The 141,997-nt window shown below is 47.6% G+C and overlaps 2 protein-coding genes and 1 long non-coding RNA gene across 13 annotated transcripts; 2 read left to right on the forward strand and 1 right to left on the reverse strand.

The window, feature by feature from the left end:
• The first annotated feature begins 40,626 nt into the window (after window positions 1-40,626).
• Window positions 40,627-82,507, forward strand: LOC144374867 (nephrocystin-1-like). Of its 9 annotated transcripts, none has more exons than XM_078037628.1 (18): window positions 40,627-40,641; window positions 43,777-43,850; window positions 48,946-49,006; window positions 50,019-50,143; window positions 51,997-52,022; window positions 52,101-52,314; window positions 56,636-56,761; window positions 57,065-57,107; window positions 57,977-58,061; window positions 60,032-60,126; window positions 61,894-62,022; window positions 67,191-67,264; window positions 68,923-69,028; window positions 70,253-70,335; window positions 72,426-72,502; window positions 73,705-73,804; window positions 79,350-79,511; window positions 82,299-82,507. In XM_078037628.1, exons 6-18 carry the CDS (start codon window positions 52,106-52,108, stop codon window positions 82,357-82,359), a joined length of 1,350 nt encoding a protein of 449 aa, XP_077893754.1. In that variant the 5' UTR covers window positions 40,627-40,641; window positions 43,777-43,850; window positions 48,946-49,006; window positions 50,019-50,143; window positions 51,997-52,022; window positions 52,101-52,105; the 3' UTR covers window positions 82,360-82,507. The 9 variants fall into 9 exon arrangements, 7 of the variants coding, with proteins under 7 accessions (XP_077893754.1, XP_077893756.1, XP_077893759.1 ...); XM_078037630.1 differs by having other exon boundaries at window positions 72,426-72,584; window positions 82,299-82,437; XR_013434134.1 differs by lacking the exon at window positions 79,350-79,511 and having other exon boundaries at window positions 72,426-72,651; window positions 82,299-82,316.
• A 1,929-nt stretch (window positions 82,508-84,436) lies between these two features.
• LOC144374866 (uncharacterized) lies at window positions 84,437-103,050 on the forward strand. Of its 3 annotated transcripts, XM_078037625.1 has the most exons (12): window positions 84,437-84,605; window positions 85,251-90,662; window positions 92,145-92,353; window positions 92,590-92,795; window positions 93,869-93,983; window positions 95,310-95,425; window positions 95,592-95,822; window positions 96,905-97,019; window positions 99,317-99,414; window positions 99,581-99,697; window positions 100,670-100,784; window positions 102,679-103,050. In XM_078037625.1, exons 2-12 carry the CDS (start codon window positions 90,301-90,303, stop codon window positions 102,882-102,884), a joined length of 1,890 nt encoding a protein of 629 aa, XP_077893751.1. In that variant the 5' UTR covers window positions 84,437-84,605; window positions 85,251-90,300; the 3' UTR covers window positions 102,885-103,050. The 3 variants fall into 3 exon arrangements, with proteins under 3 accessions (XP_077893751.1, XP_077893752.1, XP_077893753.1); XM_078037626.1 differs by lacking the exon at window positions 99,581-99,697; XM_078037627.1 differs by lacking the exon at window positions 95,592-95,822.
• Window positions 103,051-136,373: 33,323 nt separating this feature from the next.
• On the reverse strand, window positions 136,374-138,395 carry LOC144374865 (uncharacterized). Its single transcript, XR_013434132.1, has 3 exons — window positions 137,574-138,395; window positions 137,231-137,374; window positions 136,374-137,055 (listed from the first exon to the last, which is right to left on the reverse strand). It is a non-coding gene; the product is annotated as an uncharacterized LOC144374865 (long non-coding RNA).
• Window positions 138,396-141,997: the final 3,602 nt, after the last annotated feature.

The raw sequence follows: 141,997 nt of genomic DNA on the forward strand, positions 1-141,997 counted from the left end.
ATGGATCAAACAGAACATGGAACCCTGGTATCCAGGCACCCACTTAACTGACCGAGCTCATTTGGTTGGAGAAACTGGAGTGAGAAGGATGTTCCCCTGTCCTTGCAAACAATGCCGAGCCTCAGGCTCCCAGGAATCTCAGGGGGGCCAACTAGCCCTTTTGTGGATGCACTGGATGAGGCTTCAACTTAGACGCCAGATCCTCTGGCAATTGTCGCAGAGGGGGTCAAGAGTAACAGTGAGTAGCACAGGGCAGGTGAGCCCAGCAGGCCATCTAGTCTGATCCCTGATGAATGGCCCAGGACTCCTATTCTGACTCTGTGTGTGTGTGTGTGTGTGTGTGTGTGTGTGTGTGTGGTGTGTGTGTTTGTACTGATGGGAACTGTCCCATTGTGCTTTGACTCTAGTGTATTGGCACAAATCATTTTTCTGTTTGTCACCATTTCCATTTTGAACCCACCATTCTTGGTCCCAACCCAGGGTGAAAATGATGAGAACACGGAGGAGCCCTTCAGGGTACAGAGCCTTGAACCTTACAGGCAGGACCAGCTTAGGAATGAGCTCCTGCCTGTCATTTGTGGGAGGAACCTACATTTCAGCAGCAACATGGGGTTAATCTCCTGGGATTCCATCCCCACCCAGCAGGTGCTGGATCTCTTGTTCCCAAGGTAAGCACCAGACCACCAAGCCCAAGTGTGTAGCCCCCTCATGCCTGGGTCTTGGGGCTGCCATGTACCTCTCCGGGACCCAAAGGTTTGTGATACCTAATGAGATAGAGGACCACACTCATAGTGGAATTTCAGCCCCGAATGGGACGAGTCCTGGAGGTGCCTGCCACAGCCTTGCAAGGGGAGTGAACTTTCCCTCTTAGGCAGAGAAACCATCCTGACTCCAGCTGATCCACAGAGGTCTGTGGAGCAGTCCCCACACACCTGGCACCACAGGTCAATGGTGTGCACTGAGCTCATTCCCAGGTGGACTCAGCGAGGCCAGGTGGTCTTTCTGGTGTGATATTGGCTTCTTGAAGAACGTAGATCTGTGCCAGAGGCGTCTCAAAACTCGGGCTTTGGGAAAAGCACTTTTGGGTTAATAAAGACATGTTAGTATACATAGTGGGACAGAGCGTCCTAGCTGGGACATAGCTGGACAGGGGCTTTGGACATGGCAGCTCCCATATCCAGAGAGATGTGGGAATCAGCAGTTTGGGCTCATTCACTGATGAACATGGAGAAAGCACCCACTGTGTGAAAACACGTTTCCAGTCACATTTCATAATTCAGTGAAAAATGGAGTGCAAATGACCGCCATTGTGTCCCTTTTCATGGGGGTCTGCCTAAAACCGCAGGTGCCATGAGTACATATCCTACATGTGACTGCATCCCTGACTCCATGAGGCATAACTGCACGTTGTCCTCTTCAGTGACTATGGTGGACCCCTGGACCAACTTCAACATAGAATGGGCTTGGGGTCAAGAGGGTGGGCTCCTGTTTCTAGAATAGGGACCTGCAAGGTGATTTGACTTGGGATGGCTGAGGAAAGACTGCTCTCCCCAATTCTGTGTTCTGCCTGCAGTGTAAGGTGTGGAGCTTCAACAGTAGGAGGGGTAAGGCGGGGAGTTGTAGATAGTCATGGTCTACTGGGGAAGCCCCTGGGACAATGGATCCCCCCACACCACACCTCCCTGTTCTCCCCCAGGGCCACAGAGATGTGGTCTGCACTCATGGGAAAAGAGAGGTCCACCGCTACTCAGGGGGACTCAGTGAGAGCTCACAGAGAATGAGGTAGCATTGCAGCCCATGCCAGGGGAGGAGGTGTCTCTTGAGCCCTGAGAAGAGTGGGCAGGAGGACAGACACTCCTGGAAGGTGCATTCCAGGTTGGAGAGCACGTAGCCAAGAGGAAGAAGAGTGTCAGCCCTGCCCAGAGGAGGGGAGAGCTGGTCATATCATGGATCTAACGCTCCTTCGTTGAAGGTTCTTTGCCTGTCCTGTCCCTGCCTGTACAGCCACTGTGTCTGGTCTGAGGTGGACTGGTGTGTTCAGAACCAGGGACAGTTCAGAAGTGTAGGGTCAGAGGTTTTCTCTGGAGGCCATGGCGAAGGCAAGGCCAGGGTTTTGCTGACTCCACACCTGCCTCCCCACAGTGCCTCACCTTCCTTCCTGGGGACCTGGATTAACTTCTACACCGAGGCTTCCCATCAGCCTCCAGGCTCTCTGAGTCTGCAGCAGCTGCTGCCATATATGGGGCTCTTGATGGTTGGTTTGTACCTGGAGCATCAAACATACCACCTCCTGGCCACAACTGAAGATGGCATATCAAGCCAGGCAGCGCCTGAGAGCCAGGCGGACCGGGGTGAGTACCTAAGGGTATATGAGGAGAGGTCCGACTCTTGTCCCACTGCAGGGAGTCTGTATGCCTGGTGTTGGGCTGGAAATTAGGATAAGCCTTTGTCCATTCAGGAAGTGACCCCAGTCTGCAAAGAGGTCCTGTGTGGGCTAAGGGCCTGAGTTCTTCCTGGCAGCAGGGGTATTCTCTGTCTGTGGGAAGGTCAGGGCAAGGCAGTCATGTTGGCATCTTTTCTCCTCTAGCTACAACCTCAGTTCCTGTATCGGCTCCTCAGCCAACCCCAGAGCCAGAGCCTTCTCCCAGGGAAGGGGCAGAGCCGGAGTCCAGGACATCAGGGGTCTCCACTCGGTACTCCCCACGGCCCCAGTACAACAGGCGGGTGAGAGGCAGGTGCCTCATTCACGTCTACCTGGAAAATGAAATGACAACACAGTATAGGAGCATCCTGGTGAGTCTTCGAGCAGGGGAGTCTCCTGGGAGCCCACAGTGGGGAAGACCGAGTCCACAGCAAACACCTTGGACTAGGCCTGTCTTTTTGAACTAGAGCTTCTGGAAGGTCAGGAAGGAGAGCATAAAATGAGGAAGAGGGAGGCGGGAGAGCAGCAGCATGCCAGGTCTGGGTGCGAGTGGGCCTGCGTGTTTTGGGGTGTGCAGGTCAGAAGTGCAGGAGTGAGTGCTGGGTTCAGAGGAGGTCAGAGAAATATCGAGGGTACAGGCCATCCTCTACTGACCTTGGTATTGAGGAGGAGTATATTGAACCGTGGAGGTTGAAGCACAGGAGTTGGCAGTCATTTTCTTGTGTGTGGGAGGGGATATGTTGCTGGTTGAAGGGAAGGGAGCTATTGTAGAATGATTAGGGTGGATAGGTGTGGGTCACAGACAACTGGGGGCCTTGGAGGGGCCCATTAGTGTCCTAGTTTGCATGTATGTGAATAGAGATTTAGCGGCTCTCTCTGCAGAATTTTCCTGGGTGTGGAGTATCCATCATGAGACTCTGGTGTCCACCTCCAGGGGAGCCATGTTGAACCACGGCACCTGCTGGGTCCAAACCTCCTGACACCCCAGCAAGCACTGACACTCTCGAGCCCAGCAGCTTCCATGCCTATCATTAAAGAGTCCTAGTGTGTGTTGTGCCCTGGCTGTCAGGACCAAAACACCTAGGGTTTGTGCCTGGTCCACACAAAAATGCAGCTGCATCCCAGACCAGAGCAGGGATATGGAAGTCCACTGGACCATTCCTCCAATCTTGATGGGAGTAGAGTGTGTCTGTACAAAGCCTTTTGGTCCTTATTCCCTTGTCCCTGTAGGGCATAGCAGGTTGAAGCAAACTCTTGTACCAAGATTGGACTAGAGGCTCATAGGAAGACCCCACATGATCACATGAAGGCCTCAGGTAGCAGGGTAACAAGATGGTGCCCTTGTGTTGAGAGCTCTCTTGTCTCTGATTGTCCTTGAGCACTGTCCTCTGGGTAGCTACTCCCAAATTCCCTCTCTGATGAGCCTTCTCCAATCCTGCTCAGGTGACCTGCCAGGACAGCACTCAAGTCATCATCCGCAGGGCCTTAGATGCACACTTGCTCCAGCAGGAGGATCCAGAAAACTACGAACTTCTGCAAATTGTCTCGAACCATCAGAGTAAGTGGAACCATCAGAGGGTAGGGAGCAGTGAGTCACAGTGGGCTCAGGATAACTGGGAGCCAAAACACAGTGTGCATTGACCCAATGCCCAGGAAGAGTATGGTGGGACTTGTGCACAAAACAAAGTGTAATGATGGGGCATAAATCTGCAGGTTCTTCATGTTCTCCAGGGGCTGTGGACCTGCCTATCATGTGTTCTTTCCTTGGCCTGAGGAGGCATTGCAAAGCTATTATCCACAAGGGGCCAAGAACACAGGCTTCTTTGTCTTGTGTTAAAGAAGACAGACAACCACAGGATGCCTACTTTGGCAGCCTTTCCTGACCTAGATGAGTACATGAGAAAAGCAGTTCAATGAACAATCATTTCTGGCTTCCAATCTTTCTATTCCTTGCAAACTGAGTCCACTTAGGACCAGAGGCCATTTCTAGAGAGAAGTGTGTGGTAGAATAGAACCCTTCACAGCTTGTAAACCCTTCTTGGAGAGAGAGAGGGGGGAGGGAGGGAGGAAAGAAGAAGGAGGAGGAGGAGGAGGAGGAGGGGGAGGAAGAGGAGGATGAGGAGGAGGACGAGGAGGAGGACGAGGAGGAGGAGAAGGAGGAATAGAAAAATGAAAATAAGTTGAAGGAAGAGACCATGAATAAGAAGGTCAAGATGACTATTAGAAGAAGCATGAGGAGAAGATGAAGAAGAACAAGAACAAGAAGAAGAAACACAAGCCAAACAAGAAGTATAACAATAAATTGATTAAAAATGTGAATGAGAATTATACTCATGAGGAGGAAATGCAGAAGTGGGGAACTCAAGAGAAATATATTGCTCTGGATGGCACAGCCCTGCTGTGGACATCCTCCACCCACGCTCAACACACCTGCAAACCACACCCTCAAATTAGTGTAGCTTTGTATGAGTGGATGAATCCACTGGCAAGGTGGAGGCACCCACCATCAAGTGCTTTTCCCCAAACCCACCTGTGATCATTGGTGCAGTGGGGAGAAAACCTTGAACACATGAGTCTTTGGGGACCAATCCAGATACAAAGTCTAGCTGTTTGTCTTTGGTGGGTCCAACATGAACTAAGAGGGTCTGGGGTACAAGGGGCTATTTCCTTGAAAGGCGTTCCTGTAGTGGACCTCCTGTGCATAGAGGGTCCTCAGGGAGGAATCAGTGGGGAGTCTTTGGTGGAACAGTAGCTGGATTCGGGGGCTCTCAGGTCTGTGTGTGAGACCTGAGCTGGCAGAGGTTCTCAGTTGTGGGGGATGTTGGGTAGTATATTACTTGATTGTCACCTACCACGCCTCTGCCCCTGCCTCTCCAGTGCTTAGGATCCCTGCTGATGGGAAAGTATATTACGACCTGGATGGAGGAGTGGATTATAACTTTATTCTTCGGGAAACAGCTGCCAGCAAGTCGTTGACGGTCAAGTCAAATGAGGTAAACAGCCACCTTCTTCAGTCTTTATTCCTGGTGCCACTCCACATCCTCCAAGGGGACAAGAACCTCAGGTTCTGGATGGATGTTGTAGAATGCCCACAGAACCAACTGCCAGGCTGGGTGGGGTGCAGTTGCTGGGCTTTGCTGATGTTGTCATCCCCCACAGTTCTTGGAGCCTTCTGTGGCAGTGGCATCCAGGACCCCAGCAGCTGTGAGCAGCAGCTCTACAGTGGCTGCAGGATCATTGCCCCAGGCCACCCAAAGCAATGAGTGCTGCATGAGAAAAGTCACCAGTAGCAGCTCCTCACTGCTTCATTCCAGCGAGCAGGTGGAAGACAGCCACTTTGTTCACGTCCTCCTAGAGGGACAGAGCCTGAGGGAGACAAAGTGCATCCTGGTAAGCCCGACAGCAGGGCTGCCTCTGGGTGTCCACACAGCGGAAGGCAGGAGACACAGCCAATTCTGGGGCTATGGTGGGAAATAAAGAAGAGAGAGGTCTGTCTTAAGGGCCTGACCTGAGGAGGGAGAGCCTCAGCATGCCCAGCTCCAGTGGTGAGTGGGCCTGTGTATTGTGGGTTTTGCATTTGCAGGCCAGAAGTGCAGACGGAAGTGCTGTGGACAGATGAAGGCAGAGATATGTCTAGGGTGTAGGCTGCAGTGCCTAGAACTTGGTATTCTCAATGAGTGAGGTTGGAGCAGAGGAGGTGGCAGTGATTTGTCACATGTGTAGGAGGGGATGTGTTCCTGGTGGCAGGGAAGAGAACCTCCTTAGCATGACTAGGTGTAGGAATTTGGGGTCGGGATCACCTGGGGGGTCATGCCAAAGCTTCGGAATGTTAGCCTTTGCATGTATGTAAATATGGAGCTAAAGGGGTTCTGGGCAGAATTTCTATGGATGTGCAGTAGACACACTAATGCTGCAGGTGTCCAGCTGCAGAGGAGACATGTTCAGTGACTGCCAGTGCTGAGTCCAGTACATCATTACAACCAGACCCGCACCAAGCTTCCAGAGGCCAGGGCCTCTCAAAGCTGTCATGAAGCACTCAAGTGCACACTCTTGTATCTGAGTCTGTTTTGTGTAGTGGCAGTCAGGACCAAAATTTTCAGTGCATCTGCCTCTTTTTCTCCTGAATGTTTGACCACAGTCTTCTGGGTAGCTCCTCTAAAAGCCATTCTCTGATGACATTTGTCCCACCCTGATCCAGGTGACCTGTAAGGAGACGGTGACAAGCCTCATCCGCAGGGCCTTGGACCAAAATTTGTTGCAGCACGAGGATGTGGACAACTTTGAGCTGCTGAGTATGATGTCTGAGGATGAGAGTAAGTAGGACAATCAGACAGTGGGGAGACATGATCCACAGTGGGCTCAGGATAACTCACAGCCAAGAGAAAGTGGGCCTTGTCCCCAAAATACCAAAGTGTGGTGGGCCTGGCAGAGACTCTCAGGGGTTGTGGGTGTTTTGTGGTATAATCCTTGAGTGCCACCTAACAATTCTCTCCACTTCGCTCTGCAGAAATCAAGGTCTCTGACCACTCACTGGTGTGTCTGTCCATGAATCCGGAAATAAAATATTTCATCGTGAGGAAACGCCCCCAGGTCAAGGGAAAGGAGGTAAACACCTACCTTATTCAAGCTGTACTTGTGCTGCCATTCCACTCCCACCTGGGGAAATAAGAAGCCTGAGCACCTGGACATATGTGCTAGAAGCCCATAGAGCCAACTGACAGGCTGGGGTGGCTTTCTGTTTCTGGGTTTGCTGATGTTCCATCCCCCACAGTTCTCAGAATCAACCTGCAAGTCCTCCAGGCCGCTTTCCCACAAGCAGGTGGGAGACACCTGCTTAATTCGTGTCCACTTAGAAACACAAAGTCCAAAGATGGCCAAGACTGTTTTGGTAAGCCTGGGAGCAGGGGTGTCCCCTGGTGCTTACACCTGGGTGGGGAACAGACACTGGTCCAATACCATGGACTACTCATGCCCTCTTGAATTTGGAGCTTCTGGATGATCAGGAGGATAGAGGGGAATCAAGAAGGGAGAGGTCAGTGTGAAGGGCTGGAGCTGAGATGAGGGAGAGCAGCAGCTTGTCCACTGCCATATCTGAGGGAGTCTGTGTGTCAGGTGGCAGCATGCAGTCCAGAAGGGCAGGGGCAGGTATGGGTGACAGATGAGAATAGGATAGGACCTAGGTTGCAGGTTCCCTTGTATGGGATGCTGACATCTATGGAGGAGGACAGCAGTGTGAGGTTCTGCATGTTCCTTGAACAAGGAGCTGAGAGTCTCTCTGCAGAGTTGATATGGATGTGGAGCAAGCACACTAAATGTCCAGGTAACCCAATGACCACGCTTGCCGGATGAGGTGCCCTCCTACATCCCAGCCAGCACTGAGCCTCTGGAGGCCAGGAGCTCTTGTGGCTATGTTTCAGCCCTCCTGTGTGTGGTCATGTTCCTGGGTCTGTTTTTGGCCCTGGCAATCCAGACCAAAGCCTCTAGGTTTTGTGCCTAGGCCATTCCCAATGCCGCCTGCATCCTCGGGCAGACCTGGGATCTTGGAGGCTATTGTCCCATTCCTCCCAACTTGTGGGATGAGATTGCATCTGTATGCAAGTAGTTGAGTCCTTTCACTTCGAGAGGAGTGCAGCTCCACAAAGAGCAATGGCAAGCCCAGGAAGTCCTATGTACAAGGATTGGGCTAGTAGCCTATGGGAAGAGCCTACACGATGCGCAGGAGGTCACCCTCAGGTAGTAGGGTCATGGATGATGCCCTTGTATTTAGAGTGGAGGTGCCTCCAGAATGACCCTGCCCACTGCCCTTGAGTAGTCACTTCAAGGCCCATTTCCTGAAGGCCTGTCTCCCATGCTGCTCCAGGTGACCTGCCAGGATAGGGCTCCTGTCATCATCCGCAGCGCCCTCGACCTACACTTGCTTACTCAGGAGAAACCGGAGGATTATGAGCTGGGCCAAATCATCTCTCACCGTCAGAGTAAGTGAGACAATCAGATGGCAGAGAGCAAGGGTCAGGATGTGGACTCAGGTCAACTCTTAGCACCAAAGAGTAGTCTCTTACCCCCAAGAATACTCCAACAGGGTGTGTTGGGTTCTTGCACAAAGACAACTGCACTTCTGCTGGTGGAAGTTCTTGAGGTCTAATAGTGTACCCCAGTGGATATTGCGGCTCCCCACCAGGTGACCTGCCCAGGACATAAACAGGCATACAAAGCTGACATCATTGAGGAGTGAGGAGGAAAGCCTCTTTCCAGGAGCAGTATGCTTTCATGGTCTGGGATAGGAGTGGTTTCAAAGAAACGTGGGAATGCATGGGCTAACGATGGAACTGGCATTTTGTGGACTGAAGCAGTACTATTGAAAGCCTTCTGTGTGACCAGAAATCCACTGCCTGGGCAGAGCATTGCCAGGATTCTAGCAAGCAGTAACAGGATGAAATTGGGAAGAAAACACAGCCTGGGAGACAGCCTGAATCATTTGTTTTTGCATAAATTCCATGGTCTTCCGCACCTGAGTCCACTTGCCAAGGAGTGATCACAATAGCCGGGTTGTGATCCCTAACTAAAGTCAGATGAGGGCTTCCTGAGCACGTAGCCACAGAGCTCATCTGATAATAATGCCAGTGCTTTTTTGTTGGTTGGTTGGTTGGTTTTTGTGAGCCAAACACCACAGCATCCATTATCCGAGCCTATGTACACTGAAGACCACCATCCCAATGAGTTCTAGGATCACTTGTCTCCTATCTTAACCTTCTGTTAGGTTAGTAGAGCCTATGAAAGAGGAAGTCTGTGTGGGGCCTTGGTAGCCTAAGAAATTCATAGCAGAGATCCCCACATCCAACCCAGAAGGGATGGATAACAGGCTCTAGGTTAGAGGAGGGTGACAGGAAAGAGGTGTTCAGAGGAATGAGAAGCAGGCTGTTGTATTCCCCCACTTGGGGTCATGGCACCACTGGGCCATACACCATGTTGGAGGGAAGCAGTCCCTTTGCTGGTCTTTGGAACCATTGTTCTCAGTAGGGCAGCATTTGGAATGTGGCCTCCATTCTCAGAAGCCTGGTTCACATGGAGGCAGGCTCCACCAACACAGAAGCATGGCTCTAATGTGGTATCCGTGCTGGTCAGCCTGTCCTCACTGTGGCCATACTTGAGGAAAATAACTCAGAGGAGGAATCCTAGGCCTTTTCTCTGGGTTTCATAGCTTTCTCTTTGGTTGTGCACTGAGGCTGTCCATAAAGCTCTAGTCTGTGGCAGTGGAGAGCTCCTCAGCCCTTGCCACATAGGCATAGACTGGGAGAGAGAGAACGAGGGTGGCAGAGAGGGAGAGAGAGAAAGATGGAGAGGAGGAGGAGGACCTCTACTTGGAGAATGAGGATTCAGTGGAGCCAACAGGAACAAGGTACTGTTGCCCAGGGCGCAACCCTGTTTAGGTCTTCCTCCAACCATGCTCAACCTTTCTTCCAGTCCCTCCCACCTACCAGTAGTGTATTCATCTTGAATGAGAATTTCATGTTGACATCAGAGCACTCACCATCCAATGCTTCCTTCCAAATCCACCTGTGAAGATGGCTCATGTGGGGACTGAATCTTCGGCACAGGAGCCTTTTGTGGGAGATTTCAGAAATCTAGTGGTGTGCTTTGGCAGATGCAAGAGGACCTGAGATGTTCTGGATTCCAAAGCCTTTGGTAGGACAGACATTAGGTGTGTTGAAGTGCTCTGCTTAGTTCTTCCTCAGGGAGGACTGTGGAGGCTATCTTTTTGGTATTGGTGCTGAATTGGAGAGCTCTCAGGTGTGTGGCTCTGGCCTTTTCTGGCACAGGCTCTCAGATGTTGGGGTGTCCTAGGGAGCACCTCCTGAGTGCCACCTTCTTTTTGTACACCCCTCTCTCCCCAGAGCTGAGGATTCCAGCGCAGGCCAACGTATTTTATGCCAAGAATCCTCACAAAAAATCCAACTTCGTGCTGAGGAAAAGGAGCCTCTCCCAAAAGAATGATGAATGGATCCAGCCTCAACCTCCCTCTCGTCCTGCAAAGAAGGCTCCAGCCCTCCTGAGGATGCTTGCAAAAATCTGCTGCTGTGTGCCTGGGCGGCGCTGAGGCAGCCCAGGAATATTTACATTGATTACTATTTGCTTCAAAGTTTGAATCTATAGTTTGCCATTGTCTTTGACCTTGTTAGTAACACAGTTGTTACTCTATCCTGTATTTTTTGTTTCCATTAATATATTATTATTTTAAAATATATATGTTTTTGTTACCTAATCTACTCTGATGATTTGAGTATACTAAATGTAGCAGTGTTTCCTAACGGACACATCCAAACCAAGAGGAAGGAATGTTTCATTCTATCAGCAAGAACTTCGGTATTTAGGAGTTTGGCAGATGGCATTATCTGAGTCAGTTTTCCAATGGGGGCAATGAAGTATCAGCTGTCATGGTACAAACACAAACAAAAACACACAAACACACACAAGAGCGCACACACTCACTGAGAGATAGATAGACAGATGGAGTTGGTCCCTGCTGAAATACTTTGGAGACGTGGTTCTGATTTCTCCTATTTTGGGGTATTTTCAATTGCCCAAGGTATCTTGCAAATGAACCCATGTCTGAGGAAGACATGCATGTGTACTTCACATGCCACTTTTCACATAGCAGGGAGGTCATGTCATGTAATATTTTTCATGCAGCTGTGTTTTGACTGTGAACCATCCCATGAGGTCAGCTGTGGAATTTTCCACTGGTAGCATCACAATGAGGATCCACTCTTTGGATTTGAGGATATTTCCGATTTTCTTGATTCAGATTGGAATGATATATATATATATATATATATATATATATATATATATATATATATCATTCCAATCTGAATGATATATATATATATTCCAATTCCAACTATATATATATATATATATATATATATATATAGTTTTTGATGAAAATTCTGCATTTGATAGTAATGAATGCCATGCATCTAGGAATCTGTAGACTGCAGACAATGAATGGATGCCTACTATTGCCTGGACTGGTCTGAAAAGTCCTGTAGCATCTGAGCATGTGTGAGGGCTGTACAGGTCTTGCAAAAAGTCCAGGTCAGATGATCCTGCACAAAGCTGAACTCCTAGTGGTCTCCACAATAGTGTAAGGGCCAAGGAGAAACACACTTCCACACAGAAGATGGGAAGCTACCTTATGAAGGTGATCATAGGTAAGGGATCCTCTTGGTAGGACCCATTTTCCATGGGGCCAGAACTGTGCTCTGAATGTGGTTGCTGAGAACTTGGAATTTTCTAACTGAAGCAGTTCGTGCAAGCTGCTTTCACTTGCAGGAACAAAGTGTGTTCTCGTTGAGCACTTTAGGCTGTCCCTGGTTGAACTAGAGTGTCAGAAGGACTTGTAATGATTGGCATTCACAGTTTCACATTGAAGCCTCTGTGCCATCTGTCAACCACTGATGGCTGCAAGTGGGGAATGGAAGCCATTTGCTGCAAGCAGTTTCAACTTGCAGGACTAACTTTGTTGTTAAGTGGGCACATGGTGTTTTTCCTGTGTGAGCTAGAAGAAAGCAAAACTGCTTCTTACAGGTGACAGGCATGCTTTCACATTGAAGCTTTTGTGCCATTGATCCAAAACAGTTCACTCATGTGGGCACCTGCACTTCAACTGTATGTGGTAAACAAATGTGACAAATGGATGTCAGTGAGACTTTGGAGAACGGACCTTCTCAGCTGGTCCTCTTTCCTCCTGCAAGTTGGTGATCTCTTTCTGTCACACTTTGTGTTTCATGCCTGAACTGTGCTCTGAATGTGCTTGATGAGAACAGTTTAGAAGTGCAGAAGTGAAGCTGTTTGCAGAAGCAGCTTCAAGTAGCACAAGCTAACTTGTTCTCAGTGAGCACATGGAGATTTTTCCCTGGTTGAAGCAGTGTGAATGAGAATGGCTTCTCAGAGCTGGTAGGCATGTTTGCATTTGGGAAACATTGCCATCTATCACCAAGAGTTCCTTGCATGCAGAAACCTTCTTTTTAAGTGTTCTCAGAAAGGTCTGATGAGTGGATTTCCATGGAATTCCGTGGAATTGATCTTTTCAGCAGTCCTCATTGGCTTCTCAAAATTGGTGATCCTGGGCGCAAGGACTCTCTTGCTAGCCAACATTGTATTTTGGGCCTGACCTCCGCTCTGAATGTGCTTGCTGAGAGTAGTTTGGGAGTGCAAAAGTAAAGCAGTCTCTCAGCAGCTTCAACATTCAGGAGCTCATTTTGTTCTCAGTGAGCACATTGGGGTTTGTCACTACTTAAACTAGCATGAAGAACCACCGCTTCTCAGAGGTGGCAGTTTCCCTCTGAACTGTCTGTACAGTTGGTCAATGCGAGTTCAATGCAGGCAGGCACTTGGATTTCAAGTGAATTCTGTGACAAACAATTGAGCAATGGATTTCAATCAACCTTGGGCAATTGCTCTTCCCAGTGGGCCCACAGTTCTCTTCCAGTTGCTGAACCTAGGTCCAAGGGCTCTCTTGCTAGCACTCTTTGCATATGGGCTGAAACTGTGCTCTGAGTGTGCTTCCTGAAAATATTTTGGAAGTGAAAAACAGAAGAATTTTGGCAAGCAGCTTTCATATTAGGAAATGACTTTTTTCTCTTCGTGCCCATTGAGCTTTGTACCTGGCTGGAGTAGCCTTAAATCCAATGGCTTCTGAGAGCTGGCAGGCCCAGTTTCCATTGGAAGCAACTGTGCTCTTGGTCAATGGCAAGTTGGTTACTGTCAGGTACCTGCAGTTTCAATGAGTTTTTAGAAGAAGGAGACCAAGGGGATAAGATGAAACTTGTGCAATTCATTTCCTAATCAATGTTGGTGATGCTAGACCAGAGTGGACTTTTGCAATGATACTTTCTCATGTTTTTTGCAGGGAATGTGTTCTTAATGTGCATCCTGAGATGCATTTGTAGGGGGCAAACAGAAAAAGTTTGTGCACAAAGTAGATTTGTTCTCAGTGAACACGTGGCGGGTTTTCCTTGGTTGAACATGCAGGAAGCAGAACCTCTTGTCAGAGCTGATGGCACCATTTCACTTAGAACCATCTATGCACTCAATATTAAGCAGAGGTCATTGCAGACAGGCTCATGCAACTTCAAGATAGTTTTCAGAATCCGTTTGAGGAATGGATTCCAAAGAATCTTTGAGGTATTGACCCACCCATCAGTCCTATCACTTCCTCTCTGAGCAAGTGCTCCAAGGTACAAGGGCTCTCCTGCTAGCACACTTTGGATATTGAGCCTGAACTGTTCTCTGAATGTGCTCAATGAGAAGAGTGTGAAGTGCAGAAGAGAAGCAGGTATACAAACAGCTTCAATTGCAGGATGTAAATGTGTTTCTAGAGAGCATATTGGGATTTGGGCTTGGTTGAACTAGTAGGAATTGGAATCCTTCTTAGAGCCAGCAGGTATGGGCTTTACTTAGAAGTTTCTGTGTCTTGTATAAAGCAGAGTTTGTTGCTCATGGGTACCTTCGTTTCCAGTGAGTTTTCAAAAAATTTGAGAAAAATATTTCAATGAAACTCTGGGCCATTAATCTTGTCAACCGTCCAATGTTCCACGTGAATATTGGTGATGTCCCAAGGGATCTCTGGGTAGCACAATTTGCACTTTCACGTCGTCTGAACGTGCTGGCTGAGAAAAGCTTGGAAGTGCAGAACAGAAGCATTTTGTTCAGGCAGCTTCCAATTGAAGGAACCGTCTTGTTCCCTGTAAGCACATTGAGGTTTGTTTCTGGTTGAAGCTGCATGAAGTGGAACCGCTTCTCAGAGCCGGCACTCTCAGTTTCTCTCTGAAGCATCTGTTCCATTGGAAATGTAGATTCCCTTCAATAGGGCCTCATCTAGGGAGCCTGCCCATGTGTCTCCCACTTGATTCAAACTTCTCCAGTGCACTTGTTGTCAAAGCAGAGACTCTAGGAGAGAGGGGCTCTACATTCTCCACACTGAAATCTCACAGCAGGGAGGACTCCTCCATGCTTGGATGGCAGGGCTGTGATCACCTGGAAGGGGGAAATAGGAGGCTTCCAGGGGGCTGGTGGTGTTCCTAGCCAGGGTGCTGGTCACTGCAGTGCATTTAATCTATGGATCTCAAGGAGACTTATGCTGCAGATTTGTGTAATTCTGCATCTGTATGCACACAGTTCTTCATGTGGGGAAAAAGCAATGTTCTCAAAGTTTGCTTTACATTATACTCAACTGGTAATTTACAAACCCCAGTGTCCCATCTTAGCCCAGAGCCATTCCATCAGCCCAGGGCCAGTGGGTAGTCCAGCGGTCAGTACTATGCACAGCTCCCAGGTGGCTCCAGTGTGTAGCTGAATTTGACAGCCAGTGTACTGTAGGATTTGCCCTTGAGGTTAGAATTTATTGACTTCCTCTTATGTCATTTGACTAGTCAGGATGTCTCATTAACTATCTGTGAAATCTTCAAGTTAGCAATCTCTGGTCATTTCTACCCTCTGAGGCACTGGTTCAACAGTTGGTCATGGTCATGGGTAGTCCTGGGTCACAATGAGGGAGAAGAAGACAATAATGTAGAATGGTGGTGTAGAGAGTCAGGGTGGGGCCAGAGCCCACACTGTGGTTAGGGTAGGGAAGGGATCTGAAGAGACTACCTTGAAAGTGAGCTCTGGCTGCAGTTAACCAGGAATCAGGGCCTGGAACTGGAAGCCATGACATGGCTTCTGACTAGAAAGTACACATCTTTCTGGGCTGAGTTGGAGGTCCATCCAGGCAGAGGCAAACAGAGAGGATGCAGGAGAGGGGGATGGTCTAGATCACAGAGCAGCTCCATCATCATATAACACAGAGTGAATTTTTTTCTTCCAGTTGTTGGTAAATGCTGATTTATTCACGTGATACATTCACATCTACCTTGTGCATTGGAAAGGCCGCTCAACCACCACAGGCGATGATATCTTGCTGGATGTGTGCATTCTAAAAAAAGATGAGGTTGGCGCCAATAGAGTGTGTGGGCACTCAGGCATTGGCAAGCTTGCTTTGGAGAGTGAATCCTCTAAATGTTATTGGGCTGGCTTTTGAGAGCTCCTGTGGTTTGGCTAGACGTAGAATTCTTTCACACAATTTAGCATGGTGTATATTTTAGAGAGCATGATCACTGAGGGGCAGCTTGCCGGTTTGAAGCCGTGAGCATTAACATCTATCAAGTTTCTCACCTGGAGTTGGCTACCTACAACTGGTGACAGTGTTTTACTACTGCTGAGCAATACTGAACAAGTCTCTGGGCCAGTAATCCATTGCTGAACTACATCACCAACAAAAAGACACTGAGTGAAGGTGAGGACCAGAAGAGCCCGGGAACCACCAGACAGCAGCCTTGAAGTCCTGAGCTCTGGCACATCATATGCCAACTCAACTGGGTATCAACCTCTTCCTGGGCTCATTAGAACTGTGTGCTTCAACTTTCAGAAGCAAATGCAGAATGATAGAATCTTCTCTGAGGACACTTTTCTAAGTCTTGTTTGCAGCACATCTTCTAAGTCTTATTTGCAGCATGTCTTCACTGGAATGAGTAGGCATTCGGCATTCTGTTGTACTTAAAATTCATTCTACCCCTACTTGGTAGGTTGTGTGAAAGTGATTCGGCCTGAATGCATTTTACATGCCAAAATATGGCTTGTCTTTTCTCCTAAACTTATCTGGGCAGTCAGAGAAGCCAAGGAGTACTATAAATTCAGGCATAAAATGGCCAGATAGACTTGGATCACTGTACATCTTTCTAGAATTTTCTTTCATGCTCTGGCTTCCCTGAGTGTGGGGACTCTGTGATCCAGATTTGTTAGCAAGTAGTTTCTTGGAAGGCGATGCTAGAAAACTCCAGGTGGGAACAGGAAGTGATTAGGAACTGGAAGACAGGGTGTACCAGCCAGTTGTTGTCACTAAGTGAGTAAACACAGTTCTGATAAGGAGTGCTGGAGGTTCATGTAAATCATGTTATTAATAGAACCCTTCCTACAGGTGAGAGAGCTAGGGGTTCTCCAACCACTCCTGCCAGCCATGGCAGGATTCTGCTGCTGGCCTTCACTGTAAGCAAATGGGCCATGGTGCTGGGGGCTCTAGGTCAGCTGGGGTGTGAAGAAATGGCATAGTGATGGACAATGTCATCCAGCTTTGAATCCCCAGACTGGGATCTTTAGCAGGGCAAGGTCAGAGACTGTACTCAATGCAGCATCTACTTCTCAGCATAGTGCCAGGCACACAGCAGAACTTCATCAATACCCGTGGAATGCACTGGCTCGCCCCAGCCCTGCTCCAGGCCTCTCTCAGCTGAGCTCTTTCTGCTGGTCCTGTCTTTTCTAGTATATTCAGCTCTTGCTTCTTTGTATTTCACTTTCCTGAATTATGTCCTCTTTTTCCACACTCCTGTGGTCACTCTTTCTCCACACTCCTCTGGTTCCAAATGGCTGTCTGGCGGGGCTGTGGCAGAGAGATCTCATTACTACCAGAGATGGAGTTTTTAAACCAAATAAGACACGTGCTCTGCTGCTTAGGATTGTCTTCAGCATAACGTGAGGTAGAAGGTTTGAAATTAGGATTGTCCTCCCAATCTTAAGGCATGTCATCCCTGTGTGCACACCAGGAAGTACCCTGGGAAGAAAGGCAGGTGTGGGTTTGGAATCAGAGACCAGCATGAGAAGAACACTTTCACTGCTTACTAGACAATGAGCTTGGGCTTGTTCTGTAACCTCTTGGGACCTCAGTGTTTGCATATCTGAAATGGGGATAGTTGTATGCCTGACTTCAGGAGGTGGGTAGAGAGAATCCTAGAAGTAGAGGAAGAAAACACACAGCATCTGTGAAGCACCCCGCCCCCATCTTTAGTCTTTCCATGATTTTCTAAGCGTATGTTGATTGACTGTTGTTTACAACAGCCTGCAGATCTACCTGAGGTCCCATCTAATCCACACGGATGGAGAAGCTCACCTTTGCTCAGTTGCCACATTTGCAAGGACACCTTCTAATAGAATCGGATCTAGGAAGCTGGGGTCCCTTTGCAGAACATACAGGATCCACAGCAAAGTTCAAGCCCCTGAGACAGAGGGCTTCTGCTGGTGTCCTCATGTCCTCGTGGGCACTGCAATGCCTTTCTCCACAGATGTTCATTGAGAGCCTGGTCCAGGCCAGGCAGGGCTTCCTGCTGAGGATGTGGCAGAGAATGAAGCACATGCCTGGCTGTTGTAGGGGAACAGTCGGGGGCAAGACAGGCCAGTGATGGTGAAGACAAGACTAGTTAGTTGACTTGTCCGAAGGTCTTGGAGCCAAGCACTCTTCTAAGCACCTTATCATAAAAGCTTCCTCATCCCTCAATAGTTGCAAGAGGAACAGTGCTTTGGTTGTCCCCATTTTCCATAGGTGACAACTGAGGCACTGAAAGATCAGGTCACTTGGCCAAGGTCATGGAGATAGCACAGGGGGAAGTGTTGGCTGCAAACCCTCCCAGGTGGCTACTGCTTTGGGCTCTTTATCACCTGCAGCCTGCAACCTCTTGGTCATGCTGTGGCCCCTGTGACTGGTCTGTCACCAAATAGTGATTCACTGCAGGGCCTTTCCTGAGTCCTCTTCCATCTCAGAGTGCCTGTGTCTCACAGAGAGTTAACCAATTTCCTGGGCCCCACTGGAGTTCCTGGTTTTGCCAATCTGGTGCGGAGTCTGAGAATGTGTGTTTGTAACAAGGTCTCAGGTGACCCTGAAGATGATGGGTCTCAACACAGGTGACTTTCCCCCTCCCCTTGGGTCATTTGACAATGCCTGGAGACCTTTTATGTTATCACAAGTCAGGGGTGCTGGTGCAAAACTCAGGTAGAGGCCATGGGTGCTGCTGAATGTCTACACTGCATGAGGAAGACCTCTACAGACTAAGAAGGATATGGCCTGATGGGCCAAGGGCACCCAGGTGAGGAACCCAGTGTGGAGTACAAGCACATGAACTTGGGTGTGTGAAGGTATGGCCTTGGGGCTTGTTTCAAAGGTGGCTTCTATCAGTGCAAAACTCCAGCACCTCTGAGTGGCAGCGTTTCTGACAAGCTCTGAGCGGGGATGCTGGTGCTGCTGACCAAGCCACCCCACTTTGAGTAGCCAAAGTGAAGTGGAGTTCTTAGGACACCATGAACTTCTCAGAAATGCAAAGAGGACATCTCCTGTGTTAGATCAAAAGAAAAGAAACTCTGAGTTGGAATAAACCCTTTCAACTCACCTAGTTGCAAGTTTGCCCCTAAAGCAGCGCTGAGACAGCGGGGTCAGGTGGGGGACAGAGCTCCACTCCTCTCCTAGCCACAGGCAGAGGCCTGCTAAAAATTAGGAGGGTGCAAAGGTGGGTGAGAACTGCCTTGCTTCAGTCCCCAAGTATCCAGTCAAGTCTATTGTCACCTGGAGTGGTGGCTTCTTCTCCAGGGCCCACGCTAGCATTGGGGTTTGCATCTGCCTGACTTTCAGTTCTGTGAATGGAAGGTGGGAACTGGCTGCTTGAGACATGGTTGCTATTTTGGGAGAGGGTATGGGAGAAATGACAGGACGCCCAGCCCTCCAGAGCCCGCACCCCTGCCCCTGTGATAAATGGCAGCATTAACAAGGTTTGGTTGAGAAGGTCCCCCAGATTTGTGACTTCCCATGTCCGCCAGCAGATGTCACTATGGCTGGCAGAACAGAAGGCCTTTCAAGAGTGAGCTGGGGGGAGCAGAGAGGGGAAAATATCATCAAATAGAAGGCAGAAGCCAAAAGTACCCTTGGCCTAGCGGGATATGGTCCATACTATCATTTTAGGAATGGGGGACATTCTGCAATAAACCCACTATCAGATCGTGTCATTGAGGTTTAGCTTCTGAGATTTAGGCAGAAACTCTCCAATGAAACACAAAGTTCCTGGCTTCTCTTAACTGAGAAAGTCTCCAGGTTTTGGCTCCTGGCCTATATGTATCAGGAAACATTTTCTTGAAGGAAACAAACACGTTGCACTGAATAAACATATATTTGTTATAGCTTACCCTGATACATCATATTGACGGGATTTAAAAATTGATTCATTTTACAAATTCAGCAGCTTATTCTGAAGTTCCATTGCCCTCAAAATCCCTTATGATTGGCACATTAGCCAACAAGCAGAATTCTCTGAAGCCCCAGCAAGAAAAAAATAAAGTCAAATTCCTATTTGTTGACATTTGAGGAAAACAAGGGAGAAGCAAGGGGCCCCACTCACTGGTGACAAGGTCTGGTTGAACATCTTTTATCTAATGCTTACCAAGAACGGTAGCAGAAACAGCACCGGTTCCTCAAACAGGGCAAGAGAGAGGTTGACACAGATGAAGAAGTATGTGGCCATCCGCATGGCCCAGTGATTATAAAAATGGTAAAGTCTGGAGAGGAAAAACAGTAAAGGTGGTCATAACCACTGAGCAGGAGTTATATAACACTCAAACTTCTGTGCTAAGATGAACAGGGGCCGGGGCTGGGACGGCAGCTCAGTGGTAGAGCAGTATCCAGCACGCACCAGGTCCTGGGTTCCATCCCCAGCACTGCCAAATAAATGGGTAAATAAACAAATAAATAAATAAGACTCTTGATGGGTCACATGCCCTTTAGGTTCTCAGGAGCAGGGTGATATCACTTTAGCTCAAACTATAAAACACTAACAGAAAACATCAAGATGATGATCATATCTCAAAGCACACTTGGTGGACAGCCAGCTTTAGCACCTTCTTCACGGAGTTGTTGTGCAGTAAGAGAACACTCTGAACCAGAGACTGACAAGGTGAACCCTCAGTTACGGTGACCTAAGGCCATGTGGGCGTGGCTGAGTCCAATGTGAAAATGTGCACAGCCCGTCTCAACGCGGTATACTCAACACAGATGTGGCTGCCACACACCAGATCCCTGCAGGGTGGGACAGTCCCCCACTCCTGCTTGGCAGTCTGGGCACATGAGGTGTTTGTTGCTTTTGGAGACCCTGACACCGAGCGCTGATGTAAGAGAGGGTTTTTCCTTACTCTAGCCAAGGGCTTGGTCTTAGTTAAAACTTTAGGGGGAGATAGAAAAGGCTGGATTCCCAGGAAAGGAGAGAATGTGTGGGTAGCATTAGGATGTGACAGAAGGGAAAAGAGAAGCCCTCTTTTGCAGTCCAGGTAACGCTGGCTAGGAAGAAAGGTGGCCATGTGCGTCCAGCTTGGGCACTCCATCTCCTGGCCCTGGTGGTGTCCATTACCCCCGATCTGCTCTTAACTGACCGGATGCTCCCTGCACGTGGGACACTGTGCTCTTAGAACTTAACCCAAACCACCAGGCTCAGGGGCTGGGCTGCAGCTCCGTGGTGGAGCGCTTGCCTAGCACAGGCTCGTCTCTGGGTCGGCTCCCAGCACCGCAGAACAAAACACTCTTGGGTTTTACCCAAATTATGTGCCGTACCTAGACCCCTCTGAAAAGTTTCTGTAGAAAGAATGCCTCCAGGTTTGTCTCAACCTCTAGAACTTAAGGTGGACAAGTGGACAGCTAGATGATTAAATTACCTGATAGCCTGAGGGAAAGTTTGGAATGAAACGTTCCTGTTGTACTGGGCATCAGAAACATAGGCAGCTCCAAGAGAAGGTTCTGGAAGGGAGAAAACGTCAGCACAGGAACTAAACTGCTTTTTCCTTGTGGGAATGCATCAGGCACGGAGGGGAGCCCTGCCCCTCCACCTCCAGCCCGGCTCCCTAGAGGTTGCCACCATCAGCAGAGCCATAGGTGCCTTTACTGGTGGGTCCCCTGGGACCAAGGATCCTGCAGCAGAGCTGGCCACGTGCACACTGCATTTTCTAGAACTCAAATACAGGTTCTCATTTGAGGAAGGATAATAAGAAAGCACTGAACAGAATATGTACATGGCTTACGTGGCATATTTACACATAAATAAAGGTTCCGTCTGTCCAAATATACATATGAGTATATGCACACAAACCCAAGTATAGAAACCCCAAATTATATTTAAGCCACTTGGTGGGTGATTGAAGGGATTTTTGAGGCGAAATCTGACAAGTGAATTATCCATGTCTTCCAAATCTACTTAAGGTAGATCTCTATACATACATGGAACTGAAAACCAGTCACAAGGCTTTCATGTAACTCATGGTGGACACATTTCAGCCAATATATTCTGGACTTTACCCCCTGTCAGGACACAGAGTTGTATTCTTCTTAACAAGCAACTTATCATTCTGATAGTACTCATTTTTTTTTCTATTCAAACATAGTTGCATTACATATTCTTATGGAGGTGGGTACAACGGAACTCAGGAAGCTTAACCACTTTGCAACATCCCCAGTCCCCCCTCCCCCCACCTCCCACCCCCGCCTTGAGACAGGGGCTTGCTAAGTTGCTGAGGCTGGCTTTGAACTTGCAATCCTCCTACCCCAGCCTCCAAGTGCTGGGATTACAGGCGTGTGCCAATGTGCTCAGCTCAACATTCTTTTGTATATTATACACACACACACACACACACACAAAAACACACACAAGAATATCACACGTGCACACATAAATATCTTGGAGCCCTATGAGTGTTTTTGTAGGATTAAAAAAGTGCATTACTTCTTGATGAAAGAAGACATAGATATCCCACAGGCTTCCAAATGGTATGGGAAAGAAGACTTGTGCAGGTAAGCATGCGCGCGCGCCCAAACACATACACACGTGCGTGCACGTTCTCCTGCTTGTCACTAAGGGTGATGTGATTTTAAACAGTGTCTAACACTGACCAGCCAAAGGGGCTTCTAGAGACTTTGTTTGCCTTTCCTTAGGACCAGGACTGCTGCCTCCCTGTGTGATGATTTACATTCTGATTCTGCATCGATGAGATAAGAACATACACACACTGACCAGCTATTTAGCCCTTTCCATAGACTTCAGAAAGAAAAATAGTCTGATAAGCTAATTGACTGCCTGAGCTATCCACTGTAAACAGAAGCCATCTTCCTGCCTGTTTTGAATGGGTGTCTCTTACTGGTCAGGGAAGTTAATCTTAAAAATGCATCAGGTATTCATAGGGTCAAAAGATTCCCAACTGTATGCAGATGGTCAATCATAGTTCTATAAAGCTGTTAAAAATTATCCAAACAGAAAAGAAATGCTTGAATTAAAAGTTGATGCAGAACCATATCCTTAGAGATGGATTCACTGCTGTAAGAATGGATCGCTTTTGGAGTCTCACGCATTCCAGGGCAGGAGGACACTTCACCAGGCACATTACCAAAACCTCAGATGCACTATATATGTTTTTGACACATTATACATTTTTCTTTAACATATCTAATAAAATATTAATAGAAAAACTATTAATATCAATTATTTTTCCATCAAGCATCTTTAATATTGAGCAATAAATAGTTTCCCAGTATACTCTTAGAATTCTGTTTTAGGTAAAAACATCTTGTATCAATAAGAGTTGATTTGTTTCTAGCTTTTTCAGTGCATGCACATCAACTTTAAGAAAATTCTTTACCTTATATAAATGTTAAAATAGATTCTACTGTCTTTTATGCCTAAAGAAGAAAAAGAAAAAAATAAATATATGTTTAAAAAAATAAAGTCCTATTAAACCTCGGAAAGATCATACTGGGGCAGCAAAGAATTCTGACTTTTTAAAAAAGTATTCACAGCAATATCTTTTTAAAGTTCTGCTGTTCCTGGTTAGAGAAGATGACGCAGGGTTTTGTGTAGAGTGTGTGCTCAGCGTGTACAAAGCCTGGATTTGATTGACACCCAGGAAAAGAAATTTAAAAAATGAAGCTATTAACATCCTTATGACTGGACCCTGAGACAGGAGCCCTTTGACACTCACAAGCTTGAGGTAGACCATTCACAGGCTCTCCAGAGGGAGGATGGGGAAAACCACTCCCACCATCCCTGGGAGCCAGGCCAGGGGGTTATCTCCCTGAGACATCACCCAGACACAGACCTTAATGAGACCAGCACAGGTTTCCCTCCAGTGCCCCTGGCCATGCGGACACCCCTGGTTGTCAAGATCTGCTCAGGCTCTGTAACACCAAGCCTGCTCCAGGACAGCCCACAGAAGTGCTCTCGAGGCTTTCCCTGCCTCAAGAGGAGGCACATTTCTGACATCTGTCTCCACTTGCAATCTCCTCTACTCTGCCTTCTGGGCCTACTTCCCTCCTTCCCGTTACTGTGCAACTTCTTTCTCCTGCCCATTTCACTTGGGAGATGTTGTTCTCAGCAGATGAACTGTAGTAAGCATGGTTACTTGTACTAAAGCCATTTGTGTCTTCCCAGAAAATCAACTCTTTTCACCCAACCCAAGAATGTGACCTATCTTAGACACCCCATTTCAACACTTTATACTTTTCAAGTTCATATGGTGTATTAGTTGGCTTTCTGCCACTCTAAGACCTGAGGTTGCTCATTTATAAAGAGAAAAAAGTTTATTTGGCTCACAGTTTCCATATCCAGTTCACATTTGATTGACCCTGTTGCTTTAGACCTGTAGTGAGGCAGCACAGTATGGCAGGCAGTGCATGGCAGAGCTACCCACTCACCTCACGGCAGCTGGGAAGTAGAAAGAGAAAGCCAGGAAGGGACCAGGGTCCCAACATGCCCTTCAGAGGCACACCCTTAATGACCTAAGATCCCCCACTGGACCCCACCTCTTAGACATTCCACTACCTCCCAAGAGAGTCACAGGCTGAGGATGGAGCCTTTAATATATGGCACTTTGGGGAACATTCTAGATCCAAATGATAGCCTTTGGGAACCACTGTCAGTCTCTACCATGAAAATGGCAACCACCAAATACAGATGCTCCCTGGAGGCACCTCATACAGGCTGCACCAGCCCACAGAGGGCCCTGGTGGACACAGGGGTTCTCAGTCTCCACGGCAGGGGTCCACTCCCTGGGGAGCTTTCAAAGACCCTGGTGCCAAGAACACCCCACACCAGCCATGTCAGAACCCACAGGAGGCGGGACCTGAGATCCGCTTTTTAAAGTTCAAATGTGACTTGACGGTCCAGTGACAGTGGGAAGCAGGGTCTACACTGGCCTTTCCCTGCAGCTTCCCTCCTGAGGTTGGTTCTCACTGCACCGTGAGGGATGCACCTCCCTGACTCCCTTGTCTCCTCTTCTCATAGCTGTGACGTTTCCTCTTCTCCTCGAGATTGAAAACTGGATTTTAAACAGTTGTGTTTCCTCCCTCCCCTCCTGTCCCAACTTTGTAAGCCTTAGAAGGGAGGGGAGAGCACAGAAAGGAGGCACAGATGATTCCAGAGGTTCTCAGGGGAGAGCAAGGACGTTCCTTCCAAATGCCCAGAAGACACCCTCTTCCGTCCCCCTGCCCTAGGAGTGACCACCACGAGCCCCAGATTCCGTCAGGCAGGCAGGTGACAGAGCCGGGAATCTAAAGCTGCTGATGGAAGGGCTTTGAAAACACACCAACATGTCTTGATGATATAGATAAGAAAATCAGCAAAACTAGCCCTATCTCAAGGTCAAGAGAAGTCCCCACATGTCTTAACTTACATTCTTCCACTCGGGTTTTTCCTCCCAATGCCAACACTCCGTCTGTCACTACAAACAGTCTTGCCCCCGTCTTGCCTGACTCCACTCCTTCCATAAACTCATCCTGCACGTGGGTAAACAGAGCAGGCCCCTGTTTCCCAGGGTCCCCTGTGCGAAAGCTGCCAGTGACTTCTCTTCCCTTAGAGCTACTCTCCTTTGCCCAGATAACCAAGTGGGAAATCCTTGGCTTGGCCTTTAGGGGCCCCACAATCCCCTCTCTCCAACGTTCTCTCCCTGGCTTTCCCTCCAGGAACAACATTCTCTGGAAAAAACAGATGGGATTCCTTGTCCACTGCCCTCCACGGGCTCCCCCTCCACACCTGATCTCATGCTCAGGTGCTACCCTCGCACTGTCCTTCCTTGGACTCCATCTCACACTGCAGTCTCTCCAGGAGGACTTTAGCGATCCCTCATTTCCACATGGAAAGACCGCCCGGAGAAGCTGGGGCAGTGCCCGTACAGTGCGCATCCCGTACAGACAGCAGCCACAGGTGGAGGGCACCGGCCACTCTGGCAAGAAGGGTGAGTGAGTGAGTGACTGCAAACAGGCATTAGGACAAACACCTCGTGTCCCTCAGCATAGCCACTTGCAAACCAACAACCCACAGGCCAAGTGCAGTCTAAAGGTATGTTTTGTTTGGCCTGTAGAATGTGTTTAGGATGTTGGCTACTAATTCAATTTTTTTCAAAACTGGAACTTACACAAAAATTTGAAATTATGATTTCTCTTTAAAAGATGGATAACATCCGGCAAGGTGGGGCTGGCTGGTTAGTTATTGCTGTTCGCCCCAATACTTCATCACCTGAACTTCATATTTTCCCGTGTTCTGCAGGTCAGCTGGGCAGTCCTTTTGGAGTCTACTTAGCTGATCCTGAAAGTCATGAGCACTGGGTGTTCTAGGAGGATCTTGCTCACATCTCTTGGCCATGTGCGTCCAGAGCATTGAGAGAGCAAGCACCAACACTCATGGGCTTCGCACTCCTCTGCTTGTGGACATCTGCTAATGTCCCATTGGCTAAAGCAAGTCCCATGGCCAACTGCAGGTTCAAGGGCTGGAGAAATGGACCCTAACTGTATGGAAAGGAATTGCAAAGTCACCTTGCAAAGGGGCCTGCATTCAAGGATCAGAAGACTTGGTGAGCATTTTTGCAATCTATGATCAACCCCATGACACAGCTGGAGGTGGGTGACTGTGCTTTTCTTAGGGCAAGGGACATGCCCTCCTGATCATCACAAGCCCTGTTCCCTCTGTCACTGAATCATTCCCACCTAGCTGGCTGGTTTTATGTTGCTCTTGAGGGCACTGCAGATTAAACCCACACTGCTCTCTGGTGAGCCCAGGGAGCCCTGGCCAGCCCTCTGCAGGCTTCTGGTAACTGCCATCTTCCCCTGACACGAACTTCTCTGCAAATGGCTATAAGGTAACACCAGGGACCCAAGAGCTTGAAGACAGAGTGATCACAGACCTGCATGAAAAAGTTGAAGAGTGAGAACATTCAAATAGAAGCACACAAAATATCAAGAGGTGACCACAGAGGACAGTTGACAAGAAACAGCTGGGGCACAGGCTCTCAGCCCTGGCTGCACCTCAGAATCCCCTAGCAGCCTTAAAGTTACTGGTGGCATGAGCCACATCCTGACCAGTAAAATCAGAATATCAGGGGCAAAGCTGAACAAAGTACCTTCCTAAAAACTTCCCAATGAGTCTGACCAACAGTGAGGTTGGGAATCCCTAGCATTGGGATATTTCTATTTCAACTCTGAAAGTGAGGGATGCTGATGCATTTTTCAAGGACTATGCAGTTTCCTGTTCTGTGACCCAAAGCTAACTTACAAAAGATTAACCCAGTCAACTGGCCATCCACCTCCCCAGATCTAGATGTTCTGCCGCCTCAGAAAATATGGGGCTCTGCTGAGGACTGTCTGTTGGTACCAGGTGCATTACCCTTAGTGCCTGCTGCCTGGAGGAGGTCTCTGAAAGACCTAGAGTCGCAAAATCTATGGCTTCTGTAGACATGCATTAAACAAAACGGCTCACACTGGAGTCAGCCAGGACTCTGACTTATTTTCTGTTCTTCTTCTATTTGCTAAGTTGCTGAGGCTGGCTTTGAACTTGAGATCCTCCTGCCTCAGCCTCCCCAGCCACTGCGATTTCAGGCCAGTGCCACCATGCCCAGCTGTATTTCTTGATCTCTCAAAGTATTAGTCATCTGCATGCGTCTCTTATTTAGACAAAGAAATATGAAACACACAGAGGGAGGGCATCGAGCATCTCTGGCTAAAATGATTTTCTCTCCACTGAAGTCTCTCATGATCACAAGGAAGCCTGTCATTTTGTAGATGCTGGGACCAAGGGCAAGACTGGGAACCAAGAAACCATCTCCTCCTCCTGTCCTTTGCCTTCTCACTCATTCATTCACCCACTCACTCACAGAGAGGACTTAGTAGAATCCACCTGTTGGAAGGGGCCTGATTCTGTGGGAGAACAGCAGGCCAGATGGGAAGCCCAATGTTCCACCCCACACATAAGGGCCCTGTGGACTCTCTCCAGCAGGCTACTAGCCCACTGGGAAGCCAGGGAGCAGGGGATGCCATTCAGCCCAGAGTTGAATGGCAGGGCCAGCCCAGGAAAGATGGGAAGCAGGACTAAAACACTCTGACCTCCTACACACTTGCATGGCCTGAAGGAAATGACCAGCATCACTGTGTGCCAGACACTGGGCTGGACCCAACCTGCGTGGTCATCCCACAAGGTGACTGCGATTTACCAATCCCCCCTTACAGAGGCTCAAGGAGGAGACCAGCCGGTGATCTGGAAACTGCTCCATCAGAACAGGGCTTCTTGCCTCTCTCTCCACCCTCTGTTTCTTATCCCGCCAAAGAACACAGCCCAGGAGCAGCTGCTTGGAAGCACCAAGTCATCCAGAGGAGCCTGTCTGTCACAGCAAACACACAGAGCCCACTGTGGAGCTGGATCCCACAGGCCCAGGAAAAGCCAGGGCTGCAAACCCCATCCTGCGATGGGACCCTTGGTTGTTTTCCTGCGGGTACACAGCGCAGTGCGTGGCTCCGGAGCCAGGCCAGCAAGACCTGGAATCAGGTCTCCACGCAATCCGGCTCAGTCCCCGCGGATCGGAGGCCTCTCCTGTGGCACAGGCTTGACAGCTCCAAGTGACCCCCAACTCGCAGGGCTGCCCTCCAGCCCACTGTGCGCTTCTTGGCTTCGCAGCTCTCCAGAGCAGCCGGGCTCTCAGGGCGCAGAGGACAGAGAAAGCGCCCCGAGCAGAGGGGCTCCCTGCCCCATGTCCCCACAGGGTTCGCAGCAGCCGGTGCTGGCTTTTAGCCGGTTGGTTTTCTCCCGGGGCTTTTCTCTGGGGAAGCATCTGGCGCGGGGAGGGCGACTGGATGCGCTGCGATCCGGGCGCCCTCGGGCACCGGGGATGGCGCCCCTTACCTTTTGGGCGAGAGGCTAATCGCGGGGCTCCAGATATAAGCGAGTCACTCCCGCGGCTGGGCCGGTCCAGGGCATCGCGGCTGCGGCGCACCAGAAAGGGATGCTCCAGCATCAGGGCCGCGCCAGCGGACTCTGCCCCCAGCAGGCTGGAGGAAGACCCCGGTTGTGCTGGGCTGTCAATGGGACAAGGCGGGTGGGCCCGGGGGCGAAGGACCTGCTCCGGCCAACGGCGAGAGCTCCGGAGGCCCCTTCCAGGACGCGCTGGCCGGGACGGGGCGGGGTGGACCGCATGCGGGGCTGCGAGGACCCCCGCGGGTGGCCTGGTCAGCAGTCCTTGGCCCAGTGTGCAGACTGCGCCCCAGCGGGACACTGTGTATGCCCTGCTTCGAGATCAGCGGAATAGGAAGGGAACCTTCCTCCAGAGCTTCTTTGGAGAATTAAATGAGCTAATATATGCGCAGGGGCGCCTGCTGCTGGGCGCTGGTAAATGTGAATTTATTTATTTTGTGTACTAGGGACTGAACTCAGGGGCACTCAGCCACTGACCATATCCCCAGCCCTGTTTTGTATTTTATTTAGAGACAGGGTCTCACTAAGTTGCTTAGAGCTTCACTTTTGCTGAGGCTGGCTTTGAACTTTCGATTCTCCTGCCTCTACCTCTGGAGCTGCTGGGATTATAGGCATGTGCCACCAAGACCAGCAGAAATCTGATTTTTCATGATCCTGTTCCTGAGTTTTTTTCTTTTAATGTTGGCTATGAATTTAAAATAATGATAAATCCTTCCATGCCACCAAGAGCCAGCAAGGGCAAGTGTTGCTGGACACCCGTACCAACCAAATTCCTGGTCACCTCCAACAGAAGGGCGAGGCCTGGAGAGGCTGTGACTGGCTCTGTCACCTGTAGGCACCTACTGTCCTTCTGGATGGTTCAGCAGGAATCTGCTAGGTCCTGATGGCTGGCAAGGTCAAGGTCAGAGAGAGAAAGATGGGCAGAATTACAGCCCCAAGGATTCTATCCCTTATCCCTGGAAGTGCATAATCTATTTCTCTTCAGACAAATGAGGAGTTTACAAATGTAATTCAGGTTCCTAATCAAGTGACTTTAAAAATAGGGAGGTCACCCTAGATGACCTGGGTTGGCCCCATGGAATTCCAAGGGCTCTTAATGTCAGCAGAGGACGGAAGGGAAGGTGAACTGCTCCAAGCCCATCAAGGACCCTGGGCAGGTTGGAAAGCTGTTACCTCCACCTGCAGGGGCAGCCCCAGGCCTCCAGGAAGGAGCAAGGTTCAGCCCGTGCATTTATGGGCGCCTGTGAGACCCCACTCAGAGGATGCGGCCTGGCCTCACGGACCTCTGGCAATACAGGCTGTGTGAGAAAGCACTTCAGTCTCCTCAGTGTGTTAAGGTGGAAACCTGGCAGAACGCTGGCCTGCGCCTCAGAGCTCACATCATGCTCCAGTCACAAGGCTGGCCCGCAGAGCCCACTGTGTGGCCTCAGCTCCTGGGGGGCGGCCAAATCCCACATCTGCAGCCCCACCTTTGATTGTTCCCACCCAGGCCCCACCTCACATCCCCTCTGAGCCCTTCCTCAACTTCTCAAGGCCAGCGGATCACGTCCTCTCTGGTCCTGACTCTTCATGAAGACAGCCACGTGGCACTTTGCAGATGTAGTCCCCCCACCCCTCAGGCCACAGCATCTGTCAGAGGAAGAAGACAGGCAGGCTCTATCTTTGAATTCCCAGCACCCGACCTAGAATGGTAAAGAAAATTCACACTGGCTGCTGGCCACGGAGCTGTCTACAGGATGTATCCAGGACTCACCTTCGCAACTGTTGATTGAATGGATTATATAAAACTGCCTGCCTGCTCTTGAGAAAGGCCAAATATTCCATTTCTATCTTAAGTGACAACTTATAGAATGGTTGTTTTATGGTAGTGTCTTTTAAAATAACTTTTTTTTTTTTGTAAATGTGTTCAGTGTGAAGAGTTAAAACAACTAATCAAAGATCGAGGCCACTGTGAGCACATTTTGATGGACAGCCTTCCCTACAGCTCCTTATCTACATGTACACAAGCAGGCACACATGCTTCTGTAAAACAAATATCCTACCTGCACCCACTGTGGATGGCCTTCTACCCTGCATCCCAGGCTTAGGTCAGACTTTCACCCTCTGTGTGGGAGGCCAACCTTACAGGTGACTGAGTTACACTCCCCAGCTGGGTGCTGAGGCACTTAGTCACAGAAATGGGTGTGTCTTGCTACAGCCCCATGGGTGAAGCTATGCTCACCTGTTCCTTTGTAATATAAACCCTTGCCCTGTTTAGGATAGAATCTTCCATGGAAGTGCCTAGTGTGTGTCCCTTCCTCTTACTGTGCCCTTGGGTATGGCCTACCCAGGTGTCAGTCAACCTGCTGACAGTGGACATCATGAAGATACTCAGCCCCCTGAAACCTGACCCCTTGCCTCACTTGAATAGCTTCTCCTCAATAAAAGGGGTCAGCGCGTGCTCTCTCTCTCTCTCTCTCTCTCTCTCTCTCTCTCTCTCTCTCTCTCTCTCTTCTGCAGACCTTTAAGGTCAGAGGAGCTGTCACAGCAACCCCAAAGAAATAGGTATTTGTGTCTCTTGTGTGGTTGTTTCGTGCAGCCCAGTTAGCCCAGTTTAACTAGAGTGACCCCTGAGCCTTTTAGTCACGAGAACAGAAACCCGGCACCTCTGTCCACAGGAGGTTCCTTCTTGATCTTGGTTAGTCTTCACAGGGAACTTTCTATAAGGCAAGTACAGGACTGAAGTTTGCTCAAACTGACTAAAAAGAAGCAGTGGGTTGAAGGGGAGAGATGTCCTTCTCTCTTCCTCTCTTGAGCCTATGAAAGTAGACTTTAAAAGCATGTGTTCCTGGCTGGGTGCAGTGGTGCACGCCTGTAATCCCAGTGGCTCGGGAGTCTGAGGCAGGAGGATCATGGGTCAAGGCCAGCCTTAGCAGTCTAGCAAAGTCCTAAGCAACTCAGCAAGACCCTGCATCAAGGAGGTTTACCCAAGGCTTCAGTGCCCAGAGGTTTTCTTGGGACTTGGTCACAGCCTGCATGGCTAACCCGTAGACTGCCGCCTATCTCTGGGCTAATACCTTTGGTTTGGTTTCTCTAGAGGTTGGAACTAATACTCCATAGCCCAGAGCCCCCAGGCAAACTCCATGTTTCTGCCCAGCAGGACGTTCCCAGTCCAGAGTACCTCCCGGTGACTGAGGGCAGAGGCTAGAGCTCTCTTTGGCCAGGGTTAATTCTTCACTACATACTTGTACTTATATTTGTTTTCTTTTTGCAGATTCTCTTCTTTTACTATTTATTCTCAAAAGGATAAAACAATCTAAATATTCACTAAGAGGGGACTGGTAGAATACGCCAGCTAGAAAAAAAAAATGGGGGATATACCTATAGACCATGAGGCGATGGCCAGTATGTTACTCAGCTGTCCATCCCTATAACAAAAGACATGAGATAATTAACTTATAAAGAGAAAATGGTTATTTGGGGCTCAGTTTTGGAGGATCTAGTTCATGTTTGGGAAGACCCAGTATATTTAGGCTTCTTGGTGGGATTGCTGGGTGGCAATGATGGGAAGCACGTGGCCGAGAAAAACTGCTCACCTCGTGTCCAAGAAGCAAAAGAGAAGATGAGGGGGCACAGTTCCCAAATCCCCTCTAAGTGTGTGCCCCCAGAGGCCCAAAGACCTCTATTAATTCTCCCTCTAAAATCCTCTACCACATCCCAATAGTGCTACCCTGAGAACCAAACCTTGAATACACAGGTTCCTGGGACACTTAGCCAAACTGCTGAAAGGAACTACTTAGTGAAAAGAGAAAGACGATGTTCATAGCAGCACAATTCACAATAGCCAGACTGTGGAACCAACCCAGATGCCCTTCAATAGATGAATGGATAAAAAAAAAAATGTGGAATTGTACACAATGGAGTATTACTCTGCACTAAAAAAATGACAAAATCATGGAATTTGCAGGGAAATGGATGGCACTAGAGCAGATTATGCTAAGTGAAGCTAGCCAATCCCTAAAAAACAAATGCCAAATGTCATCTTCAATATAAGGAGAGCAACTAAGAACAGAATAGGGAGGAAGAGCATGAGAAGAAGATCACCATTAAACAGGGACGAGAGGGGGGAGGGAAAGACAGAGAAGGGAAATTGCATGGTAAAGGAAGGAGACCCTCATTGTTATACAAAATTATATATAAGAGGAAGTGAGGGGAAAGGGAAAAAAAAACAAGAGAGAGAAACGAATTACAGTAGATGGGGTGGAGAGAGAAGATGGGAGGGAAGGAGAGGGGAGGGGAGGGGAATAGTAGAGGATAGGAAGGGCAGCAGAATACAACAGACACTAGTATGGCAGTATGTAAAAATGTGGATGTGGAACCAATGTGAATGTGCAATATGTATACGGGGTAAAAATGGGAGTTCATAATCTGCTTAAATCAAATGAAAGAAATATGATATGTCAAGAGCTTTGTAATGTTTTGAACAACTAGTAATAAAAAAATAGAAAAAATTTAAAAAAAAAGAAAAGAGAAAGTTGGAAAAGACCTGTACATGTCATATTTCCGTTTACCTGGGGGGGCTTGAATATGTAAACAGTCACTCATAATAAAGACACGAAGGAAGGTGATACTAGAAACCTTTTTAAAGGTCATCTCGGGGGGAAAAAATAAGGTCATCTTGGGGAATAAGAGAATGAGGCATCTCCCATGTGCAGATGCAGTTTTTAAATAGTTTGTATTACTAAAAGGAGAAATGGCTTATTCCAGAGACGGAAATACTCTACTCCTTGACTTGCAATGGGGTCACAGCCTAATAAATCCATCATAAGTGGAAAATGTGGGGGTGGGGTATGACTAGTGATGCAGCACTAACCCTGCATACATGAGGCCCTGGGTTTGTTCCACAGTGTGTGCACACACGTGCACACACACACACACACACACACACACACACACACTCACTCACACATTTTTAAGTCAAAAGTGCATTTAATAACCTCACCTATGGAATATCATAGCCTAGCCTTGCCTACCTTAAGCATGTTCAGAGGACTTACATTAGTCTACCGCTGGGAAAAGTAATCTAATGCAAAGTCTGTTTTATAATGAAGTGTCAGGTATGTCACATAATTTATTGAATACTGTACAGAAAATGAAAAGCAGAGTGGCTGTGTGGGTATACACTCACATCATCCCACAGTCAAAAGATTGTTAGCCTGGAGTGGTGACATGCCTGTAATTCCAGCAGCTACAAAGGCTGAGGCAGGAGGATTGCAAAGTCAAGGCCAGCCAGACTCAGCAACTTAATGAGGCCCTAAGCAACTTAATGAGACCCTGTCTCAAAATTAAACATTGTTTTTTAAAAGGGCTGGGTGTATTGCTCAGTGGTTAAGCTGAGAAAAAAAATTGTAAATTCACAGCATCATTAAGTCAAGGACCACTGTACATAAATGAGCCTGGGACATCTTGTCATGCCAGAGAGCAAAGGGACTGACCGGAGAGGACTGGTCATGTATGGAAGGATTCAGGGACCAGCTTCACTGGCCAGAGATGACATCGTTGGAGCACCAACAAGGGCAATCATGGCCACAGGCTGAAACATGAAGTAAGCTGAACTCTGTGAGTTCCTAATGACATAAAGAGTTCAGCCAGAGGGGGCCTGAAAACCAATTCATTATTTGGAGAACTGGTAAATGAGGAGAAGACCCAACATCTACCCCAACTTTAATCTCATTTAATCAAACTGTATTCAGGATACCCCCGGGTGGATGGCAGGAAGTTTCTCCTTACTGCTGTATTCCAGGTGAGAAATGAAGAAGAAATGACCACGTGCAGTTCCTGCTGAGCTCAGGGGTGAGGGCCAGGGCCACCGCGACTCCTGACATCATTGGGAAGAAAAAAATCACGTGCCTCTGCCTCCCTGTAGCACCTATGATGTACCCAGGCCGAAAGTGAACTTGACAAGGTCTCTACACCTAAACAATCACTGTGAAGAAGAGAGAAAGAAAAAAAGAAAGTGAGGGAGGGAGGGAAGGAGATGGAGTGAGAGAAGGAAGGAAAAGTGGGAAGGAGGGAAACAGAAGAAAAGGAAGAGGGAAGCCAGGTGCAGTGGCACAGACCTGTAACCTCAGCAGCTTGGGAGGCTGAGGCAGGAGGATGGCGAGTTCAAAGCCAACCTCAGCTACAGTAAGGCGCTAAGCAACTCCGTGAGACCCTGTCTCTAAACAAAATACAAAATAGGGCTGGGGATGTGGCTCAAGGGTCGAGTGCCCCTGAGTTCAATCCCCAGTAATAAAACAAAAAAGGCGTGAAAAATTCCTCTAGGCATGGATTTTATTATTACATGCAAGTGTGTGGAGTGGTGATCATACACACAGCACGTACAACGTGATTAGCATCGCCCTCCTCTTAAACGTTCACCACTTCTTAGTGTCAGGAAGCTCTAATCTCCTCTCTTCTAGTTCCTTATAATTTTGTGATACGCTGTTGTAAACCACGATCGCCCCACTGTGATCTAACTGCACTTGAAACCATTATTCTCCCCAGAAGGTAGATTTGAAGAAGAGTTTTGATTCTCAAACAGTCGGAGTACTGTTGATGCTTGGTATTCTTGTCCTAAAGTCCCTGACCACTGAATTAGCCACGTTGACTGCTGCCCCTCGGGGTAGGTTCCTATGGGCTATGATCACATTTTCACCCACTGGTCAGGCTGCAGCCCTGTTCAATGTGCACCTCTGTTTCCCTCACTTAACTCACAGCTGACAGCACTGTATCTCCTGCCTCAGTGAAGCTTACCTAGCATATTTTCCCCACAGGTAAGTCCCAGATCTTGCTCTTAGGAACACGACACCGCACTTCAGTGCTTGCTTGGGGCCACTTGAAACAGCAAAATCTCCAAGAAAAAAAATGCAAACATGCAAAAAAAAAAAAATCGTGGACTCAATAGAAAAGGACACTTGTTTGTAGCAAGTGAGAACTGAAGCAAAAAGTCAGAGTACCACTTTGAATGACCTCAGCTGGGGGTGTGCACGTGAAAGGACCCAAGGCTTGGCAGTTCTGCAGATGTCTGCAAATTCCTGCAAAAGCGCTATGAGAATTGAGTACTGCGGGTATGGGTTTTGGAGTTGCACATACGTTTTAGCAGGTTGTCAAATTCACAGACTCGGGAGGAATGAGGAGTAATTGTATTTCATAGACCCAGGATTGTAGCTAGGTGAACGGACTTGCTCCAGGTAGGCCGTTTTTGAAAGAGCCATGGTGGTTTTCGCTTTAGAAGGGATATCCTGACCTGCCCAGACCACTGGACACCTGGACACTCACCATGCAGCTTGACCCTGAACTTAGTTGTCTCTATGACCTTCCGACTTGTACCTGTCCTACAAAGGCACCCACAGTTCCTACTATTTCCTGTTACCAGCCCATTGCCATGAATGGACCAGCATGCTATTTGCAGGATTTCAAGATTGTCAAGGTTCCTCTGAACAAATGGACAGAACCCTGAAGCAAGACAGTGAAAATATAAGGCTGTCCCTGCAATAGAAATGCAAATTGCTTTTGACTTCTCCTCTGACAGGAATGGGAAAGAGAGCCTTTACCAGGTCAATCAAACACTATGGTGAATGCCAAAAATCCATGTGCAGAGCTGCAAACTTCAGACTTCAAACTACAGTCCGACCACTCCAACATTACTGTAGCATTGTCTAACTTGAAGACATATATATTTTACTATATAAATATATTTTGCCATTTGTCTATGTGCTTAGTAACAAATTTGCATTTTTTATTTGATATAACAAAGGCTTTGATGTAATTTCTCTTAGATTTTGCATTTTTCATTATTATTATGCTTAACCTCAAACATATTGATTCTTACAAAATTGTATTAGTATTATGAACAATCACATGAAATGTTGTGAATATAATTATAGGGCTTTTTTACATTTAGCATGAACCTTTCCATCAGTGTGGAAAACAAAGAAAATTTCTTCCCGCTGTATAATCTGGGATTTGTAGCTTAAAGTTTGTTTTTCTGTGAATAAAATGTACTCAATAAATGCTTATATAATTATATCAAAATGGATTCTGCTGTCATGTATGACTAAAAAGAACCAATAAATTAAAAATATATTCAAAATGAAAATTAAAAGATGAAAAAAAACCTATGGTGTTTAGAAATGAAATATTTGGGAGGTGATTAGGATTAAATAAATTCACCCCAGTGAAGTCCCCATGATTGGATACAGGTGACTTTATAAAGGGAGGGGAGTGGAGATTTCGGAGGATACCCATCCTTACACTTGTGGTTCTCGCCATGTGAAGCTCTGCCCTGGCTCGGGACTCTGCAGCAAGAAGACCATCCTCAGCTGCTGCCCTTGCCCCTGATGTAGACCTAGGAAACAAACCTCTCCTCTTTATACTCCTCCACTCTGGTGCTGTGTTATTAGCGACAGGGACTGGATTAATAGAAGGCGAATGCTCTGTTTTAATCAGATCACAGATTCATGTTTTGGGGCACATTGAAGTATAAAGTGACCACTTTACTGTTCAGGGCCTGGGAGTTGCAGAGGAAGGTAACGTCATTTATATATTTTAAATGAATTTACATAAGCAGCAAAGGTTCAGTATGGTACTTGATAATGTCTTTTCCCTTGGTAAGTGCTTCAAACAGCAAACTCAACAGCAGCAATTAATGTATCCTTCAGAAGACACCCTGTAATCAATTAACTCATGACATTTGACTATTCAGCCTATTATTAATCCAAATTTAATATTCACCTCAAAACCAGTTTGCCATTATCAAATCCACTAAAATGTCCCAATGAAACAATTTTCCAAGGTGAAAAAAATACAAAGATTCAAGCTGGGGACATGTTGGCTTCTTAAGAGGGATTTTAAGATTGTAGATCTTTGTCTCTTCCCAGCAGCTCTCTGAATATGACCCCAGTTTCCTCATGTTAAAACAAGGGCATTGCATAGTCTGGCTGGCTCTGTAGGTCTAAGGCTCCCGTGTCCAGGATCTGCCTATTTTTAGCCCAAGGCATCTTAGGGATGAGGCCAGAATTCCAAATGAGGTTCAAATTTGAACACCACTAGTGGCCCAGGTACACAGTCTCAGAAAAAGACTCCAAAATGACTTAAAATTAACACATCATACCAAACTTTTTGTTTTATAAGTGAGAAAACTTAATTAAGGAGAAATTTCATGTTTTCTTCCGATTAACCTACTTATCTTTCAAAATTCAGTTCTGAGCTGGAGGTACACAGCTCAGTGGCAGAATGCGTGCCTAGTCAGTGGGAGGTCCTGGGTTCCATGCCCAGCACTGCAGAGAGGAAGAAGAGGAAGAGGAAGAGGGAAGGAAGAGGAGGATGGGGGGGAGGGAGGACCTGAGAGGAGAGACTGATTTAATTTAGCCATTCACCCAGAAGGTACAGCTGACCACTCCCTACTGTCATCAACATCAAATATTCACTGTGTGTCAGTTATCTGCCAGTCCCTGTTCTAAGCACTTAGGATTCATGGTGCACAGTGGAGACGAAAATCCTTGCTCTCAAGTGGCTTATATTCTAGGTGGGGGGAGGGCCGGAGGCACTGCACTGTAAATGTAATAAGTAAATCCTGCTGTATGTGGCAGGGAGCCAGGACTAGAGGGAGACAGAAAAGGACCATGGGGATCGGGAACACCAAGAGTGGGAATGGCTGAGTTTGTGAGTGACTTATTTAGTTAGTTAGTTAGTTTTGAGTTTGAGATTTTTACCTAGTCTGATAGCTTCATAAAGAGGTGGAAGTTGATTAAAAAAAAAAAACTTATAGGAGATGGGGAAACGAGCCAGGGAGTATCTAGAAGAAGAAGAACGGCAGGGTCCCACCCTGTGAACATTCTCCACCAGTTCAGGTCACAGTGAGCAGGCTCTTGAGAGCTAAGGCTAGGGAAGCTGGTCACACAGAGCCCTCGGGGCCACCACAGAGGCTTCTACACTCCAGGGTTTGAGTAGAGCAGTGACATGATCCAACTTCTTCCCTGCAGGCCCACCTACTCTGGTTGCTGTGTGGGGAATAGAACATGGTGGACAGGAAGAGAAACTCTGAAAGCCGGTGGGGGCTGTTGCAGCCCCTCAGGTAAGAGGCCAGGACTGCTTGGACCCAGGGCGGTAGCGGAGGTCGGCTCTGTGCTGAAAACACAACAGGGTGAGCTAAGAGATGAGATGACACTAATGGGAAACATGAGTAAAGTGTTTCCTTGAGTTTTGTGAGCAAACAAATCAAACCCGAGGACAGGGCTGTGGGAACTCCTGATTTATACCTGTCTGAAGTATAAGTGACAACCTACCACTTGAAACTGGCAATTTGAAGGGGGCGGGGTGTGGTCAGAGTCTTGTGATTCTGAGCTCTCAACTTGTAGTATCTGACACTATTTCCAGATAGAATTGGAGGACATTCAACTGCTGATGTTCACTGCAGAACTGGTTGGTGTGTGGGGCTTCTCCCACATCTGATGTCTGAAGTACTGAGCGTCTGCATAAGAGGTAGTTGGTACTGAAAACCAGAGTGGGAAAGTGTTTTCTCACACTGTGTAACATATTGCTGCAAACTTTGCAACTTTAAACAATACACCCTTATTCTCTCACACTTTCCATGGGCCAGGAGTCTTTAGCTAGGTCCTCTGTTAAAAGTTTCACAAGGCTGCAACTAAGGTGCCAGGCTGTGTTTTCATCTGGAGGCCCCAGTGAGGAAAATGTGCTTCCAAGTTCATTCAGGTTGCAGACAGCTGGTTTATTTGTGGTTGTAGGATAAGGGATCTAGCTGTTAGCTTGGAGCACCCCGCCATTCCCAGGGGTCACTCACAGTTCTTTGATGTCAACTCCTTCAACACTTCCACCCTCTTCATCAAGCTGTAAGGAAAGCCTTCAATGTAACATAAAGCAATCATAGGTGACACCGTATCACCTTTGCTTTATTCTATTAGTTATAAGCAAGTCTCTGGATCTGCACACTTAAGTGCCTGAACACCAGGAAGTGGGACACGCAGGATCACAGTGACCTGTATCATTAGAAGTGTGTGTGCCCCTCATCTCAATAATTCTGTCTCCTGTTAGCTCTGGCATAGCATGGCTATTGTGACAAAAGAACTTCATTTTCTTTTTAAATTTTTTTTTTGGTTGTTGACAGACCTTTATTTTATTTATTTTTTATGCAGTGCTTAGAATCAAACCCTGTGCCTCACACATGCTGGGCAAGAGCGCTTCCACTGGGCCCCAGCCCTAAGAACTTCATTTTCAATTTAAAGAAATCTAATGATCAATTTAATTTAAAAACCCATAGTAAACTCAGTTTCAGGAAAAAAAATTTTGTGTAAGTAAATGAGACTTCTTTTTCAACTGTAAATTTTATAAAATTAGATACAGATCACATATCTCCACTGAAAACTCAGTGTTTAAAAAGTATGATTGATGTTAATTGTAAAGATATACATCAAGTTTCAAAGACAATACAAAAACCAGAAATCTCTTAAATAATTTCCAAAGTGATGTTGAAATGATAAGATATATTATTAAAAACAATTTTATCTGCTTGTACTTATTTTTGAAAGAAACGAGTTACCAGAGGATTTTAAGTTGCACACGTGGTTCAAATTCTATTGCTGAGCAAAAATAAAGAGGTGCTGAGCTTACACTTGGCAAGACACCAATGTCAGCTAATAGTGCAAGGAAACATCTGATTAATGATAGATGGGACACTGTGGAGGGCTCAGAGGGGTGCGGACGGGCTCTCCAAGCACTGGGAAGGTCTCTGGAGAAGGCTGACCTGTTGCTGACACACCCAGCAGGACGCCCCGCCCAAGCCGCTGCTCCGCCGGCTCTTCGCCCGGTGCCCGCTGTGAACGCGGCGTTGCTTGACCCTCGCGCAGCGCCGTAGGCCGCGGTGCACACCGGGCGGCCGCGATGGCGGACGGACGTGTCGGAGAGGACGCTGCAGGTGTCGGTGCTGGTGGCTTTCGCCTCCGGAGTGCTCCTCGGCTGGCAGGCGAACCGGCTAAGGAGGCGCAACCTGGACTGGAGGAAGCAGAGGCTTCAGGACAAGCTGGCGACGACGCAGAAGAAGCTGGACCTGGCCTGAAGCAGCAGGTACGGTGGGGCCGGGCGCACCGCGGGGTGGGCGAGGGGGCGCGGGGCGCCGCGGGGCTTTCCTCCCAGCGACCCCACTCCCTGGGAGCCGGCGTCCGACCCAAACGCTCCGCACCCCGCGACCTCCCCGCGCCAAACCCCGCTCCAGCCCGCGCTAAACCCCGCGCGAAACTCCGCTCCAGCCCGCGCTGCGCCCGGCCGGGCCAGCCACGGAACCTCCCGACCGTCCACGAGAGACCGTGTCCCCCGCCCTGACGGCCCCCAGCCGCAGGGTCTGCAGCCCAGGGCTGCGCTGGAGCTGCCCTACCCGCGCCCGCTCCGCGCTTTCCGGGGTCCCTGTCCCTGGAGCCACCGCTCTTGGGGCCCAAGCCTCAGGAAGAGTCCTACTGTGTCAGGACTGCAGGACCTGGAGGGCGAGCAGGGACGTTAACTAGAGGACACACAAGTGATGTCAGCATGAAAGTTAACTTCAAAGATAAACCAGTGGCAAAGGAGATGAACTCTCCCAAAGACTGTGAAAATGGCCACTCTCAGTCTTGGGGGAGGCGTGGCCGGCCTGGCACCTAGACTCGCTGCTCCAGGGTGTCAGGTTCAGCTTTCTGGAAAGCACTGTGAGGCGGTGTAGCCCATGTGCATGCGCCCAGGCTGGGTAGTGGAGTTCCAGAAACCTGCCCTATGTAATAATGAAACGTTGGGACAGAGATTGATAGATAGTAAAAGTACTGGTCTCATTGTTGCTTAATAGAAAAAATGATACACTTTAATGAGAAGTAATAGGGGAATGAATAACTTTTGATGGGATATAATAATACTATTACTAAACTTTTGTTAAATGTTAATGTGTTAGGGAAAATATTTGTGATCAAATGGCAAGTTAACAAAAACAAAACGGAATAAAAGGTATCTTAATGACGTTTTTCTATATATAGTACATGAAAAAGATATAAAAGAAAACATGCTGAAATGGTATCTCTGTGGTGGAATGCTGGGAGTAGTGTTTTTTCTCATTTTTAAGTACACCGAATGCCTATGCCTTTTTTTTTTTCCAGTACTGAGATTGAACCCAGGTGTGCCCTATCACTGAGCCACATCCCAGCTCTTTTATTATTTATTTGTTTTTGTGGCACTGGGGATAAGTCTGGGGCCTTGTGCATGCTAGGCATGTAAGTGCTCCACCAGTGAGCCACATCCTAGCCCTTTTTATTTTTTATTGTGACACAGAGTCTGGCTAAATTGTCGAGGCTGGCCTTGAACTTGTGATCCTCCTGCCTTAGCCTCCATAGTAGCTTGGATTATAGGTGTGTGACATTTCATCCCAGGTCTATTACCTTGCGAGAAAAAAAAAGTAAATAGCAATTAATAGGTTCATTTTTTTTTTAGATTCTTTATCAGTTTGCTAATTTTATTTTGTAAAAAGGATCTATTGCCAAGATTTTTACTCTAAATAAAATTATTTTATATCAGTTAAAAATAAGCCAGGCACAGTGATGCAGGCCTGTAATCCCAGCAGCTCTGGAGGCTGAGGCAGGAGGATGGTGAATTCAAAGCCAGCCTCAGCAAAAATGAGGTGCTATACAACTCAGTGAGACTGTCTCTAAATAAAATACAAAATAGGGCTGGGGTCATGTGCCCCTGAGTTCAATCCCTGGTACCTAAAAAGAATTTAAAAAAATAAATTTTAAAATGTACCAAAGAATTTGGCACATAAATATTTAAGTGACTTTGTATTGGAATCACAGTGGTACAGCAAAAGCAAAATTGTCTCCTGGTAGAAATGAAAAATAAAACTTGATGGAGTATTGACTTACTTACCGGTAACTTACTGTGGTTCTGCACTTAATTTTAAATTTAGTAGGACATTTAGAGAACCAGGAAATTTTTCAAAAGTAAACTATAAAAGCAGTTAGTAAAGCAAAAATAAAAGATGATTACAAAATTATTCAACTTGGGGACAAATTGATTCAGGAACCACTTGATACCTTGAATATCTGGAAAGGACGTTTTAATAGTATTAGCTCATTCTTTCTTGTATCCACAAAAGAGACCTGAAAAGAAAGTGGACGGACGGGGCTGGGGATGTGGCTCAAGCGCTAATGTGCTCACCTGGCATGCCCTGGGGGCGCTGGGTTCGATCCTCAGCACCACATAAAAATAAAATAAAGATGTTGTGTGCACCGAAAAGTAAAAAATAAATATTAAAATTTTTTTTTCTCTCTCTCTCTTAAAAAAAAAAAAAAAAAAAAGAAAGTGGAATAAATTTCCAGCATGATATCCATGGGACAAGGAATCACCTTTCTATTTGGGTCACTGAGTGTATGAATTTTGTAAATAACTCAGGTGGATGCCAAATAATAAGGACAGAGAAGAAGCTAGTGGAATTTACTTTTTTATCTACTTTATCTTTTGCACATAATCTGCAGAAAAGAAACCAAAGAAAGATGTGCCTTTTTGGAGGGGTACATTGACAAAGATGCAAGTAGTCTTTAGTAACACAGGAAGTCAGGACAAAGTCATGTAACATTCGATGCAATGAATACTATTTGGTAATAAGGAATAAACTTATGATACAACAGTGTGGAAGCATAACATTACATGGTTCATGTAGACAAGAGTTCATACTGTACAAGTTCCTTTATGTAAAAGTTCAAGAGCAGGCAAAATTTAGGGTGGACAAAAATCAACACAAGTTTGTCTCAGGAGGAATGGGATGGAATTTACTAGAAAGGACATTGGAGTTCTTCTATGAGGTTTCAGTTATAAACACACATGTTTGTCAAAATGCAGCAGATATACCTTTTAGGTTTGTGCATGTCTTTGTATGTTTTACATCAAATATTCAGCTCTCTTAGTGGTCCCTATAGCACATTATTTAGGGGGCAGTGTATTGGTGACTGCGGTTGACTTCAAAATGCATAAAAATAAAGTGGGTTGATGGATAGATAGACTAAATAAGTAGGGTAAAATGTGAACAGTAGAATCGAGGTAGTGGCATATAGGTATTGCTATAAAATTCTTTCGACTTTATTGTATTATTTATTATGTTTATTTCATAAGGGGAGAAAAGTAAATAGACATAACTGAAATGTAAGAATCATAACTTAATATGATGTTTTAAACTGTCTCCGTTTGCCGTAGGTTGATAGTCTGCTTTCTGAGAGCTGATTGAAAGAAGCTCTAGAACCTAATAAAAGTCGAGATATTTACCAAAGGTAAAGTATGCTCAATTATTGGGTTTTCTTGGGACTAAGCTTATATCTCAATGAGTTGGATTTAAGGCACAGAAGTTGTTTGAGACTTTCTTGCCCTCTTTCCCTTCCTTTCTTGCTTTTTCTTTTTATTTATCTCTGTTTCACCCAAAAGACAAAATAATAATGGTAGATAATATTGAGGTAACAGTGAATAAGATTTTCTAAAATGTACTTTTAAATATTTCCTATCATTATCTAAATCTACCTGGTCTTAATTTGAAATGATAAGATCAAATAAAGAATAGTAAATATTAAAAAGAAGTACCCTTCATTTATTTTATACCCTGTATGTGCCGGGCATTATAGTCTGTACTCCTCAAACTTTTTCTTAAATTTTTTCAATAATACCATAAGGTACTTATTAACATAAATAAGAAAATCAAGGCTCACAGCAGTTAGTTAATGCATCTAGCATTACTTGGCTTTAAGACACTAAAGTTGGGAGCCTATGAAAATGTTTTAAGGTGGCTAAGAAATACAGAATTCCTGAAACAAGGGAGAGCACTTGAGAACCTCAGAGGTGCAGGGTTTAGTCCATTACAACCAAATGGAAGGATTGCAGGGTGTTGTCATGAAGGTCTAGAAGGAACTAGCTACACCTAGTGGTTGTGGGCTTGTTGCTATTGTGCAGCAACTAAAATCTGCTCAGAATGCACTGTGGTGGCTCACGCAGAATTACCCTAGACCCTTGGCTCATGTAGCCCAGAAATGATCAGAAATCTTGCTAGAAGCAATTTGTCTTTGCTTGGGATAATGACCTTTAATTTTCTTGAAAAGATACTGTGTTCTCTATATGAGTAAGTAGTTTCTGGTTTTAATCCCTGGGAAATTTTAACATTAAATAGACATAACGAACTAAACTGAACTAGACTGTTAACACTTTTGCATTAAGTTCAGAACATCATTAAGTAAATCTGCATATTTGAGGGTATTTAAAGAGTTTATAGCATTCAGAAGAACATGAGAAGGGGCACCAGGAGATAAATAGTAAATACTTAAGTAATAAGACCATGGGGAAGAAAAGAAAAGAGCATGAGATTCATTCTATTAACTTAAATTATTTATTAGAAGCATTTGGAAAAGTTTTACTTAAGCCAGCAATTCAAAGTGTCTAAAGGCAAAGTAAAATATAAATAATTTTTAAAATGTCAAATGGAATTTAATTTACCATTATTGGCAGGATTGATTGTTTAAGGAATTATTTCAAATTAAGTTAATTAATAATAGTGAAGAAAATAATAAAGGTAATCGTGCTTGCTTTGCTAGATTTAAAAACAAAATAATATATACAGACTATATTTGAAGCCCTGGGGAAAGCTAAGTTTTGAATTTTCTTTTAAAAAATATTAAGCGTTGGGGCTGGGGATGTGGCTCAAGCAGTAGCATGCTCGCCTGGCATGCCTGGTGCGCTGGGTTGGATCCTCAACACCACATAAAAATAAAATAAAGATGTTGTGTCCACCAAAAACTAAAAAATAAATATTAAAAATTCATTCTCTCTCTCTCTCTCTCTCTCTCTCTCTCTCTCTCTCTCTCTCTCTCTCTCTCTCTCAAAATAAAAAATATTAAGTGTTTATGGGGAGAAGAGATTGAACCCAGGCCCCTTTGCCACATGGTTACATCCCTCGTCCTTTTTATTTTTTTCTTCTGTGACAAGGTCTTGTTAAGTTGCCCTGGCTGGCCTCAGACTTTCAATCCTCCTCCTCAGCCTCTAGAGTTGCTGGGATTGTAGATGTGTGACACTCCGCCTGGCAATAATAAGTATTTTTAAGCCATAGTTAGCTTGTGAATAAAATGATCCCTTCACAGTCCCTTAAAAATTCACACTGATGTTTGCAAGTCTGAAAATGTCATTTTGCCCTTATGTTTGATTAATAGTTAGCTGGTTATAGAATTTAAAATAATTGTTACTAAAACTTTTGAAGGCATTGTTGAGTTTTCTTTGCATGCAGTGATGCTGGTAAGTCCAATTATCGTTCCTTAATAATTAGCCTGTTGACTTTTCAGCCTTGGTGTTTTGAAATTTTAGCAGAATATATTTTGGCATTGTTTTTATCTGTTTAGCACCAAGTGGATAGTTTCACTTTGAAAACTCATATATTTCTCATGAGCTCTGGGAAATTTTATTTTACTAAAGATCACTTCTTTACTTCCATTTATTTATTTTTTCTGAAACATCTTTGAGTCGGGTATTGAATATCTTGGATAGATTGTCTAGGTTTCTAAACCTCTCATGAATACTTTTGTTGCTTGTCTTTTTCTTATGCCTGGGAGTTTCTCTTGACTTTTTTTTTTCCCTCCTAAATGGAATTGTAATTGAGGATTGGGTAACAAATACTGACAGTATTTTGTGTAGCAGCCACAATTAAGTCCATCAGACATTCCAAATATAACACTAACAAAAATTTTTATAACTTCTATGAATGTTTTATTTTACTGATCATGTTGTTCATTTACTAGTGTTTTTTCTTGTTTTCAGTCTTTTTTTTTATACTATCATATTCCTGCTTTCAGATTTTCTCCTTCCATGCTTAGGTTTGTTTTTAAGTTTTCTTCTGTTCTTTGAATTGTCTTTGCTTCCTTGTTGCTCGGATTCCTATTTATTTATTTATTAATTTTACATTTTATCCTTATGTTGCTGGTTTTCTTTATTTAGTCTGGTGGCCCTTTACTATTCATTTTTATTTGAGAATGTGAGCCTGGGTTGATTATTCTAGAGCCCTTTCTCGGGTTCTTTCACTGTTGCGTATCTTGGTGTCTTTTCTGTTAGCACCATATGCTGAATGCAAATTAAGTTCTTTGCAGGTGGACAGGGCTCATCATGGGGTCAGGAACCAGCCTTTAGTCTGAGGAGCCTTCAGTGCAGGAATAGGTGTGCTGGAAAGTTCTTTTGTAATTATGATTCTCCCCAAATCATTTATTATTATTATTATTATTATTATTATTATTATTATTATTATATTTTAAGAAGAATCTTCTGGTTCAGTGGGAAAACAGAAGGTGAGATAAGAGAAGAGAGCTAACAGGCTGAGGATTTCTGTAAATAAACTTTAAAAGTTGCTACCTTTATTACAAAAGAGCCTTAACTAAATGTAAACTTAATGAGAATCTTTGCTCTTTCCCCGAGTAATACAAAGACCCCTGATGGCTTTAAGATTGATTTCCCTAAACGTGCACCCATGTGCATCCTAGACAGATCTTCATGATCCTGGAGTGTTCTGCCGGGTGTCCCTTGTGCCTGTGTGACACTTGATAAGAGTGTCACTTGATAAACGAACATGCTTCTGTTTTTTCCATGAAGCAGAAATTTGTTGCCCTCTCTTGCTGGCCCATGATCCTTTCCCATTCTTTGCTGTTTGGGGTTATTACCTTCGAAAACACTTTAGTCATTTTTTGTTCGGTTTCAGGAGGCAGCGAAGATGGGTGTGTGCTTAGTTTTTATCCTGAACCAGGAATCTTAAGAATCTGGGCTGTTTGAGGATTTGATAATTTTATAGATATGAAGCAGATATTTTCTTGGATTGTGTATTATAAAAAAATCATTTTGCACTCTGGCTCTCAAGTGAGATTTCTGAGTTCTTTCATTCAACAGGCCATCTGTCAAAATAAGCAGCTTTACTAAGTCTCATCTGACAAAACTCTGCTGCTGGATTCTCCCAGGTGGGTCAGTGGCTCCTGATGTCCCAAGACCAGCGGTTGGTGACGTTCTGTCTCTTCTGCCAGCCTCAGCTTGTTGATGATGTCTGTCCTCAGAATTGCAAAGTCCTTAGGGGGCAGTATTTAAGAGCAGGAAGGGGAGGGGGTTTCTTAATGCCTTGCTGTAGAGGCTGGGGGCAGGGGGCATCCTGAGCATGCTCTTTTATGTTCTGTTGGCCAGCCCAGGTGTCCCCCCACCACCTGCAGTGGAGGCTGAGAACAGAGGGCAGGTCACAGGATAGAGGAAGCCAGAGGAGGGTTTGGGGCAGGCACCTGGCAGGGTCAACCAGTTTCATGTTGCCATTTCTCTTTTTCTGCCCATTTCACAAAGGACTTTTGACTCCTACCCCTTTTCCCTTTTATGTCATTTCATTCACATCTGTAAGAGAAAAACAGCTCCAGTAACACAGAAGTCACTTTTCAGAGAGTGAGAGAAAAGCCAGGGCTCCGAATAGTACAAAAAGATTTGATGTTTGAAAACTCCTCTGGGTGCCACGGCACACACCTGTGATCTCAGTGGCTTAGGAGGCTGAGGCAGGAGGATCATGAGTTCAGAGGCAGCCTGAGCAACTTAGTGAGTCTCCAAGCAACTCAGGGATACCCTGTCTCTAAATGAAATGCAGAAAAGGGCTGGGGATGTGGCTCTGTGGTTCAGTGTTCCTGGATTCAATCCTTAGTATCAAGAAAAAGAAGGAAAACTCCCCTATCATCAGTTGTACCCCATTTTTGGTCATTTTTTGTATCTCTTCTCTGGGTGTCTGAGACTTCAACTGAGATATATGAGCTGTCTCTGTAGCCCAAAGCATTGCACCTGTCCCGAGAGCCTGTTCAAAAGGGGTGTGTAGTGGCAGTGGCAGGAAGAGGCAGCCACTGCCACTGCCACTAGTCCGAGTGGGCACTCGGAGTCCGGGTGCCCACCTGCCCTCCCTGCTGCCCTCCCAGGGACCCACTGTGGTTCTTTTTAGAACCTTATTTTCTCTGCCTGGAGTCGGGCTTGTTGGGAGACTTACACAGCTGTGGTGGGGGTCAGTTGTGTCTCATGTCCAGTTCCTTGGCCTTGGCAACTGTAGAGCTGGGGAGGCGTCTTAGAACCCAGAGCCCCTCCTCATTTTAGACTCAGGAGACTGAGGCCCCAGGTCCCTGACATTTCTGAGCCTGGTTTTCCTGCCCAGGGCCTTGGAGCGCCCCTTGGATCATCTAAAGCAATGGGTACAAAGGTTTTTACATGTGGATTTTTAAACATTATTTTTAACAGTAGCCAATGGCCTTGCCTGCTTAGTGATTGAATGATTTTTTTAAATAGCTTTCTAATTGTGACAACAGAAAAATCATTATATTTTCTTTTTTTTTTTAAATTTAGATGTATCCAGTTAAAATAGGCAATAGATGAGAATAAAAATGTTCTTCAAAAGCTAAGAAAAGTAAGTATTATGTGAATCATATTAGAAAAAAAACTTTTTATATAAATATTTTCATGAAGAAGAATGAATTGGAGTCGGTAAGTTCCTGGGTTGCATTAGAAATAAAGCCCAACCCAGAGGTGCTGAGTGGGGGCATGGTCTCCCAGGTGTGCTTCAGAGCAGAAGAGAACCTCCAGCCCTGCTGAGGTCTTCAGCATTAAGGACCCAGAAACCAGACACTGCCTTTCAAATGTGTGCATTGTATAATTTAGATGAGTTGCATTTTGGAGCCATTTTGATTTTAATCCCACTGTGGGTAGAGTCTAGCCCTCGGTGAGTGGAAGGAAGTCTCGTCTCGGTGGTGGCTCTTACAGCAATGACTGCCAGATTGGAGGAGCCAGCTTTACCCTTGGCCATCCCTTCAGGAGTTTTTTTTTTTTTTTCTATGGGCCTGAGTTTCATCTACGTGTCTAGGGCTAGAGGCTCATGGAGCAAGTGGAAGTCACCTGAAAGTGTCCCCTGCCTGTGTCTGAATCCTTGTTACTGCATCTGAGTGTCTCCTCTGCATTTCTGCAGTGACACAGAACTTTTCAACGCAGGAGGCAGGCTCGCCCCAAGTTTGAAAACCTAGTTAACCCATTTCACAGATGGGAAAACTGCCTTCAAAGGTGAAGAAACAATGTCTCTGTCAGTAAGCGGCAGAACCTGGGACCAGCCCTCTCCTTTCTGACTCTGGAGCCAATATCCTGTCAGACCCTGTCCCCTACTTGACTCTAGAGTGTCTGCAGTGCTCAGCAAAAAACAAAACGAAAACAAAACCATGTGGTTTTGTGTTTTCATTTGGCTTGCATTCCAACTCAATTACTTCACTAAATTTCTTGTAACTCTTGATGTATTTCCCTAAGGTAAGTATAATCTCACACTAGTCTTTATTTTGTCCTACAGCACTTACTGTGGTTTTTATTGTTATTTTTTTAAGATGAATGTAATTAGGAAACTAAAAATCATTTTTCAATGAAATATTCTCTCCTAGGCGGATGAGTCTGCACCCGTCAGGAACTATAATCAGAGAAAGGAGGAGGAGCAGAATTTTCTGGACAAGCTCACTCAACAGCTGCAGGCGCTTGCTGTGACCACAAGCAGAGAACATAGAACTGAGTATGCTATCTTCTTGCCTTCATTCCTTTCTTTCAGATATTATGTTGCTATCATTTTTACATTTGATTCTGAAATAAATATATGCTATAACAGCATAGATATGAGGAAATGACCACAATGGTCTGAATAATGAGTAGTTATTGTGCATGATAGGACACGTCAAATCCCAAGAGAGATGTAAAGATGTGCACGTCCTAGTCTTTGCCCTCAGATTACTCAAGATGTAGTTGGGAAAGCAAAACAGAGGTGCGAGAAGCTACGTAAACAAGTGTTAAATAACTAGGATGACGCCCTGAGTGTCAGTGTTGATGGGTAAGGAAAATGACTTGCAGTGTCTACTGACAGGGTCCCCTTTCTTATAAATGTTTTTTAAAAATTTGAAGTAGACACATAATTGTTTTTCTGCTGGAGAGAATGTTAATAATCTCTCTTACAAATTACAAAAGACTTGTAGGTATAAACAAACCCAATTTGTAGGGAGCAATAAAATATCAATTATTTAGACCCTTCAAATGCTCTTCCCCAGCTTTTTACACTGTGGGAAAAATGGTAAGAATATTGACTCGAAGATTCTAGAATTTTCACTGAATTCTAGCATTAAGAATGTCAGAATAGCTGATATTTTACTTAACTTTTCCACCACAAACAACTATAAAAATCTGTGCAAATAAATAATATGCATTCTTTTCAAATGAACATATAACATTAGTCAAAATGAGCCATATAGGACCAGAGAGCAATTTTCAATAAATTTCAAAGAATTGAAATTGTATATATTTTTTGATCTCTTAGAATTTTATTAAAGCTCAGTGACAGAAAAATAACTAGATATCATTAAAAGTCTGCAAATTATGTTACATACTTTATCTGTATGATGCATTAATTCAAGAAAGTATTGCACTGGAAATTGGAAAATATTTCAAATGATAAAAATGTATGACTCTGGGGCTGGGTTGTGGCTCAGCGATAGAGTGCTTGCCTAGCACATATGAGACGCTGGGTTTGAGCCTCAGCACCACATAATACCTTTATTTATTATGTCCAACTACAACTAAAAAAATATTTTAAAAAGGATGTATGACTCATGGGTTGCAGCCAAGGCAGTGCTTAGAAAGGAATTCATGGCTTCAATGAATAATTTTAAAAGATACCAAAAATCAATTATTGAAGCTGTTAACTTAAGAAGCCAGAAAAAAGAACAAGGTAAACCCAAGGGAAAGGAAAAAATACAATGGGAACAGAAAACAGTGACATCAACAGATAAACAGTGGTGCATTCAGCAAAGCCAAACATTGACTTTTCTGTAAATATTAATCAAATTGATAAATTCTTAGCAACACTGATTAAGAGGAAAGAAATACAATAGTGATGAAGATAAATGGCTCTAGGTATATCCAGATACTCCAGTATACATTCAAGAGCTCTACCACTGAGCCACTGCCTCAGCCCTCATCCTAACTGGCTCTGATGGGAAGCTCACTGCAGGCAGACATTGTTCTAAACACTTTACGGATTGTCACTCACCTCATCCTCATGACAGCCTTAGGAGTCAGGTTCTGTTGTTATCTCAACTTTATTTATGAGAAAGGGAGAGCTTACAAGAAGGTCACCCACGGAAGAGAGAGAGCCAGAATCAAAACCCCCACTTGTGTTTCAAGCACTGTGTGAGAGCGCTCAAGCAGCGTGTCCTGAATGGGGGACCCAGGCCGGGGGTGGAGTGCTCTTGTAGCACAGGCCTCGCTCATATGAACCGGCTCCTTGTCCACCCTCAGTCCTTCAGGTCACGTGTGCTCAGCACGGTTGTGGGAACCATTAGTTGTACTTTCCTTTCATTGCTTTTTTTTTTTGGCCAGCTCCAAAAATGGAACAGTTCTTCAAGGTACAGAGGTTCTGCTCCAACTGGGTTTGTATTCGCATGTTTTTCCAAGAGATCTCCTCATACAAATGCTTTTTGTAGAACTGATGTACTTACTGACAAAGAGGAAGATGAGGATTCTTCTGAGGAAGATGAAGAAGGTGAAAATGATGACGAAATGGAAGAAAGTGGTGGAGAGGAAGAAGAATCAGAAGAGGAAGAGGAACAAGAAAATGAATGTCCTAAACAAACAAGTAGAAAATATATTGCTCTTGGAGATTTTACTGCTCAGCAAGTTGGGGACCTTACATTTAAGGTAAGTAGAGAAGACGGGGACCTAGTGTAAGGAGAATGTTTCTAAAGGCTCAGTCTGTTTAAATAAGGGATTATGATTTACAAGCAGTAGTTATGTGAGAGTCTATTATTAAAGTTACCTGTTCTAAAGATGTGGCTTTAGTGTTGATAAATCTTAACAAGGGGTAAAATTTTATAATTAGTTTCTGAATGTCATATGTACCGAGTTATTCAGGTGAGTTAGGCAGTGTTCTAGCTGAGGTAGGGGGAGCACTATCACACTTCTTCCTGTTGGCTTAGACTTGAAGGGGCGCACGTCCATTCTAGGCCTGTGCATACATAAGTGGCAGGTGGGATAGAAAAATGAAGTTGTGGGGTCTTGTTTATGCAGAGCAGGGATCAGACCTGGCCTAGCTGGGCAGGTTATCTACCCCTGACCTACAGCCTCAGCCATGCAGGTGTGGTTTGTAAAGGATTTGAGACAGTTTTCTGCTAGTGAAATGATTCAAAGAAATTTTTTTTTTTTTGATATTTATTTATTTATTTATTTATTTTTTGAATTTTAGAGTGAGAGAGGAGAGAGAGAGAGAGAGAGATAGAATTTTTAACATTTATTCTTTTTAGTTCTCGGCGGACACAACATCTTTGTTGGTATGTGGTGCTGAGGATCGAACCCGGGCCGCACGCACGCCAGGCGAGCGCGCTACCGCTTGAGCCACATCCCCAGCCCCAGAAATTTTTATTGAATATATAAATCTTGATCTTTTGTTTAACTTCAAAGTGTGACACTCATTAATAGTAAAATATGCACGAATATTGTACAAGTAATATCTTTATTGTTTTTTGTTTGGTTTGGTACCAGGGATTGAATTTGGGAGTGCTTTACCACTGAGCTACGTCCCCACCCCTTTTTATTTTTACTTTGAGACAGGACCCCTTGCTAAGTTGCTTAGAACCTTGCCAAGTTGCTGAGGCTGGCCCCAAACTTGTAGTCCTCCTGCCTCAGACTCCCAAGTCTCTGAAATTACAGGCATGTGCTACTGCACTCAGCTAATACATTTTAATTCATAGGTTTTTTTTTTTAACTTTTCCTGGAAAAATGCCACCAATACTAAATAATAATGTATATTCTAAGAAAGTCTTTGCTTTTACATGTCTTCAGTAGTGGAAATTACTGTTTTTCAAGGATGGATTATATTTCGTACATGAACAAGTATTGTTTTCAATGGACAAGTATTGAAAACATGGATTAGGTAGATAGGAACATTGGGTAAACTATTTTTGTTTCAAAATAGGGCTTAACTTAATAGAATCATTTTTCTTCAGGGATTTATATGATACTCCTGGAAGAAATTTTCCAAAGAGAGACTTACAAATTCAAAAATATTTTCTGCAATAATCAAATTGCTAGAATAAGTACGGGTCCTCATAAATGCTTGTGTAAATGGTCCCCATTTGCATGTAGAATTTGAATGTGTGTTGAGCAACCCAAAGGAATGATTCATTTATAGTCACAAAGGTATTGGGGTATGGCAGTAGGGAAGCATTTGATAAAAGTTAGGATAAATATTGAATTAAGGAAATATTTCCTTTTTTCAGTGTATATTTTAAAGCATTAGTAATGAAATGCTACTCATGACTAGTGAGCTTTATTTTTATTTTTAAATTTGTACTTTGTTTTGCGTTAAGAAAGGAGAAATTCTTCTTGTAATTGAGTTCCTGACGGAGGGGCGGGGTTATTCTCTGACACCACGGGTGTCATTTTCCATATCAGCTCCATAGCACCAGCCAGTGTCCAGCAACTCAGTTGGATTCTGGCCTTAACTCCTGGATTTAGCACAGGTGTCACACAGTAAGGGCACAGTTCCACTAGACTGCCCTATGTTCAGATGCCAGTCACATGTCCCAGCAGCCACTTGTACTTCTGACTGATTGGCCAAAAATTCAGAAGTCTCATCTCCTTCTGCAGGGGTCTCATGGTTCCCTAGGGTGACTCACAGAACTTGGGAGAACACTTTCCTGTCTGTCCTCTGTATCTGAGGATACAGAGCAAAAATATCTTAAAACAGTTGCGTCTATATTGAACATGTACATTTCTTTTTCTTGTCATTATTTTCTAAACTATACAATACAATAATCATTTATTTGGCATTTACATTGTGTTAGAGATCATAAGTATTTTGTATATGATTTAAGGTATGTGGGAAGATGTATACAGGTCATATGCAAATACTGTATCATTTTATATAAGTGACTAGAGCATCCTTAGGTTTAGTATCCATGGGGATTCCTGGGACCAATCCCCTGAGGATACTGCGGGACAACTATACTTGGATGTACCAGTTTATTATAAAGGATGCAACTCAGGAACACCAGTGAAGAAGATGCACAGGGCAAGATGTTGAGGTGGGGCATGCAGGACCTAAGCGTGCTGTTCCCCAAAGCCTTTGTGTATTCACCCACCTGGAAGATACCGAAGCCTCAGCCTCCCGGGGGTTTCTATGGAAGTTTGTTTATTCTCATTAACTAAATCACTGACCATTGGTGATGAATTTAATCTCTAGCTCCTCCATCCTCCCTAAAGTTTGGAAAGAAGAGCTGAAGGTTCCAACCTCTAATCCCTTCCTGAAGCTGTCTAGGGGTCCTCTAGAGGCACCTCACTAGCCTGCACACTAGAATGGTTGAACTTCTTAGGAATAAGAAAACTTCTTATGGATAAGAATTCAGGAGATTCCAAGAGTTTTAGGAATTCTTTGCCAGCAAAAGACACAAATATATATTTTCATTACACTCATTAAGAAGTAAACAAATAGGGGGAATTATTTTTAATATTTTATATTGTCTAATATATCAAAAATATCGTTTCAACACATGATCTATATTTGGACATTGAGTTACTTGTTTTATATTAGGTTCAAAATCCAGTGTGTGTTTACGTGGACAGCACATCTCAACCTGTGCTAATGTGAAGAGCTCAGTAGCCACGGGTGGCGAAGGGCTATGCACCATGCAGGACAGGTCTAGGTGGTCCTTTGGAAGGCAGCAAGCATTCCAGCTCGTGGTGACATTTATTCAGGGTGTTTGCAACCTATAATCACCATCAATTATGCCACAAAGAACCTAAAATTAGCTTCTATGAGTTACCAAAAAATCTCCCCAAAGCAGCTCACCTGAGGTAGCTGCGTCTTCTCCCACACATGGAAGGAGTGTGGAGATGGCTTTCTGGTGCTGGTTCAGGCCCCACCTGCAACTCCATAGCTCCAAGTGAGGCAGCTCTTCCTGGGTTACCTCTTTAGTTAAGTCAGTGGCCAAATCCTTTAATGATTCTGAGCAGCAAAAGGAAAAAGAGGAAAGAATCAAGAAATATGAGCTGCTATCTAAGGAGGTAAAAAGTTTTCTGGAAGTTAGAAAACTTCAGCCACGTCTCGACGACCAGCATATTTAGTCCCCAGGCCACACCTAGCTGCAAGGGAGGCTGGCTGGCCAGATGGAGTCTCAGCAGGCCCGATGAGTCAGTGGTTCTGCTAGAGAGGAAGAGGTGGAGGGTGGCCACCTGCAGCCTGTTTGGATCAGTCTGAATGTACCTCTTTGTAGACTCTTGGTTGTTCTTCTTGGGTGAAATCCTACATGCTTGTCAGTGCTTCAAAGGGTTTACACCTTTATATCTTGATTTATTTTGCCAATTTTGTCTTGGCAAAATTATGGCCTCCTATGTCAAGAGGGCTTATTTCCCCATGCATCTGCCGAGGCTGGCCAGTACCAGTCTGTCTTAGCCTTTGCCAATGTGGTCAACAAAACAGCCTCATAGTTTTTATTTGTACTTGTGATACTCCCAATGAGGCCGAGCATCCTTTCATTTGATTTACGACCATTTGCGCTTCTTCTTTGTGGATAACCAGTTCAGTTTCTTTGACCATTTTTCAAATGAATTTTTTTAAAAAATCTTTTTCTTGATTTATAAGAGCTTTTTATGAAATTAACCCTTAGAACTTGGTGTTAATGGTTTCTTTATTGACCTTCAGCTGCGTGTATTTTTTATTAGTGAAATCTGCTAGCATTTCCATTTATGATTTTTTAAATTTTGGTATCGTAACTGCAAAGGGCTTTACTCCACCTTTATTTTCTCCTATCAGAGGTAATTCTTTTAATTTTTTTCATTTGAATAAATTCTACCTGGGATTTATTTTGGTGAATTTGCTGTTTACTTTAGTCTTTGTCATTGTTTCACATAGTGAAGTTATCAGTCATGGGTTGAAATTTTTTCCCTGTCACATATAAATTCCCCTCTGTGCCTGAAAGTTTCTGAAAGTCGTAGCATTTTTATTGGTTGATTTTTGTGTTAGTTGGAAAGCACTTCCTGTTTCAACACTTTTCCAGCCCTGTGACAAAGAAGAGGAGCAGGCGACAAGTGAAGAGGGCAGTGAGGAGGACACCGGGGGGACGGAGGGTGAATCCGAAGCTAATCAGAGGTACAGAGCGCGGGAGAGCGAGCAGCTTCTGCCGACTTTTTATTTATTTTTACTATTAAAATAATGCAAGATTTTCTTGAAATGGAGTCAACTTATACCCAGAGAGCTTTTCATATTATTGTTGACCTAAAGGTCATGGCTACTTTAGTTCTGCAATTATTTTTAGTGCATTTAGTTCTAGCTTGGCCTCGCCTAGAGATTGTTTGGTCTTCAGAATCTACTGAGTGTTTGTACTTGTTCTCTGATTCGTGTGGTGAGGGGCAGAGGCTGCGCCTGCACTTACCTGCTCTTTCATTTCCCCAGAACTGATACTCGCCGCAGTGCTGTTCAAAAAGCTATCTCAGAGGTTGGTATCTGCTGTCTTATTAATAATACTTTATATTTGATGTCTTATAATATTTTTGGCAATGAAGACATTTGGGATGTCCTAAGTGTTCTATTACCTTTAGTTCTGGTTGAGTTCAGATTCAAACCAGGATGGAGACTCTTCTAGACTGCCTAGATCTATCCAGGCTCAGGTGTGGAAGGTGCAGGGCAGAAGGCTTCTCTTTCTGCCTTAGCAAGCCTGAGCTGCAACCAGCATTTCTCATTAGGGCTTCTGTACAAGAAGAGTAGATCATCTCATTCATGGTGTGATTTCAGAGCTCGGAATCTTTCTCATTGATCCTATCCAGATTATTTATCATTTTGGCAAAGGCTGGCATTAGATTTTAGTTATTATTTGAAAAGTCTGAAAAACCCAGAAAGGTAAGACACTATCTGTAATACTGTCATTTAAAAAAAATGACACGACAAAATGAAAATTCTCCACCCCGTGAGTAATCACCATGAACGGTTCAGTTAGCATCTTCCTGACCTTCTACTGCTCTTCTAACTCCCAAGGAGATGCTAGTGGTATCATCTGCTGAAAGGCAGTGCAGTTGGGGTGGGGGTGGAGCAGGAGCATTACAGTCAGAATGTACTTGAAGCAGTGATCTAGAAACACAAAGCTCTGCGCCCAGCACTATGTGGGCCCCAAGTCCTTGTGAGAGTGCAGATCCAGTGATGGCCACGTACTCTCAGGAATTGGGTCACGTTGCAGCACTTTCCCGACACGTGCACGTGGTGTTTTCCCGTTGGGTTGGGCTTGCTGTGGTGCTGAAGGGACACAGTGGGGAGGTGAGGAACCATGGATGGAAGCGAGCAGACCACTTTTGTTTGTCCTCTCCTCGGCAGATGAACACCATGGGTGTGTTAACCAGCATGGGGGCTATCCCCGCAGGCTTCAGGCCTTCCACACTCTCCCAGCTGCTGGAGGAAGGTACGGTGGCGCTCGGCCTCTGCAGCCATGCTTGGAGGCTAATTTTTCTCTGGTAGCTAAAACAAGTTGAGGAAAATGCCGAGTCTCACTTCTCTTTGGAGCACGTCCTTTCCTTGTCCCTCTTGTGACCATAAGCAAGGACTCCAGTTCTATGAGAGGACCATCTGTTTACCTGTGTTGTGGGCTCAGCCCTTCCCTATTCTTTTTAATTGCCAGCCCTTTCCTGCTCTCTAGCCTGCCTATCCTGCCTTCCCCTGCCACCACTGTGAGCAGCGCACCACAGTGCCACCGTCCCATCCCAGCATCGTGCCACCAGCCCATCCCGTCCCAGCGAGGAAGCCTCCCTTCCTCTGCTCCTCTTCACAGCAAGGGCTCTCCTGGAGCGTTCCGTGGGCTTTCTGATTCCTGTTCACCCTGGATTTCCCGGTACTTAGCAACTTTTGTCTAGAAGCTCATTTTGAAGGGGAGTCATGAGGTGCAGGCTGGCTCCTGTGTGCCTGAGCCATTAACTGCGGGTGGAAGGGCTGCTTCAAGGTTACTTCTGCTGGGAAGGTTCTTCCTGCTCCTTCCCATCCTGTAGTCTCAGGGTCCCTTCTACCTTGGCAGCGATGCCCGCTCTGGCAGCGCGGCTTCCCTCCCACCCTGTGAGCACATGCACTAGTCTCATGTGCCTACTTCTCTGTTTCCCTCACTCAGCTGTGGTCAACAAGGATTCTCGGCTCCATTTGCAGCTCCTAGCACAGCCCATGGCACAGGGCAGGGACTTAAATGATTTCTTAAACAAAAAAGTGATTTTATAATAAATATTCTTCATGATAAACTATGGAAGAGAAGTATAAAAATGCTTATGTATCTCCCATATCCTGCGTGGGCAAGGGAATGGCTTCCCTTCGGAGGGATGGGCTGGCTGGGAAGTAATAGTTAAAAAAAGTACCACAAGATGACCTCAGAACACAGGAAAGCAGTTTCAGAGCAGGGGCATCAAAGGGCAAAGCTGACCAGATGGGTCTAGCTCCTAACAAAGAATGGAGCCCGCGCTTGCTTTATTTATATTGGAACACATCAAAGACTTTTGGTAGAAAATTCTTCACCAAAGCAGGATAGAGGTGGGGACAGGTAGGCTGCTTCATTCCTGACAGGTCATACCCATCTCCGGTGCTGCGCAGGACCTTTTGGCAGAGTGGAGGGGGAGTTCACTTGCATTGGGTGGTCTTAATAGCAGAAGTGCCACTATAAGTTCCCAAATACGAGACCTACCCCCTCGCTGGCTTAAGTGTTGAAAAGGTCCTCGTGCATTTTGTGGATGGATTCCTGCACTTTTGTGTTAAGAAGTAAAACTAGGTTCTGGGGCCGGGCTCAATGTAGAGCGCTTGCCTAGCACATGTGAGGCACCGGGTCCATCCTCAGCACCACGGAAGAGTAAATAAATAAAATGAAGGTATTTTGTTCCTCTACAACTAAAAACATATATGTGAAGAAAGAAGCAGGGCTGGGACTGGGGCTTGGGCTTAAATGGCAGAGCACTTGCCTAGCATGTGTGAGGTACCAGGTTCGATCCTCAGCCCCACATATAAATAAAAATAAAGTTACATCAACAACTAAAAAAATTTAAAAAAGAAGCAAAACTAATGGTTATGTATTTTTTCTAAAATATATAAAAAAATGTTACACATTTCTGCATTTTATAGAAATATTTGAATAAATCATCTTCACTGTGAAGCATGTTGTTGGTCTAAACTCTTTAAGATCTTCCTTAAAACTATCTTAAAGTAGTCTTTTATCAGTTTTTATCTTAAAATTTTGAGCATGATTCTATCTTGGTTCATCTGTCTTGGAAAGCAAGTTGCTAGTAAGCCCCTTGGCATTTTGGAAATATCTGTTTCCTAAATTTGTAGCATAATGTCTTAGACTTTTGGTTTTGAATTTCATTCTTCTTTTTATAAGAAAATAAAGGAAAGCTGTTTTTTCAGGGAATCAGTTTCGAGCAAGTTACTTTCTGCAACCTGACCTCACGGCATCACAGCTGGCCTTCAGAGATCTGATGTGGGACGCGAAAACAGGCACTGTGAGTACAGCGACAAGAGAGATGCTGCAGCCTGGCTGCCGTTGTCCTGGGGCCAGCACATGAGTGACATGTGGCTTTAAAGCAGTGGTGTTCACATAGCCAAGGCAGCACCTAGACTTGGTCCCCTGACTCTGGTTTCTCTTAGCGGTTGTGCCCTTCTCCCATGGCCACAAAGGATGTAATACTGAGTCTCCCTGTTCATCATGCTTTACCTCAGTGTCTTCATCTGGGAACAGGGATGACAGTCCTCCTAACATCGAGCGGTTGTGAGAATTTATGAAGGCTTTGGCAGTGCCTGGCAGAGTATGAGAACGCAGTCAGTGTTGGCCAGCACTGTGCTTTGGATAGGTGCCCCACGGCCCATGGGTCAAGGCTTGCTGCCAGCCTGGGGGCTATTGGGAAGCGGTAGGACCTGGAGCTGGGGCCTAGTGAGGGGAAGTTACATGGCTGAGCCACACCCATGAAGGGATTGTAGGACCCCAGCCCCTGCCTCTCTCCCATCTGCTTCCTGGCTGCTTCGAGGTGACACATCACGCCACCATGTGCTCCCCGCTCTGATTCCCTGCCTTGCCACTGGCCCCAAAACAGTGGAGCCAAGCGACCATGGACTAAGACCTCTGAGACCAAGAACTAAGCAGACTTTGCTCTCTGCGAGCTGCTCATCTCAGATCTCTTGCAGTGGGAAGCTGCCAGCTCCGTCAGGAAGAGTGGAAGTGACATGATCTTAGTTGAGTGGGAATGAAAAAGTCGGCAGAACCTCATGATCACACTTTTTGGGTACCACCAAGAAAAAAAGATTCTTGCTATGCCAGTATTTGAAGTAGAATATGCTCTTGATCTTTAATTCTACTTTATATGTGCCTGTAACAGATATAAACTGCATTAGAGTATGTCACTCTCTTCCCATTTACCTTGACTTTACCCCTCAGTGTTGGCCGGGGTGGTAGGAAGGGGGGTGCAGAACTTGGTGCCCCTAATCCTCTCACCCTGAGCATCAACTGGCACCTTAGTAGGAGGTGCTGTATTGCGATTGGGCAGAGGGGCTGCTTGGTGCACCAGTGCTTGAGCAGATCACAGTTAATGCCGTGAACTTGTGCCCGGGAACTAAAAACCCAGCTCTCATTACTTAAATAAAAAGGTGACAGATTATTGATATTATCTTATCTTTTGCAACAATATAAATTATTTAAATGAAAAGGCTTGTGATCATAAAGCAGAATGTAAAGTTTAGCTGATTGAAGCTGTTCTTTAAAAATAAAAATACAGAATGCCAGTTTATGTATTCACAATCTGACCTTTATCTGTGAAATAGATTTGAACAGTCAGACCAAACATGACATTCTATGTCAAAGCATCTAAGAGCCAAAGAGGAGGTAGCTGGGTGACATTAATGCCAGGTATCTTGGTTGTCATGCTAGGGTAACTGTCTTCAATTCCACACATCGTATGGGAATGGACCTGGAGACTAGAATACAGTGATTCGAGGGTCAGGTCATATATTTTACCTGCTAGTACTAGTAGTCTTTCATTGAAGTTTTTAAGTAGTTAAGAAAAAAATGCAAATATTTCAAATATAACTTTATGCAAAATTTACCTGAAATAACTGGGTTTGATTTTGAACAGACTATTGAAACTCTGTGTATGTATATCCATGTAAAAGTTTTCCTTTTTGTATTCTATGTATATCTTCTTAAGCTGTATTTTACAAATGATGCTTTGGAAATGGATTTGTACCACTATTAATAGGTTTTTATGTTTTTCTTTCAGATTAAGTCAAGGCCAAGTCGTGTTTCCTTGATCCTCACCCTGTGGAGCTGTAAGATGATTCCTCTCCCAGGAACGAGCATCCAGGTGCTCAGCAGACATGTTTGCCTCTGTCTGTTTGATGGCAGTAAGGTAAGCTCACTGAGTTGAACCATCTCACACAGGATGATGGAGAAGCCCTTGTGTGGTACCACACATTAAATGTGGAGTGCACTGTGTGTGTGAGTGTGTGGTACCGCAGTGGGTTAACCCTGGCTCTTCAGTGTGTGATGTTGGTACACACACAGTTAACCCATCTGGGCCTTAGATTTCTTCACTTATGAGAGGGACTGGTACCTGTCTTCTAGTGTTGTGTACAGTTCAGGTCTAAGTATAGAGCATTGCATTTTTGAAAATGCAATGTATATCCAGCTCCCCAGGCAAGATATGGAGCATCGCCATTTCCCGTGAGGTCTCCTGGAATCCTTTTCTGCTCAACTCTTCCCTGATTCCTAAAAGACCATTTTTTACCTAATACCAAATGATAGTCTGAATGACTTCTGAAAAAATAATGTATCTTTCATGAGATGTAGCTTAAGTGGTGCTTAGGTAGAAATTCGTAGCTTTAATTGCATATACTAGAAAGAGGGAAGGTTTAAAATCAGTGATCTAAGCTGGGAACTTAAGAGACTAGAAATTGAAGAGTGAGTTAAACCTAAGAATGTAGAAAAAAGGAAATAACAAAGAGTAGAAATTAATGAAATAGAAAACAGATGGACAGAAGAGAAAATCAATGGAGATGAAGGTTGATTCTTTGAAGAGGTTAATAAAATTGAAAGATGCCCAGAAAGACTGACTAAAAAGAGTGAAAGAAAGCCGGGCGAGGTGGCACATGCACACCTGTAATCCCAGCAGCTCTGGAGGCTGAGATAGGAGAATCGCAAGTTCAAAGCCAGCCTCAGCAACAGTGACGTGCTAAACCATACAGTGAGACCCTGTCTCTAAAAAAAAAAAAAAAAAAAAAATAGGGCTGGGGATGTAGCTCAGTGGTTGAGTTCAATCCCTGGTACAAAATAAAAAAAAACAAAACAAAAAACAAATTATCAATATCTCCCATTGAAATAGAAACATCATTACTGATCCTGCAGACACTGAGGACAATAAGGGATATTATAAGGAATTGTATGCCAGTAAATCTGACAACATTGATGAAATAGATAATTTTATAAAAAACCATAATTTACTGAAACTGACATAAGAAGAAATAGAAAATTTGAATTTCTGTTTTAAAGAAATTACAACTTCAATTAAAAAAATTCCTACAATGAAAAATCCAAGTCCTTATGGCTTCACTCTAGTGACTTCCCGCAAACATTTAAGGAAGAAATAATACCCATCTTATGCAAACTCTTCCAAAGAATAGGAGAAAACATTCCCTAACGTATTTCCTAAATCTAGGAAAAACATGACACCAAATGATGACATTACAAGACCAGTATCCTTCATGGATATAGAAACTAAAATCCTAAACAACATTCTCAAGTTGGATCTAGCAATTTATAGAAAGGACAGTAGGTCACGACCAGCTGGAATTTCTCCCCATGTTCAGATGTACACACCTGTGCATCCAGCATTGGACATGCGAAATTGTAATGTTATTTCATCATATTAGTAGACAAGAAAAAATCATGTGAACATCTCAATAAACAAAGAAAAAACATTGACAAATTCCAGTGCCCATTCACGAGTTTTAAGAAATCCCCTACAAACTAGGAACAGGTGGGAACTTCCTCAAATTTATAAAGAACAAGAAAAACCTGAATTTCTCTCATTGACAGTGAAATGTAGAATTTTTTTTTTTTAGTCTAAGATTAAGAACAAGTCAAGGATGCTAAGAAATAAAAAGATAACTCAGTTTTTTAAATGAGCAAAAACTTGAACAGGCCCTTCAAAAAAGAAAACATGAGAAACCAATAGGCATATAAAAATATACCTAACATGTAATACATTATTAGGGGAATGTAAGAGTTACAGTGAGAGACCCACTTAGATGCTCCATACAAGAAGCCCACCTTAAATAGAAAAGGTAAGTTAAAGGGAGGAGGGTTCACTATTCAAGATATTAATGTCCGGCTGGGAATGTGGCTCTGTTGTTGAGTGCTTGCCTGGCATCTGCAAGGCCCTGGGTTCAACTCCCAGTGCATTAAAAAAAAAAATGTCAAACAAAGTAGATACATACCCAGTCACCCCATGTTAGAGCTTCAAAACACATGACCTAAAAATTGATGGAACTGAAAAAAGAAATGGGAAAAGCCACCATTATAATTGGAAACTTCACTACTGTTCTCTTAGGAATATAGAACAAGCAGACAGAAGATGAGAAAGGATATTAGGAATTGATTAACCTATTGACAAACTAGGTAGGATCAGTATTGAGCAGCACTTCACCTCTAAACAGTAAGAAGCATGTTGTAAGTGCATGTGGAATATCCACCAGTCTACACAGGTGGACCTGGGTCAGAAAATAAACCCCAACAAGTCTAAAATAGAGTTGAGAGCCAGGTATCGTATGGCCTTTGAGCACATGAGATTAAGCTAGATATCAGTAACAGAAAGATCCGTGGGCAAAGTCTTCAAATGCTTGGAAATTAACAGATTTCTAAATAATCAATGAGTCAAAGGGAAATTAGAAAATATTTTGTACTAATCACAAAGTGGAAGTGAAACAGACAGTCTGGTAGATGTCAGCTAAAGCCTAGTTAGAGGGGTTCCCAGAGTGGGTGGGAGCCGCAGAAGAGCTCCTCACAGCCTCACCCCCTGAGCTGAGGAGCCCCAGGCCTCCATGGGATGTGCAGGCAGAGGCCCTCTGGGGAGGGGACTCCAGGGGGAGCAGGGTGGCCGCCAGTGTGGAATCCTGACAGGGAGTGTCTGGAAGGCAGGCAGTGTGAGAAGCAGTGCGCGTCTGTCCTAAAAACAGCAGAGGGCACTGAAGGAGGTGACATGATGAGATTCATGTTCTAGAAAGATCTCTGGCTCCTCTCCGAAGAATAATTAGAAAAGGTAAGTTAAAGGGAGGAGAGGGCAGCCAGAGGGGACTCAAGTGGACCACTGGGGGCAGGGCCCTGGCATGGCAGGCAGAGGACAATAGGCATCATCTTGAAGAAGCAAAAATCTGGATCCAGCTTGCTTAGGATTGCCCCTGGCGCTGGCATTTGCACAACATGGGACCTTGACCTTGCTCTCAGGCTCCTCCTCTTGTACCTCCTGGGATCAATGTGAGCAAACTGGGTTATTATAAGTAAAGCATGGAGAACAACACATGGAGCATAATAAGTGCAACCAAAAGAGTGATGACGATTACAGCTTGGGTGGAGATCAGGTCGGGGGAGATGCAGGAGGCGGGAATCAACGGGATTGGTGGTGGGCTGAGTGTGGAGGGTGGAGGGAGAGCAGGTGTGGAGCGGGCAGTAGGTCTCAGACATCCACCCCTGGATAGACCATGGTCACACGCACACAGGTAGGGAGGCCTCGGGGAGGACTGCGTGTGGCGCTGCGCTGGTGGTTTTCTTCCACCTGAACTTGGAGTAAGGGTGACCACAGGGCTACTGTGCACAAAAGCACCACCGCAAACGCGCCAGGAGGTGTCAGCAGTGACCAAGAAGAGAGGACCTGCTGTACTCTCCTGTTCTCACGTGAGAACCGAAAACAAAAACTAGAATTTCACTTTAATAACAGAAAATATGGGATTCATTTTATATCCAGATCCTAGAAGTTCATTTATGAAATTAATTTTTATCAGAGTTCGAAATCGAGAAGTTTTGCATCACATTTAATAGTTAGAAAATTGCATTATTTGCTCTTTGAAGGCTTCTTTAACAAATCTAGCCTATTACAAAGGAAAGCTCTGTTGTCGAGCCTGGGCAGTGCCAATCCAGGACTCCCTCCCAGCACCCACCGTCCTCGCAGGGCAGGTGCACCCACACCTTCAGCGTCGGGGGGAGCCTCAAGCCTCTGGGTCTGCTGCCTGCTTTTCTTTTTTGTTTTATTTTCTAGGGCTGGGAGGGAGCCCGGCTTTGTTCTCTCTCCCTGTTGTCCTCTGTTCTCTTTCCTCCTTCTTGCGTGTGGTTTATTCGTTTCTTAGAACTCCATTCTGAATTATCCGTGGTGTTGAGTGGTCTCTCTGGGTGGCTTCCTGGGTGCTTGCTGTAGGTGTCATTTTATACACCCAGCTAATCACAGGCAGCGTTCTGGTTGGAGAGAGGCAGAGACTGTCCCTCTCTCTAATTCTCTTTGTCCTCATTCACTCACAACTGACTTGTACATTTCCTCTACATACACTGAAACCACATCATCCAGTCTTACAATTTTTGCTTTAACCATCAACTGAGAAATTAGTAGTATTTAATCAGATCTTTACTGTTCCCATTGATCTCCTTCCTGATGTTCCAAGATTGCTTCTTTAGCTTGTCTCTTCTGTACAGAGAGTGTCCTTTAACCATCCCTTCAGGGTGACAGATTCTCTTAAACTAGCTTTATCTGAGTATCTGTCTCCCTTCCTTCCTAAAGGACCTTTCCACTAGATGTGGGACTCTGGATTGACAGTTCTTTTCATCTACCACTTAAACACCGTGGTGCCACCTCTTCCTGGCCTCTGGTTTCTGCCGAGACACCCACTGCCATCTGAGTCATTCCCCTGGCTTAACCTGGCTGTTTTTCTCTCTTGCTACCTTCAGTGTATTTTTTTTTTCCTGTTTACTTTAGAAGTGTGGTGTACCTGGCACAAATCCTTTTGGATCTCCCCTGTTTGGAATTTGCTCAGCTTCTTAAATCTGTCGGTTTCTGTCTTTGGCTGAAATTGGGGATTTTTCAGCCATTATTTCCTACAGTACCTTTTAAACTCCTCTCCTCTGGGACTCTGATGACACAAGTGTTAGATCTTCTGTTTTAGTCCTCTAGGCTTCTGAGGTTTCTACCTAAAGTGTCACTTCCTCTTCTAGTAAGCATATCTCAGATATTGAGTATTCACTTGATGTGGTTTATTACTGTCACAAGGGCACAAATGTGAATCTATTTTATCAGCTCCTTCATTGTTTTATTAATAAGTATTGGGACCATTGTTTTCACTGTTTGAAAAGTTAGATGCATACTATATTGGATGAAGAAAGAAACCCAGATCTTACAGAACTGCATGAAATAAAAAATGGAAGCCCCTCCTCTCCCTCTGCCCTGACCAATATAGCCACTGGTAATTATCTGGGACTAAGAGGGTGATGTTTCAAAGAACTTCCTACAGCCTGATCTGAAATCGGAAAATCTTTCAGGTCCTGAGCAACATTCACACTGTGAGGGCCACGTGGCAACCCAAAAAGCCCAAAACCTGGACCTTTCTCCCCAGGTAAGAAATGTGCTGAGTAGCAGAACAGGAAACACCCTGCTTTCCTCCTAGGCGACCAGCAGTTAAGACCTAAGAGGAGGCATCACATTCAGCACAGAGCACATGGAGCCACATGTGAACCCTTAGATTCTTTACTGTTCTAGGAGAACTTTGATTAAAGTTATTTGTGTTTCTGACTCACCAAGGTTATAATTCCAATGAATCATCCTATTCATTGGATTTCAATTTTAGGAAATGCCCATTTGATGAAAAATGCAGAAAAGAAGATAAAATTTAGGAAGTGAAGTGTTTTTCAGAAATGGAGTCTTACAACTGCACTAATGACAGTTGTGTTTTCCTCTGATGAAATGAAAGGTGCCGCCTAGGGAACCAGTACACTCTGGACTGTCAGAACTGGGATGAGGTTAAGGTTTCTACCACTGAGTCAGTCTCGCAGGGATGGATGCTAGTGAATCCAAGATGTCTCTCTGTTCTTTTAATAATACAAATTGTCTGTAGTTCACCTACTTCCACCCCCAGGTTTCATTACTTGAGTGTTTACTTCCCTCCCTCAACTAACTCCCTTTGTTACTGCACCCTAATTACCCTTCTCCTAATAAAGATCTTAACACAAATGGGGGTTCCTTGAGAGGGCACTGGCTGTGAGTGAGGCCCGCAGCTTGCTGGGTGCCGCAGGCATCCTTGCTTGACTACAGCACAATGCCTGAAAGTGAGCGTGGCCTCCTGACCTCCTGACCTCCCTGCCTCCAGGGAGACACACCACATATCTTTGGGTCTGTCATTTCACAGTTCTGTGATGCACAGCTGTGTGTCATGCTTTCTCAGGATATAAAGGTGAGCTTTGGGAGGAATAACAAAGTGCTTGTCACCTTCCTGAATGAACTGAGGTATCCGTTACGTGCCCACTTCTTCCTAGTGCATGAGGGTTTACTTGTATGTCAGTGGGGAAGAAACACAGGTGCAAATAATAAGAATGCTCTCTACTTAGGATGCTCTAGCCACGCACAGGCCCTTGGGTCCCTGGTTTATTCAATCCTTAGAGTGGCCCTGTGGGGCGGGCGCTATGGATTACTCTGATCAGGCAGGCTGTGAGGATATGGGTCTCCAAGCACTTTGGGAAACACAGAGGAGAGGGAAGTTAATTCTAGCCCTTGAGCCTCAGGAGGTTTTGTAAAAGAAAACTAGACCTCAAAGACGGGGTAGGGTTTTATAGGCAAGAAGGGGGGGATGGATGCTGTGTAGGGAGAGGGGTGGGAGGAGCCCAAGGGGAGGGGGCCTGTTCCAGGCAGGCATCAGGAAAGCCCAGCAGACATGTGTGCCCAGCCACTCAATTCTGTTTAAAATGAACAGCGATTGGCATAAAAACCTTACAGCATATGCCAAGTGGGCCTTGAGCACCTTGGGGTGGTTTGCTGCACAGGTTGTATGTTAGCCCTGCTCGGAGAAAAGTAAGTGAAGAGAAAGGTGTTTCCCTCAACAAGGGAGCTGAGTGTGTTTACCAAGTCAGTGGTGTGGATGGGTCAGTCCGTCTGCTCTTAACTTTCCTTAAGAGACCTTTGTGGTAATGCAGAGGCACAAGCCTTGTGCCTTGGACGGGGCAGAACGCCCCTTCCCACTGTGCACTGTGGTCAGTAACCCATGTTTCTTTATCGTTCCAGGTCACTGGCTTCTTGCCATGCTTGCTCCATGGCGACTGTTTTATCAGGTCCAATTCTTCATCTCCAGACCTGGGAATATTATTTGAACTTGGAATTTCTTCGCAATGTATGTCAGACGCAAGATAAATGTCACTTTATAATATACCAGTTAAAAGGGAATTGGCAGGCTGGGTGCCATGGTTCAGGCCTGTGATTTCAGCGACTCAGGAGGCTGAGCAGGAAGATGGCAAGTTCAAAGCCAGCCTCAGCAACTTTGAGAGGACCTAAGCAACTTAGTGAGACCCTGTCTCTAAATAAAAAATTCAAAGGGATGGGGATGTGGCTCAGTGGTGAAGCACCCCTGGGATCAGTTCCCCCCCCCCAAAAAAAAAGGAGTGCTGGAGTGTGTGTGTCTGTGAGTGAAGTCCTGGAGGGTTTCCCTAGGTGGGATTTTCATCTCTGGTGGAACGAGCTGGCAGTGCTCATGATTCTTATGCAGTGCTGCTTTCTCAGTGGCATTTAAGATGAACAGGACCTGCTTACATGTGTAGCACCAGTGAACGCCAGAGCTCCTAAAGAATGGAAATTCAGAACAGAAGGGGTTTTCAGAAAGTGATCAGAAGCACCATGGCACTTCAACCCCAGGACCCAGTGCACCTGGCCCTGCAGTCAGCAATTCTTATTGAGAGACCTGGCCAAGTGGCGGTTCTGTGCAGGGAACACCAGAAGCATGGTGTCATGTGAACTGCTGGAGCCGAGGCGTGGCCATGCTAGCAGCCCTCCTCTCCCACCCCCTAGCAGCATCTTAATGCAGTATAGGAACCCGGCCCCTCGTAGCCCAGAGCCACCACAGGTACCCTGTGTACTGCATCATCCTGGGTTTCTTTAGGACAAGTAAACCCAGGGGAGTCGCAGATGAGTCAGAGCGAGGAGAGGAGCAGCCCGGAGCCAGGCCCAGTGGCCTCTGGCAGTGGACAGTGGGGCAGACTTCCAGGTGTCAAGGCCTTTGCATGCTGAATCCCCACAGTCCACTGCAGGGAGACAGAGCTTGCTGATTCAGGAGCACCCATGTGCCTCTGGGTGATGCCACAGGAAGTGCTCAGCTCCTGAGGCACCTGTTGGCACATCAACAGTTTCAGGGATTTTCAAGGGAAATTTTGACAAAAGGTGAGCATCACTTAAAGTGCCACCTCTGCTGTACCGTGGGACCCACCACGTTTCATTTGATTTTCTGGGGCAGAACTGCTTAGCCCTAAGCGGGGATACTGGCCTTGTTCCTTTCAGGGGCTTGCATGTGCTTATAATTTTGACTCGTTCAGATGTTGTTTCTCAGACTTGTTTTATTTCCCAGTCAACCGGTGAGAGAGGAGAGTTGAGTTGCGGCTGGGTGTTTCTCAGGCTCTTCGATGCCAGTGGCGTTCCAATACCAGCAAAGTAAGTGCTCTGCGAATTCCTAGCAGTTGTGTGATTTTGTAGAAGTTCTTTTTTTAGGATCAAGGAACTCAGGTTTGTTCTGTTGGCATGTCAACAGCTTTTGGGGCGAGGGCTTTTAATGTTGATTTTAGTGTTGTATAAAGTAGTGTATGAAAGCAACACACACACCCTCCCCCAGAGAGGGAGAAGGACACATAGGACATGTTCTAGAATATGCTTGCACTGTCTGCCTGCTGGGACTGTTCCCTGAAGTACTGGCACATTCCACCATGCTGAAAACAGTGCAAAAGCTAAGTCCAGGGTCCCCAGGTCCTCTGTGAATCTGTGTAGGACATTGAAATTATAGCAGTTTTTTTAATATTTATTTTTTAGTTGTAGTTGGACACAGTACCTTTATTTATTTATTTTTATGTGGTATTGAGGACTGAACCCAGGGCCCCGCACTTGCTAGGCAAGTGCTCTACCTCAGCCCCGGCCCTCCTGTAAGCAAATTTAAACTTTAAAAGCACAGTGCAAGCTAGAAGCAAATATCCTCATGCATACCACAAAGTTGGAATGTTGTTAGCCCTAATGTAAAAAGAGCCCTTGAAAACTAATAAGTAAAAGATCATCTGAATTTGTATTTATTTATTTATTGGTTCCAGTGATTGAACCCAGGGGTGCTTAACCACTGAGCCACATCTCCAGTCCTTTTTATTTTTTATTTTGAGACAGAGTCTCGCTGAGTTAGTTAGGACCTCACTAAGTTACTGAGGCTGTCTTTGACTTGTGATCCATCTGCCTCAGCCTCCCAAGTCACTGGGATCATAGGCATGTGCCTCCTCACCCAGCTCATCTGAATTTTTAAATGGGGAAAATAAAGATCTAAGTCTAGGATATAAACAGGACATTCACAGAGGGCTACAGATGGACAAGCAGTAGGGAGGATGGTGATCAAGATTCTAAATTTGTCATTACGGAAACTCAGGGTGCTGGGTCCCACACTGCCTGTATAACAGGAGGTATGCGCCATAGTGTCCAAATTCCCCCCACCTTTAATCTGGGGAAATAATTCCTACCCCACAAGCTCCTGGTGAGGATTAACTTGGATAACATGCCCTGCACAGCCTCCTTACCACTGAACCCTAGTTTCTAATTTCATCCTAGCCGGAGCAGGAGGGGCGCCCCATTATCAGGAGTGAATACAGAAACTCAAGTTTCTTATGATTCTTTAAAAAATATATTCAGGGTTTTCACTTATACTTAGAAGAAAAAAATAAGGAAACATCCAAAATTCCACCTTGGCAAAGTGAGGTCCCAGTTATTTCCTAGAAGGTGGAGCTCGGTCGATAGGGAAGCATTCTGATGTGTATTGTGAGGCACAGGGAGTCACAGGGTGGGTGACAGTCAGGGCAGGAGACTTACTGAAGTAGGGGGAAGGACAGAGGAATTTTTCACTTTTTACGTGTCCTGTCTATGCCATTCCAACATTTTTCTTAAATATTTATTTTCTAGTTATCGGTAGACACAATATTTTTATTTTTTATTTTATGTGGTGCTGAGGATCGAACCCAGTGCCTCACGCATGCTACGCAAAGTGTTCTACCTCGAAGCCACAACCCCAGCCCCCATTCCAACATTTTACAACGATCTATGTTACTGTTTTATTTTAAAAATCATATAAATTCATAATGGGTTAATTTCAAATATTGATTCAACACATTTAAAAACAGTAATTACTTGCTATTAACAAGTCATTCAAGTCAAAACATCTTTATTTTTATTTGTTTATTTTTATGTGGTGCTGAGGACCGAACCCAGTGCCTCATGTGTGCAAGGCAAGTGCTCTACCACTGAGCTACAGCCTCAGGCCCATCTTAATAACAGAAATCTTTCTCATTTTCATATAAGTACATTTCCTGTGTTGATGCTTGGGACAGAGTCTCTTTGCTGAGATGACACCCCATGGAAGGGTCAACACTGTCATTCTCATCCATCAATGAGACATAATTAGAATGAATACATTTGTGCTAAAAATGTTTCACTTCTGGTTCAGGTGTCTACGGAATGCCCGCCATGCGCAGCCATCATAGTATGTTATTCCTTCACAGGACTTACGAGCTCTTCTTGAATGGTGGCACTCCTTATGAAAAAGGTGTTGAAGTGGACCCTTCAGTGTCCAGAAGAGGTACTGCAGTGGTGCGCTGCCTTCTGTCAGCTTTCCGTCACTGTGACAACGTACCTGAGATAATCAACTTCAGAAGAAAGAGGTTTATTTTGCTTCACGGGTTTCCGTCCATGATTGCTTGGCCGTTTCTTTGAGCCTGTGACATCAAGGTGGGAGCACATGGCAGAGGAGGCCTGTTCATCTCATGGTTGCCAGGACTCAGAGGAAGGGTTGGGGTCCAGTATCTTCAACTGACCAGTGTCCTAGCCTCCTCCCATAAGGCCCCATCTCTTAAAGGTCCCACACCTTCTCCCTCAGTGCCACAGGCTGGTGACCAGGCCTTTAATTTGTGGGCCTTTGGGGAACACCTCAGATCCAAACCGTGGCACCTCCTTTTCCTTAAAGATGAAACAAATGGCAGAGGCTTCAGAGAAGGCAGCCGTATTCCAGTAAGCATGACAGTTTCTACTTGGATTCCCATGTTTTAAGATGTGCCATTTGGTGATGTGATCTTAGTCATTTTTATCTCAGTGATTGTTATTTTGGTAGCACATGTAAGACTATAATGTTGAAAATCGTGAGAAATGGGGCCCTGCGTTAGTTCTGTCGCTGAATGCTGAGCTGATGCTGTGGCAGGTACAGAGTGAGTGAAGCCGGCTTCCTCAGAGATGGCCCATTTCAGGGTCAGGGCGTGTAGGCATTGAAATCGTGACATGCATGCCACCTCACCCTCCAGGAAGATGGAGCACCCGTCAGTATGTCTGTTGGCCAGGGGACACCAGGGAAGGGAGTGGAGGGCAGCACAGATGGGCCCTCCCTCGGGAAGCTGTGGGCTGACGGCTGGAGCCCCCTCGCACGCCTCAGCCCTCCCGTCCTTGTGTGGTCCAGGACACCAACCCAGGCTGCTGCCCCAGTGGCAGGCTCTCTCCTCCTTGGAACAGGAAGGAGTTGGGGTTTGGGGTGTAGGTGCTTCTTCCTGGGGCCGCATGTGCCCTTCCCCCTTTCCCTGCGTGCTGCTGCGGCCATCTGCCCTAGTGGCCAGGGGTGCTGTAGGGAGGCCGCAGGTGTCTGTCACCGCCAGGTCTCTTCTGACAGCCGGAGGGATGTGGGCGCCTCCTGCCTGCTATAACCACCAGTTGTGCTGACCTGTCACTTAATAGTCTTAACAAATAGTCTTACCCGTTCCGAGCGCTGACAGCTGTGGGTCTGTTTCTGTTTGACAGCGCAAGGCAGTGTTTTCCAGCAGATGATGACCATGCGGAGGCAGCCTCAACTCCTGGTGAAACTGAGGTCTCTCACCCAAAGGTCATGGAGCATGCTCAGGTGCGTCCCGCTTCCCGGGCAGTGACCGCGGGGCACTCGGCCCCAGGTCGCATCTGCCTTGGGTCCCCCCTGCTTGGCTGTCTCTTGTCATTTACTTTTTACCTAATTAATTATTTTTGCCAAAGAGCAGAAGAGAAATAGAAAAATAATAAAGCTTAGCATCATTTACTCTTCTTTAACACTAAGCTCAAGTGACAGACTTGGTAATAAATCCTTCAGCTACTTTTGAACAAATGAGACTTACCAATGCCTGGGCCTATCTTCAGGGAAATCTTTTTTTACTTGTTCTTTTTGGTTTTATAGGACAGGAGAATGTATTTTGACATATCCTACATACATGGTGTGCGACTTCCCATTCTTGTGGTTGTACATAGTGTGGAGTTCCACTGGTCGTGGGTTCATATGTGAACACAGGAAAGTGACGTCCCACTCATTCTGCTGTCTTTCCTATTTCCAGCCCCTCTCCCTCCCCCTCACACTCTTTGTCTAATCCAATGAACTTTTCTTCTTCCCTCCCCTCCCCTTATTGTGCTTTAGCATCTGCATATCAGAGAGAACATTTGGCCTTTGGTTTTTGGGGACTGACTAGCATATTTCACTTAGCATGATAATCTCCAGTTCCATCCATTTATTGGCAAATGCTATAGTTTCCTTCTTCTTTAGGCTAAGTAATGCTCTCTTGTGTATATAGATACCACATTTTCTTCATCCATTCATCTGTTGAAGGGCACCTAGGTTGGTTCCGTAGCTTGGCTACTGTGAATTGAGCTGCTATAAACACTGATGTGGCCAAGTTACTACAGTATGAACTTTTTTTTTTTTTTTTTAATCTTAGGTTTATTTAGGTTTTACTTGCATGCAGTAAAATTTATGATTTGGGGGTTGCAGTTCCTGGAGTTTTGACAAATGTACCGATCACGTGACAATCACCACAATCCAAAGAATATTCCCTTTGCTCTCAAAGGTTCTTTTGTGTCCCTCTGTTGTCAGCTCCCAGCTCTGGACTTGGGGAAGCACTCCTCAGTTTTTTTCCCCAGCACTTTGGCCTTTCCCAGATGCCATAGGTGGACTCATGTGGCCTGCGGCCTGCAGCCTCTGAGTCTGGCGTCTTGGACCATCATACATCTGAGGCTCGTCCACGCTGTTGCCTTTGTTAGTGATTTGTTCCTGTTCATTCTAAATGGTTACTGCTGCATTTGATGGACATGCCACCATGTGTTTATCATCCTCTAGTTGGTGGTCATTTGGGTTTTTCTAGGTTTGGGTAACTATAAATAAACCTGCTCTAAATATTTGCATACACGTTTCTGCGTGTGTGGATGTGAGGCTACCTACATCTCAAGTAGGACTGCCTAGCAGAGGGTTTGTTGTTACATCTGGTGTTGGTCTGGCTGCTTCCCTGAATGCCTGTGCCATTGACCCTCTCCCCCTCTCTGTGCACGGGTTTCAGTGATTCCGTGTTCTTGGCAGCATGTGGTATGATTTTTCTGTTTAGACCAGTTTAAAAAGTGAACAGCAGTTTCTCACCATGGTTTCATTTGCCTTTTCCTGGGGAGATCCCAGAGCTTCCAGTTCTCACTGGATCCCCTGTAGTCATGTAACCTTCTCTCGGGGTTTCAGTAGCTGCCTCTTTAAAATGGGGATAATAGCAATGTCAATTCCCTCCAGCTGTAATGAGGTTTAATTGAAAGCAAGTATATAAAACACTTAGTCCATATTTATAGTCCCTGGCTATACAGAAACACAGTGGTATTGGCTATAATTATCTATATCCTAATTATTTTATATCCAAATAAATGTCAGTGCACACCAGGTAGATACATGCTGCCATTTCCTGAAATTTGTTCAAATGAAGAGGACTGAGGAATTTAAAACAGATGTTAACCGATTGGAGGGATGAGAGGGCCTTCCTCCAGGTCACACAGGGGACAGGAGACGGTGAGCCTGATGCAGGTTGGGGAGCAGCAGGGGAAGCAGACTGAGTGGAGGCTTCCGCCCCTGGGTCAGGGCCTTGCTTTAAATATCCCCTGTTCCTTCTCCAGAGCTGACAGGTGCTTGTCATCACACACGGGTGTTGAGTCTTTCAGTAACTGTTAATAACGTGCTCCTGGGGATTAATCTCTCCTTACCTGCCCCGCCTCTTTTTTCTTTTCCTGGATATTTGTGGCCCTTTTTTTGGCAAATCTTTTCTCAGAAAATTGTGTTTTTTTCCCAGTGTGAGGAGAAGCAGCACAGTAGTGGTCTTTGTCAGGGGCCAGCCGGACCCATGGGGCCTAGTTCTCCCTCTTGCTGCTGCTGCCAGCCGCTCCTCCGGGAGCCCAGGGCACCCCCGCTGCCCTGTCAGCACAGCGCTTCCGGCAGTTTCTGTGGCTCCAGATACTAGCTTTTAAGTCCCTTCACCATCTCAAGGTCAGGTTTGACTGTGGTGCAGGGGGTGGATGAAACTAGGAGCACTCTTCTGTGTGTTGGCTTACTAAGAAGGGCCCTGGGTCCTTGTCCCCAACCTCAGGGACTGAGGCTCTCGCTTGAGTGTAGTGCACACGGGCACCCAGACCTTTGATATCAGAGCATGCCTCTCAGGCGCCCTGCTGCTGCCGCCCCTGCCCCTTACCCAGACTTGGGCTGTCCTGGCATTGCCTCTGCACATGGCGGGATCCTGCCGTGTGCGTCCCTGGTGATGCTAAGGGTGGGTTTGGGCACCCTGCTGTTGTGACCCAGGGACAGGCTGGCTCACCGACAGCAGGCCATGGCAGTGAAACCAGAGGCCCTAGGCCTTTCCAAAGCCGTGGACCATGGGCTGCGGTGTACATAGGTCAAGGTCAGGGGCCAGATGTGAACTTTAGGATGTTGCTGCCCTGCCTGAGCACCTGGAGGGGCAAAGGCAGGACTGACCCAACTGGGCATCCTCGCCACCCATCCTGCTACCTACAGAGAGAAGGGAGCGAGTGTGGCACCTGCAGCCCTCTCCTCCCTTTCCAAGGAGCATCCACCTCCAGCCCCACCTGCCCTGCCTACCAGCTCCACCTTGGCTCAGCCATGTCTCTGCTCCCAGGAGACACGAGGGGTCTTTCCAGGACGCCAGCGAGCACAGAACAGTGGAGCAGCAGCGCCAAGAGCAGGAAGCCCAGTATTTGTCTCAGAGCCCTTTGTCCCCTAGGGCCCTAGCTGCCCCAGCCCACAGCCTTACATGAGTGTAGCCTGTGGGTGTCAAGAGACCTTGAAAATGCGGATGAAGCTGGGCAGACCCCTGCTCCCTGGAGAGAGCTCCAGGGTCCTGCACAGGGGCCCAGCAGACTGTTCAGCGAGCTGGCTGGGCTGGGACAGGCTAGGGGGCGCTGTCATCGTGGCAGGGAGCACACAGGTGTCTCGGGCTCCCCAAGGCTTGGCTTTCTGACTCTGGAGCTGTTTCAGATCTAACTTAGTGCTCTATATTGTTTAGCCTTCTCTCAGGGTTAAATAGGAATTACCTCTCTCGTTCTGGAGCTCTTGTACAAAGGGTTCAATTTGCAGTGATCAGGTTCTCAGCCCCTTAGGGGAGGGGAAGCTCCGAATTTTAACTCTGAGTTCTGAGCACCAAGAAGCGCTGGCCTGTAGAAGGAAGCTACGTGCACGTGTGTGTGGCGGTGCTAGAAATGGACTTCCCTTTGCCTTTTTGATGCATTCTTTTTTCTTTTTTTAATTTTTATTGTTGGTTGTTCAAAACATTACATAGTTCTTGATATATCATATTTCACACTTTGATTCAAGTGGGTTATGAACTCCCATTTTTACCTCGTATACAGATTGCAGAATCACATCAGTTACACTTCCATTGATTTACATATTGCCATACTCGTGTCTGTTGTATTCTGCTGCCTTTCCTATCCTCTACTATCCCCCCTCCCCTCCCCTCTTCTCTCTCTACCCCCTCTACTGTAATTCATTTCTCCCCCTTGTATTATTTTTCCCTTTCCCCTCACTTCCTCTTGTATGTAATTTTGTATAACCCTGAGGGTCTCCTTCCATTTCCATGCAATTTCCCTTCTCTCTCCCTTTCCCTCCCACCTCTCATCCCTGTTTAATGTTAATCTTCTTCTCATGCTCTTTGTCCCTACTCTGTTCTTAGTTACTCTCCTTGATGCATTCTTTTCCTCTCTTTTAATGCTGTTATATTATTGCTAAAAATAAATAGGATATGGCCTACCTGAGGCCCATTCACCCCAATCACAGCACCTCTGCCACCAGAGACTGCTGGTCCCCGTGTGAGGTCAAGAGGATATGTTCTTACTACTTCAACTCAGCTAACCTTTGGTGACACAGAACTTTCTGGCCATCTTAGGTTTGGAAAAGTCAGGAGGTTTCTCTAAAGGAATTTAAAAAAAAAAAAAAAAAACAGGTAAGCAGCATTGCCTCATGTAGTGGGAAGGTGCCAGAAGGAAAGGCGTGCCCACTGTGGGAGTGCCCAGCCTGCCAGACAGATGAACAGGGAGGTGGGCAGCAAACAGCAAAGGAGGGGGTGAGAAGGAAGGAAGGAAGGAGGGCTCAGCCTTCCCCTGCGCAGCACAGCGACCACTGTTACTCAGCAGCAGCTGGAACACAGGCCATGGGGGCCTGGGGCAGAACAGCCTCTGGAGTCGCAGCATGACTGCTGGGTGCACATGGGGCACTGAGGCTGCCAGTCTTCGGCTCCTAGGTCAGGAGTAGACATGGGAACCTGAGTGGCTTCAAAGAGGGCTGAGGCTGCTCCCGCCTGGAAGTGGGGGAAACTGGCCTGCACCATGCCTTGATGCTTCTGGACAGTGGGCAAGGTGCTGCTCCAGTTCCCAGGAAGCTCAGGAACGGGGATCCCCTCGCTCAGGCCAGCCCAGGGTCACGATCACCGTTTCCTTCCAGCCAGCTGGAAGCCTGAATGTGGCCCCTAGGATAATTGTTCTAAAACTCTGGAGTTAATTAAGATAGAGGATTAATTTATAAAATTAAGATTTCTTTTATAACTTCTGAGTGTAAAAGTGAGTCTCTTATAGGAAAGCATATAGTTGGATCTCCTTTTTGCAGCCACAGGCCTAACTCCTAGGAAGCTGGGGACAGGTGAGGACTCTAGTTAGTTGCTGTCCCGCCTTAGCTCACCACCTGAGGTGACAGCTCCTCTGGCAGGGCTCCAAGGGCCCCACCTTCCCCAGGGAGACGGGGGCGGGGCTTATGCCAGGGCGGGAACTTGGAGCCTGGTCCCCCACAGCTCAGTGTGGGAGGAGCCCGGAAGTAGTGCCCTGGAGGCGGGGCTGCAGCTCCAGGTGTGGTGGGTCCAGCTCCCGGGATCCAGGAGCAGAGAAGGTGAGCTGGCCTGGAGCGGCCCAGGTCTAGAAGCCCACAGGAGGTTGGGACCCCAGGAGGACTCTGACGCCGCCCTGGAACCTCGGCCCCGGGTTGCCTGTCCCCTGGTTGCCTGTCCCCTGGAGCCCAGGGCGGTCCCCACAGCGCCCACCGCCCGACCCCGCTGTCCTGGTTCTCACCTAAGGGCTTTCCTCAGCGGAGCTGCTGGTCACAGCTGGTGGGTTTTGATTTGCAGGGTCCTGTTCAGGATGCGGTGGCCTCAGCAGTGTGGCCTGCGCCTTGGACCTCAGAGGAGAAGAGGTGGCCTGATCCATCCGCAGGCCCCTGGAGAGGGGAGGGCCAATGGAGGAGCCCAGTGTGACCTGGGGGCAGGAGGCAGGTTAAAAGACCTGCCCAGGTATTTCAGGTCTCACTGACTCTGTGTCCTTTTGTTTTCCTGTCGCACCTGTGGATTTTGTTTTAAGTCCTCGCTTTAAAAACCCTCTCCTGTTCCTTCTGTGTACCTGACCCATCATTTTAAACCATGTTCCAAGGTCACTTTTTGGTGTATGTGTGGTTCTGGGGATTGAACCCAGGTCCTTGAGCCTGTTAGGCAAGTGACCTACCTGAGCTACACCCTCAGAGACCCCTGTAAACTTTTTCCCCTCTGCCACGGGGTCAAGTTGCCAAGGCTGACCTCGAAGGTTCCTCTTCCTCAGCCTCCCTGGTGGCTGGCATGACAGGCATGCACCTGGGACTGTCACTCTAGCCTGTGATGGGAACTCATGTGCATCTGTCCAGGGCTAGGCATGGTTCTGCAGAGCTGTGCTCCAGGCTCCCTGCAGGGCTGTGGAGGCTTCTGCTGCCCAGCAGCCCTGGTGCCATGGCCAGGGCTCCTCCCACCCTGGGGCAGGCAGCTGCCCATTGCTGTAGGCTGACCTTATTTTCTTATGGCACCCTTACATACCCTGGAGTATGTTGGATTGTTTGTCCATTACGAGTCTAACAGGTCCTCTAGAACCTTCAAATAATTAGTAAAATTCCTAAAGAGTAAGTGAGCATGCAGAGAAATTGGGCTAATGGGAAGAATGATGTTGGATGATATTTTCATGACTTGAATATATTATCCAACATGAAGTTACATTTTATTACTTACAAAATAATAAAATAATGAAGCAATACCATGGGCTGAGCCAAAATAAATCCTCAGGATCTTAGGCATTCTGTAATAAATTTGCATCACTTGAAGTATAGAGTTGATCATCTCTGGGTAATGAAATGGAAGTAAAGGTATCAAAGCCAATGATCATCTGTTTCCAATTTTCTGTGATTTGCTTCAAGTGATAAAGTGGTGATATTTATTAATAATGGATCAAATAGGTTCATAATTGTTTTAGATAACAATTAGATGCCTTTACACTTTAGGCTATATGGGCACATTTGAGAACGGTTCCAGCCATTCTCTCATCCTTTGGGTCATTCCCCTCAGATGTCCTGTGAGACATTTTCTATGTGAGGCTTTAAGAGGAAGAAGAGAATATTCTGTAAAGAAAGCCTTGTGATCTGTGCATTATAAAATTAAATGGGTTCATTCAGAAATCAGAATTTCTATTGAAAGCTATTTGCATGAGCCAAATAAAACCTATTTCTAGGCGTCCTGGTGAAGACAAGGTTTTATCTTTATATGTCTCATTGTTTCTGCCTTGCGACCAGCTCGAGCTTCATGAAAGAAGGTTCAGTTCATAAGAAATTGCTAGTGAGTTTTAAATTAAAGACACAAGACTCTCATTACCTTTCACACAGCTCTGAGACGGCTTCTTCTAGCTCCCACTTCTAGCCACCTAATGTGGTGGCGAGGTTTACACAAGAGACTAGGGAGAGAGGGAGAGCATGCAGGGAGTAAGCTTTTATTGGGGAATAAAAAATTCAAGGGAAAATCCCATCCAGTGAACGTTAAGGGGGGCAGCATCCCAAGGTCAAGGGCAACGATTGGGTCTTCAGGTCAGTGGCCAGGCACGCCTCTGCATGGACAAGCCCTCGGACCTGGGAAAGGGTGGCGAATGGCTCTGACACAACTATGTTTGAGCGCCTCTCACCCAGCCAGGGAAGTAAGTCAAATCACGTGCGAGGATGGCCTCCCACAATTGTCTGTTTTTTTTTTTCTTGTTGTTGTTAAAATGAAATTCATAAGTTGGCAGACCATTTTTTCAGATGTGTAACTAGATGCCATTTAAATTACCCACCTTTAAATGGTAGACATTTTGTACATGAACACTGCCTGTCTGCACCTTTTTTAACAACCAGTCTGGGCTCAGGAGCCCAAATACCATTGTTAGCTGGAACATGTTCTTCAATTTGGCCTACTTGCCAGTATCCCCTGAGGTCATCTGTTCAATAAGCTTCCTTACTCCTGCTCCCTCACTGGCTTTCATAGAAACCACATACTGTCTATGAATCAGGGACACCAATCCCACAACATTGTGTTCTTTGAGCATCCAAAGTCCCACTTTTCACTTCACCATGCCTGACATAAGCAGTAATATTTATCAGCAAATGTGAGGTTTTCAAAGATCCAATTCTATGTGCTCCTTTCTCAAAGAGCATTAGGCAGGGCTATAGCATACATAAATATTAAGTAAAGGCCATAGTTTTAAAATGTCATCCATTGAATAGTTGACACATGTCTGAGATACTTTTTATTTTGGAGGAAGTATTTTTTAATAGGGAATTCCAACAGCTACGTAATAGTGAAATGAGAAATCTTGCATCCATTTTATTCTTTGTTTCTTATGATTTTTATCAGTAAGGATAAGATACTTTCTTGTTCCAATGCAGATGTTGCCCACTTCTGTAAATGGATGTGGGGTGTCACCTGCTACTTGCATGTCTGCATGTTGTGCTTGACACTAATATCGTACTTGGTAGGTGGCAGAAAGTCAATACTGAAGTTAAGGTCTTGTGTTGTAGCAGCAGAGCTGAAGATCCTTGGTGTGCCACCTTCTGCAACCCATGCTGCTCTGTTCGAGTCCTTTAATGACTTCCTGGTGATGAGCATCATGGTCTCCTGGTCTTTGAGAATGGCCAAGCATTGCTCTGTGAATGTGGAAGATGGGCGTGTGGAAGGCTCCAGGGAGGATGGATCATTGAACATGTACTCTAATCCATATGCCTCTTTAATGACCTGTTTTTCTTCTTGGGTTTTAAGGGAGACAGTGCCCTCAGACACTTCTGTGCAGCTGGGAATGCAGGCTTCTGCTTCACCTTGAAGGAAGCATTAATGATTCATTTCCAGAAGACATCAGAAGAGAGAAGTGAGCCTCTGGTATCATGCAGGTTCCTTGCATTGCCCATGGGCTAGAAGGGAGAAGAGTTGCTTCATGAGATTTGATCCCCTTTTTCCTGAAGAGTTTCACACAGAGGTGAGTCCCCAGCATGTTTAGACACCATTTCAGACCCCTTTGTTAACGGAAATGAATCGCACCCCCTGATGATGTGGAAGAGCTAAAGATGTGTTTGCTATGAATTTTCTATTTTATTTCTCAGGGCCTGAGTCAAGCCAGCCATTGTGCTGTCAGCGCATGAGCTGCTGGTCAAATGTGAGGAAGTGGTCTTGCTTTATGAAAATACCACCCTGATTCAGTGAGCCAGAGGCAGCCTGCAGTCCCTGTTTTCCTATAAAGGCAGATTGCTGTGGATGGCCTCTGGCCTCGTCATGCAGCCCTGCTCAGAGTAGGGGATTGAGGGTCCAGGCAGATCCCTAGTTCCTTTTGACCTTTATTGCCATTGGGCCACCCCAGGGTCCTTGGACTCTACCTGGTCTTCTGGCCTGGGTCAGGGGATGTGAGGTTTGGAATCCCCCTCTGTGGCAGGATCCCAGGTCCCCCAGCCACTTGAGGGCAGCACATCCTTCCCTAATTGTGTTAGAGGGGGAGGATTCTCCCACCCATCCTCATCCATGCTCATCCCACATTTTGTCGCTTGACACCTGAGGACCTTTATTCATTGACTTAGTGGTTAGTGATGATGGTTACTAAGACTAAATGACTCTTTCAAGTCACATCACGTGCATGGTAGGGCTAGAGCATGGATCTTCCCAATTGATTTCATGGGACTCTCTCATGGAAACTGTGACTGCTTCCTAAACACACACTCTACATTTGGAGTGTCAAAATTCTTGGCACTGCCTCCTTGGCAAGTGTATCTTCTCTTCTATGTGGGAATTTCACAAATATTTTCCTTTGGTTTGTGGAGGTCATGCAGAAGGGATTTCATTTGAATTAGCCCAAACAAGAAATACCAGTTGTCTTTTTCACACATGGATGTGTGTAGTGAACACCTCTCTCTGTGTGCTTGCATGAGTTGCTCCTTTGAATTTGTTGAAGAATGGTTGGCTGGGGAACAAGGTAACGAGAGATGGATATCAATGGTTGTCAAGTATTCTGAAGTGAAGAATGTATTGAGGATGTCAAGGCTTTTCTAGCCAGTTCCTATGGCTCAGTCAGGGATCAGTCAGAGGATTCTGTCTGGTAGACTCTTTGGGACAGATGTCAAAGTGGCCTGGTCTTACCCTGTCCAGGACTAAATGCTGAGCTTGAGTGGGAGCTTCTTGTCATTTCAAGCATTTCCATGAGTCTGTCCTCTGTTCTCTTGTATCCATGTGGTTTCTAAGAGGAAAGCGGAACAAAAATTGAAAGTATGGTGATTGATTATTTATACCAATGTTATTTCAATCAACTTTGTATAATACGAAATTAACTTTCTCCTAGTAAGATTTCATATGTGAGGAAATAATGAAAATATTGGGGTTAGGGGATGAGAATATGCAAATCAAACATTTTTGAGCACCAAGACCCGTTTTTTGTTTTTGTTTTTGTGTTTTTAACTTAAATAATAAAGTGCCAGAGGACCATACCTGCCATTCAGCCTCAACAACCTCCAGGTCCAGCTTCCAGGCGGCCCATTTCACCAGGGTGTGTGGGACCACACTGTCCTGGGATGAGAGAGCAGTACCCATGGATGTTGTCATCTCACAGAGTAGATATTGCCAGAGACAGTAGGGAGCTAGTGGCACATGAGGAAGGGAAGAGCTCTCAGGATGGAAAGAGGGGGCCGCTTCGAGACTCACTGGGTATGGCACGAGGCTGCTGGGTGTGGTGTTGGCCTGGGCCCACTGAGTGGGGCAGATCCGTGGTCTGTGTCCCTGTACCCTCCTCTGTAGCCTGTGTTGGCAGCAGATCAGGGAATTGGGATCAGAAGTGCTCCCAGTAACACAGGCACCAGCCCCCAGAGTGTGTGCCTCGCCGTTTCCCCACCTGGCCTGACTTGGTGCTTGTCTTGCCTCAGGGCTGAGACCCTACAGTCTCTGATGAGGGTGTCTGTGGTCCAGATCCAACCTGCATGGCCAACAACTCAGACCTTCAGCTGGGTCCTAGGCTGCTGCAACCAAACTCTGTCAACTGGGTGGCCGACAACAGAGGATGTGTCTTCCGTTGAGCTCCAGAGGCTCATCACAGTAGGTGTTGGGCTGTCCCAGTTCCATAACCCCTCCCAAGTTTCAAGGGGACTGTCCCCCCAACTCTCCCAGCCCTTCCCACTCTCCTACTGCTGCCCACGATCTGTGGTTCCCATATGGGCATCCCCTCCTGACTCCATCCTCACTTAGGCTGTATCCCCAAGTCTACCTGGTCTCTGGGTCCAGACTCTCCTCTTCCTACAAGAATATCAGAAATTGGATTTGGTCCCAGTTGATGCCGTGTTCCATCATGTGAGCTCTTAGCTTCATCACTGTGCAAAGACTCTTTTTCCACACAAGTTCACACGACTTTTGGCTGGCTAAGAATTTTTCAGGGGACACTTTTCTAATGAGTACACTTTCCTTCCTTCAGATCTCCCCCCAGTGAGCATTCCTCGCACCCTTGTCCTAGTTCCTTTATGGCAGGTTCCCTCCTTATGGCTGAGAGGACCTAGTGACCCCTGGATTCACACATTCTCCTTAATCACCAACACACTGCAGAATTCTCTATGGGACTGCGGTGTTTTGCATTGGAACCCACCCCCTGACCTCTAAAAGTGGTCTAGACAATTGGGTTGGCTCCCTCCCTCCTGAACCTCTTTGATGTCCTTTAAAGTAAGTTATTCTTTTGGATTCCTTCCACAGTAGGCAAGTCCTTGGATCCCCTGCTAGAAAGTCTTCCAGCCTGAAGGTCAGATGTGTCCAGATGTTGAATTGAAGGATATCAGCTCCTAGAAGCCCTCATCCTGGCTGCAGTGTTTCCTCCCCTCAATGCAAAGCAAGAAAGTGCAGTTGGCCCTGCACCCATTCTTCTGCATCCATGATCCCCACCAGCTGGAAATCCAAACTATTAGGAAAGGAGTTGTGTCTCTCTGGACAGATACTTCTCTCCTCATTGTTTCCTGGATCTTACAGTGTTACAGAGAATCACACTGCCCTTTCATTGTATTAGGTGTCAGAAGTCATCTGGAGATAATGGAAGTGCTACAGGAAGAAGATATGCAGGGTTTAAATGCAAATACTCGGGCACTTTTGTAAGAGACTTGAGCCTGTGTGGACTGGTGTTTTGGGCTGACTTTGAACAAATCTCCCTTGGATTTCCTGTAACATTTCTGGTTTCTGGGCTTGGGAGTGTTCAGGACTTGTGTGTGAGTCAGCCTCATGGGGATGTGATGGGGGGCAGTCGGAGCTGTTGTGCAGAACCTCAGTGATGGCTTGTAAGGCCACCTGCAACACTGCAAGCAGCAGACGAGAAGGGAGCCCGCTCCCCATGTGTTCAGCTTAACTCTTGTCTTATCCAAAATCATGACTTGTGAAATGTTGCAGAAATGGACTCATGCCAAAAGTTGGGATGTTCTGGGGAGCATGGGCTGTCATTCTATTCTGTCTCTGCATTATAAAGTGTTAGTGGGTGGGAACTTGAAGACGTGCTTAGGCCATGGATTCTCCTTCCCTGGGAAAGGGCTTCTCAAATCAGCCCTTGTCCCTCTTTCACCTGCTTGCCCAGGAGGACACAACAAGAACGTTCTTACAAGTTGGCCCCCGGTCTTGGTCTTCCAGCCTCCCAAGTTTGAGAAATAAAATCTGTGCTATGAATTACCCAGTGCCAATACAACACAAACTATGCTAAGATAAGTCAATCAGCAGTCTCCCAAGTGTTTACATTGTGGTAATTGACACCAAACATCCGTTTTGTAATTAAACCATTTTGGAGTACACAGTTGAGTGGCATTAAGCATGTTCATGTTGGTGTATAGGCGTCACCACCATGCATCTCCAGAACTCACGTGGACATACTCTTGCCATCAATGCTGAATTCTAGTGCCCTTGAGGCCTAGGAAAAGAACATGGTATTTACTTTTTATGAACCTGATAATTGAGAATCTGAGATAAGTGAAATCCTACAAAATTTGCCTTTCTCTGGACACGATCATTTTCAAGAAATGCAGATCACCCTCACTCGTGGGCATACCAGGTCCACTGCTAACTCTGCGGGTGTTTCAATTGCACTCTCAGTGACAGTGGTGACTGTGTGCACATGACCTGTGTGTCCAGCTCAGATCTCAGGATCTAGGGTCTTTGGTTCCACGCAGCCTATAGGTTGCCTGCTCCTCCAGATCTCTGCAGGCCAGTGGCACGAAGGCCCTGGGCCTGGTGGTTTCTTTAGTGAGTGCAATACGTGTCCACAGTGTCGTGGGTCATGATGGACTATAAATAGAAGCAATGCCTGGATACTCCTGGGATCTCAGTAGGCTCAGCCTGTGTGCTGAGAATTGTTGTGACCTCCTAATTAATGGGCCCCCAGAATCCCAGAGAAAAGGTCAAATCCAGAGCCAGTTGAACTTCAGTGTCTCTGAGAGAACTTTTGGGGTGGGGGGCCTGGATACATTGATGTGATGACTCTGATGCAGAGTCACGTGCTTCGAATCCAGGTAGAGGTGCTCAGGAGCAGCCTGGGCTGGCACGTGGGTTCCCCACCTCCACACCTGTGGAACATCTTGGGGCTCTGAGAAGCACAGCAGCCTGACCACGTGAGGGCATCTGCTGTCTCTGCATATAGTGAGCTGGGTTTTCGTCACATCTCTCAACAATTCCACATAACACCAGCTCTGAACCCAGAGTCCTGGGCACTTAGTTGAGGCTCCATCAGCTCCCACCTCTCTACCTGACAGAGCCCTCCTGGCTCCCTCTGCACTCATTACATTGAAGATGAAAACCTGGAGGGTGGGACTTCCCGTCATCCAGAAGTTCGCAAACACATTCCACTGTGGCATTTGTTCCTGGAACCCAAATGGTTGGGGGTCCACAAGCACCCTGGCATCCATGTGTGGGAACCATGGTAGTATAATCAAGAAACAGGAAGGAGAGGGGTTGGACTGATCAGTACGGATGGCAGGGCATAGTACAGAGTGGAATGGAGAGTTCTCACCCGGGGTGATTGTTGTGATGTGCACAAATGCTCTGCTGGTGCTGGGGTGCCTTCATGGTTTCTGGGGTCTTGAAAGGCTACAGATGCCCACAGAGTGTTCTCAGATGCACAGTGGGAGGCCCGTTGCAATATATACATGTGGAAGAAGTAGGAGACCCCCTTAGTGTGGAGGTGCCATCTAGAAGGCAGCCTCACTTCTCTGAAAAACTTGATTGGAAAAAAAGGGTCCGTACCTGTGCCCAAAGGGCCATATATGCTCCTGGAAGTTGGTGGTGGAAATAGTTCTCCATCCATTAATCACTCCCTCACTCACTAATGTCCTTGTGTCCTTGAGAAAGGCTCTCCCTTTCCTGGTTTTCCTGAATAGAAATCCTCTTGCCTCTTGGGTGAATAGGGTTATGGGTTGTGCAGAGGGTGGTGGTTTACTGAGCATTTTAGAGACTGTCCTTTATGGAGTCTAATGATCCCAACTGGGGAATGAGGCCAGGGTCCTAACTGTGGTTAGTGTGAGGACACCATGGGTTCAGAGAGGGAAAGAAGGACAAGGGAAACTCAGATGTCCCTTCATGGCCCCTGGAGTTAGAGGACTTACCCCTTTGCATCTGGGATCAGGAGACCTCATTTCCTCGAGGACACGCACACTCGGACGTTAATCTTGAGTGTGGGTTCCTTTCTGGGGTCCAGGGCTGTTGTTAGCCACCAGGAATGACAGTGCTCTCCATGCTGAGTGGAGCCATTTTTGCCAGGAAAGAGAGCCCATGGTCACGCCTTGTGCAAAGCATCCCACGCCAGGTGCTCCCATCCCTACATTCCTGTCCTGAAAGGAAGCCACTCAGAGGCAAGGTGGGTCCAACCACCTCCCATGTGTTCACTCATCACTGTGTTCCAGCATCACCCCAGTTCACAGTCCTGATGGGATTGGATGTGTCTCAGAATGTCACCCTCATGAGCTCTACCCTGCTACAGCTGCAGTTCTGCAGTGGGAGAAACTCAAAACCTCAAAACACATGCACATGAAAGAAAAGAGCAAGAGCCAGAGCCCAAACAGGCCAGGTGTGGCAAAGACAGCTGGAGTGCCTAGGTTGGGACTCAGAATTATGTCAGTGGGGTGGCATTGCTGCTGGCACCAGCATGATAACAGAGAGCCAGCCCTGCTCATTTTGGGGAGCAGTGTGTTGGCGAAGGCAGCAGAAATTGAGAGGCAGGATTGAGTTTGGCCCTAGGAGGAGGTTGGGTAAAAGGCCAGTGTGAGTTGGAGGGCTTGGGCAGATAGAGAGAGGCCAGGGCACACCCCAAAGCCTGGAGACTGCACTTGATGTCCAGGGTTGTGAAACACCACCTCCCCTCTTACTCACAACTGAGAGCAAGGGGCATTGATGAGTTCAGTTTTTGTGCGGCTGCATCCAAGGTGGCTTGGCTAGGCACCTCTGTTTCCTTGACTCAGGAGGCTGGGAGTCCAGGCTCCACTGAGGCTCGGCTGGGAGGATCGGACTCTGAGTTTATGCCTGTGTTCCTGGTAGGATCCATGTTGGCTGAGCCTCAGTGTTTTTGCAATGAGAGGATGGGTGACTGTCATGTCTTTATCACAGGACACACTTGCTAAATGGATTTGTTTGCTCTGAGGAGGAAAGAGAGAGAGGGGAGTGGTGCTGGAGACAGGGATGCAGACAGGAGTCATGGACTTGGCATAACTCAGTCTTGGAGGTGATATCCCATCACCTGTACCCACTTCAATTCCCATGAATCCAGAGGCTGAGCCCCCTTGAGGTGAGGGGTGAACCGGTTCTGGGCAGCAGGATGCTGTGGTACCTCGGAGTCTCTGTGAGACCCCAACACTAGACACACTTGGCCCTTTTGAAATCTTAGGAGAAGCCTTGGGAAGTTGTATGGCAGAGGGGAGCAGCCTCTGCATCTCAGTCCCCTCCAGCTTGCCATGGTGTAGAGAGGGAACTGCAGCCACGATGGGACGGACATTGGCCACATTCCTGTGTGGGACACAGGCCTGATTGAGTTGGGGTGCATTCTTTGTCTCTGCCCTTCTTGTGATTGTCCCATCTCTACATTTGTGCTTTAGCCACCTGTGAGTCCCATCTCTGGTTTCAGAGAGAATAGAGGGTGTTATGGGCCAATAGACACAATAAACCCTAGAGATTAGATGCTACCCTACTTTCCAGAAAAGACTGGGCACAGCATGAGTTGCACATTAATGGGACCAGGGTCCAAAAGCTGCTGAGAGGGAAGGACTAGTTGTGAATGCATTTTTGAAGGCTCCAAGCTGAAACTCTAGTGGCACCAAGCAGGGCAGATTTTGGTGGGGATGTTTGGGTAGTTGTTGGCGAACACCTGCGCACCTGAGATGGGTAGGCATGGAGGAGAAATCAGCAGCCCATAGGGCTTTTGAAAGTGGTCTTATGTGAAAAGAGGCTCAGGTATGGACACAGGAAATGACATCATTGCCTTGACAATGGATCAAACAGAACATGGAACCCTGGTATCCAGGCACCCACTTCACTGACCAAGCCATCCGAGCTCATTTGGTTGGAGAAACTGGAGTGAGAAGGATGTTCTCCTGTGGTTGCAAACAATGCCGAGCCTCAGGCTCCCAGGAATCTCAGGGGGGCCAACTAGCCCTTTTGTGGATGCACTGGGTGAGGCTTCATCTTAGACGCCAGAGCCTCTGGAGATTGTCGCAGAGGAGCTCAAGAATAACAGTAAGTAGCACAGGGCAGGTGAGCCCAGCAGGCCCTCTAGTCTAATCCCTGATGAATGGCCCAGGACTCCTATTCTGACTCTGTATGTGTGTGTGTGTGTGTGTGTGTGTGTGTGTTTGTACTGATGGGAACTGTCCCATTGTGCTTTGACTCTAGTGTATTGGCACAAGTCATTTTTCTGTTTGTCACCATTTCCATTTTGAACCCACCATTCTTGGTCCCAACCCAGGGTGAAAATGATGAGAACACGGAGGAGCCCTTCAGGGTACAGAGCCTTGAACCTTATAGGCAGGACCAGCTTAGGAATGAGCTCCTGCCTGTCATTTGTGGGAGAAACCTACATTTCAGCAGCAACATGGGGTTAATCTCCTGGGATTTCATCCCCACCCAGCAGGTGCTGGATCTCTTGTTCCCAAGGTAAGCACCAGACCACCAAGCCCAAGTGTGTAGCCCCCTCATGCCTGGGTTCTGGGGCTGCCATGTACCTCTCAGGGACCCAAAGGTTTGTGATACCTAATGAGATAGAGGACCACACTCATAGTGGAATGTCAGCCCCGAATGGGACGAGTCCTGGAGGTGCCTGCCACAGCCTTGCAAGGGGAGTGAACTTCCCCTCTCAGGCAGAGAAACCATTCTGACTCCAGCTGATCCACAGAGGTCCGTGGAGCAGTCCCCACACACTGGGCACCACAGCTCAATGGTGTGCACTGAGCTCATTCCCAGGTGGACTCAGCAAGGCCAGGTGGTCTTTCTGGTGTGATGTTGGCTTTGTGAAGAACGTAGATCTGTGCCAGAGGCGTCTCAAAACTCGGGCCTTGGAAAAGCACTTTTGGGTTAATAAAGACATGTTAGTTTCCATAGTGGGACAGAGCATCCTAGCTGGGACATAGCTGGACAGGGGCTTTGGACATGGCAGCTCCCACACCCAGAGATATGTGGGAATCAGCAGTTTGGGCTCATTCACTGATGAACATGGAGAAAGCACCCACTGTGTGAAGACACGTTTCCAGTCACGTGTTTCATAATTCAGTGAAAAATGGGGTGCAAATGACTGCCATTGTGTCCCTTTTCATGGGGGTCAGCCTCAAACCGCAGGTGCCATGAGTACATATCCTACATGTGACTGCATCCCTGACTCCATGGGGCATAACTGCACGTTGTCCTCTTCAGTGACTATGGTGGACCCTTGGACCAACTTCAACATGGAATGGGCTTGGGGTCAAGAGGGTGGGCTCCTGTTTCTAGAGTAGGGACCTGCAAGGTGATTTGACTTGGGAAGGCTGAGGAAAGACTGCTCTCCCCAATTCAGTTTTCTGCCTGCAGTGTAAGGTGTGGGGCTTCAACAGTAGGAGGGGTAAGGCGGGGAGTTGTAGGTAGTCATGGTCCTCTGGGGAAGGCCCTGGGATAATGGATCCCCTACTCTACACCTCCCTGTCCTCCCTCAGGGCCACAGAGATGTGGTCTGCATTCATGGGAAAAGAGAGGTCCACCGCTACTCAGGGGGACTCAGGGAGAGCTCACAGAGAATGAGGTAGCATTGCAGCCCTCGCCAGGGGAGGAGGTGTCTCTTGAGCCCTGAGAAGAGTGGGCAGGAGGACAGACACTCCTGGAAGGTGCATTCCAGGTTGGAGAGCAGGTAGCCAAGAGGAAGAAGAGTGTCGGGCCTGCCCAGAGGAGGGGAGAGCTGGTCATACCATGAATCTAACGCTCCTTCGTTGAAGGTTCTTTGCCTAGTGACCTGTCCTGTCCCTGCCTGTACAGCCACTGTGTCTTTCCTGAGGTGGACTGGTGTGTTCAGAACCAGGGACGGTTCAGGAGGGTAGGGTCAGAGGTTTGCTCTGGAGGCCATGGCGAAGGCAAGGCCAGGGTTTTGCTGACTCCACACCTGCCTCCCCACAGTGCCTCACCTTCCTTCCTGGGGACCTGGGTGAACTTCCACATCGAGGCTTCCCATCAGCCTCCAGGCTCTCTGAGTCTGCAGCAGCTGCTGCCATATGTGTGGCTCCTCCTGAGTGGCTTTAACTTGGAGCACCAAGCACACCACCTGCTGGTCCCTACTGAAGATGGCATATCAAGCCAGGCAGAGCCTGAGAGCCAGGCGGACTGTGGTGAGTACCTAAGGGTATATGAGGAAAGGTCTGACTGTTGTTCCACTGCAGGGAGTCTGTATGCCTGGTGTTGGGTTGGAAATTAGGATAAGCCTTTGTCCATTCAGGAAGTGACCCCAGTCTGCAAAGAGGTCCTGTGTGGGCTAAGGGTCTGAGTTCTTCCTGGCAGCAGGGGTATTGTCTGTCTGTGTGAAGGTCAGGGCAAGGCAGTCATGTTGGCATCTTTTCTCCTCTAGCTACAAGCTCAGTTCCTGTCACGGCTCCTAAGCCAACCCCAGAGCCAGAGCCTTCTCCCAGGGAAGGGGCAGAGCCGGAGTCCAGGACATCAGGGGTCTCCACTCAGTACTCCCCACGGCCCAAATATACCAATCCGATGAGAGGCAGGTGCGTCATTCGCATCTACCTGGAAAATGAAAGGACAACACAGTATAGGAGCATCCTGGTGAGTCTTCGAGCAGGGGAGTCTCCTGGGAGCCCACAGTGGGGAAGACCGAGTCCATAGCAAACACTTTGGACTAGGCCTGTCTTCTTGAACTGGAGCTTTTGGAAGGTCAGGAAGGAGAGCAGAAAGTGAGGAAGAGAGAGGCGGGAGAGCAGTAACATGCCAGGTCTGGGTGCGAGTGGGCCTGCGTGTTTGGGGGTGTGCAGGTCAGAAGTGCAGGAGTGAGTGCTGGGTTCAGAGGAGGTCAGAGAAATATCAAGGGTACAGGCCATCCTCTACTGACCTTGGTATTGAGGAGGAGTATATTGAACCGTGGTATTGAGGAGGAGTATATTGAAGCAGAGGAGTTGGCAGTCATTTTCTTGTGTGTGGGAGGGGATATGTTGCTGGTTGAAGGGAAGGGAGCCATTGTAGAATGATTGGGGTGGGTAGGTGTGGGTCACAGACAACTGGGGGCCTTGGAGGGGCCCATTAGTGTCCTAGTTTGCATGTATGTGAATAGAGATTTAGCGGGTCTCTCTGCAGGATCTTCCTGGGTGTGGAGTATCCATCATGAGACTCTGGTGACCACCTCCAGGGGAGCCATGTTGAACCACTGCACCTGCTGGGTCCAAAACTCCTGACACCCCAGCAAGCACTGAAACTCTCGAGCCCAGCAGCTTCCATGCCTATCATTAAAGAGTCCGTGTGTGTGTTGTGCCTGGGTGTCAAGACCAAAGCACCTAGGTTTTGTGCCTTGTCCACACAAAAATGCAGCTGCATCCCAGACCAGAGCAGGGATATGGAAGTCCACTGGACCATTCCTCCCATCTGTGGGGACTAGAGTGTGCCTTTTGGTCCTTATTCCCTTGTCCCTGTAGGGCATAGCAGGTTGAAGCAAACTCTTGTACCAAGATTGGACTAGAGGCTCATAGGAAGACCCCACATGTTCACATGAAGGCCTCAGGTAGCAGGGTATCAAGATGGTGCCCTTGTGTTGAGAGCTCTCTTGTCTCTGATTGTCCTCGAGCACTGTCCTCTGGGTAGCTACTCCCAAATTCCCTCTCTGATGAGCTTTCTTCAACCCTGCTCAGGTGACCTCCCAGGACAGGACTCCAGTCGTAATCCGCAAGGCCTTAGATGTACACTTGCTCCAGCAGAAGGATCCAAAAAACTATGAGCTTCTGCATATTGTCGAGAACCATCAGAGTAAGTGGAACCATCAGAGGGTAGGGAGCAGTGAGTCACAGTGGGCTCACGATAACTGGGAGACAAAACACAGTGTGCGTTGGCCCAATGCCCAGGAAGAGTATGGTGGGACTTGTGCACAAAACAAAGTGTAATGATGGGGCATAAATCTGCAGGTTCTTCATGTTCCCCAGGGGCTGTGGACCTGCCTATCGTGTTCTTTCCTTGGCCTGAGGAGGCATTGCAAAGCTATTATCCACAAAGGGCCAAGAAGAGAGGCTTCTTTGTCTTGTGTCAAAGAAGACAGACAACCACAGGGTGCCTACTTTGGCAGCCTTTCCTGACCTAGATGAGTACATGAGAAAAGCAGTTCAATGAAGAATCATTTCTGGCTTCCAATCTTTTTATTCATTGCAAACTGAGTCCACTTAGGACCAGAGGCCATTTCTAGAGAGAAGTGTGTAGTAGAATAGAACCCTTCACAGCTTGTAGACTGTTCTTGGAGAGAGAGAGGGAGGGAGGGAGGGAGAGAGAGAGAGAGAGAGAGAGAGAGAGAGAGAGAGAGAGAGAGAGAGAGAGAGAGAGAGAGAGAAAGAAGAAGGAGGAGGAGGAGGAGAAGGAGAAGGAGGAGTAGAAAAATGAAAATAAGTTGAAGGAGAAGACCATGAATAAGAAGTTCAAGATGACTATAAGAAGAAGCATGAGGAGAAGATGAAGAAGAACAAGAACAAGAAGGAGAAACACAAGGTGAACAAGAAGTATAACAATACATTGATTAAAAATGTGAATGAGAATTATACTCATGAGCAGGAAATGCAGTAGTGGGGAATTCAAGAGAAATATATTGCTCTGGATGGCACAGCCCTGCTGTGGACATCCTCCACCCATGCTCAACACACCTCCAAACCATACCCCTCCAATTAGTGTAGCCCTGTATGAGTGTATGAATCCACTGGCAAGGTGGAGGCACCCACCATCAAATGCTTTTCCCCAAACCCACCTGTGATCATTGGTGCAGTGGGGAGAAAACCTTCAACACATGAGTCTTTTGTGACCAATCCAGATACAAAGTCTAGCTGTTTCTCTTTGTTGGGTCCAACGTGAACTAAGAGAGTCTGGGGTACAAGGGGCTATTTCCTTGAAAGGTGTTCCTGTACTGGACCTCCTGTGCATAGAGGGTCCTCAGGGAGGAATCAGTGGGGAGTCTTTGGTGGAACAGTAGCTGGATTCGGGGGCTCTCAGGTCTGTGTGTGAGACCTGAGCTGGCAGAGGCTCTCAGTTGTGGGGGATGTTGGGTAGTGTATTTTTTGAGTGTCACCTACCACGCCTCTGCCCCTGCCTCTCCAGAGCTGAGGGTCCCTGCTGATGCGAAAGTATATTACAGCCTGATTGGAGGAGTGCATTATAACTTTCTTCTTCGGGAAACAGATGCCAGCAAGTCGTTGAAGGTCAAGCCAAAGGAGGTAAACAGTCACCTTCTTCACTCTTTACTCCTGGTGCCACTCCACATCCTCCAAGGGGACAAGAACCTCAGGTTCTGGATGGATGTTGTAGAATGCCCACAGAGCCAACTGCCAGGCTGTGTGGGGTGCAGGTGCTGGGCTTTGCTGATGTTGTCATCCCCCACAGTTCTTGGAGCCTTCTGTGGCAGTGGCATCCAGGACCCCAGCAGCTGTGAGCAGCAGCTCTGCAGTGGCTGCAGGATCATTGCCCCAGGCCACCCAAAGCAATGAGTGCTGCATGAGAAAAGTCACCGGTAGCAGCTCCTCACTGCTTCACTCCAGCGAGCAGGTGGAAGACAACCGCTTTATTTATGTCCTCCTAGAGGGACAGAGCGAGAGAGAGTCAAAGCGCATCCTGGTAAGCCCGACAGTAGGGCTGCCTCCTGGGTGTCCACACAGTGGAAGGCAGGAGACACAGCCAACCCCGGGGCTGTGGTGGGAAATAAAGAAGAGAGAGGTCCATCTTAAGGGCTTGACCTGAGGAGGGAGAGCATCAGCATGCCCAGCTCCAGTGGTGAGTGGGTGTTGTAGTGTGGGTTTTGCAGGCCAGAAGTGCAGACGGAAGTTCTGTGGACAGATGAAGTCAGAGATATGTCCAGGGTGCAGGCTGCAGTGCCTAGAACTTGGTATTCTCAATGAGTGAGGTTGGAGCAGAGGAGGTGGCAGTGACTTGTCACATGTGTAGGAGGGGATGTGTTCCTTGTAGCAGGGAAGAGAACCTCCTTAGCATGACTAGGTGTGGGAATTTGGGGTCGGGATCACCTGGGGGGTCATGCCAAAGCTTCGGAATGTTAGCCTTTGCATGTATGTAAATGCGGAGCTAAAGGGGTTCTTGGCAGAATTTCTATGGATGTGCAGTAGACACGCTAATGCTGCAGGTGTCCAGCTTCAGAGAAGACACGTTCAGTGACTGCCAGTGCTGAGTCAAGTACATCATTACAACCAGACCCCCACCGAGCTTCCAGAGGCCAGGGCCTCTCAAGGCTATCATGAAGCACTCAAGTACACACTCTTGTATCTGAGTCTGTTTTGTGTAGTGGCAGTCAGGACCAAAATTTTCAGTGCGTCTGCCTCTTCCACGCACAAAGGCAGCCTGCACCCCAGAGCACACTTGGTGCACAGATCCCTGGCCCATTGCTCTCGTCTCAGTGAGATGAGAGTGTGTCTGTGCATAGGCAGCTTGGTCCTTTGACCTGAGTGGAATGTGGCTCCCCAGGGGGAGGGGAGATGGCAGGTACAGGCAGATATTTGTACCAAGATTGTTCTAGTAGCACGTTGCAAGAACCCAGGGGTTATATGGAGGCTACACTCAGGTAGCAGGATAACAAGATTGTGCCCTTGTATATGTAGCTGAGATTTCTCCTGAATGTTTGACCACAGTCTTCTGGGTAGCTCCTCTAAAAGCCATTCTCTGATGACATTTATTCCACCCTGATCCAGGTGACCAGTGTGGATACAGTGAAGAGCCTCATCCGCAGGGCCTTGGACCAAAATTTGTTGCAGCATGAGGATGTGGACAACTTTGAGCTGCTGAGAATGATTCCTCTGCATGAGAGTAAGTAGGACAATCAGACAGTGGGGAGACATGATCCACAGTGGGCTCAGGATAACTCACAGCCAAGAGAAAGTGGGCCTTGGCCACAAAATACCAAAGTGTGGTGGGCCTGGTGCAGGAGACCAAGTGCAGTGATGGGCGTGTCCAATGTGGAGGTGCTCAATGAGGCCCAAGGGGGCTGCTGAACCTCCCTAAATGTGTTCTCCCCTGGACCTGGTCTGGCAATGTGAAGCTAATATCCATGAGGGAAAGGCAGAGAGAGGCTCAATCCATCATCAGTTTGGTTTATGGCTCACTGATAAGGATGCCTTCAAATGAAGAGGAGGAGAACATGGGTCCTGATTGGATCAGCATTGCTATGGACGGAAGCAGCACAGGTCCCAATCCATGGCCAGGATATGAGAAGTCCTGCCTACTCACAGGAATGTCAGGATTGCAGCAACTGGGAACAGGACTCAGTGAAGAGGAAGTCAAGGCTAGGGGACAGCCTGTTTGGGTTCTTTTGGGAACAATTCCACGTTCTCTGTGCCTGGGTGCCCATCTCCTGAAGATATCAGAATGGCCAGGTTATTATTCCTTCCAGCAACAAAGAAGGGCTCTGAAGAACAGAGGCCACAATGCTGAGCTGTCCACAATGCCAGTGCTCTTTCCTTTCTTGTGAGCCAAACACTCCTAGCCTTCACCATCCCAGCCTGTCCACAATAGAACCCACCATCTGTCGGGCACGTAAGTGAGTTTTCCAATTTTCCCACACCACCTCATTTGGGTTGGCTCTGTCTCACACATGAGGAAGACTGAGGTGCAAGGAGCTGGGCAAGGGGCAGTGTCTGCGAATCTCAGGGACTTGGGAGGCAGTGCAGGGGGATGGGGATTTCCAAACAACCTCAGAAACTTAGGGAGACCCTGTACCCAAGTAAAAAGGCCTGGGAATGGTCTCAGTGCTTAATTGCCTCTGGTTTTATCCCTAGTACAAAAATAAGCCAGTCAATAAGGAATTACCAAACTGAGAATCTACGAAGATGATTTCAGAAACAGACTTTCAACCCAAGCATCAGTTGAGAGCAGGCTCCAGACCAGGGGAGGTTTGTGTGTAACAGACGTCAAAAGGGAGGACTACGGGGGGCCTGGAACCCACTAGGTGTGATGGCATCTATGCCTTATGGCAGGAGGGTGGCAGTGATGCTGGCCCTCTCCTAGATTTTGGAAACCTTGTTTTCATTGGGGAAACTTTATGGAGGCGGAATCTATTTTAGCAATCCTGGTCCAGATGAGGTGCGGACTTCCACAGGTAGAAGCCTATCCAGAATACGATGTCTGTTAGGAAGTCTTTCCTGACTGTGACAATGACAAAGAAAGGAAGTCACTTGTCTTTGGTCTTGGTTTCACTCCTGGCCATTGATTGAGAACTGATTTCATCTTGGACTACTGAACAGAGGCTGCATCTGGGCAGAAGAGTGTGATAGATTTGAACTCCTCAGGATGCCCCACCATTGCCAGAGATATAAGGAGAAGGAGGAGGAGAAAGAGGACACAACTGAGTGGGGAGAGTATCACACGATGAAGAGCAGGAGGAAGAAGAAGAAAAAGAAGGAAGTGAACAGAAGGAAGGGTGGAGGGAGATACACAAGAAGAAGAACAAGAAGGAACCATGTAAGAACAAGAAAAAGACCCAGAACTACAAGAAGATGCAGGACAGAAAGAAGAGCCAGAAGTAGAACAAAAACCAGAATAAAAGTACCAAGCAGACAGCTCATGATGAGAAACAAGGGGAAGGAGAGCGAACCTAGAAAACAATAGAGTTCTCCAGGGCACCACCCTGCTGAAGTCCTCCCATGTCCATGCCCAACACACCTCTGATGGATACCACCTCCCCTCCACGTAGTCATCCATGAGTGGATTCATCCAGGGCAAGGGGATGAATTCGCCCACCATCCAACGCTTCCCTGAATGCCCATGTGTGAGCATGGCTGCCCTGGGGAGAAAGGCCTAAGCACAGGAGCCTTTGCCAATCCTGATGCAGAGCCTAGCAGTGTCCCTTTGGCAGATCCAACCTGCACTGAGAAGTTCTGGGCCCAAGGTGCTGTTTCCATTGCCTGGTGCTCTTTTGGTTTAGAATCCTGTACATCATCTTCTCCAGGGAAGAATCACTGAGGGAGTCTTTGGTGGCACTGTAGCTGGATAGGAGGGCTCTCAATTCTGGTGCAGGCTCGCCCTGGCGGAGACTCTCAGGGGTTGTGTGTGTTTTGTGGTAAAATCCTTGAGTGCCATCTAACAATTCTCTCCACTTTGCTCTGCAGAAATCAAGGCCCCTGACCACTCACCCATGTATCAGTCTAGGACCCCGCGGATAAAATATTTCATCGTGAGGAAACGCCGCGAGGTCAAGAGAAAGGAGGTAAACACCTACCTTATTCAAGCTGTACTTGTGTTGCCATTCCACTCCCACCTGGGGAAATAAGAAGCCTGAGCACCTGGACATATGTGCTAGAAGCCCATAGAGCCAACTGACAGGCTGGGGTGGCTTTCTGTTTCTGGGTTTGCTGATGTTCCATCCCCCACAGTTCTCAGAATCAACCTGCAAGTCCTCCAGGCCGCATTCCCACAAGCAGGTGGGAGACACCTGCTTAATTCGTGTCCACTTAGAAATACAAAGTCCAAAGTCGGCCAAGAAGGTCCTGGTAAGCCTGGGAGCAGGGGTGTCCCCTGGTGCTTACACCTGGGTGGGGAGCAGACACTGGTCCAATACCATGGACTACTCATGCCCTCTTGAATTTGGAGCTTCTGGATGATCAGGAGGATAGATGGGAATCAAGAAGGGAGAGGTCAGTGTGAAGGGCTGGAGCTGAGATGAGGGAGAGCAGCAGCTTGTCCACCACCATGTCTGAGGGAGTCTGTGTGTCAGGTGGCAGCATGCAGTCCAGAAGGGCAGAGGCAGGTATAGGTGACAGATGAGAACAGGCCAGGACCTAGATTGCAGGTTCCACTCTATGGGATGCTGACATCTATGGAGGAGGACAGCAGTGTGAGGTTCTGCATGTTCCTTGAACAAGGAGCTGAGAGGGTCTCTCTGCAGAGTCAGTATGGATGTGGAACAAGCACACTAAATGTCCAGGTAACCCAATGACCACCCTTGCTGGATGAGGTGCCCTCCTACACCCCAGCCAGCACTGAGCCTCTGGAGGCCAGGAGCTCTCGTGGCTATGTTTCAGCACTCCTGTGTGTGGTCATGTTCCTGGGTCTGATTTGGGCCCTGGCAATCCAGACCAAAGCCTGTAGGTTTTGTGCCTAGGCCATTCCCAATGCCGCCTGCATCCTCGGGCTGACCTGGGATCTTGGAGGCTATTGTCCAATTCCTCTCAACTTGTGGGATGAGATTGCATCTGTATGCAGGTAGTGGGGTCCTTTCACTTGGAGAGAAGTGCAGCTGCACAAAGAGCAATGGCAGGTCCAGGAAGTTATGTACAAGGATTGGGCTAGTAGCCTATGGGAAGAGCCCACGCGATGAGGAGGAGGTCAGCCTCAGGTAGTAGGGTCATGGATGTTGCCCTTGTATTTAGAGTGGAGGTGCCTCCAGAATGCCCCTGCCCACTGTCCTTGAGTAGTCACTTCAAGGCCCATTTCCTGAAGGCCTGTCTCCCATGCTGCTCCAGGTGACCTGCCAAGATCGGGCTCCTGTCGTCATCCGCAGGGCCCTCGACCGACACTTGCTTACTCAGGAGAAGCCGGAGGATTATGAGCTGGGCCAAATCATCTCTCACCGTCAGAGTAAGTGGGACAATCAGATGACAGAGAGCAAGGGTCAGGATGTGGACTCAGGTCAACTCTTAGCACCAAAGTGTAGTCTCTGACCCCCAAGAACACTCCAATAGGTGTGTTGGGTTCGTGCACAAAGCCAACTGCACTTCTGCTGGTGGAAGGTCTCGAGGTCCAATGGTATACCCCAGTGGATATTGTGGCTCCCCACCAGGTGCCTCCCCTGTACATGAACAGGTATCCAAAGCTGACATCTTTGAGGAGTGAGGAGGAAAGCCTCTTTCCAGGAGCAGTATGCTTTCATGGTCTGGGATAGGAGTGGTTTCAGAGGAACATGGAATGCATGGGCTAAAGAGGGAACTGGCATTTTGTGGACTGAAGCAGTAGGATTGAAAGCCTTCTGTGTGACCAGAAAACCTCTGCCTTGGCAGAGCATTGCCAGGATTCTAGCAAGCAGTAACAGGATGAAATTGGGAAGAAAACACAGCCTGGGAGACAGCTTGAATCATCTGTCTTTGCATAAATTCCATGGTCTTCTGTACCTGAGTTCACTTGCCAAGGAGTGATCACAATAGCCAGGTTATGATCCCTAACTAGAGTCAGATGAGGGCTTCCTGAGCACGTAGCCACAAAGCTCATCTGATAATAATGCCAGCACTTTTTCGTTGGTTGGTTGGTTGGTTTTTGTGAGCCAAACACCACAGCAGCCATTATCCCAGCCTATTTATGCTGAAGACCACCATCCCTATGAGTTCTAGAATCACTTGTCTCCTATCTTAACCTACTGTTAGGTTAGTAGAATCAATGGAAGAGGAAGTCTGTCTGGGGCCTTGGTAGCCTTAGAAATTCATAGCAGAGATCTTGACATCCAACCCAGAAGGGATGGAGAACAGGCTCTAGGTTAGAGGAGGGTGACAGGAAACACGTGTTCAGAGGAAGGAGAAGCGGGCTGTTGTATTCTCCCACTTGGGGTCATGGCACCACTGGACCATACACCATGTTGGAGGGAAGCATTCCCTTTGCTGGCCTTTGGAACCATTGTTCTCAATAGAGCAGCATTTGGAATGTGGCCTCCATTCTCAGAAGCCTGGTTCACATGGAGGCGGGCTCCACCAATGCAGAAGCATGGCTCTAATGTGGTATTTGTGCTGGTCAGCCTGTCCTCACTGTGGCCATACTTGAGGAATCCTAGGCCTTTTCTCTGGCTTTCACAACTTTCTCTTTGGTTGTGTACTGAGGCTGTCTATAAAGCTCTAGTGTGTGGCAGTGGAGAGCTTCTCAGCCCTTGCCAAACAGGCATAGACTGGGAGAGAGAGAACAAGGCTGGGAGAGAGGGAGAGAGAGAAAGATGGAGAAGGAGGACCTCTACTTGGAGAATGAGGATTCAGTGGATCCTACAGGAACAAGGTATTATTGCCCAGGGCGCACCCCTGTTTAGGTCTTCCTCCAACCACGCTCAACCTTTCTTCCAGTCCCTCCCACCTCCCAGTAGTGTATTCATCTTGAATGAGAATTTTATGTTGACACCAGAGCACTCACCATCCAATGCTTCCCTCCAAACCCACTCATGAAGATGGCTCATGTGGGGACTGAATCTTCGGCACAGGAGCCTTTTGTGGGAGATTTCAGATGCAAACCCTAGTGGTGTACTTTGGCAGATGTAAGAGGACCTGGGATGTTCTGGAGTCCAAAGCTTTTGGTAGGAACCGACATTAGGTCTGTGGAAGTGCTCTGCCTAGTTCTTCCTCAGGGAGGACTGTGGAGGCTGTCTTGTTGGTATTGGTGCTGAATTGGAGAGCTCTCAGGTGTGTGGCTCTGGCCTTTTCTGGCACAGGCTCTCAGATGTTGGGGTGTCCCAGAGAGCACCTCCTGAGCCACCTTATTTTGTATACCCCTCTCTTTCCAGAGCTGAGGATTCCAGCGCAGGCCAACGTATTTTACGCAAAGAACCCTCACAGAAAACCCATCTTCGTGCTGAGGAAAAGGAGCCACCCCCAAAATAATGATGAGTGGATCCAGCCTCAACCTCCCTCTCGTCCTACAAAGAAGGCTCCAGCCCTCCTGAGGATGCTTGCAAAACCATTCTGCTGCTGTGTGCCTGGGCAGGGCTGAGGCAGCCCAGAAATATTTACATTGATAATTATTTTCTTCAAAGTTTGTATCTATAGTTTGCCATTGTCCTTGACCTTGTTTAGTAACATAGTTGTTACTCTATCCTGTATTTGTTGTTTCCATTAATATATTATTATTTTAAAATATATATGTTTTTGTTTCCTGATCTACTGTGATGATTTGAGTATACTAAATGTAGCAGTGATTCCTAAAGGACACATCCAAACCAACAGGAAGGAATGTTTCCTTGTATTAGCAAGAAGTTTGGTTTTTAGGAGTTTGGCAGATGGCATTATCTGAGTCAGTTTTCCAATGGGGGCAATGAAGTATCGGCTATCTTGGTACAAATACAAACAAAGACACACTAGAGCGCACACACACACACACACACACACACACACACACACACACACACACTAGAGCACACACACTGACTGAGCGATAGATACACAGATGGAGTTGGTCTCTTCTGAAATACTTTGGAGATGTGGTTCTGATTTCTCCCATTTTGGAGTATTTTCCATTGATAAGGTGTCTTGCAAATGAATCCCATGTCTGAAGAAGACATGCATGTGTACTTCACATGCCACTTTCTACATAACCAGAAGGTCATGTCATGTAATATTTTTCATGCAGCTGTGTTTTCACTGTGTACCATCCCATGAGGTCAGCTGTGGAATTTTCCACTGGTAGCATCACAAAGGAGATCCACTCTTTGGATTTGGGGATATTTCTGATTTTCTTGATTCAGATTGGAAATATATATATATATACATACATATATATATATATGGTTTTTGATGAAAATTCTGCATTTGATGATAATGAATGCCATGCATCTAGGAATCTGTAGACTGCAGACAATGAATGGATGCCTACTGTTGTCTGGACTGGTCTGCAAAGTCCTGTAGCATCTGAGCATGTGTGAGGGCTGTACAGGTCTTGCCAAAAGTCCAGGTCTGATGATCCTGCACAAAGCTGAGCTAGTGGTCTCCAAAACAGCATAAGGGCCAAGGAGAAACACAGTTCCACACAGAAGTTGGGAAGCTACCTTATGAAGGTAATCATATGTATGGGATCCTCTTGCTAGGTCCCTTTTTCCATTGGGCCAGAACTGTTTTCTGAATGTGCTTGCTGAGAAGAGCTTGGAATTTTCTATCTGAAGCAGTTTATGCAAGCTGCTTCCACTTGCAGGAACAAAGTGTGTTCTCATTGACCACTTTGGGCTTTCCCTGGTTCAACTAGAGTGTGTCAGAAGCACTTGTAATGATTGGCATTCACGGTTTCACATTGAAGCCTCTGTGCCATCTGTCAACCATTGATGGCTGCAAGTGGGGAATGGAAGCCATTTGCTGCAAGCAGTTTCAACTTGCAAGACTAACTTTGTTGTAAGTAGGCACATGGTGTTTTCTTCTGTGTGAGCTAGAAGAAAGCAAAACTGCTTCTTACAGGTGACAGGCATGCTTTCACATTGAAGCCTCTGTGCCATTGATCAAAAACAGTTCACTCATTTGGGTACCTGCACTTCAAGTGTATATTGTAAACAAATGTGATAAGTGGATGTCAGTGAGACTTTGGAGAACTGATCTTCTCAGCTGGTCCTCTTTCCTCCTGCAAGTTGGTGATCTCTTTCTGGTGCACTTTGTGTTTCATGCCTGAACTGTGCTCTGAATGTGCTTGATGAGAACAGCTTAGAAGTGCAGAAGTAAAACTGTTTGTGGAAGCAGCTTCAAGTAGCACAAGCTAACTTGTTCTCAGTGAGCACATGGGGATTTTTCCCAGGTTGAAGAAGTGTGAATGAGAATGGCTTCTCAGAGCTGGTAGGCATGTTTGCATTTGGCAAACTTTGCCATCTGTCACACACAGTTCCTTGCATGCAGAAACCTGCATTTCAAGTGTTCTCAGAAAGGTCCGATGAGTGGGTTTCCATGGAATTTTGTGGAGTTCATCTTTTCAGCAGTCCTCGTTGCCTTCTCAAAATTGGTGATCCTGGGTGCAAGGCCTCTCTTGTCAGCCAACATTGTATTTTGGGCCTGACCTCGGTTCTGAATGTGCTTGCTGAGAGTAGTTTGGGAGTGCAAAAGTAAAGCAGTCTCTCAGCAGCTTCAACATTCAGGAGCTCATTTTATTCTCAGTGAGCACATTGGGGTTTGTCACTACTTAAACTAGCATGAAGAACCACCGCTTCTCAGAGGTGGCAGTTTCCCTTTGAAGTGTTTGTACAATTGGTCAGTGCGAGTTCAATGCAGGCAGGCACTTGGATTTCAAGTGAATTCTGTGACAAACAATTGAGCAATGGATTTCAATCCACCTTGGGGAATTGCTCTTCCCAGTGGGCCCACAGTTCTCCAAGTTGCTGACCTAGGTCCAAGGGCACTCTTGCTAGCACTCTTTGCATATCGGCTGAAACTGTGCTCTGAGTGTGCTTCCTGAAAATATTTTGGAAGTGCAGCACAGAAGAATTTTGGCAAGCAGCTTCCACATTAGGAAATGACATTTTTCTCATCGTGCCCATTGAGCTTTGATCCTGGCTGAAGAAGCCTTAAATCCAATGGCTTCTGAGAGCTAACAGGCACAGTTTTCATTGGAAACAACTGTGCTCTTGGTCAATGGTAAGTTGGTTGCTGTCAGGCACCTGCAGTTTCAATGAGTTTTTAGAAAAAGGAGACCAAGGGAATACAATGAAACCTGTGCAATTCATTTCCTAATCAATGTTGGTGATGCTAGACCAGAGTGGACTTTTGCAAGGATACTTTCTCATGTTTTTTGCAGGAAATGTGTTCTGAATGTGCATCCTGAGATGCATATGTAGGGGGCAAACAGAAAAATTTTGTGCACAAGTAGCTTTGTTGTCAGTGAACACGTGGCGATTTTTCCCTGGTTGAACATGCAGGAAGCAGAACCTCTTGTCAGAGATGATGGTACCATTTCACTTGGAACCATCTATGCACTCAATAAAGCAGAGGTCATTGTAGTCAGGCTCATGCAATTTCAAGATAGTTTTTAGAATCCGTTTGAGGAATGGATTCCAAAGAATCATGGAGGAATTGAACCACCCATCAGACCTATCTGAGCAACTGCTCCAAGGTACAAGGGCTCTCCAGCTAGTGCACTTTGGATATTGAGCCTGCACTGTTCTCTGAATGTGCTCAGTGAGAAGAGTGTGAAGTGCAGAAGAGAACCAGGGTGTGCAAACAGCTCTAGAGTGTGAAGTGCAGAAGAGAAGCAGGGTATGCAAACAGCTTCAATTGCAAGATGTAAAAGTGTTCCTAGAGAGCACATTGGGATTTGGGCTTGGTTGAACTAGTAGGATTTGGAACCCCTTCTTAGAGCCAGCAGTCCCGGGCTTTACTTAGAAGTTTCTGTGTCTTGTATAAAGCAGAGTTTGTTGCTTGTGGGCCTTTCATTTCCAGTGAGTTTTCAAAAAAAATTGAGAAAAAGATTTCAATGAAACTCTGGGCCATTGATCTTGTCAACCGTCCAACTTTCCATGTGAATACTGGTGATGATGTTAGGTCCAAGGGCTCTCTGGGTAGCACAATTTGCACTTTGGGTGTAAAGTGTTGACTGAACGTGCTGGCTGAGAAAAGCTTGGAAGTGCAGAATGGAAGCATTTTGTGCAGGCAGCTTCCAATTGAAGGAACCGTCTTGTTCTCTGTAAGCACATTGGGTTTTGTTTCTGGTTGAAGCTGCATGAAGCAGAACTGCTTCTCAGAGCCGGCACTCTCACTTTCTCTCTGAAGTATCTGTTCCATTAGAAATGCAGGTTCCCCTCATGAAGGCTCCTGCGTTTCTATTTTGTTTTCTGAGTAAGGGGGAACCATTGATTTCAGTGAAACATTGGCAAATGGATTTTCTTCAGAGGGCAGCTTTCCTCTTTAAAGTTGGTGATGAGAGCTACAAGGGCTCTCTTCTAGGTACACTTTTCCTATTGGGCCTGAAGTGGGTTCTGAATGTGCTTGCTCAGGAGAACTTTAGAAGTTCAGAAGTGAAGCGGTTCATGCAAGCAGCGTCCACTTGCGGCAGCAAAGAGGGTTCCCAGTGAGCAATTTGTGGCTGTCCCTGTTTGAACTAGAGTGCCACAGAATGATGTGTAATAACTGGCAGACACAGTTTCACTTTGAAGCCCTTGTGCCATCAGTAAATGTGTTTGTTGCATGTGGGTCCCTGCATGTAATTTATCACTAAACTCATCCAAGTCCAGCAGAACACGAAGCTCACATATTGGCAAGGAAGGCTGTGCTTGAAAACATCTCAAGCCCTCACGGGTGTCTTCAGCTGAGAGTCTGTAGCATTTCCTCCTGGGGCCTCTTTTCCAGTGATGCTGCCACCCTGCCCTCGCCAGCTTCCCTCCCTTTCCCATCTTTCCTCTCTCTGGTCCACTCCTCAGATCCCATCCTCCCTTAAATAGGGCCTCATCCAGGAAGCCTGCCCATGTGCCTCCCACTTGATTCAAACTTCTCCAGTGCACTTGTTGTCAAAGCAGGGAGTCTGAGGAGAGAGGGGCTCTCCTTTCTCCACATTGAAGTCTCTCAACAGGGAGGACTCTGCTTTGGAGAATGAATCTTCTAAATGTTATTGGGCTGGCTTTTGAAATCTCATGTGGTTTGGCTAGATGTAGAATTCTTCCATAAAATTAAGCATGATGTACACTTAGAGAGCATTTTCGCTTCCTTCAGGGTGAAGCAGAAGCCTGCATTCCCAGCTGCACAGAAGTGTCTGAGGGCCTTGTCTCCCTTAAAACCAAAGAAGAACAACAGGTCATTAAACAGGCACATGGATTAGAGTACATGATCATCCCTCCTCCCTGGAGCCTTCCACATGCCCATCTTCCACATTCACAGAGCAATGCTTGGCCATTCTCAAGACCAGGAGACCATGATACTCACCACCAGGAAGTCAATAGGAACATGAACAGAGCAGCATGGATTGCAGAAGGTGGCACACCAAGGATCTGCAGCACAACTGGTAGAACACAAGAGCTTAACTTCAGTATTGACTTTCTGCCACCTGCCAAGTATGATATTAGTGTCAAGCACAACATGCAGACATGCAAGTAGCAGGTGACACCCCACATCCATTCACAGAAGTGGGCAACATCTTCATTGGAACAAGGAAGTATCTTATCCTTACTCATAAAATTCATCAGGCACAAAGAATAAAATGGATGCATTTTATTCTTTGTGTCTCATTTCACTATTATGTAACTGTTGGATAATTAAATAATACCTCCTCCAAAATAAAAAGTATCTCAGACATGTATCAACTATTCAATGGATGACATTTTAAAAACTACAGCCTTTTAATATTTATGTATGCTATATCCTTGCCTAATGCTCCTTGAGAAAGGAGCACACAGAATTGGATCTTTGAAAACCTCACATTTGCTGATAAATATTACTGCCTATGTCAGGCATGGTGAAGTGAAAAGTGGGACTTTGGATACTCAAAGAACACAATGTTGTGGGATTGGTGTCCCTGATTCATAGACAGTATGTGGTTTCTATGAAAGCCAGTGAGGGAGCAGGAGTAACGAAGCTCATTGAACAGATGACCTCAGGGGATACTGACGGATAGGCCAAATAAAGAACATGTTCCAGCTAACCATTGGTATTTGGGCTCCTGAGCCCAGACTGGCTGTTCAAAAAGGTGCAGACAGTCAGTGTTCATGTACAAAATGTCTACCATTTAAGAGTGGGTAATTTAAATGGAATCTAGTTACACATCTGAAAAAAATGGAATGCCAACTTATGAATTTCATTCTAACAACAACAACAACAAAAAGAAAAAACACTGACAATTGTGAGAGGCCATCCTCCTACGTGATTTGACTTACCTCCCTGGCAGGGTGAGAGACGCTCAAACACAGATGTGTCAGAGCCATTCCCCACCCTTTCCAAGGTCCCAGGGCTTGTCCCTGCAGATGCCTCCTGGCCACTGACCTGAAGACCCAATCATTGTCCTTGACCTTGGGATTCTGCTCCCCCTTAACCTTCACTGGATGGGATTTTCCCTTGAATTGTTTATTCACCAATAAAAGCTCACTCCCTGGCGTGCTCTCCCTCTCTCCCTAGTTTTTTTTTTATTGGTTGTTCAAAACCTTACAAAGCTCTTGACATATCATATTTCATACATTAGATTCAAGTGGGTTATGAACTCCCATTTTTACCCCATATACAGATTGCAGAATCACATCGGTTACACATCCACATTTTTACATAATGCCCTATTAGTAACTGTTGTATTCTGTTACCTTTCCTATCCTCCACTATCCCCCCTCCCCTCCCCTCCCATCTTCTCTCTCTACCCCATTTACTGTAATTCATTTCTCTCCTTGTTTATTTTCCCATTCCCCTCACAACCTCTTACATGTAATTTTGTATAACAATGAGGGTCTCCCTCCATTTCCATGCAATTTCCCTTTTCTCTCCCTTTCCCTCCCACCTCATGTCTCTGTTTAATGTTAATCTTTTCTTCCTTCTCTTCCTCCCTGCTCTGTTCTTAGTTGCTCTCATTATATCAAAGAAGACATTTGGTATTTGTTTCTTAGGGATTGGCTAGCTTCACTAAGCATAATCTGCTCTAGTGCCATCCGTTTCCCTGCAAATTCCATGATTTTGTCATTTTTTAGTGCTGAGTAATAATCCATGGTGTATAAATGCCACATTTTTTAAATCCATTCATCTATTGAAGGGCATCTAAGTTGGTTCCACAGTCTAGCTATTGTGAATTGTGCTGCTATGAACATCTATGTGGCAGTATCCCTGTAGTACACTCTTTTAAGGTCTTCGGGGCATAGTCTGAGAAGGGCATTAGCTGGGTCAAATGGTGGTTTTATTCCTAGCTTTCCCAGGAATCTCTGTACTGCTTTCCAAATTGGCCGCACCAATTTGCAGTCCCACCAGCAATGTACAAGAGTACATTTTTCCCCACATCCTCGCCAGCACTTGTTGTTGTTTGACTTCATAATGGCTGCCAATCTTACTGGAGTGAGATGGTATCTTAGAGTGGTTTTGATTTGCATTTCTCTGACTGGTAGCGATGGTGAGCATTTTTTCATGTACTTGTTGATTGATTGTATGTCCTCCTCTGAGAAGTGTCTATTCAGGTCCTTGGCCCATTTGTTGATTGGGTTATTTGTTTTCTTATCGCTTAACTTTTTGAGTTCTTTGTATACTCTGGATATTAGGGCTCTATCTGAAGTGTGAGGAAGAAAGATTTGTTCCCAGGATGTAGGCTCCCTATTTACCTCTCTTATTGTTTCTCTTGCTGAGAAAAAACTTTTTAGTTTGAGTAAGTCCCATTTGTTGATTCTTGTTATTAACTCTTGTGCTACGGGTGTCCTATTAAGGAATTTGGAGCCCGACCCCACAATATGTAGATTGGAGCCAACTTTTTCTTCTATCAGACACAGAGTCTCTGATTTGATATCAAGCTCCTTGATCCATTTTGAGTTAACTTTTGTGCATGGCGAGAGGAGGGGATTCAGTTTCATTTTGTTGCATATGGATTTCCAGTTTTCCCAATATCAGTTATTGAAGATGCTATCCTTCCTCCATTGCATGCTTTTAGCCCTTTTATCAAATATAAGATAGCTGTAACTTTGTGGATTAGTCTCTGTGTCCTCTATTCTGTACCATTGGTCCACCTGCCTGTTTTGGTACCAGTACCATGCTGTTTTTGTTACTATTGCTCTGTAGTACAGTTTGAAATCTGGTATCGCTATACCACCTGATTCACACTTCCTGCTTAGAATTGCTCTTGCTATTCTGGGTCTTTTATTTTTCTATATGAATTTCTTGATTGCTTTATCTATTTCTACAAGAAATGCCATTGGGATTTTGATTGGCATTGCATTAAACCTATAGAGAACTTTTGGTAATATCGCCATTTTGATGATGTTAGTTCTCCTATCCATGAACAGGGTATATTTTTCCATCTTCTAAGATCTTCTTCTACTTCTCTCTTTAGGGTTCTGTAGTTTTCATTGTATAAATATTTCACCTCTTTTGTTAGGTTGATTCCCAAGTATTTTATTTTCTTTGAGGATATTGTGAATGGAGTGTTTTTCCTCATTTCTGTTTCAGAAGTTTTTTCGCTGATATACAGAAATGCCTTTGATTTATGCGTGTTGATTTTATATCCTGCCACTTTGCTGAATTCATTTATTAGTTCTAGTAGTTTTTTTGTAGACCCTTTTGGGTCTTCTAGGTATAGAATCATGTCATCTGCAAATAGTGATAATTTAAGTTCTTCTTATCCTATTTTTATGCCTTTAATTTCTTCTGTCTGTCTAATTGCTCTGGCCAGTGTTTCGAGAACTATATTGAATAGAAGTGGTGATAGAGGGCATCTCTGTCTTGTTCCAGATTTTAGAGGGAATGCCTTCAATTTTTCTCCATTCAGAATGATGCTAGCCTGAGGTTTAGCATAGATAGCTTTTACAATGTCGAGGTAAGTTTCTGTTATCCCTAGTTTTTGTAATGTTTTGAACATAAATGGATGCTGTACTTTGTTGAATGCTTTTTCTGCGTCTATCGAGATAATCATATGGTTCTTATCTTTAAGTCTATTGATGTGGTGAATAGCATTTATTGATTTCCGTATATTGAACCATCCTTGCATCCCAGGGATGAATCCTACTTGATCATGGTGCACAATTTTTTTGATGTGCCTTTGTTTCTGATTCGCCAGAATTTTATTGAGGATTTTTGTATCTAGGTTCATCAGAGATATTAGTCTGTAGTTTTCTTTCTTTGAGGTGTCTTTGTCTGGTTTCAGAATCAGGGTGATGTTGGCCTCATAGAATGAATTTGGAAGAGCTCCCTCTTTTTCTATTTCCTGAAATAACTTGAAAAGTGTTGGTATTAATTCTTCTTTAAAGGTTTTGTAAAACTCCACTGTATACCCATCCGGTCCTGAGATTTTCTTGGTTGGTAGTCTTTTGATTGCTTCTTCTATTTCATCGATTGATATTGGTCTGTTCAAATTGTGTGTATCCTCCTGACTCAGTCTGGGCAAATCATATGACTTAAGAAATTTATCGACGTCTTCACTATCTTCTATTTTATTGGAATATAGGTTTTCAAAATAATTTCTAATAGTCTTCTGTATTTCTGAAGCATCTGTTGTGATATTGCCTTTTTCATCCTGTATGTTAGTAATTTGAGTTCTCTCTCTTCTTGTCTTTGTTAGCATGGCTAAGGGTCTGTCGATCTTATTCATTTTTTCAAAGAACCAACTTTTAGTTTTGTTAATTTTTTCAATAGTTTCATTTTTCAATTTCGTTGATTTCCACTCTGATTTTAATTATTTCTTGCCTTCTGCTACATTTGCTGTTGTTTTGCTCTTCCATTTCTAGGGCTTTGAGATGAAGTGTGAGCTCATTTATTTGTTGGTTTTTCCTTTTTTTGAGGAATGACCTCCAGGCAATGAATTTCCCTCTTAAAACTGCTTTCATTGTGTCCCATAGATTCCGATATGTTGTGTCTGTATTTTCATTTAACTCTAAGAATTTTTTGATTTCCTCCTTTATGTCTTCTGTAACCCATTGATCATTCAGTAACATATTGTTCATTTTCCATGTGATGTAGGATTTTTCCTTCCTTCTTTTATCATTGATTTCCAGTTTCATTCCATTATGATCAGATAAAATGTATGATATTATGTCACGACCCCCTTGCCAGCCAGAAAGACGTGACTCAGGAATCTTCTTTCAGCAGTTTATTCAGGCCCTTGATATTTTTCTAATAATTCTCCTAATAATTCTCGGATGCCCCTCCCAGCCTTAAGAAAGCACTGCGAACCCCTATGCGAAGCTGCCACGTGGACCCTTCTCACAGGGTGCTAGAAAACAACATGCCAACTCTCTCTGATAAGGAGTTGACAACACGCCAACTCTCTCTGATACGGAGTTGTCCTTCACAGACCACAGCGGAGCCAGCGCCATCATGTAATGTCGACCACAGTCCGCAGGAACGGCTCACCACAATATTATCTCCACCCCTTTATATTTACTGAGGGTTGCCTTATGACATAATATATGGTCTATTTTTGAGAAGGATCCATGTGCTGCTGAGAAAAAAGTATATCCATTTGATGATGGTTGATATATTCTATATATGTCAATTAAGTCTAGGTTATTGATTGTGATATTGAGTTCTATACTTTCTTTATTCAACTTTTGTTTGGAGGATCTGTCCAATGGTGAGAGAGGTGTGTGAAGTCACCCATAATTATTGTGTTGTGGTCTATTTAATTCTTGAACTTGAGGAGAATTTGTTTTATGACTGTCGAAGCACCATTATTTGTTGCATAAATATTGATAATTGTTATGTCTTGTTGGTGAATGGTTCCTTTTAACAGTATATAATGTCCTTCCTCATCCCTTTTGATTAACTTAGTCTTGAAGTCGATTTTATTCGATATGAAGATGGCCACCCCTGTTTGCTTACAAGGACCGTGTGCTTGATATATTTTTTCCCAACCTTTCACCTTCACCCTGTGTGTGTCTTTTCCAATCAGATGTCTCTCCTGGAGGCAGCATATTGTTGGATTTGTTTTTTTAATCCATGTTACCAGCCTATGTCGCTTTATTGGAGAGTTTAAGCCATTAACGTTTATAGTTACTATTGATATATGGTTTGTACTTGCAGCCATGTTTGATTATTTATCTTTTTTTTAATTTTAGTTTGTTTCTCCATGATTAGCTTTTCCCCCCACCCTCTGTCTTTACAGAGGGACTTCCCACTGATGGTTTTGGTTATTGTTTTTCATTTCTTCCTCGTGTAGTGTTTTGCTCAAGACACTTTGCAATGCTGGTTTTCTGGCTGCAAATTCTTTTAGCTTTTGTTTATCATGAAAGATTTTTATTTCGTTGTCATACCTGAAGCTTAATTTTGCTGGATATAGAATTCTTCATTGGCATCCATTCTCTTTCCGTGTTTGAAATACGTTGTTCCAGGATCTTCTCGCTTTCAGTGTCTATGATGAAAAATCCGTTGTTAACCCTATTGGTTTACCCCTGAATGTAATATGCCTCCTTTCTCTTGTAGCTTTTAATATTTTCTCTTTGTTCTGTATATTGGATATCTTCATAACAATGTGTCTTGGCGTTGGTCTACTGTAATTTTGTATGCTCGGTGTCCTGTATGCATCTACAATTTGTATATCCATTTTCTTTTTTATTTCTGGAAAGTTTTCTGTAATTATTTCATTCAGTAGGTTACTCATTCCCTTGGTTTGAATCTCTATACCTTCCTCTATCCCGATGACTCTTAAATTTGTTTTTTTTTTATGTTATCCCATATCTCTTGGATGTTTTACTCGTGATTTTTTTACCAGCCTTTTTGAGTTGGCTAGACTCTTTTCAAGATGATATATTTTGTCTTCGTTATCTGACGTTCTGGCTTCTACTTGCTCCAATCTGTTGTTGATACTCTCATTTGAGTTTTTAATTTGGTTTATAATTTCCTTCATTTCTAGAATTAATGTTTGATTTTTTTATAATCTCTATAGCCTGATAAAGATGCTTAACTTCTTCTTTTATCTGTTTATGTAATTCATTTTCAATGTGTTCTTTCACTGTTTGAATTTGCTGTCTCGTATCCTCTTTAAGGTTCCATTCCATCTGTCTAAGGTATTCCTTGAGTTCTTTATATGACCATTTTTCAGATGACTCTAGGTCCTCCTGAATATTTAGGCTGTCCTGCATTGTTTGTACTCCTTTTCTTCCTTGCTTTTTCATGCTGCACATGTTACTTCTTGTTCTGTTTGACTGCTGAGTTACTGTTTACTCCTATAAATTTATTTGATGCTTGGGAGAAAAGGTATTAGAAGGGAAGGGAAGAAGTCACTAAAGAGAATGAGAGTAAGCAGGTAGAATTCAAGGAAGGGGAAATAAGAAAATTGAAAAGAAATGAAAAGACAAAAGAAAAAATAGAAAATAAAGAAGAAAAAAATTTTTAAATAATAATAGTAATAAAAAATGAAAATGAAAATTAAAAAAAAATTAAATTAAATTAAAAAATTTTTAAAAAATTTTTCAAAAAATTTTAAAAAAATTTAAAAAAATTAATAAATGCAGTCTTAGAGTTTGATTAACTTCTCTTCCAGTAGGTGGAGCTGTGCCCACTGGGTCAAGCTTCTCCTCTCAATAGGTGGGAACCAATCACTGTGCAGCAGCTCTTCCTCCCAGACTGGGCGGGTCTCCAATCCTGAGTGTCTAGGGCCTTCTCTTGTGTGTAGTCACTTCCCCGCTTTTTCTCAAGCCAGGACCCGCTCACAGGTGACGTTCACCACAATACTGGCTACACGCCAGGTCTGCTGCTCCTTGGAGCCTGTTTTCATGAATGCCTGGGCACACTCTCCCTGTTTGCCATTCCCTCAGACCCTAAGTTTGTGGAGTTTGGGGTGGAGAATCCCCAGCGAATTTGCTTGCACTCCGGTAGCCACACCCCCGGTAGCTGGTGCAGGAGACCTCAGTTGTCAGCACTGGTGGGAGCAGTAGCCGGGAGTTCCATGCCTCGAGTCTGGCTATTGCGTTCATGGGAGACTTGGGAGGGGCCCTTAAGGTTTCCCTGCTGCGTGGAGATGGCTAGGGGATTACACACCTGTAGCCACAGGTTTCAATGAAGTTATCTCCTCCACCACGTTCTGGTGAAGTCAGTTCTCTGCCATGGTGGTATCCCATGCAAATGGTGACGTTTCGTTCCCTCTGCCTGGTGACCACTGCAACGGGTAGGTCCTGACTGTCTCTCCCAAGCCCCAATTCAATCCTGTGGCAACTGCCTATGAAGGCTCAGTTGGCATTTACCTCCGTAAGTTCATAAGGGCCCACCAGTTGTTTCCGTGGGATCGTTAGTGCTGAGTCACAGCAGTTTGTCTGAGAGAAGCAGGCGAATGGGAGGGAGCTTGAATTCAGCTGATCTGGGCTCGGTGTGTGTTCTGAGAGGCCCACACTGCTCGCCCCAGTTCCACGTCAGCTCAGCATTGCCTAGTGATCCTGAGCAAACACCATTTAGACAGATTACGACTCCCTATGCCCACACAGCTGAAGAGGTCAGAGACTTGATCTCTTCATGCCCGCCGCCATGTTGCCGTTTTTTCTCTCCCTAGTTTCTTGTGTAAACCTCACCACCACATTAGGTGGCCAGAAGCGGGAGCTAGGAGAAGCCGTTTCAGAGCTGTGTGAAAGGTAATGAGAATCTTTTCTCTTTAATTTAAAACTCACTCGCAATTTCTTATGAACCTAACCTTCTTTCATGAAGTTCGCACTGGTCGTGAGGCAGAGACAATGAGACATATAAAGATAAAATCTTGTCTTCACCAGGATGCCCAGAAATTGGTTTTATTTGGCTAATGCAAATATCTTTCAATAGAACTTTTGATTTCTGAATGAACCCATTCAATTTTATAATGTACAGATCATAAGGTTTTCTTTACAGAATATTCTCTTCTTAAAGCCTCACATAGAAAATGTCTCACAGGACATAGGAGGGGAATGACTCAAAGGATGAGAGAATGGCTATAACCATTCTCAAATGTGCCCATGTAGCCTAAAGTTTGAAGGCATCTAATTGTAGTCTAAAAGAATTATGAATCTATTTGATCTATTATTAATAAATATCACCACTTTACCACTTGAACCAAATCACAGAAAACTGGAAACAGATGATCATTTGCTTTGATACCTTTACTTCCATTTCATTACCCAGAGATGATCAACTCTATATTTCAAGTGATGCAGATTTATTATAGAATGCCTAAGATCCTGAGGATTTATTTTGCCTCAGCCCATGGTATTGCTTCATTATTTTATTATTTTGTAAGTAATAAAATGTAACTTCATGTTGGATGATATATTTAAGCCATGAAAATATCATCCAACATTGTTCTTCCCAAAACATTAGCCCAAATTCTGCGCATGCTCACTTACTGTTTAGGAATTTTACTAATTGTTTGAAGGTTCTAGAGGACCTGTTAGACTCCTAATGGACAAACAATCCAACATACTCCAGAGAACGTATGAGTGCCATAAGAAGAAAATAAGGTCAGCCTACAGCAATGGGCAGCTGCCTGCCCTCGGCTGGGAGGAGCCCTGGACATGGCACCAGGGCTGCTGGGCAGCAGAAGCCTCCACAGCCCTGCAGGGAGCCTGGAGCACAGCTCTGCAGAACCATGCTCAGCTCTGGACAGAGGCACATGAGTTCCCATCACAGGCTCGTGACAGTCCCAGGTGCACGCCTGTCATGCCAGCCACCAGGGAGGCTGAGGCAAGAGGAACCTTCGAGGTCAGCCCTGGCAACTTGACCCCGTGGCAGAAAGGAAGAAGATTACAGGGGTCTCTGAGGGTGGAGCTCAGGCAGGTCGCTTGCCTCACAGGCTCAGGGCCCTGGGTTCAATCCCCAGAACCACATACACCAAAAAGTGACCTTGGAACATGGTTTAAAATGATGGGTCAGGTACACAGAAGGAAACAGGAGAGGGTTTTTAAAGCGAGGACTTAAACCCCAGAATCCACAGGTGCCACAGGAAAACAAAAGGACACAGAGTCAGTGACACCTGACACTTGGGTGGGTCTCCCTTCTAAACCGCCTCCTGCTCCCAGGTCACCTGGGCTCCCCTTCCCTCTCCAGGAGCCTGTGGGTCAGGCTACCTCTTCTCCTCTGAGGTCCGCAGCGCAGGCCACACGGCTGAGGCCACCGCGTCCTGAACAGGACCCTGCAGATCAAACTCCACCCGCTGTGACCAGCAGCTCTGCCGAGGAGGGCCCTCAGGTGAGAACCGGGAGCGCGCGGTCTGCGGTGGGCGCTGTGGGGACCGCCCCGGCGGCTCCAGGGGACAGGCAGCCGGGGACCGAGGCTCCAGGGCGGCGGCAGAGTCCTCCCAGGTCCCCCCTCGTGTGGGCGCCTAGACCCGGGCCACTCCCGGCAGCTCACCTTCTCCTGTCATGGACCCCGGGATTCGGACCCTCCATCCGGGACCCACCACCCTGGAACCACAGCCCTGCAGTGGGCGCTACTTCCAGGCTCCTCCACTTTCCAGAACTTTCCCACCTCTGCAATCCTTTTAGCCATTTTGGTCCTTTGTCCCCAAGCCCAGGGCTGTCCGTTGCCCTCTCCTGTCTGCACTTCTGGGACTGTGCCTTCACTGGTGCCAAATGGTGGGGAACAGAAGAGGATGAGGTGCAGTGGGGTTGCTACCCTCCTGGAGTCTCATATCCACTAACTGGAGAAGTTTCATCCCTCAGGGCTTCAGTTCTTGTGGTTCCTGTTGTGGTTTCTGCCCCAAATGCCACAGGATTGCCTGGGGGCTGGGGTCGGAGATAACAGAAGAGCAAGGATGTGGGGGTCTGCAGCGTCAGGAGACACCTTCCCAGCCCTTGAGCTGGAATTTGAGGGCCCTCTCTGTGTGAGCTGAGGCCCATTTTGGGTTTGAAGCTGCCCTGCGCTTAGGCCAAGCCACACAGGCGGAAACTTGCACTCTCACTGCTGGTTGGTGAGACCCCGAAGTCTGATTTTCTTTCCTACTCTGTCTGCTGCAATTAATTTCCAGAGTCCCCCAGTACCCAGTCCACACATCTGCCCAGGTCTTGTAGTTGTATCCCAAGGAGTAAACCAGATGGGGCATCATTACGCCATCTTATCTGAAGATTGAATCATTGCCTTTATTTTTAAGGACATTTCAACGTATGAAATTCTAGTTGATAGTTTTCAACTAATTACTGTGGAATTGTTGACCCAGTGTCTTCTCGCTCACATTGTTTCAGTAAGAAATCTGCTGTCGTTTTAAACTAGGTTTCTCTGTAGGTGATAGTGTTCCTCCGGCTACTTTGAAGGTAACTCTCTTTTGCGATTTGATTATGATGTGCCTTTATGTTTTTTTGTGCTTGTGGTACATTGAGCCTCTGGAATAGTAAATATGTGGTTTTCATCAAGCCTGGGGTGTTTTTAGCCATTATTTCTTCAAATAGATTTTCTATCCTCCTTTTCTCTTTCTGAGATTCTAATTACATTGACATCAGACAGCTTGGAGTTATTCCCAAGCTCACTAATCCTACATAAATTTTCTATACTCAATTTTTGATTTGTTCTTTTTAGACATACATGACAGTGGAGTGTATTTTGACATATTATACATACATGGAGTGTAATTAGGATCCCGTTCTTGTGGTTGTACGTGATGTGCAGTTTCATTGGTCATGTCTTCATATATGAACACAGGAAAGTGATGTCTGGTTCATTCTCCTCTCTTTTCTCATTCTCCCTCCCTTCCCTTCATTTCCCTTTGTCTCATCCAATGAACTTCTATTCTCCCCTCCCACCTTATTGTGTGTTAACATTCACATATCAGAGAACGTTTGGGCTTTCGTTTTTAGGAAATGGCTTATTTCACTTGGCACGATTGTCTCTAGGTCCATCCATTTACTGACAAATGCCATAATCTCATTGTTCTTTATGGCTGAGTAATATTCCATTGTGTATGTATACCATGTTTTCTCTATCCATTCATTTGGTGAAAGGCACCTAAGTTGTTTCGATAGCTTAGCTATTATAAATTGAGCTTCTGTAAGCACTGATATGGTTGCATCACTGTAGTATGCTGATTTTAAGTCCTTTGGGTATATACTAAGGAGTGGGATAACTGGGTCAAATTTTGGTTCCATTCTAAGTTTTCAGATGAATTTCCATACTGCTTTCCAGAGTGGTTGCACCAATTCCCAGTCCTATTTGCCATGTATGATTTATTGTTACTTGTATTCTTGATAATTGCCATTCTGACTGGAGAGATGAAATCACAATGTAATTTTTTTTAGCTTTATATCATTTACTTATTTTCATATGGTGCTGAGGATCAAACCCAGTGCCTCACACGTGCTAAGCAAGTGCGCTACCACTGAGACACAACCACAGCCGTCAGTGTAGTTTAAATTTGAATTTCTCTAATTGCTAGAGATGTTGAACATTTTTTTCATATATTTGTTGACAGTTTGAATTTCTTCTTCTGTGAAGGGTCTGTTCAGTTCCTTTGCCCATTTATTTATTGAGTTATTTGCTTATTTGGTGTTAAGTTTTTTGAATTCTTTATATATCCTGGAAATTAATGCTCTCTCTGAGGTGAAGGTGGCAAAGATTTTCTCCCATTCCATAGGCTCTCTTTTCACATTCTTGATGGTTCTATCTTCTCTTGTTAGTTTGATACTATCTCATTTATTGATTCTTGAGTTTACTTCTTTGCTTTAGGAGTCTGGTTGAGGAATTTGGTTCCTAAGCCAACATGATGTAAATTTGGGCCTACCTTTTCTTCTAGTAGGTGCAGGGTCTGTGGTCTAGAGCCTAGGTCCTTGATCCATTTTGAGTTGAGTTTTGTGCAAAGTGAGAGATAGGGGTTAAATTTCATTTTGCTACAAATGGATTTCCAGTTTTCTCAGCATCATTTATTGAAGAGGCTATCTTTTCTCCAATGTATGTTTATGGCGCCTTTGACTAGAATAAGAAAACTGGATTTATGTGGATGTGTCTCTGTGTCTTCTGTTCTCTTCCATGGGTCTTCATGTCTGTTTTGGCGCCAATGCCATTCCACTTTTGTTACTATAGCTCTGTAGTATAATTAAGGCCTGGTATTGTGATGCCTCTTCCTTCACTCTTCTTGCCAAGGATTGCTTTGGCTATTCTGGGTCTCTTATTTTTCAAATATTTTTTTTACTGCCTTTTCTATTTATGAAGAATGTTTTTGAGATTTTAATAGGAATTGCACTAAATCTGTATGTGCCTTTGGTAGTCTGGCCATATTGTCAATATTAATTCTGCCCATCTTAGAACATGGGAGATCTTTTCATTTTCTAAGGTTTTCTTCAATTTCTTTCCTTAGTGTTCTATAGTTATCTTTATAGAGGTCTTTAATCTCTTTTGTTAGATTGATTACCAAGCATTTTATTTTATTTTATTGAAGCTATTGTGAGTGAGAGAGTTTTCCTAATTTCTCTTCCAGTTGATTCATCATTGGCTACATCAATTTTTAAAAATTATTTTTCTCTTTGAGTTTTGTTTTGGAGACTTTCATTACTATTCTTTAAGTTTGTTGATCTTTCCTTCTTCAGTGTCTAATCTGCTATTAAATGATATTCAGTGTATTTTTCATGCCTAGAAATTTGATTTGGGCCTTTTTATATTTTTCATGCTTCTAACTAAGCATGTGGAATATACTTATAATAGTTTCTTGAATGTTTTTGCCTGCTAATTCTAATGTTCATGCCACTTATGAGCTTACGATGAGTTATAATGGTGATAATAGTGATGCTTCTTTGCCTGACTAAAGTTTTTGATCAGGTGTCAGACACTGAAGTTTTACATTTTTGGTGCTGAATTTGCTTTTGTCTTTCCAAACTCTTTTTGAGCTTACCCGAGATGCAGTTGACTTATGTGGGAACACGTTGATCCTTGCAGATCTTATGTTTAAGACTTGATAGATGAGATAGATCAGTGTATGATCCACGGTTAATTATTCCTGGGACTGAGGCACTTCCTTCTGATCTCTACCCAGAGCTTCCCTGGAGCTGAGCTTTTTCAGTCTGACTGGTAGGAACAGTGACAGTCCGTCCCCCCCCATGATCAAGGGGCACCATTTCCTCTAATCCTTTGGCTGCTCCTTTCCCAGCCCTGGGTGGTTTCCTCACCTTCACGCACTATCTGTGGCTCTGCTTGACCCTTGAAGGGGACCCTCTGCACACCTCCAGAAGTCAGTTGCCTCCTATCTGACCTGTCCTCCAGACTCTAGCTGGCCTGGTCTCCCTGGACTCTCAGCTCCGACCCATCCACTCTGGGGTCTACTGGGCTCTGGTTCTCCATCCCTGTGCTGAACCTGGGAACGTGACCACCTGGGAGAAGGGTTTGCCAGGCCTCCTGCTCTCAACCCTCCTCTCTGGGCTCCTCTTTCAAAGCTGAGCGACTGGGTCTCCTCAAACCCCCAAACCCCTCAGGATGTGTGGCCCAGCACTTTCCACGTTCTGGAAAGCACAGGCTCCTTCCCTCTGTCCCTCTGCTAGGTGCTGCTGTGCGGGTGAAGGGTGCTGAGGCCCTCTCCTCACCTCCTGCCCCCATCCCGCCCGCCTTCCCTCCTGAGCCCACCCAGCAGCTGCATCGGCTGCCCTGCCTGGAGAATCCGTCACCCCTTGCAAGCCGGGAAAATGCAAATAAAAGCAAGATTATGATATTTTTCGTAAATAAGCAATGCAGCAGCTCAAATCTGGTTCGGGCCGTCAGCTGAAGCCACCAGAGACACATCGGTGTTGAAATATTTGCGTATGTTCTCGTGGAACATTTACTGTGGTGCGCGCGGGGCTCCAATAAAGCTTTTATATAAATTATTCATTATGGAATTCAGATGGAACGCCAAAGCCCTCCCACCCAGGGACGCCTTTTTTACTTCCGTTTTTTTTTATTACCTCTGAAGAGCTCATCTTGTTAGCATCCAGTGCCATCAGCCAGGCAGGCCGCATAATTAGCCGGGGAAGCGGTTGTCTGGGGAGACGGCGCTGACCTTATGGTCACGTCTTCTCAAGGAAACTTGGCCTTTCTTAAAGGGTTTTCTCTGCTGGTGGACATGCTAGTGTCCCCTCCCATCCTCGAGACCTAGTGTCCAGAGGGTTGCAGGGAGATCGGAGCCCTGTCTGTCTTGCTCCCTGTCCCTGGAGAGGAAAGGGTGACCCTAGGCACGGCCCTTTAAAGCTCACAGTGCTGCCCGTGCCCCACCTAGGAGGTCTGCCTGGGGACCGTGTGACCGAAGCCATCATGCCGACTTTCCGGGTGAGGCTCAGGGATGGTTCTGGGCTGAATTGTGACCCTGGTGACTCAGCCCCAGGTCTGAGGTTCTCACCTGTGGTACCTGACCTGTGACCTCATGTGGAGACGGGATCTTCCAAAGATGATTAAAGTAAAATGAGGTCATTACAATGGCCCTAATCCAACCTGATGGATGTCCTTATAGGGAGGGGACATTGAGACACAGACACACAGATTGGGCACATGATGTGAGGTCCCAGGAGAAGACGGCAGCTACCAGCCAAGCAGAGGGGCCCCAGGAGGCACTGACCGGGGACCCCTGATCCTGGGCTTCAGCCTTCGGAACCATGGGGACGCGCACCCTGTTGTGGAAGCCGCCAGCCACAGGGCTGCTCCGTCAGCCCCAAGGAGCCGACCAAGGCTCTTCTCCAGGTTCAACCACAGCGGGGGGGCTCTGACCTCCTGGCCTCAGCGTCCAGCCTCAGTGTCCGGCTGGAGGAGCAAGGAGCAGGTTTTGTAAGTGGCCTGAAACCCCCCATGGAGCCAGCGTGTGGCGGGAGGCGGGCGAGGGAGGGAGCTCCGCCAGCAACTTCATTTCCCCTTCAAAGAACTCTGCAAAGCTCTCTGTAAATATTTGCAGGATTAATTTCCCAATTCACGAAAGAATAAACGAAGGACTGAGCACATCGGCCGGTCTTACTTGCTCGGGACAGTGTCTCAAACAAGACGCTATCCCAGCGGCAGCCTGCGTGTTTGGTGACCACAATGGCCCAAGTCCCTGGGCCTTGTGACCTCCTCAAGGGCCCTGACATGGCACAGGTTCCCAGGGCAGCACCATGGGACCATTCTGCCAGAGCCTCCTGGCCCAGCCTCCGGGAACGATGGGGCCTGCGGGCCCAGACGGCCTGGGGCATGAGGGCAGAGCCTGGTGCAGAGTCGGGCACACACCACCCAGAGCCGTGGTGGCCAGGCAGCCGGGCCTCACCTTCCCTGCCCAGGGTCTTCCCTGAGAAGGGCAGCGCCAGCCAGATCCGTGCGGAAGCGTAGCCTGGCGCACCCTGGCACACCCTGGCACACCCTGGCTCTTCTTGTGCCCTTTAGAAGGTCTTTTTGGGATTTTACAATGTCTCTCTTCAAAAGTGATGCTAAGACGTTATTCATTACCTTTTACCCCTTAGGGAGAAGCAGGGGGTGCATTAAAAACGAACACCCCAAACCCGTGCAATCTGCTGGATTGGTGCTGACCGTGTCCACCCTCCACAGAGGCTGCTGCATCCTGGGGTCCTTCCAGGTCCTCAGGGCTTCCCTTCTCTCCACCTCGCAGTGGCTGAGGGGCTGGGTCAGGAGGCCCGTCCCCTCCCTCTCTCCCCTTTCTTCTGTCCAGTGGGCACCAGGCCCTTTGCACCACTGTGTGTCTGTTGCATCTCCCTGACGTTTTCTGTTATCGTCTCATGGAAGACTCTAGCTGGCTGACCCTTCAGCCTGGCCGCACTGCAGCTTCCCCTCCCAGCCTCCGAGCAGGGAGTTCTGATCGCAGGGAACATCCTCCTCCCACTCCCTCTCCCCTGACCAGCCTGACCAAGGCTTTGGGATCCTGTGGGGCTGTGTCCTTGTCCTCACTCACCTGGCCACCCCAGGCCCCTAAGCTGGACCTGCATTGTGGCATTGGGCTGGCATCAGGCTCCCAAAGTTTCCTCTCCTCGGAGCCTGGACCCTGACGGGTGGCCTCCCTCCACCTGTCCAGGACTCTCTCTGCAGGAGCCACTCTCGCTGCATGTGGCGGGCCTCGGGCAGCTGCATAGTGAGGGGGCTCTGGGAGGGACAGCCCAGTCCTGCTAACCACCCATTCGCAGCGATGCCGGCTGCAGAGAGGCAGCACTGGGAGCAAGGGTGGCCCTGCGCCCAGGACGGGCACCCCTTCTCTTTGCCTGAGGCCCAGGGGCTGTGGGCTCCTCCCCTTCCCTTCCATGTCCCCCCTCCAAGTGGGGCTCCTGTGTGGCACACATGGGCCTGAGCTCTGGCACGCAGCCTGGACCGTCTGTCCTCCTTGTCCTTCACTTAAAAGCCACAGAGAGAGTCGGTCTGGTTTGTCCCCACCTGTTCTGCCAACAGCTGTGGCACATGAGTTTGGGGTCTGCGCCTGTGGGCTTTGGGCCCTGGGGCTCTGCGGTTCTGGCCCCCTCTGCAGTGAGAGTGGAGGGGGATGGTGGGCTTCTGAGGCAGGTGGGCAGGGAGCCCCACGTCCCCTCAAGTTGGAGTGACAGGCAGCGGGCCTCACTGGCCCCACCTCTCTGCTGTTCCGTCATGTGTTGAAATGCGTTCCTGGAACACTCCTCGCCATCTGTCTCTGGAGCGAGATCATCACTGGCTCTGGAGAGGAGCTCCAATTTGCAATTGTAAATTGTCTTTCCCCCCCTTTCACTCCACGTGCAGCGGCTCTGACGGCTTGAAGAGGCTGTCGGTTCTCAGTGAGCATGGCTCCTTTTCCATATGGCACAAGACACACAGCGGCTCTGGAGTCCTGGAGGGCCGGCCACTTCCTGGGCCAGCTGCTGGGCAGAGGAAGCCAGGTGGGCGGGAGGAGTCCCCTGCTTGGAGCCTTTCTCCAGGTTGACCTTGGACTGGTTCCAGGCCTGACCCTGGACCATCCTGGACTCCACCAGGGGACCCGTTTCCGAGCGCACCCTGACAGGTAATGTGTTAAGAGTGGCCTCACAATAGCACCTGTCCTGGGGCCTCTGTGCCCCAGGCCCCTTCACAGCACAGGGGGGTCCTGGCACCTGTCTCCTCATCATGTCCTCCAGCTCCTATCTCAGCTAAGGGCCCTGATGAGGCCGCTGCCTGGGACCTCAGCCCACTTCTGCCCCAGTTATGACCTCCTGATGGTTCTTCCTGGACGTGTCACCCGTGCCCCTCCCAGCCTTTGTCCTTCACTGTGGACTAAAGGAACTAATGTCAGATCTTCAAAATTCTCCCGGGCAGGAGAGGAGGGGAAAGTGCTTCCCCACTCACTCCAAGTGCAGCTTCTCCGGGTACCAGGTCAGGGGACCAAAGACCAGAGCAGCAGGCCTGTGGCTCCTCCAGGGCTTGCTCCCCTGGCGCCTCCTGCCTCCTGCAGGGGCCTCAGTCCAAACACCCTCCGGTGAGCCTCCCTGGCTGCCGGCCTCCCCCAGCCTCCCCTGCCTAGCCCTTCCCTCAGCCTGCAACCACCAGTGCTTGGCCTCTTGCTGATTGCTGTCTGTCGCCCTCCCTAGGTGCACACTCCGCCTCTCTCTCCTTCAGGCACCTTGATGTTGGCCCAGCCTGGAGCTGTACCTGGCTGGCGGTGGGCACCTCTCTTGCCTGGTGTCGAGCAATGCCTGTGGCTCTCCAGGACCACGGCCTCAGCAGCTGGACTTAAGATGTCCGTGCTCACTGTTTTTTGTTAGAGCTGCGTGACTTTGCACACCTTGGCTCTGTGTGGCAGGTGGCAGGTGACTGCCATATTTTTGGTTTGTCATTTAAAATGCCATCCCCGTTTGCTCCTCCTGCTTCCCCTTCCCCTCCTTCCCCCCTTCCCCCCTTCCCCTCCTATCTCTACAGTAATTTCTGAGGGTTTCTCTCCACGGCCACTGTCACTCCCTGGTCCATACCTCCACCTGCACTTGATTGTTGCAACAGACAGGGTTCCTCCTCCAACCTGGGTGGTGCTTGGGCTAGTAGAGCCCCTTGACTCCCCACCTGGTGCGCAAGGCCTCCCTGGCTCCCTGGCACCTGCCTCCTGTCGCCCTCCCTTGCACTTGTGCCTGTTCACACCCAGCACCCTCCCCCCGCCCTGCTGCTCTGCCCAGAAGGATCTCTCAGATCTCTGCTGTGCTGTTGTGACATACTCTCTCCCCAGGGAGACTGTGGCCACTGGGTGCTGAGTGGTGGGGGGGAGGATCACCACCAGACCAGGGGCCATCACAGAGGGGATCAATGCTGTGGCCATAGCTTTGTGAGCTTCTCAAGAATTAGGCAAAGCCAGGTTTCCTTTTGCAGGGTGGCATGGACCAGGCCAGGGTGGCGTGGACAAGGCCAGGGTGGCATGAACCAGGCCAGGGTGGCCTCTCTGTTCCCATCCTGAAGGCTGGCCCAGGGTGGCTCTCACTGAGTGTCCGTGGGCAGTGGAGCTCTGGGTGTGTGGTGGGCAGGACAGGCTGGGTGAGCACAGGCTAGTGCAGACATGGCGGGGGGCTCTCAGGGCAGACCCCCACACCAGGCTGTGTGCCCGGGCTCTATGCTGGCCTGCAGAGAGCTCCTGAGGACACCCTGCACGGGTCTCAGCAGGCAGAGGAAGCGCTTCCTGTTCCAGGTCAGCCAGGCGTGGTGCGCCAGGGACCCCCTTTCCCCTGGACAGCTTGAAGAACTCAAAAGCAGAGGGGCTCAGGATGTGACCTTGAACTTGAGCTCTGCCCTGGTCTCTGCTCACCTGGGAGCCATGGTTTTGCATTGGAGAGTGGTTCGCTCTGTTCCACGACAATGAGTAGGGGCCCCAGGGGGCTGGTCCCTGGCACGCACGCTGACTTGACTCTGGCTCCATCCTGGTGGCCCGGGTGTCCTCACTCTGATCACAACTTGGCTGATGTCTCCCCTTGGCCTCTCATCCCCGGAGCTCAGGGCTGGGCGGAGAGCGGGCCTTCCCCAGCTGCCCAGGTCAGGGCTGTGTGTTCATGAGCGCTGATTCCGCTTGATCAACACGTGGGTTCTGCCTCAGGCCAGAAGGAGCTGCCTGGGGAGGAGTCCGTGGGCCCCTGTGAAGTGGGGGCCCAGGAGGACACAGGTGCTTTGGAGCTGTTGGTCCTTGGTGCACACAGGGCCCTCTCGTTGCAGGTACAGTGTCCTCGAGAGCTCTCAGCCGTGGTGTCTCCTCATTTCCTCCCTGGTCACATGACCTGGGTGGTGCCGGGGAAGGCCTCCCTTCACAGAGTCAGGAGAGAGGACACCTGCCCTGGTGACAGTCCCTGCTGCTCTATTGTCCCTGAGCTCCTCCCCTCCTTAGTCCTTTGGCCACAACTCAACACTTAGACACATAACAAACATCCCTTCTTCTTGGGTGGGACACAGGGCCACCCTGACAGTGCCGGGTGGCAGAGGGCGTACAGTCCCTGCAGTGGAGGGCAGTGGAGGGGTGCAGGAGAAGGTAAGGGCCACTGGGTCAGTGTCCTGCCTGCCAATGGTGCTGAGCTTTAACTGGTTCAGCTGTGTGGACCCAGCTGCACCCCAGACTGGACCAGCCATATTGCTCTCACCTCACAGAAAGGGTCAGAGGCCCAAAGTCCCTGGCAGGTACACACCAGCAGCAGGATTGGCGTGAGCCGGTGAGTGTGTGCATTAACATGTATGATGGCCGGAGTGGATGTGCACGTGTGTGTATGCAGTTAAGTGTTTAAATCACACTACCCTCTATCCCTGGCTGAGCCACGGACCTGTGTGCACCAATAAGGACAAGAAGCTCCGAGTCACGAGTCCCGAGGCCATGGGAGGACTGTGCGGGGAGGACTGTGTGGGGAGTCCTTCCAGGAGGAGGACTGTGGCAGAGAGCTGAGCCCCGGAGTTTTGAGTTCCTTTTCTCCGCATGGCCTGGTATGCGTAAGGTCCTGTCCCCGGCCCTTTGGTGGCTGGAACTGATGCGGGGTCTCTGACCTGGTCTCATTCGCTCCCCCCAGAAGGTAGGTGGTGTTCTTAGGCTGGCTGCTCTGTTGGCACCAACCCAGGCACAGTCTGAGGTCCTCTGTGCTGGCCAGCTGAGCTGCCTCCCCATGAGGCTGCTTGTTGTCTGTGTCTGTTGGCTGCACAGGGGGCTGGTTCTTCCTGCTGGCCTTAGGGGACAGAGGTTGTGGGTCACCCACTCCAAGGTTCAAGGAGCTGCTCAGGTGGAAATCCAGGGGGGAATCCCTCACCCCAAGCCCATTGCTGACCTGACTTCCCTGCTGCATTATCTGCAGGGACACAGCTGTCCTTTGCCCTGTGGCTTGAGCCCCAGCTCAGGTCCTGGGTGAGGCCTGGCACTCCTTTGCCCGCCTGTCCGAGACGTGGGTTTCCTAAACTTGGGGAGAAAGCCCGTCTTTTTGCTGGTACATGGCTGCTGTCTGCCCAGGCAAACATTTTAAATTATCCTCATTTAATTTGGCTAATTTAGAAGGAACGACTGCGATGATTTGCTCAAGTCACAGAGTCTCATGGAGAGATATTAATATTCTGATTCCAAGAGGGATCTGTGTGAATTCCTCAGTTATAGATAACACAATTATATTCCTAAATTCTTCCCCTAAATTAGTACAGATGATTAAAAATACTCTTGCCTTTTAATTAATCCTCTGAACAATAGGATTATGAATACAAATGGATCATTATCCCCTCGCACAGACCTGGTGGGTGGGAGGGCAGGAGACGCTGGCACATCCCACTGTGGTCCTGTCCCCAGATCCTGGTGTCAGTGGGGAGGCGGGGCTGGGTGTCCACCAGGTTATGGTGGCAGCCCAGGGGAAGGGACAGGGTCTCCCAGCCATCCGGTCACTTCCTGCTGGTTGTGAGGGTGTGTGGGGAGGAATTTCCCTACCCTCTGGCATCTCTGGCTGAGGCTAAGAATTACATCGACACGGGACAGATTAACAGGAGAAGGACACACATTTATATTAGAATCGTCCACGTGCACAGGAGTCTTCCCAAGAAAACCAAGACCCACAGAGGAGCCAGAGCAGAAGGCTCACGCCCCCGTTAGACAGGACGTTTGTACAGAAAGGACGAGGCAAAGGTTCTGGCCAGAGGCAGAAACTCAGGGGAAGAGGGTCGATGGCAAAGAGTGAACGTCAGGGCTGGGGGCTTGCGGCTAAACTGACCATCACAGTTGATTTTCTGTTGCTAAAACTGAATACTCCACACCACATAATACACAAAGAACAGAGGCTTATTGGCTCCTGGTTCTGGAGGGTGGGAAGGTCAAGGGTGTGGCACAGGTATCTGGTGAGGGCCTTCCTGCTGGGTTGTCACATGCTGAGACACAGTGAGCATGTTTCTCCTCTTACAAGGCCACCAGTGCCAAGGTGGGACCCCCCATGACATCATCTGACCCTGATGTCTTACTCAGAGTCCATTGCTGTGACAAAATGCCCAAGACAAACAACTTAAAAGGAAGAAAGGCTTATTTTGCTCATGGTTTCAGTGCCTGGTTTCTGTGGCCTGTGGCAAGGTGATACGTCATGGAAGAAGCATGGAGCCGCAGAGCTGCTCACCTCATGGTGGCTGGAAGGCAAGGAGAGAGACAAGGGCCCCAGGCCCCCAGCACTACCTTGGAGGGCACTCCTCCAGGGACCGGACCTCCTCCCACTGGGCCTCACATCTACAGGTTTCCATATCTCCCAGTAGTGCCTCAGGACCGTGACCAAGCCCTAAACACACAGTCTTTGGAGGAAACTGACGATCCAAACCATGACATTTTGGTCCTGCCTGCCCCCATGTCCATCTCATATGCAAAATGCAGAGCATCAATCTCTGGGGCTCCCTAAAGTCTAAACAGTGCCAGAATTTGCCAAAAGCCAAGTCTCAAGTCTCTGAGACTCAAGGCAACTCCCAGCTATGAAAATCAAAAGAACAAGTTATATGATTCCAAGATACAGGGGCGCAGGGTAGGCATTCCTACTCCGAAAGGGAGGTGTAAGAGAGTAGAGAAGAAAGATTGAACAAAGGAAAGATCAAATCCAGCTGGGAAACATGAAATCCTGTAGCTCCACGTGTGGCACCCGGAGCACACAGTGGCAGAACGTGACCTCCAAAGTGTCTGGGCAGCGTCCCCCTGTGGCCTGGCTGCAGCCCATGGCCTCTTTCTTGGGCTGGCCCTCCACATTACCTGCGGCTGCTCTCAGCAAGCTCCGGGGTGCTGGCATCTCTGACTTCCTGGGGTCCACACTGCTGGGTTCCTTTCTCTTTCAGTTTTGTGTACCCCCCCCCTTCCGGCAGGGGTTGCTTGCAGGGATCCTGACCCTGCCACACCCTGCATGGCCTCCCTTGGAAATCCCAGAAGCCTGCAGGACCCCTGGCATTCTGCACATCTGCACACCAGGTCTGCCACTGGCCTAAACATCAGCCAGCCTGCATGGACCACCACTGCAGGAGCTCCTGAGGGCTTGGATAGCCGAACACAGGGAAAAGATCCTGGGAAAATCATCCCTGGACAGCTCTGTGTGAGTATGCTGCCCTCCCTGGGTCTCTCTTCTCAGGCAAATCTCTGGACCTGCAAAGATGGGGTCTTGCTGATTCAAGAGATGCCCTCACAGTTTTCTTCCTGTTACCCAGTCCACAGTGCTCGGCTTGATTTTAATAGTGTTAATTTCTTTAGCAACCACAACCTCCTTGGATACAACTTTTAGTACTCCTTTTCTGGATATACAGCAAGTTTTTCAAATCTTTCGGCTTTGTATCTTGCTCCCAATTTTCACTGTAAATATGGATAAAAGCAACAACACCCATCCCACTGTCCGAATACTGTGCTGCCTTGAAATTTCCTACATAAATTAGTTCATCACCTTTAAATTTGGCCTCACACAAAGTCTCAGGGCATGGACAAAACACAGGCAAGTTCTTTTCCAGAATGGAACATGAATGACCTCTAGTCCAAATCCCAATGGAGTCCTCATTCTTTCGGAAACCTCATCAACCTGACCTTTACTGTCTGCATACCTGTCAGCATTCTGGTCTTCTGGGTCCTCACGAGAATTGCACATCAAGATCTGCTGATAGCAATCTGGGCTTTCTCTAACCTTCTCCTCCAGACTTTCCCCAATTCCCACTGTAAGGCAGTTCCAAAGGTCTCTGAATCACATCCTCAGATACAGTCACAGAAACAACCCTGCTTCCTGGTCCTGATTTTCTGTGTTAGTCAGCTTTCCATTACTGTGATAGACAAATGCCTGAGATAGATAAGGGGGACATCCTAAGGAGAACATGGTTATTTGGGTTCATGGTTTCAGACATTTCAGTCCATGGTCACTTCACCTTGTTGCTTTGGGTCTGTGGCCAGGCAGACCCCTCTGCTGAGCTGGAGGGTGGTTTTCAAACAGCAGAAGAAGCCCAGAGCCTCCCAGGGCCAAGCTCCACATAGGCCCCAGACGGGCCCTGAGTTGACCTGGCAAATGTGGAAGGGGAGCAAGGAGAGGCTCCAGAAGCTTTCGGAGTGTGCAGGAGTCCGGGGCAGGGGGCCAGCGTGCCCGAGGCGTGGCTGCACCATTTCCTCGAGGGTGCACCTGTGCCTGTAGGGGACGCCTGCCCCTCCTTCCACTGGCAGGTGGCCTGGGTCTGGTGTTTAACTTCTCGGCCTGTTTCCTCATCTGGAAGGCAGCAGGCAGTAGTCCCTACTGTGAAGACTGGTGGGGGGACTCAGGGGCCAGTTCCTCTAAGCCCCCCTTGTATACTGGGCACACATGGGACTGGGGCTCTCCCTCCAAGAAATGGCCATGCCTTGTGTTCAGCCAGCCTAGTCTGAGGGCGGGCAGCCTACTGCCCTGCAGGGCGTGCATAATAGCTGTCCTTCTCCTCCTGTGCAGACAAGAGGGGGAGTGAGGGGTGAGGGTGAGGGTGAGGGTGAGGATGAGGGTGAGGAGTGAGGATGAGGGTGAGGGTGAGATTTGAGGGTGAGGGTGAGGGGTGAGGGGTGAGAGGTGAGGGTGAGGGTGAGAGTGAGGGTGAGGGTGATGGTGAGAGGTGAGGGTGAGAATGAGGGTGAGGGGTGAGGGTGAGGGTGAGGATGAGGATGAGGGTGAGAGGTGAGGGTGAGGGTGAGGGTGAGGATGAGGGTGAGGGTGAGAGGTGAGGGTGAGGGTGAGGGTGAGGATGAGGGTGAGGGTGAGAGGTGAGGGTGAGGGTGAGGGTGAGGATGAGGGTGAGGGTGAGAGGTGAGAGTGAGGGAGAGGGTGAGAGGTGAGGGTGAGGGTGAGGGGTGGGGGTGAGGGTGAGGGTGAGAGGTGAGGGTGAGGGTGAGGGGTGAGAGTGAGGGTGAGGGTGAGGGTGAGGGTGAAGGTGAGGGTGAGGGGTGGGGGTGAGGATGAGGGTGAGGGTGAGGGTGAGGGTGAGGGTGAGAGTGAGGGTGAGGGTGAGGCGTGAGAGTGAGGGTGAGAGGTGAGGGGTGAGGGTGAGGGTGAGGGGTGAAGGTGAGGGGTGAGGGTGAGGGTAAGGATGAGGGTGAGGGTGAGAGGTGAGGGTGAGGGTGAGGGTGAGGGTGAGGGGTGAGGGTGAGGGGTGAGGGGTGAGAGGTGAGGGTGAGGGTGAGAGTGAGGGTGAGGGTGATGGTGAGAGGTGAGGGTGAGAATGAGGGTGAGGGGTGAGGGTGAGGGTGAGGATGAGGATGAGGGTGAGAGGTGAGGGTGAGGGTGAGGGTGAGGATGAGGGTGAGGGTGAGAGGTGAGGGTGAGGGTGAGGGTGAGGATGAGGGTGAGGGTGAGAGGTGAGAGTGAGGGAGAGGGTGAGAGATGAGGGTGAGGGTGAGGGGTGGGGGTGAGGGTGAGGGTGAGAGGTGAGGGTGAGGGTGAGGGGTGAGAGTGAGGGTGAGGGTGAGGGTGAGGGTGAAGGTGAGGGTGAGGGGTGGGGGTGAGGATGAGGGTGAGGGTGAGGGTGAGGGTGAGGGTGAGAGTGAGGGTGAGGGTGAGGCGTGAGAGTGAGGGTGAGAGGTGAGGGGTGAGGGTGAGGGTGAGGGGTGAAGGTGAGGGGTGAGGGTGAGGGTAAGGATGAGGGTGAGGGTGAGAGGTGAGGGTGAGGGTGAGGGTGAGGGTGAGGGTGAGGGGTGAGGGTGAGGGGTGAGGGTGAGAGGTGAGGGTGAGGGTGTGGTTGAGGGTGAGAGGTGATGGTGAGGGGTGAGGGTGAGAGGTGAGAGTGAGGGTGAGGGTGAGGGGTGAGGGTGAGGGATGACGGTGAGGGTAAGGATGAGGGTGAGGGTGAGAGGTGAGGGTGAGGGTGAGGGGTGAGGCTGAGAGTGAGGGCGAGGGTGAGGCCGAGGGTGAGGGTGAAGGGTGAGGGTTAGAGTGAGGGTGAGGGTGCGGGTTGGGGGTGAGGGGTGAGGGTGAATGTGAGGGTGAGGGGTGAGGGTGAGGGTGAGGGGTGAGGGGTGAGGGTGAGAGGTGAGGGGTGAGGGTGAGTGTGAGAGGTGAGGGTGAGGGGTGAGGGGTGAGGGGTGAGAGGTGAGGGTGAGGGTGAGGGTGAGGGCGAGGGTGAGGGTGAGTGGTGAGGGGGAGGGTGAGGGATGAGGGTGAGGGGTGAGGGTGAGGGTGAGGGTGAGTGGTGAGGGTGAGGGTGAAGGGTGAGGGGTGAGGGTGAGGGGTGAGGATGAGGGTCAGAGTGAGGGTGAGGGTGAGGGTGAGGGGTGAGGGTGGGGGTGGGGGTGAGGATGAGGGTGAGGGTGAGGGTGAGGGTGAGAGTGAGGGTGAGAATGAGGGTGAGGGTGAGGGTGAAAGGTGAGAGGTGAGGGGTGAGGGTGAGGGTGAGGGGTGAGAGGTGAGGGTGAGAGTGAGGATGAGGGTGAGGGGTGAGGGTAAGGGGCTGAGGGCTGAGGGTGAGGATGAGGGTCAGAGTGAGGGCGAGGGTGAGGGTGAGGATGAGGGTGGGGGTGAGGGGTGAGGGTGAGGGGTGAGAGGTGAGGGTGAGGGTGAGGGTTAGAGTGAGGGTGAGGGTGAGGGGTGAGGGTGAAGATGAGGGTGAGAGGTGAGGGTGAGTGTGAGGGTGAGGGCTGAGGGTGAGGGCTGAGGGTGAGGGTAAGGATGAGGGTGAGGGTGAGAGGTGAGGGTGAGAGGTGAGGGTGAGGGTGAGGGGTGAGTCTGAGAGTGAGGGCGAGGGTGAGGGCAAGGGTGAGGGGTGAGGGTGAGGGTGAGTGTGAAGGGTGAGGGTGAGAGTGAGGGTGAGGGTGAGGGTGAGGGGTGAGGGTCAGGGTGAGGGTGAAGGGTGAGGGTTAGAGTGAGGGTGAGGGTGCGGGGTGGGGTGAGGGGTGAGGGTGAATGTGAGGGTGAGGGGTGAGGGTGAGGGTGAGGGGTGAGTTGTGAGGGTTAGGGTGAGGGTGAGGGGTGAGGGGTGAGGGGTGAGAGGTGAGGGTGAGGGTGAGGGTGAGGGTGAGTTGTGAGGGGGAGGGTGAGGGATGAGGGTGAGGGGTGAGTGGTGAGGGTGAGGGTGAGTGGTGAGGGTGAGGGTGAAGGGTGAGGGGTGAGGGTGAGGGGTGAGGGGTGAGGGTGAGGGTCAGAGTGAGAGTGAGGGTGAGGGTGAGGGGTGAGGGTGGGGCTGGGGGTGAGGGGTCAGGGTGGCGGTGGGGGTGAGGGGTGAGGGTGAGGGGTGCAGCTCCTTCTTGGCCCAGGCTTGGTGTCTTCCTGTTTTCGTGCCAGGGCAGTGACCCAATGGGGAAAACCGGGACAGCTCCCAGGCCCCTGCAGGCGGAGGGCAGCAGCAGGTGTTGAGGCTCGTGTGGTAGCAATGGGGCTGGAGGGTGTGGTGGTGCAATGTGAGCCACTAGGAGGAAGGTGCTTCTGTTTCAAGACGTCAACACAAGCTCAGGTCAGATCCCCCAAGCAGGCTGGACCCGGCTCGGCAGGAGGCCCCTGAGCCCGCTCTGTGAGGCAAGGAGGGGAGCAGCCTGGGGCCTGGGGCTCCCAGCTGGGCATTGCCTCGGAGTCCTACCCTGCTTGGTCCCAGCCTGTGGTGGCCCTGGGAGGTGTGGAAGCTTTAGGAGGGACCAGGGACAGTTATGTATTATTTCTGATGTGTTTAAAAACTCAGCTGCTTAGTTGTTGGAGGTATAACCTGAAGAGGCACTTGGACCTCGGCCTCTTCCTCTGTCTTTGCCTCCATGCCACCATGATGTGATCAGCTTTGGAGGTGTCCCCCCAAATCTCATGTGTGAGATGGTTCAAGGGGGTTCAGAGATGAGATCATAAGATTATGAGAGGTGTGACCTCATCAGTGCATCAATCCCCTGATGGACCAATGGGTGGTAACCCTGGGGGCGGGACAGGAGCAGTACGTCCCTGGGGGCATGAGAGGTATATTTTGTCCCTGGTGAGTGGAGCCCGCTCTGCTCCCTGTTTGCCATGTCCTAAGCTGTTTTTCTCTGCCACGCCCTTCCACTCTGATGTCCTGCCACACCTGCGGCCCTGAGCAATGGGCTTAGCCATCTGTGGATGAGACCTCTGGATCTGTGATCCCCAATAAACTTTTCCTCCTCTGATTGTTCTTGTCAAATCATTTGGTTCAGCAACAAAAATTCTGACTGAAGTCTCTGCCATGATGTTCGGCCTCACCACAGACTCAGAGCCATTGGCAGGGTGACCATGGATGGAATGAAACCTATGAAACTCCCTCCGGAGTCAACGTAAATCTTTCCTCTTTTTAAGTTGATTGTCTTAGGTGTTTTGTTACAGTGACTGAGAGCTGACTCACACAGTTGTCTAATAAGATCTGTTATGTAAACTCAAGTTGCATCAGGTGATGAATTGGGGGCAGAAAGACACCTTTGCAAATGTAAATTTCCCTTGTAAAAGGGAAGTTTATTCTCTGCTTTTAGCCCAAAAGGGGAGGGCAGAGAGGTCTCCCTGTTTTGCGATTTTTTAGTTGCTTTCAGCTCAAAATAGTCCTTATGCTCCAATGGCATATAAAGGGTGGCTTGTGCTGGTCCCCTTTATGGGGATTTGCATTCCTTCCCACAGGGGAGGCAAGGCTAGAGGCCACAGTGGGAACCTGTGTGGAGGCACCGGTGAAGGGGACTGACCAGCAGCAGCCTGGGCTTCAGAGGATGCTCTGTGCTCTGAGGCTGCGTGGCCTCCTCGCTCAGGCCTGGCTGGGACGAGAGAGTCACAGCTGTCCGGCTGGGTGCTGTGGTTTGGATATGAGGCATCCCCAGAAAGCTCAGGTGAGACAACGCAGGAGTATTCAGAGGTGACATCTTTAGATTAGGAGAGCTATAGCCTAATCAATCAGTGGATCAATTCACTTGAAGGATTAATAATTTGAATGGACTAATGAATGGTGACTGTAGGCAGTTAGGGGGTGGATAGAGGAATTAGGTCCCTGGGGCAGGGCTTTGGGTTTACCTCTTGTCTCTGGCAAGCAGAGCTCGCTCTTCTTCCTGCTCTCACGAACTGGGCTGCTCCCCCGAGCTTCTGCCATCCTTGTGCCGTGCTGTTCTGCCTCACCTCGCACCCAGAGCTGTGGGGTCAGCTGACCATGGATGGAACGTCTGAACTGGGAGCCAAAGTGAACTTTTCCTCCTCCAAGTTTCTTTTCTGTTAGACGTGTTGGCCACAGTGATGTCAATGTGCCCCGAGACGTGGGCTTGGTGCTGTAGACCATCTGACCACGTGGTTCAGAAGTCTTTGAGATGGTTTGTGGGAGGAGCTTGGAAAAGTCTGGAGATGCGGGATGGAGATGACTTAGGCCACTGTAAACAGAGCTTGCAGGGACTCTGGTGAGAGCTTAGATGAGCAGAATGACAATAGACTGTGACAGTCATGGCTGGGATCACGAGGTCACAGAGGGAAGGAGGACAGGACTGGGTGTAAGACTTCAGGCTACTCACTTTACCTTCCAGCAAAGAAGCTCCTACACTTGGCCCAGGTTCTGAGACCTTATGGGAGGGTGCATTTGAAAGCGATGGACGCATCAATCTAGTGGAAGAAATTTCCAGGCAGCCCGGCACTTCGTCGGGGTGTGGGTGTAGCAGGTTCACTGCGAGAACAGGAGCAGAAAGTAGAGAGGAAGGGTCTTTAAAACTTGCGATTTGACCAGAAAAGTGTGTTTACAATGAAGGCCAAGGAAAGGGAGGTTGTTAAAGAGACTCCGTCTCCTAAAGAGACACTAAGGGCTTTGTGCAGAGACCATAAAAAAGATGGCTCAGGGCGTTTCAAGGGAATAAAAGGAGAAATACCTTTGAGAAAAGACCATGGGGACATCCTGCTGGCACAGGGGACCTTGGAAGATGTTCCACTATGTGGAGCCACTCAGGCACTGAGAGGTCACTGCAGCCGTGGTCCCAGGGAGCCTGGCTACTATTCCAGATGGTGGCAGATCTTGGACAACCGTCCACGAGGGTCCGGCTCTGCAGGAGTGCAGGGTGCTAGAGTTAGAAGGTCTTGGGGGCATCCCCCAGAGTTTCAAAGAAAGGCCTGGGAGGCCAGCAAGGGAGAGGGTGGGAGTCCCAGCAGGCGGCCCTCGAGGTGGGGATGAGATGTGAGAAGGAAGGAGCAGTGACCATGGAGACCCCCAGGGTCTAGAAGCCAGTAAAGTGGACATCTGCTAGAGGACCAGCAGACACGGAGCAGAAACAGGCCACCAGAGAGGCTGCGTGGGCTGTACAGCAAGGCCACAGACACAGAGCTCATCACGAGGTCGTGTGCCCAGGTGCTGGACGTGGAGCTGCAGGACGTGTGCCCAGCTGAATTCAGCCTTGTCCTGCACCCATGCCTTCTTTCTACAACCACACTGCTCCCTCTTGTAGTGGAATGTTCATTTGTGCCATTCTATATTATGTGACTCACTCTGATCCTTACAGGGGCTCACAAGCAGAGGTCGCCTTGAGTCTCAGGTGGCATTTTGGACTTGGCCTTTTGGGCAATGCTGGAACAAGACCATGGGGACTCCTGGAAAGGGACTAAGCGTGTTTGGCTTTGGGAGATGGACATGAGCTCCGGGGTGCCAGGGGGGGACTGTTATGGCTTAGATAGGAGGTGTCTCCTGAAACTCACGTGTGCGACATCAGGAATGTTCGGAGGGGAGGTAATCAGGTCACGAGAATCCAGCACCTAATCCATGGATCGATCCACTTGACAGATTAATAGTTTGAATGAATGGATGGAAGCTGTAGGCCAGTAAGGGTTGGCTGAGGAGTTAGGTCCCTGGGGTGTGCTTTGGGTTTCTGTTTTAGGCTGGCAATCAGAAGTCCCTGTTTCCTGGCGATCATGAACTGGGCAGCTGTCCTCCACACACCCTTCTCCCACAGAGTTCTGCCTCACCTCACACCCAGAGCAAGGGAGTCAGCTGGCCACGGACTGTGCCTCTGAATCTGGGAACCAAAATAAACTTCTCCTCCTCTAAGTTGTTCTTGTTGGGATGTTTGGTCACAGTGATGAAAACCTGGTTTAGGCACGAAGAGGACTCTCCAGTCAGGCCATTCTGTGGGACAGGCTGCGCACGCCAGAATCCCACAGACAGTATCACTGGGCAAGGTCGGAGTCTTGGGGTATGTTTCCCTCCTCCTGAGCATCAGCTCCTTGGCCACTGACATCTGCTGGTTTCATTCCAGGATCAAGAGTGGAGCTGGCCGTGATTACCTGGCGCCAGCTCACAACAGGAGAGGTGTGGCATCTGGGAGGCCCCTGGGCTGGGTCCTGGGCTCCTGGGGGAGTGGAGCTGGCTCCTGGCCATCCATCAGGGCAGTGGACTCCTCTCCATGAGAAGACACATGGTAGCTTAGCCTGTGGATACAACTGTGTGGTCAGTGGGTCCGGCAACTTACCAGTCAGGCTGAGGAGGATCTAGCTGCTGTAACAAATGTATCCTGACAGTGGCTTTGCCAAGTTGGCTTCTGTTTCCCCCCCATAACCATCCTTTGCAGGTGTGCTGGTCCACAGTGGCTCTGCACACACCATGCAGGTCCTGCTCCCGCCCTCCCAGACAGGATGCGGGTCCTGACTCCCCCCACCTCTGCCTTCTCTTCCTAGGTCAGGCATTCTGTTTGACCCTGTTTTGGTGCCATGGATACATGAAGCAGCCAGGGGGAGTCTGTGGATCCCTTGAAAAATAAGATTTCAAAATTAATGAAGTAAAAATACATGATTACAAAGGAAACGCCGAAGGTCCTTGTGAGAATATCTACACACGTATTTGAGGAGTCACGCAGGGCTTTTTGATGGATGCGTCCAACACCAGATGAAGGTCTAATTAAGCTCCAGGAATCTGAGGGAGTGAGGAGTGTCATGTGTCTGCAGTCACTGTTGTGACACGAATATGCCTGTGATCTCGGGCTGTGACTGAGCCCTGGGTACCGTCAAGGTGCCTCTGTGGTTTGTGGCCCATTTCTCAGCTGAAGGAGGGGCTGTGTCAGAGGAGCCTCGTAAACATCAGCAGGCGATTCATCTCATCCAGGTTCACAGCCCTCGGGCCAAGAGCCGCGTCCCAGGCCTCACCATCACTGGGAGGGAATGGGGGGCACCCTGCTTTTAATGGCTTTGGCCTAGAAGGACAAACTCGAAGCCCCCCATGTTCTGTTGGCCAAATGACCTGCTACCCTACATGCGAGGGAGCAGGGCAGCTGCAGGGGGACTCTGAGGGGACAGGACTGTCGGTGCAGTGTGCTGGGTGAGCGCCCTGAGTCCAGGGCAGAACGCATGGCCCGCTGACCCGGGCCCTCCCTTCCTGCCTGGCTTTGAGCCCACCACATTTGCTGAACCCTGGGCCGATGCCGGGGGTCTTGTCAGTCTGCTGGCCACCGTGAAGACATAACAGTCTCCGTCCCCACGCAGGCAATGCTCAGAGTGGAACCATGTCTCCCACGCTGAAGGCCCAAGCCCTGACTCCTAGGACCCGTGAAGGGACCCTGTTGGGAGAAAGGGTCTTTGTGGAAATGCGGTTAAGGTGAGGCCATTGGGGCAGCCCTGGCTGCAACGTGACCAGGGCCCTTCTTACCAGAGGGAAATGTCGAGTGAGGACGAAGGGGGAAAGGCGTGAGATGACAGGGCCGCCAGCCGAGAGGCATCAGCAGCCAGGGAGGCAGCAGGTTCCGCCACACACCAGCCGCGTGGCCTGCTGAGACCTGGGTTATAGACCTCCAACCGGGGGAGCTCATGGTTCTCTTGGCTGAAGCGCTGGACCCATGGGGTGTAGCCATGGCATCCCTGGGAGACCAAACGCTCCCGAGTGGACGGCTCTCGCACTTTCAGATGTGACGGCGTCACACCCACCCTGTTTCTGAGCAGACGTCACTGTGACCCTGCTCTGCACCCTGAGCTGCACTAGGTTCTGGGGCTACAGGAGCAGGAGGGACCCAGTCCTTGTTCTCATGAAGCTTTCTGTCCAGGGTCCCTGCGCCCAAGTCCATAGACAGTGTCACGAGGTTTCCATAATGACAGCAGGTGACCCAAGGAGGGAGTCCTAGGAGCACCTGGTGTTCCTCGGGCAGAGGGATGCCAGCGCCCTGGGAGGGTGGTCAGGCTAGAATAGCCCAGGGCGGTCACAGGTGGGCAGGGAGTTCCTCCAGGGGCCGAGTCCTGGGGCCTGAGCTGGGAGGCGGGAGAGCCTGAGGCAGCCAAGGACCTGTGCCGCTCTCCGTGACTGGACGTGGAGGGCCCGAGGGGACTGAGGAGGAGACGGGGGTCACAGAGGCGGGGACAGCCACAGTCATGTGAGCCAAGGTCACTGAGGTCAGCTGAAATATTATCCCCAGAAAAGGAGGACGTCGACCATCCTCATGATCAACGTCTCCTCAATCTCTGACCATTGAGGTCGGCGATTCAAAAGTGGAATCTGATCATTTACATTCCTGTCTCTAGCCTGCCCGGGCCCCCGCTTACCCCCCACCCCCATCCTCACTGCTTGAGGGGCGCCCGGTGGGGGCACGTTCCGCAGCTTTGGAGAAAGCCCTGGTGGGGAACGCGGGAGTTACGGTTTGAAGTGGATCCCTTCCATGGTCCGGGAACTGTCCACGAGGGTGGTGCTGAAGTTGGGCAGGCCAGAGCATCTGCCACAGTCCACCTCGGCTGGGATCTGCAGCTGCCCCACACAGCCGCAGCTCGGCAGCCCTGCCCTCCGGCTCCCCTGTGTCGCTCACCGCCTGACCGGGCTGTGCTGATAGCCGACACTCGCTATGGGCCTGGAGGTAATGGGAGGACAGGGGACCCCAAGGAGAAGGATGCCATCCGCCGAAGCCTTGCCTTTCAGCCCCTCCCGGGGCTCTTTCCTCTGGGAAGGGAATACGGCACTTCTCACAGCTGGCGCTGCACAGCCTAGGATTCTGAGCCACATTCGCCTCTAGGCCTGGACACGGGACCTGCTCCTTCCTCAGTGCCCCCCAACCCCTGAGCCATTCATTCAGTCTCTTTTATGTTTTCTTCACTCTTCGATTTAATTATGGGCCTGATTTCAGCACCATCTGTCCTCTGGCTGCGAGACACAGGGGTCACTTTAAATGGTGCCGCGGAGGTGTCCCGACTTTGACAGCTACCTGGAACTTGCATCTGTGGGCCCGGCTTCCATTCTCTCTGTGGAGTCTGAGGCTGTTCACGGGCAGCCGCTCTCCTGGCCCTGCGGTCACCATGCTGCCTGCTCTAGTGCCAGTCACTGCCTAGGCTGAGGCTT

The sequence above is a fragment of the Ictidomys tridecemlineatus genome, unplaced genomic scaffold (genome assembly GCF_052094955.1).
Source record: "Ictidomys tridecemlineatus isolate mIctTri1 unplaced genomic scaffold, mIctTri1.hap1 Scaffold_910, whole genome shotgun sequence".
Taxonomy (NCBI): Eukaryota; Metazoa; Chordata; class Mammalia; order Rodentia; family Sciuridae; genus Ictidomys; species Ictidomys tridecemlineatus.

Bases quoted from the DNA above. Each gene is read 5' to 3' on its own strand.
- LOC144374866 (XM_078037625.1), top strand. From the start codon at position 90,301: ATGGCCCAGGACTCCTATTCTGACTCTGTATGTGTGTGTGTGTGTGTG. The intron at 95,426-95,591 runs GTAAACAGTCAC...CATCCCCCACAG, and splicing joins TGAAGGTCAAGCCAAAGGAG to TTCTTGGAGCCTTCTGTGGC. The intron at 97,020-99,316 runs GTAAGTAGGACA...TTTGCTCTGCAG, and splicing joins AATGATTCCTCTGCATGAGA to AAATCAAGGCCCCTGACCAC.
- LOC144374867 (XM_078037628.1), top strand. From the start codon at position 52,106: ATGTACTTACTGACAAAGAGGAAGATGAGGATTCTTCTGAGGAAGATG. The intron at 52,315-56,635 runs GTAAGTAGAGAA...TTTTTGTGTTAG, and splicing joins TTGGGGACCTTACATTTAAG to TTGGAAAGCACTTCCTGTTT. The intron at 69,029-70,252 runs GTATGTCAGACG...TTTATTTCCCAG, and splicing joins ACTTGGAATTTCTTCGCAAT to TCAACCGGTGAGAGAGGAGA.